General features: G+C 41.8%; 1 protein-coding gene, 1 long non-coding RNA gene and 1 pseudogene across 2 annotated transcripts; 2 read left to right on the forward strand and 1 right to left on the reverse strand.

Annotated features, from left to right (window-relative positions):
* The first annotated feature begins 3574 nt into the window (after nt 1–3574).
* LOC132024814 (uncharacterized) lies at nt 3575–22774 on the forward strand. Its single transcript, XR_009406314.1, has 4 exons — nt 3575–3652; nt 9953–10106; nt 16289–16369; nt 22686–22774. It is a non-coding gene; the product is annotated as an uncharacterized LOC132024814 (long non-coding RNA).
* GDA (guanine deaminase) lies at nt 17304–92868 on the reverse strand. Its single transcript, XM_059411863.1, has 14 exons — nt 92568–92868; nt 56332–56420; nt 49405–49576; nt 44590–44677; nt 42714–42819; nt 40821–40848; nt 39542–39649; nt 36286–36393; nt 33250–33347; nt 30887–30954; nt 26135–26281; nt 22740–22870; nt 22338–22365; nt 17304–21248 (listed from the first exon to the last, which is right to left on the reverse strand). Exons 1-14 carry the CDS (start codon nt 92688–92690, stop codon nt 21178–21180), a joined length of 1365 nt encoding a protein of 454 aa, XP_059267846.1. The 5' UTR covers nt 92691–92868; the 3' UTR covers nt 17304–21177.
* Nucleotides 92869–126521: 33653 nt separating this feature from the next.
* Nucleotides 126522–126940, forward strand: LOC132025175 (elongin-C-like; annotated as a pseudogene).
* Nucleotides 126941–144179: the final 17239 nt, after the last annotated feature.

The following is a 144179-nucleotide window of genomic DNA, read 5'->3' on the forward strand; positions in this document are numbered from 1 at the left end:
GCCTGGGTGGCTCAGTCATTTAAGCATCCGACTCTTGCTTTCAGCTCAGGCCATGATCTCAGGGTCATGGGATGGGGATGGGGCCCCGGGTCAGGCTCTACATTCTGTGTGGAGTCTGCTTGTACCTCTCCCTCTGATCCTCCCCCAGCTCATGCTCTTACTCTTTCTATAATAAATAAGTTAAAATCTTTTTTAAAAATTAGTAACTGCCATAACACTGTACATAATGCTCCAACCATTTAAGTCTAACTATTGGACTAGGAAAAAAAAAATCCCTAAGTTGAGTGCTTTAAAATAACCATTGTATGATTTCCTCTCATGGGTCCATGGATTCCTGGGGCCAGCTGGGCCATTCTCGCACTCCACATTATGATCTCTGGGGCTGTGGTCTTCTGGAGGCTCAGCTGGGCTAGAAGAGCCAAGGTAGTTTGCGTCCGTATGTTACATCACCCAGAGATGACTGGAAGGCCAGACTCAGTTGAGATGCTGGAAAAGCTGAGTCTCTGTCTCCATACAACCTCAGACCTTTTTCATCTCCACGTGCCTTCTCCATACGGTCACTCCACATGGTCTCTTTAATAGGTCTTTTTAGCCAGACTTCTTACATTGTGGTCTGAGAATGGAAAGAGCTTTGGAACATAGCCTTGAGCTCCCTATCAGTCCCCAGGCTTAAAGGAGGTTGAATATTCATTGCTGGAGATTTTAAAGAAGGGATTCATGTATCAGCCAGCTGGCCAGACTGAATGCCCTTCCAAAGCTGAGATTCAAGATTTCTAAGACTTGACATTCTTCATCGGACTATGACAACACCAACGTCCCAATTTCCCTGCTAATGATTTTACTGGACTGTCTAATCCTGGCAGAGGACATGGTGCCTGCTATTTGGTAATTGGTTTGCATAAGCTAGAGTAAGCCGTATTTGACTCATGCATGTATCTGCAGAAACTGAAAATAATTGACCAAACCACAAGCAGTGTTGTTGAATTTCGTATTTGGTGAATATGTAAGACAGTTTGCATTGCATTCTCACTTCTTAAGCCACATTTAACATACCCATGGAAATTTGTCATTGTGAAGTATTTCCACATGCATGATTCCTTTCTGATGGACACATCTTTGCCTTTTATCTTCTAAGAACTGAGGTGACTGAATTGAGCAAGCCTCATTTGAGATTTTCTAACTTTGTTTCATGTTCTCCCTTGTGAAACTGTCTTCACTAAGGATGGTGAGTAAATGACATCTATTTGCATTGAAAATACGGTTTTCTTTATGTCTGGTCTATTATCGAGTCTGGGTTTGACCTAAGAGATTATTCAGTGTTTGCAAAGGAAAAGAATATGTCCAGCTTGCTGCTAGAAAAATACTCTCCCATATTTTACTGTATTGTTTCAGTCTTTTATGAAAATTGTGCAATTGTGTCCTGCGGGGTGTCAATGTAAAATTAATTTGGTCTTTTTCTCTCTCTGCATCTTGACTTTTTGGTGGGAGACCCTGGTTGTTGCCCAGAGCAGTTTATTCAAGCTTTGGCCACTAGGTGGTGAATTCGGTAAACATTATATCCACCTCCTGGGACAGCTTGCAATCTCTCTCACCTCTTGTTCTCAAAATGCCCATTTTCCATCTTGGGCCAGAGGGCCAGTTTCATTTCACTATGAAATAATTATATTTATCTTAGCATTTAAGCCACAGAAAACCATAATTTCTTTCAACCCGATACATCCCCTTCAAATTCATCTATGTGATCATAGAATGAAATTGAGCTGCTTAAAATGAGTTCCTCATCAGTGGAGGTATGCAAGCAAAGGCAGGAGAGCCATCTGGTGAAGACAAGTTGGAAACACGATGACACTTTATCTCTGAATACTTTTAAGTGTATTTTCAGGTCATGATCCTGAGGGCCAGATCATCTCCACCACATTGTAAGGCCTATTGTGTAACGGAACCTGGACTGAATCCTGACAGAAGAACCAAGAGGCACTGGGAGACTTTGGAGGTTTATTTAATATGGGGGGGGGGGGGGGGGGGGGGGGTGGTGGTAGGGGGTTGAGAGGAGGTTGTTCTCCAAAGTTCTGAGCCCTGAGCACAAGCAGGGAGGGTACTTTATACCCTTCTACTTCCACCTACTTGGTGATTTTGGTGCATGTGGGAAACGGAATAGGAAAGAAGAACCCAGAAGGGCTCTGAGACAGGGACTGGAATTCACGTGCTGGTTTGGCCGGCCATCTTAAGAGTACAGTTTTTTCCTTATCATTCCTCTTCAATGCTCCCTTTAAACACCTAGTTTAGAGGGCCATCATTATCATCTACTATGGGCTGATAGCCCTGCAAGGCTAGTATCTGGGCAGCAGCTTGTCTGGTACCAGTGCTTTCTGTGAACTTAGCAATCCACCTTAAGGTTCCCAAGGTTGCCCAATAAGCAATACCAAGTTTCTGGGAGAAAGTCCAGTCAGAAGGGGCAGCGGCGTAAAGTCCAACTCCTGAGGTGAGGGATATCGCGCCGAAGATTGCCAGAGACCATAGCAAACAGATGTCCATCTGTCGATGGGTCTCACCGAAGGTCAGCTGGGGCGGGTCCTTGGGTTTGGTTGGGCTTTCCACTGGCGTAATTCGTCCAACTGGTGACCCTTCTTTACTCTAGAGTGGGGGACCCAATGGTTGACACCTGAGACCTTGAGGGCAGTAGGCGTGGTCAGAACAACAGTGTAGGGACCTGTCCACTGTGGTTTTGGGTTTTGGTTTCTAAACTTCTCAGGAGATGCGCCTTAGAGTTTTCCCCAGGGTTTGTAGTTGTTGGGACACTTCTAAGCTTCCAATCTGTTCGAGATCTCCTCTAAGCCTGCTTATCATGGGCGGTGGCCTGCATGGAGCCTTTTAAATCCCATTGACTAGAATAAACAGTATCAGTGACCTCCAACAGTCATGCTGTACAGAAGTATGACGTTCAGGTCCAGCCATAAGGGTAGCTGGGTTTCAAGTCTGACAGGTTTTAGGTATTACTTCAGGTGTATCTGCAAGCATAGCCTGGTATTTAATAAGCCAGCCTCCATCATCCATGATGGCCTTTGGTTTCTAAGACAAACCTGGACCTCATGTGAAGTCATTATACTCAGGGACTGTCCCACAGTGAGCTTTGAGCATCCTTTTACCAGAAGCACTGTTGTAGAGCTTAACTAAAGCCTTTGCTTGCAATTGTACCTTAATAGAAGTGGCTTCTAGGATAAATATGACTAAAAAATTTAATACCATTAAGAAGACCTCTTTGAGGTTAAAGCGATGATCTAATTACAAAGGATCACTGGCGAGTGGGAGAAAACTTATCTCAGGAGATAAGGGCATCCCCAAGTGCATCATCCAATCCAACCACAGAGAAAGTGGGGCCATCCATTATCTCTACAAGTCTGTAGTTAACCCTATGGAGTGGGGCATGCTCTGGCTTTTAGGGAATGGTTTCATCATTCCAAACACACAGAATTGCTCAAAATGCTAGTTGAGTTATACAGTTGTTGGGGAATTAATCCCATTTTCCAGTTGTTTAAATAATTATGTGCTCATGGGATTCTGTTATTATCCCCACAGAATAACAAGCAAGAAGATTGTCTAAATGAGCTATTGTGCAACTTCCCTGAAGTTTACCTCAAGTTGTCTAGCTCAGGTAAACAACAAACATTTGAAGAATCAAATCTAGGGGCACCTGGGTGGCTCAATGGATTAAGCCTCTGCCTTTGGCTCAGGTGATCCTGGGATCCTGGGTCCTGGGATCCAGGGTCCCAGGACCCTGGGATCAAGCCCCACACTGGGCTCTGTTCAGTGGGGAGCCTGCTTCTCCCCCACCCCTGCTCTCTCTGCCTGCCTCTCTGCCTACTTATAATCTCTCTGTCAAATAAATAAATAAAATCTTTAAAAAATAAAGAAAGAATCAAATCTAGAATTTAACATCCACAAAGGTGGGTTATTTAAAGGTAATTTTTCTAAGATAACCCTCATTTCCAGAGATAGCCAAATTAGGACTTATTTATTTGAAAAACAAGTCCAGGGACACCTTGGTGGCTCAGTGGATTAAGCCTCTGCCTTTGGCTCAGGTCATATCTCGGGATCCTGGGATCAAGTCCCACATCAGGCTCTCTGCTTGGCAGGGAGCCTGCTTCCTCCTCTCTCTCTCTACCTACTTGTGATCTCTGTCAAATAAATAAATAAAATCTTCTTTTAAAAAATGAAAAACAAGTCCAGTTTTAACAAAATTGACCTAATTATTTACATAAGCTCAGCAAGAATAGTGAGTGATCATATAGATCTTTTAGAATCTGCTTTGCTAGAACTTTTATAAGGATCTCTAGGTTAAACTTTTAGTAGCCTCTCCAAGGCAGAAACCAGGCCAAGTACTTGCCATCAGACATGCCTGCAATACCTGTAAGATTTGGGCAGATTCCTCTTCACAAGGTCCCCCAAAGTATCCTGAGGTTCCTGCACCCGCCAGGAAGTGACATTCTTTACTTACCTGGTGAGGCTGCTGGGAGCTCTGTAAGCAAGGTATCAGGCCAGCATTTCCAAGGGGCTTTACGGCTCCAAGCTTCAGAACACTGTTTCATAAAACTGTTCATATAGCTGTCCATTCCTTGAAGCTGTTTGGTCCTATCTGAGTCTATGATGTCTCTCTCATATATAACATTCCAGTCAAAGCCTTGGTAAAATAACCAGTGTTTCCAATGGTGTCCTGTTACATGGAGAACAGATTCTTAATGAACTTATGCAAATGACTAGGACTGCCATGGAAGAAGGACTACTTACCAAGACTTTTGAGTTTCAGAGAGTGCAGGTAGAAAAGCTGAATGCTTTAATTTGCTTGCAAATGATTATTTTATCATGTTTCTGTAAGTCATAGAAATCTTAAGTTTCCTTAACCAGGAAGAGCGAACATTAAAGAACCAGCAGTGTTTTTCGAACAAGGATCACAAAACTACAATTGCCTTTTTAGTTCATTCAGTCCCCATCACTGATTCTTGTTCAGTCTGAATGCAGCTTTTACTTAGTTCTAGAAGTTCTTTATTCATTTCAGTTCTGATCTTAAAGATACTGGGTAACTGCATTGTCCTAAAAGTCCTTTATATTAACCTCCTTGAAAGATGAAATTCATTTTGCAAGACATTAAGAACAATTATAAATGACAAAAAACTCAGAAATGAACATTGTTAATGATCTGACAGGGGATTCCACTCGGATACAATTGACAAGGAAACTCAGTTATTCTGTGATACGTAACACTCAACAGCCAGAACCAGGAGGTTATAAACTAACCAAGCAAGCCTAATTAGTCGACAAGACTTTTTTCAGGATTTAAATCTTGGGAAAGTTTGTTAAAACCTTAGAAAGTTTTAAAGCACCTAAAAAAGATTAGGGATGTGAAAGACCTAATAAACTTTAAAGACAGAGAAACTGTTTTTTCTAGGCAGGCAGAGAGAAAACAACTACTTGCATTTTCTTACCAAGAGCAGACCAACAATTGGAGAATACTTTCTTTTTGAACTGAGAGAAAGCAAACTTTCAATCTTATCCCAGTGCACTTTAAAATCCATTCATTTCAAGCTTGGTCCGTCCTGACTACATCTAAAATTCCATTCCAAAGTTTTCCCTCCATAAACCCTCTACAACTTTCCTTTGCATTCAGATTTTGTCCCAAACCATTTGTTTCCAAACAAACATCTCATTTAGGACAAAATTACCTTCTTTTACCTTCATCAAAAATACATTCCCATTCCTCATTTTTCTTACATATCTCCTACTTTTCCATGTACAGAGTTGGTTCCCTTCTTTCCTATCAGTCTTAGCAGAATTTTACACTCTAACTTAGAGACCTTTATCTCCAGTGAAGACTAAGGAGTAACCAACTATAAATTGTTACACCAGAATTCTTTAGATGGCAAATCTGTGAATTGGTTAGGCACAAAACATGTTTACCAACAGATTTAAATATCCTTAGTTTCTTTTTTCTTTTAAGATTTTATTTGACAGAGACAGCCAGTCAGAGAGGGAACAGGGGGAGTGGGAGAGAGAGAAGCAGGCCTCTCGCTGAGCAGGGAGCCTGCTACAGGGTTCGATCCCAGGACCCCAGGATCATGACCTGAGCTGAAGGCAGACGCTTAACGACTGAGCCACCAAGGTACCCCCAATATCCTTAGTTTCTTTGCAGTAGGAATTCAAATCACAAATCTATGTCCAGTAATTAATGATTTAGCACTTTATCCTATTTGGGAAAGACCTAAATGTCCAATGAATTCAATTCCCATTTATCCTCCAAGCAAGACTTTAAAGTTTCAGTTTACCAAAGACTTTGAAAGCTATTTCAATTACCCAAGAAAACTTCAAGACCACTTACCACCAGGGTAGTCATCCTTTTGCTAACAAATTCCAACAGAGATAACACGAGGTTATTTGACCTTCAGAAACATTTGACAGGATAAGTTTCACATTTACTGCTGATAACTGCAAAGACACGTCTATCTTAATTAAACCGACAAACCTGCACACTGAATTATGTTCTACCTGGATCCTCCCCACGATCAGTTTTCACCTGAGACAGGTGGGGAAATCTGGAGTGGGTGGTGTCAAGTCCAGGGGGCGCTCTTCTCACTCCTAGACAGTGAAGGGAGGAACCGTGTTGCCTGAGGCATGGAGGATGGTTCTTCCCTTCACCGTCTAGGAACTGATGAGCTCCTGAACCGGGAACCCTTCCTCTGCCCTCTGGCAGCACCTCGTCTCTTCTGCCTCCCCATGCCCCGTCTCCCAGTTCTGCACCACCCTGGATGCGGCCTGCATTACTTTGGTCCTTCCTACTAGCACAGAATTGGACCCATGGGGGCAGAGTATGGGCTACCTGAAGCCAGGATTCAATACATGGGAATTGGTCAGGGTGTCTGGGAGTCCCAACCATAATTCTGTAAAGGGGGGGGGGTCTCCGGGCACCCTCAGAGGACCAGTCAACCCCAAAGGTGGCCAGTTCACATAATAGGTGATATAATATTCCATAATATAATATTCCAGTTCACATAATATGCCCAATTCTCCAGGACACGTTTTGATCCCATAGTCTCCTGAGAAAGCCTTCTTAAAATTTTCGAGCATACAGTCTAAGACTGTAGGTTTTAAAGAGCTTCCACCCATGGTGAGCAGGGGCCCTCTCGTCAACCCTGTGCCGTTGGCGCAGACAAGACAAAGGCTGGGCGCCTCTCCAAAGGACAGGCCAGTCAGATGCCCGCCGGTCCGCCCTCCCAGAGGACACATGGGTGCCTCCTACCGTTAGCAAGTCCGTATAAACTCTAGACTGGAGCCCCAGGGGCTCGCCTTAGACCTTATGAGATCACCACTGAAACAAGTTAGGGCCCACTCGGACTCCTTAGGCTTCTGGGGACCCTAAAGGTGTCCGCCCGGGGAGCCACAGAGTCAGTCCGCCTGACAAGCCAGGTCAAACTGCACATTCGTTCCCGCATTCACTCCAGGAGTTATTACAGCTCCTCCCGCCCTGGGAGGCCCTGACCTGTGGCATTCCTTTTGGAAATTCCTTCCTGTCCCCCTTTTGGGAGGGGGGGGAGGTTCTTGACCTGAGGGACCTCCGCCCTCCCTGGGAGGCACTACCTGCGACACCTCTAAGAGGTCTCTGGGAAGCAGTCAGTTTCCCCCTCCACCCTGACGGGTGGGGGCATCGCTGACTGGTCCTGGGGTCCCAGGCCTTACCAGAATCCAATGTGGAGACCAAGTCCTCAGAAGCCAGGCCTCCTTTGAGTCCGGGTGGGAACAGCGGGGCGGGTCTGGTCGCTGGCGACCAGACGGGAGACTGCCGGAAATCAGCCCCGGCGCGCCTACTCCTTTACGACGCTCGTTGCGTCACCACACGGCCGTGGCCCCAAAGCAGTGGCAACCCTGGGCTAGTGCAGTTGGGTTACCTGCTCAGGGAGCCGAGTGTTATGCAACCTGGACTGGATCCTGGAGGAAGAACCAAATGGCCCTCAGAGACCTTGGAGGATGGGAGGTTTACTTAACACCGGTGGGTTCAGAGAAGGCTGCTCTCCGGAGGTCTGAGCCCCGAGCGCAAGCAGGGAGGGAGATTTCTGCCCTTCTACTTCTGCATACTTGGTGCTTGTGGCCCACGTGGGGGAAATGGGGTGGGAAAGAAGAACCTGGAAGGGCTTTGAGGCCTGAATTCCCGTGCTGGTTGGTCAGCCGTCTCCGAGAACCCCTTTTTCCCCTTGATCAGTTGTAGCTACCGATGCTTTTAAATAATTGAGAACAACCTAACAAGTGAAATTTACTGACGTTCTAATTTTAGTGCTGCAGAGACGGAGTTGAGTAGTTGTGACAGAGACTTCTGAGCGGCTCTCCTTGCTGGCTCACAGAGCCCCAAATGCCTACTCTCTGGCCCTTCCGAAAGACAGTTTGCAGACCCCTGACCTAATCTGCAGACATTATTCAGAGTTTGCCAGTTATCCCACCAGCATCCTTTACCAGGCCTTGAATCCAACCCTGTTATTTAATTTTGGGGGCCTCAGCCTCTGTTGTGAAAGTAAGACAATGATGGTCCCTTCCCGTTAGGTTCCTGTGAAGATTGAGTGGCTTCAGGATGAATCAGTTGGACAGTGTGTGGTATAAAATAAGGATGCCTCTCATTACATCAACCTTAGTTTACTTCTCATCTTTTAAAGAAAAGTAAGAGAAGAAGTCGGGGAATTCTGTTCCTATTCACAGAATGGGGGGTGCACCCTGTTGGGGTGTCCTCCCTCTGGGGTATTTGTGTCACCCCTCCAAGGACTGCAGAGTCCTGTATGACTCACATGTCCCCTCCTCCTAGAAGCTAAGAGACATTCTCTCCTGTCCAGTGTGTAGCTGAGAAGCCCGCAGGACATGGCAGCTATTTAAATGCAAAGGATTAATTTCACAGGTGGGAAGTGCAAACGTAAAGAATTTCATCCGGTAGCCAAACCAGCGGACGGTCTGTGTTTCACCTCACCAGAGAAGAATCCTAACTCTAACTTGTGTGACGGTCAGAATGGCAGAAGATGGACCCCCATGCCTGCCTCAAAGCGATGGAGTGTTATTAAGCGAGGATACAGGGAAAGCTCTCAGGAGTGAGAAGGGGTCCCAACTGGTTGCTGTTGGGGACTCTTCATGGGCACCCTTACTGAGAACTGGCCCAGAAACATGTGGCCCTTAAATTCCCATGGTATGGGTTGTTTTGTTTTGTTTTGTTTTGTTTTGAATAAGGATTCATGAATGGTTAACTTCTCCGTTGAGGCCTGGTCATTTTTTGTTTTCTGTGGTCACAAGTGTGATTATTAGGAAAACACTTGAACCCTAGCAGTTGGGACAGGGTTGTCTGTCTTTTCCTCCTCGTCTTTGTTTTTGTTCTGTCTTGGCATCTGCATACCTGAAATACCTTCTGAGCCTCCTGAGGGACCTCTTACCTCTTTGTCCACACCTGAACCCTTTTCCAGCTCAAGTTCAGCTGCATTTGCGGGGGCGATAACAAAGAATGACAATGTTGCATTTAATGGCATATAAGTCTTTATGTAAGAGTTGTAGGATTCCAAAAAAAAAAGAGGAAAAAGGGTGTAGAGGATTTAATACAATAAATCTTTTGGGACCTGCAACAAGGAAAGCACATACAGATCTTTTGGGAGTCTTTTTTTTTTTTTTTTTAGATTTTATTTATTTGTGAGAGAGGGAGAGCGTGCGCGTGCATGCACGCATAAGGAGGGGGACCAGAGGCAGAGGGAGAAGCAGACTCCCCACTGAGCAAGCAGCCCAACACAGGGCTCAGTCCCAGGACCCCAGGATCATGACCTGAGCTGAAGGCAGATGCTCAACCGACTGAGCCACCCAGGTGCTCCCTTGGGGGTCTTAATTGGGGCCAAAAAAAAAAAAAATTACCAGAGATCCAACACAGCTTCTCTTCTCTGCTTCTCAGCACAGGCCCGCCCTGGGGTCCTATTTTTCTCTGCTGGCTGAATCTGCTTACACATCTGGCACACCCACGGGTTGTAAGAGCCAAGCCCAGAGGGAAACACACCCTCGGCCTCTGACTACAACTGTCATTAAGGATTCTGCCGTATAACCCAGTGGTAAGTTTATTTGGGTCCTGAATTCTAATTCCAGGAAAACAGCATTGGGTTGGCCTAGGTTGGATCAAGTACAAGGACTAATAATCTGTGATGGTGGGGGATGGGGTGTCCTAGGAAGGCATCCTGTGTGTAGAAATGACCCTAACCCTTTTAGGATAGACTGTTCAGCATTGGCTGCCTGCTCTCAAGAGAGCACATGCCTTTTTTTCCCCCCACAAATGAAACCCTTTTTGACTGCATAAAATTTGAGATGTTTAAACAGCAAAGAATATCCTTAACAGGATAATTAGGGCTAAAAAAGCATCACAAAAGGAACAAGTACTTGCAAAATATCAACTCCTCCAAAGTAACATGAATTTAGGATAAAACTAATAAAAATATTCCTATGTTTAGCTGGGAGTGTGGTTATTTGAGGGTTTTTTGGCATTGTATTTAAAACATTGATATAAATATTTAGTAACTTCTTAGGTTTCTGATAAAAACTCACAGCATATACACATTATCTTTATTGTTTTAAACATCTTCATCCAGTCAGGTCAAACCTCTCTCAATTTGGGGTTAGTGTAGTGGACTTTTTATTTCAATCAAAATAAAGTACTTATACTATCTTAGAGGAGACAGAATTGAAGTGGAAATAATGTAGTCATAAGAATTATAATAAAACCATCTATATTGGGGGTGTTGTTACTTTAAGAGAGAGAGGGAGTTTTGGCGGGGAGGGACAGATGGAGAGAGAGGATCCCAAGCAGACTCCATGCCCCAGTGTGGAACCTGGTATAGGGCCGATCCCATGACCCCGAGATATGACCTGAGCCAAAATCAAGAGTTGGACACCTAACCTACTGAGCCACCCAGGCGTCCCTAAAACTATCTTTATTTGTAAAACACTGCCTTTGGCAATAAGAACAAATGTAACACTAATTAAATAACTTCAGTCAAACTTGAAAAGAGAGGAATCAGAGTTATTCCTAAAGAGATATTCAGGTGCAATCAGGTGATTGCAGATGTTCAGTGGACTTTTTATTTCACCTGTTGCAATCTGACCAAACCCACAGGTGACCCAGATCCTGGCCTCAATGCTTCCTTGGGGACCTGATGATCCAGGAGATTCTCTGACACGGGGCCCCTGCCCTTGGCTGCATGCAGAATCGCAGGGAGTCATGAGAGAAAGAGTTGGAATCTAAACTCAGCTTCAGCCAGTTTGTGTCTTTTTGGACCATGTTCTTTGCTAGGTCATTGAGCTTTTAAATCTCATGGACAGAGCTGCCCACCAACCATCTCTGCCGGCAGGACGTGGTTCTTTCCAGTCTTTTCTCCGAGACTTCTGCCATCTGCCAGTAGGGGGCGCACTTCTGAGGGCAGTGGCTGATGTTTTCACAGTTTCTCCTCTCTCCAGCGGTTATTCCCTCCTCAACTGGTTTTCTGTCAAGTTGTGTTACATTCTTGAGGCAGTTGAGGCAGTATTTCAAGGCTTAGCGGAAGCACTTGAATCTCACTTCCGAGGTGTGAATGTTTACCCTGTAAACATACTTGCCCAGACTGCTGACTTTTTCTTTGATTTCTGGACTCCTTATTCCATTGGCTTTCTTCACGTAATTCTTCAATATGTCCTTGTTTTTCTCTTTCAAGTCTTTTCAGTTAACAGCATCAATGAGTTTCTTCACATCAACTTCTGCTTCACAGACCAAGTGATTTATTCTGTCTATTGTCAAGTTGCCATCATGTAATGTTTTCTGGAAAGAACAGGCAAACTTACCATCTTCAGTGCAGTTTTGAGTATTTGACCAGTGCTCGCCCCATACCCCCTTGCTTCCTCCTCAGACATTTGTTTCTGCCCCTGCAGTTCCTGCACCGCCCCTTCTCGGAGCTTTCCTACTTGGGAAAGTTTTGGGCTTCCCTGAAAATGAGTGTTTTCAGCCAGAGCATCCATCATCTCCCTCAAAAGTTGTTCTATGTTCTTCTGAGTTGCTCCTAAAATGTTGTTGCCATCAGCCACTAGGGGGCGATGGGATTTTGATGCATTTTCAAGTGGTTTTGTCTGTCCTTGAAGTCAGGCTTTTCTGTTCTTTTTGGACAAGGTCTACCCTGTCCTCCGGAGAAGATGCTACCTGTTGGGATATTCACTGACTGCTGCTGGACTCGGCGTGGGTGATTCAGAGGACTGGCCTCCTCCCGGCTGCCTCTGTGGCTCCAGCAGGCTCTCGTGGAGTTTTTAGTATCCTTCAAACTGAGCAGAGAATCTCTTACTAGCTTTTTTCTCGCCTTAAGGTGGGTTGGTTCTTTTTGGGAACAAAAATCACGGCAGCTTAGACCAGAGTCTGAGAGAGACCCAAGGACACTCAGGCCTGACCCAAGCATTTCTCCACCGGGGCACTGAGCATCACCCCAGGGCTGGCTGGGGAGATGGCACATGGCCTTGGTCAGGCCCTCCATGACTCCAAAGGGACCACAGCTCTGTTTCTGGTTGCCAGTATCCTGTGGGCCACCACTGACCCACGTAGGTGCCTGGCGGACAGAAGAGGCCATCAGGGGGCTGGAGGTCAGGCTCTGTTAGAGCGTGCTCTCTGATGTACGCCTGCTTCCTGCACAAACAGAAAGTGATCTTCTTTGTCCACTGCCATTTGCACTCGTGGAAAACACTGATTGCTTCCAGGGGAGTCCAGCCGTGAGCTCCGAGCACTCCAGACCTGACCTAAAGTTGTGGGACGCTGGGGAGGTCAAATCAGTGCCATGTCATTACCCATTCTCCACCCAGGAGAAGGGCAGTGCATAATGACAGGGCACACAGCAGTAGAGACTCCTGGCCCCACACCCAGGGGTGAGGCTCACTCTCCTGAGTTCAAGTTTCCTTTGGCAGCAAGGATGCCTGACCCTGTCTCCCAAGGTCACAGGGGTCTCCCTCCCCGGGAAGCTTCCCACCCGGTTTTTTGGTCAGTCCAGCTGGGTAGGGGCAGAGCCCTGAAAGGCCTCAACAAAGGTATTAACTCACAGCCCTGGATTTCAGTGTCAGAACAGCTGTGTGTTAACAGCTGTTGAATCTTCAGTGGGACCAGTGTTCTCCTTTACATCCGTGGATTTCTCGATCAGGGGTGCTCCACTGGGAACTTGAGCCAGGCCACTTTCATCATGTGACTGTACCATCTTTAGCCCTGACTCCCAAGGTCGTCCCCCAATTTTCCTCCACTCTGTGAAGTCCCTTTGGGAGAGGGAACAGGTTCTTGTTTTGGCTACACTTGCTGCCATTTACTTCTTTAAGCAGCATCTGACTCTCCTGGTATCCCACCTAGGACTCTGCCAGGAGCGACTTGTCCCGAGTTCCTTTATTGGAGCAGAGCTAGAGAACCCTGAGTGGAGCTGGTCTGGGGTCCCGGAGGGTTCAGGCCCCAGGGGGCCCCTATGGATGTGGAGGTTCAGGCCCCAGGGGGCCCCTATGGATGTGGAGGAGAGAGAGCCTCTGAGCAGGCTTGGGCTGTGGACATGGCCAGATTGCTTGTGAAGTGATTGTTTCTTTGTTTATCCTTCAGTCCTTTCTTTAAGAAGAAAGTTTATAACCTGTTCCCGAAGAATTCAGCCATATGAGGGGCAAAGAGATTAGAGGGATGTTAGTCTCGGCTCTTTGATTTGCAAGTGGCAGAAACAAAGCTGGCAGAAGCATGAGCCCCCGGAGGACAATGAGGTAGCCCACAAAATGGTAGAGCATTGAGAGCCCCAGCAGCCCTGGGGCCTCTGGTTAGGTCAGGCAGCACAGGAGCTCCTCGGTCTCCAGCCCCAGAGTCAGGAGCAGGCATCTGGATGATTCTGGGCAGCGTTCATCCTCTCAGGTTTCTCCTTGTGGAAGGAACATGGCCGCTGGCCTCTCTCTCCCCACCCACTGGGGTGCAGGTCTGTCTGTACTGTGAGCTCATCACACATCTGCCTAGTGAACAGGTCAAGGACCCTTGTTGCACACAAGGCTCCTAGTTCTGGACTCACTGGCTGACATGTCTTCTCTCTTCACACCTCTGATCCCATCTGGTCCTTGTCTTCACCGGGATGGCCCTTGTCACTACAGCGGCTTTCTGTCCTCACCAAGGTACTTGTTCGTAATAGAGTTTGGAGGCTCTAGTCCAGACCCACTGAATCAGAGTTTCTAGGATGAAGGGCCTGGAAACCTTCACCCCTGGTGACCTTTATGGTCAATGGATTAGTCCACCTCAACCTTATCTTACTTTTTTTAGAGGCCAAGCTCATGGTGACGGCTGTTGCTAATGTCACATGCTCCTTTGGGAACACCGTTTGGAGAATCTTCACATAGAAAAGTTCCTGTTCTTCACAGCTCAGACACTGCTTCCTCTGTGACACCTTCACCACTAGACTTTGCCCTCTGTTTTCCCTGCCCACCAGATACCCAACACGCCCTAGCTTGCCCCTCTGAGCACTCCATACCTCTGTCACTGACTTCTCCAGATCTCTCACTTACCATCCCAGGCTGAGTTCCTCAGAGGTGGATGTTGTTTTTAACCCTCAGCACTGGGCCATGTGCCCGGTATGTGGTGTGTATTTACTAAAACATCACTTGAATGAACATGGTCTAAAAGGTACCAACTTCATGATCAGCAAATTAAACATTCCTTGATAGGCTGTTATTTATGCTTCCTACAGATATGGATTTCTGTCTTTTTTAAAAGAAGCAACTCATTAATCTTCAGTATTCAGTTTTACCAACACATGAAAGGCCTAGGAGAACAGCTACATACATTTCAGGGCAATTTGACTTATTATCTGCAATTTCTGTTAGAAGCCATCATGCCATGAGACATGGCCTATAGTACCACAAACTAATGAAGTCTTGCACATATATGTTGATTTCTCTCTCATTATATCTGTGCAGTAATTTTATAAGGAACATGAGAATTTTGTACAAGTTATACATAGTGGGTTCTTTTCCCCCTATAGGTTATAATAAAGATCCCATTTGCGAGAGAGGGCACAGTTGTCCTGGGCATTAAAAAAAAAAAAAGGAAAAAAGTGTCCCCGAGCTGAACACAACAACAAACACAAACCCCCCAAACCCCACAGCTTGTCTTTCACACCCATATGCCTGAGTCATCACTGTGTGGTTTTACTTGGATACAGACATTCAAGACATGTTCATGATGCTGGAGGGTTGGTGGTGCTTACATAGATTAATCCAGAATATGTAATTGGCCAAGCCTGATTCATCTGTCACAGCTCTGCCTGGAGAAAAATGTACATGAATTTTGAAAGAAGTGTGCGCACTGCTTTTTCTGAGCCTCTGAAATTCTCCTTTGAAATAGCAAAATTCTCTCATTTCCTTATCTATGGGTTTGGTTTCCGTGACTCAGTAGAGATTTCAAAGTGCTTTCCAAGTACAAAGCCGTCCCTCGATTTGTTCTCAAGTTCAGGTGGCAAAGCAATCAACTTTTGCAGGAAAACAAAAAACAAAAAAACAAAAACCACCACCAAAGCAGCTTAAAGCCTCTCAAACGCTTCAGGAAGCAAATTGAGCCATTACAACACAAGAGTCAAACTCTTCCTTGAATTACTCACGTACGCACTGTGGCTTTGTTGGACAGAAGTAAAACACAAGTCTGATTTGGAGACCGTCCCAAATTAGAACAGAAATTAATTTCACAGTGAAGCTGTAAGTTTCAGTCTTCAAGCAGATATGAGAACCTTTTTTTTTTTTTTCAAAGATTTTATTTACTTATTTGACAGAGTTCACAAGTAGGTAGAGAGGCAGGCATGGGGCGGGGGGGGGGGGGGGGGAGCAGGCTCCCTGCCAAGCAGAGAGCCCGATGCGGGGCTCGATCCCAGGACCCTGAGATCATGACTTGAGCCGAAGGCAGAGGCTTAAACCATCGAGTCACCCAGTGCCCCTGTGAGAACCTTTTATCATCAAACTGAATGATAAATCTTTCCAGGGACTTTATTTCTTGTATGTTGGATTTTTCTGCTATGACTTTGAGCTCTCTTTCTACAAGAGAAGAGCAAATGTTTGCTGACTTCCCTGTAAGGAAGGGCAGAGTCCAGGCAATCGAGGAGGGCTCAAGGGGCCTCCAAAACCCCATGTCAGCTGTTCATATTTTCTTGATCACTTTTTATGTTTAGGTAAAAATGGTTTTTTTCTGAGTTTCCTTGGAAAGATTGCCCACTAAAGGTTTTCCCATATTTTTTTTTAGCAACCTCTCTTCCCACCCCAAAATGCAGACTCAACCAACGTAGAAGCATGGGAAAAACCCAAGAAGTATGATGGATCTAAGGTAATTTTACAGTGATGGTGGAGGTAGGCTTGATCGTTAAGAGGGGATGAGTCTGAATTCGTGAAAAAGTTGATTTATACTCTAAAAGAATGTTCTATCACTTTTTAAAGAACAGAATACTTTCCTTAACTCCTTTAATTTTTTTCTCTTATCCCATTTTAAAGCAAGATTAATTAAAAAAAAAAAAAACACAAAACCTGCTCTTATTGGTGGCAATACTTAAGGATCCTTTTCCTCTAAATGCATGTGGTCCTGAAAACACCCTAGTACAGGTCCTATTTTGCTACTGACAAGTATTTTTGTATCTAAACCTTACTTTATTTAAATGACTAATTTAATACCATGCAATAATTTGCGCATGCCTGTTGATTAACTATTAACAGAACTCTTTGCTCAGTTACAAATTAGGTGTACTTTTTTTTTTAGATTACTCACCTGAGAATTCTGAGTATTTTTTTTTAGATTTTATTTATTTATTTGATAGTGAAAGAGAGAGCACAAGCATGGGGAGCGGTAGGCAGGCAGGCAGAGGGAGAGAGAAACAGAATCCTGCTGGGCCTGATGTGGGGCTCCATCTCAGGACCCCGGGATCATGACCTGAGCTGAAAGCGGATGCTTAACCAACTGAGCCACCCAGATGCTCCTCTGTGAACCAATTCTTGACGTTAATGTGCATTTCTTACTCTGTTGTGACTTTAGAAAATAAGAAATTTAACTATGCTGAAATCAAAAGTAACAGCAATCTAAATGGCTGACATTCTATAGCTTAATTTTTAGAAGTTATGTATGTTGTCTATCATAAAATGGAAGATACACATTGGCCCACAGCTACATATTCTATTCTATTTTTAAAAACTCATGTTAAAAGGAGAAACACATTGCAAGATTAATCTCCCTCTGTCAGAGCGATAGAACTCACAACAACAAAAAAATGTAAACACAAAATCTCATTTATTTTTGTCTGAAGCACAAAGGAGCTCACTCAGCACATGAACAGGGAAGCAAATCACACAAATACTGAGTAAAAATGTTCTCATGAATACACACATACATGTCCTTAAGAGCAGCAGTCCGGAGTTCGACATATAATGTCAGGTGGTTTGTGATAGAGAATGCTTTCTGACAGGCTCCTGAACAGGAAATAAACGGGCAACTCAGTGCCCCATGGTGTCTGTTCCTCGTGGACGCTGAAAGCTGTCTTAGAATTTACATGAGTTCCGACAACAAACAATAAATAAAACTTGTAATTGAAAAAAAAAATTTACATGCGTTCCATCACTGGTCTCCCAAGTTTTGCATTTCAGTAAATTTGGACTAGATTTACAGACTAACCCCTCAGCTCTCAATCTCTCACCTTTGGGACTGTGGGCGGGGAAGGGAGAGGCTGGTTGTGAAAATACGCATGGGATCCAATGCTAGGGCTTTCCAGTAGTGTCTGTTCGTCTGTGTACTTCTTTACACACTTTCTTTATAGAGACTGAAAAGGGTCAGGGCCCAAAATCATACTGAAAGGGGCTGGGTAGATCTGAGGTTGCAAATATCTCTTCTAAGACTCACCAAAAACCCCAGAAAAACAAAAAACTTAAAAATTTGTAACAGTCCGTTTAATTTGAGAATTATTTCAAGACATTGCCATGACACATTTCTTAGTCTACCTTTTAAAAATTCAGAATGCTCCTTTTAGACATGTGAATGTGTCCAGCAGCATCAACAACCTTAAAAAATGGACAACAATGAAAAGATGTCCACTAGGGTACAAAAGAGTGGAGGTCTAGATATCTTCCATGTACGCCCAAGGTAGACCTGATACAATAGGCCTTCCAGCTTGCCTTGAAAGCTTTCCATATGTCTGGTTCTGAGGTGAGAAGCTTAAAAATAGGAAGAGTCTGGAAGGGAATAAAGGTTCAGAATACATTGCTGGATCTCACATCCACTGTGTTACCTCTGTAGTTGCCAACAGGGACACTCCAGGGCTCAAGATCAGCTAAGCGTAACAGGAAAGTTTCCAATCACTTTCCTCCCTTTACTATGCAGAATTCTCAGGGCAGTGAAAAAGAGATTCTGTGGGGTTCAGTGCTCACAATAGTAACTTAGAAAGACTTCCTCCTGGCATGAAGGGAGCTAGGTCCAAGATATTCTCTTGCATTCTAGCACCTTCGACAATGAAATCAGAGAAAGAACCAAAGAAGGGAGCAGATTCTTAGTCTCAGGGTACGATTACCAGGACAACCTCTCAGTCGTAATCCCATGTTTCATTCCCTTTTGGAAATTCAATTCACCTTACCCGATCAGCCCCCTTTTCTGTTCTCTTGTAGAAAATATCTTTCAGACGCAGGCCTGTCAGCACTATTAACTCAGTTTTTACCTGTTAAAGTGTATTCCATTAACAAACGCCATGAAACCCGACTCCACCAGTACAGAGCGAGGGGAGGGGACTGCTAAGGAGCCTTCATTCTTTCTTTCCTGTCAGGGAGCAAAATATTCGACCATAAAGTGACAAATAGGGTTGGCTTGAAAAACTGCTTCTCCACAATTCAGTAAGTCAAGCCACATGAGGCCAAGCTAACATTTCAAGGTGTAGAGCCTGTGACCACATGTACGGCCAAAGACTGCCATATTGCACAAAGCCTACGCCACATTCAGGACCACTGCGCTGAGAGCCACGAAAACACAGAAGTTCTAAGAGATGCAGGGAGAGCGAACTACACGTAAACATTTCAACACATCCTATTTTTACCAGAAAAGATAGTCAGGTCTTAAGATACTCCTGGGGCTAAATGGAATGTTTGACAGACTGGTTGTAGATGGCCACTTTTCTTGCTGCTGAGGTCACACCTGTTTATATACAGAATCCTTCTTCGAAGTGAAAACTGATGCTGGACATCGACACGTACTTCCTTAAGGAAGGTACAAGTGTAGGATCTTGCAAAGGCTGGTAATGTAGTTGCTGCCTATGAGAGGATTTTACACATCTGATCTAAATTCTTCAGTCCACTCCTGTGGGTTAGACACCAGGGAGCCATGTTCTTTTGGCCACTGGAAGCTAAATTTACGGAGTCACTTAATATCCCACAACACAAACTGCTTGTGTGTCTTAAATAAGATCAAGTTGTGTGTCAGCTGTATTCAAATAAGAGAAATTCTTTAAAAAATGAAAATAAGACCAAAATTGTGTTCCATCATTAGATGTTGTGTGTACACAATCAAATCTAAAAGTGTTTCCACCGGGGAAAACAGACTGCTGATTTAGTACAACTAATTGAGGATCAAATTTATAGTACAAGAGGGGGAATTTTGTTCTTAGGTCTGTAAGAACCTAATATAATATAGATATATCCTATTATATTCTCTACTCTAAGGTAAATTATAAGGAGTTACACTTGAGTCCTAGGTGTGAGTGTGAAGATACAGTAAGAAAATCTATTCCTTTTCCGTGTTGGTTCATAGTATTTGAAATTAAATGAGAAAACTGTAGTATTTAAATGACGTTCACATCAATACTTCTTCAGAGTTTATTAAAAAATTTGCTTTTAATTATAGGTTATGGAAAAGTACACTGTACTGGGAAGCATAAAAATACTCTTTGTTTTGTGTAATGTTCCTAGATGTCTAGTGTAGGTGAGTCCTATTACTATAAACCTTAAGTGGGGCATGTACTTTCATTATCCTAAAATTTGAATGTCCCCAAAATTATGAGGAATTAAAAAGGCAACAGGATAAAATGGAAAAATCCAGTGCTTTCAGTAAGCAGGGTTTAAAGATTTTTAATAATGTATTTAACTGAGTTTGTCTTTCATTTTAAATTCTACCAGATTGAGATCTAAGGGTGAAATATTCAGCAACCATGGCATACCTCTTGGGGAGACCCCATCATTGCGATGAAACCATTCCTTTTAGTACTGGTAGCTCCTTACTGCCCAGCACGTGACCCAGTTTATGAAGACTCCAGTCTACACAACAGTGGAGTATGGAGTTTGTTTCTTTTCTAATAACACTGAAGCAATAATAGCATCACACATTTATACATTAAGGTGATTTTAAAGTACACAAAAATACCACTATTTGTACCCTGTAGTTATATGAATAATATTCCTAAGAGTCTTTAAATCTTTAACACCCTACCTCTGTCAAACACTCTGCAGCACAGAACTATATGAAGAAAGCATGTGGCATTCAATTTCTGGCATTTCATCCCCAAAGAAGGCAAAGCACAACAATAACACGTCTCTGAAATGCAAATTCCATTAAGTGCAAATTTCCAGAACACAAGATCAATCTAGAAACACATTTTAAAATTCAACAAGTTCTCCTCTGAAATTAATATGCTCAGTACATAATTTTTAATCATAATCTGAAGTGATTTTCCAATGCATGTTCGTAGTCTAATTTTTTCTCCCTCATAAAAATATATTTACTAGTTCATTTTCCATTTTCTGATTTTTCACATTTATTAGCTCAACATATCTGGCCTTACAGGAATACCTTTTCTCTCCCCATTTCCAAATACGAGATCGATTTGACTTAAATCTCACAATAAGAACCCCACCAGGAATAATATTCCCTTATATTTGAGCTTAAAGTAAATCCAAACAGCTCAAAAGGGAGAGATTCTGAATCCTCCCAACCGGAGGGCTGGGAATTAGCACGACCCCCTTCAAACGATTCGTCAAGTGAGTACTGTAACTAGACACAGAAAGAGAGAGTCATCCCAAGAACAAGATACTATTTTTGGACTTTCTAACTCGGCCTGGGCACCAGGGAGATGCAGAACCACGTGATCCCAGGAGAATTCGTAGAGGCCGAGGGTCTTACACTGAGCTTGAAAAGGGGACCACCTGTTTTCCGCCCACATAAACCTCCTCAATATTTCGGTCATCTCCTGAAAGAAAAATGAAGAAATCATTCATAAAGTGTTTTTATGTCAATACGTATTTTTTTTTTTAAAGATTTACTGATTTGAGACAGAGAGAGAGTGTGTGAGTGTGGGGGGAGGAGAAGGGCAGAGAATGGAGAGAAGCAGACGCCCCACTGAGTGTGGAGCCCGACCTGGGGCTCAGTGCCATGACCAACCAGAGATCATGACCTGAGCTGGAACCAAAAGTCCCACGCCCAACGGACTGAGCCACCCAGGCGCTCCTATGTCAGTAGGTGTTTTAATTGCCACAGGGAGGGATTTAAAAACAAATACCTCTTCTGAGAGGGAAAATACAAAAAGCTACATATTTTTCCTCTCGGACTGTTCATAATCTGGACAAGGGGACATGACCAAGACACGGGGTTCCATCGAACTGGAGGATTAGGGTCTGAATTCTGCACCGAAGGCAGAAATCACAGAAAGTTGGGTTCACTTTCTGCGGGCAGCCCTGTCAGCTGGAGTGGTTTGCACTTCCAGCCCTGACAGTAAAGGAAATGCTTATCTTTACAGGCCAGAATCATCCTCCGCATGGGGAGACAGAGGGCCTCCAGGAACAGAGCTCTAGAAACGGCACCTCCATCTCTCTTCTCAAGTTCACCCAGTACTCAGAGCTCCCCAGACCAAGGGGGGGCAAAGTAGAATCTTCCATACTATTTATTTCTCTCAGTGAACAGAATCAAATGTGAGAACACGTTAAAACAAAATAAAACAAAACACACACACACCAAACATGGGTGGTGGGACTCCACCACAAACTTACCACAAATAGAACATGGTAGGAAGGACTGGGCGGGTGTTCAGAGTGAATGGGGAGGAAGGGACCCAACGGCCTCTTCCCTGAACCTGCCGTTCTTTAGCTTTGGATTTATCTTTCAGAGGAACATGGGCATTTCAGATAATGCCCTGAAATGGGCTTGATGCTGAGGAATTGTTAAAATAATAAAGGAAATGGTCATGCATAGAGTTTAACCTATGGGGCCACACATGCAGGGGGCCATCCCCAAGAAAGACCAGGAAAGATTTTATTTAGCACAGAGACATATATCCACCTACCTAGGTAGAGGAACTTCTGGATTACAGCCTAAAATGAAAAATGAAGTAATAATAAGAAAAAATATTCTGTGCATTTAGAAGAGTAAATTCACAGTCAACAGGGATTGATAAAGCGCAGACATACAAATTTATTTCTCAGAGGCAAAATCTACTTGCGTTAATGAAAAAGAAATGGACTTCTTGTAGTCAAATAGATTCAAATATATAAATATATTCAAAATACAAGTTTTTGTTAGTACCATCATTCTTATTATTACATTGGCAAATTGAAAAGGATCTACTTTCCCTTTTAAGATTCCCCTGTATTCCCTTAAAATGTTTCCATTTCTAATTTTTTTTTTCCTCCAGGGAAGATATGTTGACTACTTCATGAAAAAGATGCCTTTTGACGAAATTACTTACTTCAGATGTATCACCAGCCAGATCCCCGGAAAATAAGTCAATGGGAGAGTCAGATGCTTTGGGGTTGATCAGGAGGGCATCGAATTCCTTCCCCACTTCAAAGTTTCCAATCTCTTTATCCAGCCCCAGGGCTACAGAGTGGAATAAATTAGTAAACAGTCAGTATTTGGAGCCCTCAGATGGTGAAAATGTCCCCATCTGTCCTTGCAAACTATCACTAGAAAAAAGCTATCTTAATGGGAAGCAGAGAAGCTCTCATTCTAAGAAATCCTGAAACATTGACACACAGGAAGCAGAAGAAGCATGTGGAAAGCAAAATCTGAGAATAAAAACAGGTCCCCTCATCACCACGATCTCTAATTCAGATGGTGTCTGTCTGTTTCAGCTCTATTAGTGCCCTTCACAGTCCAGCTGGCCTATGATTTCCATTCATCCCTCTAAGAAACATGACGATTGACATAATGTCTTCTTCTCCCCTCCTGTTCTCCCCCCACACACTCCAACTCTTGCCCTTTTTGTTCTGTGAAACAGCTGACGGGATCTATTTTCATGGCAGTGAAATGAACCTCAAATAAATATCCTTTTGCATCTTCGTCAACGCAGGCCTGTCCATCCTAAGTTCCTTAGTTTAAATCCACTGAATGGGGAAAATTGACTTCTGAAAGTAAGTATGTCCTCCTAACTCAAGAGTGCCAGTGCTTTAGAAAGCAGACCAATTTCTCGGTAACCTCAAGGACTTTCTGCTTGCCAGGGAAGAATGGTTTTCTAAAATAGGTCAGTACTGTTTATTGACTTGATCCATCTTGTAACGAGAATTCATGTTCCATGAATATCGGATGTCAAGGAGGAACATCTGTCATATTTATGATTTAGTTTCAGAAGATGGGAGTAGTTGGCTTTCCGAGTCAATAAAGATATTAACTCTAAAGCTCCTTAAAGCCTGTAATCTGAGTGCACGCTGAGCTACGAAGAGGAAGCAAGGCCAGCTGGAGGGCACCATTGTTTATTTGAATTTTTGCATGTGTTGGCTGAATTCTGTCCCATCAAGATAGAGTCGATGTGAAAATATTGGATCAGGTACCTCCATTAGACACAATCTGGTACATTCTCTTTCCCTGTATGGATATCCAGCAGATTTTTTGGCAGTTCCCTAAGCACTGATTAAGAAACCCTACTTGTTCTTAAAAGATTGTTTAAAGGGTAACTCTTTTATTCTCAGAAAAAGAACAAGATTTTATAGCTAAAGAACTCTTATAGGCAGACAGGGGTGCAAAAGTAATTAGAAAATGTTAAAGGCAGTTAGGTGACTCCTACTAACTGTGTAGGAAGGACCGAATGTAGTAGAAAAATCATTGGATATTCTCTCCTCCTTTGCCAATTACAATCTTTTTGCCTTTGATAAAGAAGCTTAACAAAATAGAAGTTTTTAATGACTGTATTCAACATAAAATTGTTGTGTGTTTAATAGGTCAGATGACCAGCTTCATTTGCCAGAGTTTTGATGGTACATATACGTATCAACTAACTGAGCGGATTGTTCAGGCCTGGAAGGTCAGGCATGTGCTAACCCAAAAAAGGCACACCTGCTTTTACAAATTTGTAAATTGGTCTAAATTCAGATTATTACAGAGAGGCCCAGGAGGGCTGGTAAGCAGTTCAGATGCATTTCAGGAAATGTAGTCTCGCTGCCTTTGGAGCACATGTGCCTGTGAAGGGGATTTATGCACATCTTGGTCTTGAGAGTGAAGGGAAAGGCTGTGACAAGCTGGGGACATGCTGCAATTTTAACAGTGATCCAGTCGTCTCATTTCACTCAGAGTCTCACAGAGACACGCACTTAGGAGAAGAAATTCCATCACAGTAAGCTCAGGGTCCAGAAATTAGATCTAAAAGCTACACAGCAAGATAGACATGACTTGGTAAGCACCCCGTGCCAGCTTGATCTCGTACAGGATCCCGATGAAGCACCTCGCAGAGAGCCTAGAATACAGAAGGCACTTAAGTCCAGTCCACTGGCACCATGAAAACCAGATAGTGAGCCAACAATACCAACAGGGAAGGGGAATTTTAAAAAATGGATGATTTAAAACTTGGAACTTTAGAAAACAAAGTCATAAGACTTAAGAAAATGCAAAGAGCATGACCTCTGCTTGTTTCCCCTGAAATATTCTTTATGGCATTCATCATAGCCCAGAACATCCAAAGAGCCAGAAGGTTTCTCTTCCCAGGACACTCTCAGCTTCCATCCTCCTCCATTTTCTAAGACCTTGGGTATCTTCCATAAATCTCTCTCTATATCTACACTGTCTCTGTTTCGATGTTTTCATTTCCTAATAGCTACCTGAGTTTCATGCTGTGTTCACCATCTTCCACCCAGATCACACTAAAATACGGAAGTGACTAAAAGCAATACAATTGCCAATTTCCATTTTTTCCCCTAAAAATATGGTTACAGGTGAGAACTGGGAAAAGCTGATAAGCAGTCTTTACATATCAATCAATTACACTTTTACATCTTTTTCCTTTTAAAGAGCTTTGGGTAATTAGTGTCCTTAAATAGACCAACAAAATGCAGAGTTGAAGCTGGGGTTTGCAGAGGAAAAGTAGGAACCTGCACTCTGGCACCAGATTTTCTGGATTCAAATCAGGGCACTCTGTAGCTTGACAACCGTGTACGCCTCGCTCAGGTGCCTCGCTGGTCGTGGGGAATTAGCAGCGGTTGTGAAGTTGAAGTCACAATACAGAAAGCATGACGTACAGTGCCTCTTACCTGGTAAGAGTTAAGTCTTGGCTATTATTTTTACTATTATTATGAATATCATTACTCTCGTCCCTCAGGCCAATAGAGAACATGTTACTCGACTCAGTGGGAAAAAGCTGATGATTTTCAAAAACTCACTCACATGGGGCCATTGCAAATATCCATCAAAGCATTAATATAATTGTGTGTTGAACATGTCCTCTGCCAAAGACAGGGGACTTGCTGAAGAAAGGATACCTCCACCACATGTCTGAACATTACCCACTAAATCTGGGGTATGGTACATGAGACGCAGCATTGGGGTATGAATAAGGGGTGCCTGCTGATGCCACTCTCGTGAGCATTCATACTGTTTCCGAGGACACAGACTGGCGCGGTTGTATGCTGCTCAAGAAAGAGACAAAATGGGGGCACCTGGGTGGCTTAGTGGGTTAAAGCCTCTGCCTTCGGCTCAGGTCATGATCCCAGGGTTCTGGGATCGAGCCCCACATCGGGCTCTCTGCTTGGCAGGGAGCCTGCTTCCTCCTCTCTCTCCGCCTGCCTCTCTCCCTACTTGTGATCTCTGTCTGTCAAATAAATAAATAAAATCTTTAAAAAGAAAAAAAAAAAAAGAAAGAGACAAAATGGTCATTACCTTGGCTGCCTCCAAGAGTAGCTAGTCTGAAGACCTCTTTGAGGGTAAGGCTTTTCTCGTTGATCTTATTAATTAAAAGGATATTGGAAACCATCACTGCTCTTCTGATCGCATCCAGCATGGAGGCCGAATAACCACCAGCCACATCTACAGGAGATGAAATAAAGCCACAAGAGTAACCTCATTCGATAAATGGGATATTAGGTGTATGACATTGGTTTTTGGGTTTTAGTGACTGACACTCTGTCTGGAGTATACTTCCAAGAAAAGATCTTATCTAGACACAGAACAGACACAGACTAACAGTTGAAAGAATTCAAAACCTGCAATCAGTATCAAATGCATGTCCAATGTATTCATTTCCTAGGGTCCCTACAAAAAATCACTACAGATGTGGCAGCTTAAAATAGTAGAAATCTATCCTTTCACAGTTTTGGAGGACAGAATTGTTAAATCCGAGTGCTGGCAAGGCTGTGATCCCTACAGAGCTTCTAGGGAGGAATCCTTCCTTGCTGCTTTCAGTTTCTGGAGGCTCCTGCAACGGTTCCTTGGCTTACCGCAGTATGATACTGGTACAACATCTGCTCCTGCCTTCAAATGGCCTTCTTCTCTGTCTTTACGTGTCATTCATTTTCTCTGGTAAGACATTCATCATGGCATCTAGGGCCTACCCTAATTCAGAATGACTTCATCTTGAAATCTCTACCTTAATTGTAACTGCAAAGACCTTTATTGCAAATAAGGTCACATTTTGTTCAGTAGACATCTTTGAGGATGGGGGTGGGTAAGGAGTGCACAGTTCAACCCAGTGCAATGCCCAAATGGCTAATAAAGCTAAGAGAAGAAACTCTTATCTGGATATTCCCTGCACTCTCACAGAAATATGCCTGCATAGTTACGAAGATAATTTGGATAACATGAGACTTCAAACAAGCTCACAGTTCTATACCCTTAAAAACTCAATCTAGCTCTATTCTAATACAGATGAGAACTTTGGGAATTAAAAGCTACTTCTTCATGATAATTTTTCAGGGAGAGCTTTTAGACGGAATTGTGTTTATATTTGTTGTTGTTGTTGTTTACTGACTTTATTTTTTGAGAGCAGTTTAAGGCTCACAGCCGGCTAACGTTTTTAAGGTATTACTTTAATACTGTACATATGCTCTCTTAAGATACATTTTTGATTTTTGCTTTCATTTTTTAAACTCTTTTACAACTTTTTATATCTTCTTTCTATTTTAACTGACCTCCCTGATATGCTGTTGTCCCCTCATTTCCCTTGACCTTGGCCCATTGTTTTGTCTTACAACCCACTGAATGCTGTAGATTTTCAAGTAATTTTTTCAAAGAGTTCATGGGGAGCATATTTTCCAAGACTTTGTATATTGGAGAATTGTGTTGCCTTTGCAAACAAAGGAGGATCTCGTCCAATATAATATGCTTGGGTAACAATGATTTGGCTCCAAACTCTTTCTTGATCTTGCTATTTTTCATGCCAGCAAAAACACCCGAAACCAAACTGGTTTTTAATTGTTTTATTGATAACTGACTTTTTTCCCTGCCTTACCGTTTTCAGGGTTTTTTTCCTTTTTCTTTGTAATTCTAATATCTTACCAATCAGTTACGATTTAGCATAGAACAGGCTAAGTTCTTTGAATATGATACATGGTTCTTTCTTAAGCTCAAAAAAGATTTATCCTTCACAACTTCTGTTCCATTTGCTCTGGGTCCTGGGTCAGAAAACCCCCACTGTGTGTTGTTATTCTTTCTGTGCTCCATGTGGATCATTCTCAAACACCCCCTTCGATCTTTGGTCGATGTTGTTTTCCACATCATTGATTTAATTTTCTGCAATAGTTCTACTCATAGCTTCCTACACTGTTTGTTATTTTTAAGTTGAGTTATAATTAAGACAACATAAAATGCATAGAACTCCGTTTGACTCTAGTTTGACGAATGCTAACAATTATACTAGCCATTTAACTACCTTTCAGAAAGACAAGATGTTGAACATTTGCATCCCTCCAGCGAGTTCTCTCTCAGTCCCTTCCAGTCATTTGCTCTCCCTGCCCCCATCCCCAATCCTTGGCAACCACCGTCTGATTTCTATCAACATAATGTTAGCTCCACTGGTCCCTAGGTTTCATGCATATGGAAATATACAGCATGTGCTCTTTTGTGCCTGGCTTTTTTCACTTAAAATATTTGTGGATTTACCTTTGTTTCACATAGATCAGTGGTTTCTACTTTCCTGAATGCTGAGTGGCATTCCACTCTAGGACTACACCACAGTTTGCTTATCCATTCCCCAGTCCACGGGATTTGGGATTGTTTCCTGCTTGGGGCTATTACAAATACACCTGGCATAAACATTCGTGTACAACTCTTTCTGCAAACATATGTGCTCATTTCTCTAGGGTAAATACCCCCAAATGGAATTAGTGGGTCATATGTCAAAGTATATTTAACTTTATAGGAAATAGCCAAACAGTTTTCCAAAGTGGTTGTAAAATTTACCCTCCCTCAGTCCTGTAGGATTGTCTACATGCTCCTCACTCTTTTTTCCCCCCAGTTTTCGTCTTTCATTTTAAAATGTCTTTTTCCATCACGACTTGTGGTCTTTTCATATACCATGTCTTCTTGTACTCCAAGGATGATGGCAATTTCCTGAGATTTTTCTTCTAAACCCTGAGGTAGGTCAGTTTCAGAGATAAGATCATCTTCTCATTGGTTTTTTTGTTTTTATTTTTGAGAGAGAGAGCATGTGCACGTGAGTGGGGAGGAGGGCAGCGGAAGAGGGAGACAGAGAATCTTAAGCAGCTTCCATACCCATTGTGGAGCTTGATGTGGGCCTCGATGCCAGGACCCTGAGATCATGACCTAAACTGAAATCAAGAGTTGGATCCACCCAGGCACACCTCATTCTTTTTGATATGACTTTCTCTGATTTTGCAATACTTTTGTTAAGCTTCATGTGAGTTTCTCCTATCTAATAATTGAGAAAGTCCAGATCTGCCTCCACTTGCTGTAGACAGAGTGAACAAACTACTTGTGGACCTACTCCCGGCTCATAGTATAGGGTTAAATGATCTTCTGAAGCCTACAGGAGAGAGGCAGGTTGATATTTAAAGGTCATGTTTCAAAAAGAGTGGAATGCAGTGGGGCTATTGCAACAGAAACCATGTAAAATGCAGCAGCATTCTCCCAGTTCGTAAGTGAATATGTCATATTTAATCAAACCTTTGGTCAATATACCAGCATTGCTCCTTCCCTTTAAACCAGTCTAGTGCAATGTGTCAAGTATGTGCTAATAACCATTCTGTATGCACTTTTTTCTCATTAAGCCTCAAAATAAGCTTATAAGATAGACGTAGTTGTAACTATTGTTATTGTTACAGAAATTAGAGAAATGAAGTCTTAGAAAATTAAGGAAATTTGCTCAAAGTCTTACAGCTAATAAGTGAAGAGCTTTACCTAAACATTGTATCCACCACTGTACAACCCAAAGTCAAGAACTGGAAGTCATGTGACGAACTTAAGTCAGGGGGACAAAATCCTAGAAAAATGGAAAGAAATACCTACCTGATTTTTGGCTATCTACAAAATTTTTCATTAATAGACTAGTGTGTAACAAAAATTCTTGGCCGTGTTTTTTCTTATTCATTAAAGCTTTTCTCTGATGATAAAATAACTAGCTTAACACCTGTGACTATATCCAAGTATTACCATGGTCTCAATGATTGGTGTCTTACATGAGAATTTTTCAAAAATCATAATTCTTTTGACTCACATAAAATGGGAGTGAACATCTAATCTAGCACACCTCCTTAAAAATATTAATAAGTCATTTCATTTTATTGTATATCTTCCCGACATTGCTGGTATAAAACTGACGTGTGAATTATTGCAAGAAAAGATGACAACCATCTTCGCCATTATGCAAACATCCCAATGCTCTTAAGTATCAGGAAGGTAAATGCATCAAGAATGAAAATAAATCCTTGTGCCCCATACCCATTTAAAAAAATTTTTTTAGTTATTCATACACAGAAATAAAAGGTTCACAGGAGATATGCCTATGCATTTGGGCCTGTCTCATACTTTCAAAGTGAGCCACACTGCACACAGTCAGGAAAAACAATTAAAATGTATTGTGGGGGGAAAAAAAAGGCACCACTAATTCATCAGCCACCTAGGATGTCCTTCATCCCAGCAAACAACAGACTGCCTGTGGGAGTTGGAATCTCATTTTGTTAAACACTGATCAAAAGCAAAGCAAGTTCTTAATATATCTCCAAATTCTCAATGCTGGCATAGACCGAATCTCTGCTCCCCATGGCAAGGTCAAATAATTTTCTTTTGAGATGGTTTCTGTAATGACAGAGTTACAGAAAACTAAGACCATATGAATCCAAACCATCAAAACCTAGCCAGAGGGACCAAACAAAAGGGGGGAAAGAAATAAAGGACTTAAACAACAACAACAACAAAACCAAAAACAATAAAACTCTACAACACCTTAGAAGGATTTACCCTTTGTCAAGCAATCCCCGATGGCCCTCAGGAGGTTAGCATCATTAAAACTTCTCCCTTTCCATATAGTTTCTTACTGCTGCCTTCCCACCATTTTATTAGCTGGAGATAGGACTACCAGATAAGAAAACGAATTCTTTAAACTGTTACCTGGAAATTAGTCACATCATAAAGTTATGCTCAACCACTTTGCCCATGTCCAAATGGCAAACTACTGACCTGTACCCAGCCCTATTTTCACTTCATGTTTCAAGACTTCGAGCACATTGAGAAAGCCGCTGCTGAGCCTGTAGAAAGAGGAAATAGTCAGGACAAGGAGACGCATGTGTTTCCAACAAAAAAAGGACACCAACAATAATGGCAGTGATTTCACTAAAATTGTGTTTCCCGTCATAAAAGCTCTCATGTTGACACAAACACATTAGTCAAATCAGATCATCTAAGTCCCGAAGTGAAAAAAAAAAACTATCATAAAGGAGCTCTGCTTATTGGGTTGAGCTTAATCTCAGCAGGGTATAAAGCAGCAAGAAACAGAAGGAAAATAGGATCATTTGTAAGGAAAAATAAATGAAGGAATTCAATCTTGTCATTCATGCAAAAATCTACTGTTCTTCAGTGTTTTTTGTTTTTGTTTTCATTTTTAATAAACTCATCCTTCTATGTTCAAAAGTAGAAATTGCAAAACATTGTCTTTCCTGTGTCTGGGATACTTTGTTACCCTGAATGAGTAGTGACTTGGGAAATCAAAGGAGGGTACTACTGGGAAAGGGGGTGCAGGCTGATGAGTCAGGACCTGACTGTTCGCAGGCTGTGGCTGAGGACCGCAGAAGCTAGGAGAGAAGGTTCCAGACTGAATTCCGGACATTATGACCCTGAGCTTACTAGACGCGCTGCCTTTCTCTAGAATCAAAGGAAAACCAAAGCGTTTCTTAGAAATCTGAGAAGAGGCAAAGGTCACAGTGGTCTCCTTGAAGACGCACGTAAGTACCACTGTCAAATCCCCGGCGCACGCGCAATAGATCAAAGTTGTTGGAGAAAGAATAACAGTGACCATCTAAACAAAAACGTACCCATAAGGAAATTGAACCTCTAACTTCAATTTGCAAAACTGTATCATATTTTAATTTAGATATTGTGTAACTAACCCCGGAAATGTTAAATTCTTTCCCTATGGTCACAGCCATACATAGGCCAGATTCCCTGTCATGTGTGACCACGTAATGTTTGAAAACCTGAAGGCTCTGAAACCTCTCAAAAACGCACCAGAAATATAGCTCTGTGGCTCTCATGTCTTTCCTCTGCTTCTATCTGACATACATCTCTTTTTGCTGGCCAACTCCCTACACTTCCAACTGCCAACACCTCCTACTCTACCTAGGGGCTCTTTCCCCATCACAGAGCCTGCTCTGTCCTTGTTCTCAGAAGGTCAGGAGTTCTAGGGAATTTGTACCTCTTCACCTCACCCAGAAGCCCTCCACAAATCACTGATAGGTGTGTGGGAATAACTACCCCCGCTTCCTCACCCTGAAGGCAGAATGACTTTGAGGTATGTTTTGGTTCCCCGAGGTTTCTGGAAGAATTAAACTGCAGGAGCCCACAGTGGTAAGCTGGCAGTGCTCTTACTGACCCCCTTGCCTTCTCTGTCTTACCCACAGACGTCCTGAAATCACCTGCACATGAACTACTTGTACATGAGTGGTCTCATGGTCCGCAAGAACTCAAAAGAACAGAGGATACAAAGTAACCCTCAAAAAACCTAAAACCTAGCAGAAGCGAAATAAATTTGCTGAATGAACACATGAATGATCCATCTCAACCTGCTTCCAAGTGGGAGGAACTCTATTCTCTATCAACTAGCACCGGAAGTGAGATCCTTTCTGTATCGAATCCTGGAGCATGGGTTCTTAACTTGGCACCCATGGATCCGTATCATGGGATCTATGAATTCCCTGAAAGGAGATGTAATGTTTCTTTATCTGTGAGCTTTTTTTCTGAAAATACAGGCCATCATTTCCATCTGACTCACAGATCTATGACCTTTCAAAGGGTTGAAAACTAGTTATAAATAAAGCTTCCAGGGAATTACAACAGGACATGGTCCCTCCTCTGTGAACTGGTGTCCTGTTGGATCCGGCAGCACGGTATACACTGTCGGACACTGGCTTGTGGCACCTTCTCCTGACCGCAGAGCATGCGAAGTAATGGGAAGTCAGTACCCTCTCTCTGGAACGGCCGGCTGGCATATGCTTTCTAGCGGTCCTTAGTTGCAAACCCTGAAATGCTGGAGGTTTTGAACTCTTTCTGTTGTACTTCCTATTGTCCCATTTTGGGCAAACACAGAAATTTTAAGAGATGCTGCGTTCTTCAAATGCATACTCTGCAATAAATGTCCTCTACTGAGTGCTCTTTCTCCCCACTGAAGCAGAGGTTGGCCTTGGTGCATCTACCTGGTTCCTGTCCCAATTAAACAGAACTTTCAAAGGGGGGACCCTGGAGGCAGGGCTGAGAAAACTGAAGGTATCTGGGCTGCTAATTCGCAACCCAAACACTCACCATTGACCGACCGATGATTGTCTACTTACGATAAGTTAGAACTGGGGCAATGGGCGATGGCTGCTCCCCGCTCCTTGAACACCTGCAGCTCTTCTGCTGAAAGGTAGCAGCCGTGTGCCATCACTGTCTGGAGAGAAGAGTGTCCTGTGTGGAGTCTGCCACTTAAAAATGTTTCCCTTAGTCTCGACTCCCAGCAAGATGTCACAGGTGCAGACTGAAGCTGTGACTTATCTATAAGCCTCTTCCCAAGAGCATTTATGATTACTTGTATGTTGAAAATCCCTGTGTACAAGTTACCCCTCCAAAAAGGTCTATAAAATCACAAGGGTCCAGGGGGTCTACAGGCTGGGATATCCATCCAGCTCAAAGATACATTGTTGCCTTGAGGCACGCTACTTTATTTCCTAATTCTACATGGCGAGCAGCTGGTGGGGCTGTGTTTGCTTCTATCTTAATCAGAACTTTCTAGAAGTAAGCTTTTCTTTGTCAGCACATGGAAGCTGTAGGCGTAATCCTGGAAAGAGTTGTTCTCATTTCTGCTCCTAGTGAAATACAGGCACTGATGCTCTTGATAAACAAAAGCAAATAATCTTTTTTTAAAAAAGATTTTATTTATTTATTTGACAGACAGAGATCACAATTAGACAGAGAGGCAGGCAGAGAGAGAGGAGGAAGCAGGCTCCCTGCTGAACAGAAAGCCCGATGTGGGGCTCGATCCCAGGACCCCGGGATCATGACCTAAGCTGAAGGCAGAGGCTTTAACCCACTGAGCCACCCAGGAGCCCCAAAAAGCAAATAATCTTTATTTACCTATTTTTTAGGTCTTTTTAAAATTGGAATATAGTTGGCACAACCAAATAAGCTGTTTTACCACCCATATTTATATTTTCACAAAAATTAGGAAATATAATATTTTATATGCATTAATTTGGAAGATGAAGTCGATCCAAGAAGGCAGGCACTGCCCACATATGACACTTCTCTGTTTAGTCCTGATGATATTTGTGGGTTTTCCTGAATAGGAGTTAAGTCTTCCTTGTGGTATAAATACAGTGTGTAATATTACTTAGCAATAACAAAACATGAGATCATGCCATTTGCAACAACATGGACGGACCTTGTGGGCATTATGCTAAGTTATTAGGCTCAGTGACATAAGTCAGAGAAAGACAAATACCACATGATTTCACTTACATGTGGAATCTAAAACAAAGAAAAATTAACAAGCAAACGGAACCAGATCTGTAAACACGGAAAACAAACGGATGCAGAAGGGAAGGTGTGGGGGGATGTGCAAAATAGGTGAAGGGGAGCGGGAGACGTGGGCTTCCGGTGATGGAATGAATACATTATGGGACTAAAAGGCACAGCCTAGGAAATAGAGTCGATGGTGGTAGGTTGTACGGTGACAGATGGTAGTGAACTTGTCATGGGCATAGCATAACACAGAAAAGTTGAGTCACTACGTTGTACACTGGAAACTCATGTACCACTGTGTGTCAACTCTACTCAAATGAAAATAATTAAAATTTTTTAAAAAAAAGCTTCACTCTTTCAAAATTCTTCTTCCTTCAGCACAAAACCTGTTTCTAATAGCTTTTCTCCTTTGGGAGGCACAGTTCAGTGACCAAAGAATTATTAATAAAATAAAATTTTCCTGGAGCACCTGGGTGGCTCAGTGGGTTAAAGCCTCTGCCTTCGTCTCAGGTCATGATCCCAGGGTCCTGGGATGGAGCCCTGCAAAGGGCTCTCTGCTCAGCGGGGAGCTGCTTTTCACCCTCACCACCCCCAATCTCTCTACCTACTTGTGATTTCTGTCAAATAAATAAATAAAATCTTAAAAAGTAAATAAGTAAATAAAATTTTCCCAAGCTCTGTGCAAATAGAATTAACATGCAAATGGCAGGTTGACTTATTAATCACATGGAAATATACGTAGAGAAGGCTGAAAATTACGGTGTAGCATTTACAAGATCTATGTAGAGTATTAACCTTTCAAATTAGTCATAGTCAGCCCTCCCTTCACAGTCCCGAAGAATTTATTTGCTGCAGTAGATTCAACTCTCCATGCAGTTTGTACGAGTCATTGAAGGCCAAGGCCCAAGGCCAAGGGGTATATTGTTTTAACGAAGGGTCTCCCCACTATATTAGTTTTAATTAATGTGAAATTATTTAATTATGAAAGTATTATACACTCATTTTTTTTTTTTAAGCATTACCACAGTGTCTAAAAATAAAGACTAACTAGTCCCGTTTTCTCCCTCAGGTGGATCACATTTAATAGTCAATGTTTGTATTCCAGATAATTATTTTTTTTAAGAGACAGAGAGAGGGAAAGAATGCGTAAGTGGGGAGGAGCAGAGGGAAAAGAAGAGGGAGAATCCCAAGCAGGCTTCATACTCAGCACCGAGCCAGAGGCCGGGCTTGATCCCTAGACCCGGAGACCAGGACCTGAGCCCAAATCAATAGTCAGATGCTTGACCAACAGAACCACCCAGCACCCCAGATACTGCTTTCTAAGTAGGCATGTACCCACATATCTATACACACACAGCAAACAATACCCTGTAGACATTCTTCCTTGTAAGCCTGTATACATCACTCTTGTGAATGCCGGATAAAATTTCAATTACAGATGCTCTGTAAACTGAACAATCCCCCACTGATAGACACTTCCTAACTTCCACATGAGTAAACATTCCTATTCATATTCCTTACAGAACGGATCCTTAGAAATGCATCTGCTAACTCAAGGGAATGTGCATTTACATTCTAATGGATACTGACAAAACGTCCTTGGACCAAGAGACAAACTCACCCTCAAAGAAGCCTTGAGAGTTATTTACTGGGATTAAACTGCAGGCCGATTTTTAACTGTGCACTGGAATTTACTCTAGTTTGGGAAATGCGCACATATTGGAAAAATCTGAGGATTACCATTGAGATTTTATTTATTATTTCATTTTATTTCCCGCTGCCCCCCAAATACTGAGATTTACTGAGATTTTAAAACATAGATAAGTACCCCCTCCATGATACAGATTATGTCATGATACGCAACGTACCTTGTTTGTCAGAAGATTGTTCCTATCGTACACATCTGTGTAGTTTTTATAATCTTGAAATAAGTTCTTCACAGCGTCAACTTCATCTACAGTTTCACTTATATGGCTCTACAAGAAAAGAAGTAATATTTTCAATTTTCTAATGTGAAATACCATTAGAAATTATACTTCCTACCCCAAAAATGGTATGAATGGTGTCTACTTGCCAGGTAACACAACAAAGATGCTACATGGGTTTTACTGAAAACAATTATATATGTATATTATATACATACCACATCTATATGAAAAAGAAACTATGAATGTGAACATGATAATTACATGAATATGGAATGTTCTAGCCTTAACCTTAACCCATGTTACATTCTTTCTATAGCTAGTGGGAATAAAAAAAAAAGTACTTGAAGAGAGTACTTGAACCTAGCTATTTGTGGGAACTTGCTTCTTCCCATCTGGCCATTTAAGAAAAGAGTTTCGTGGCTCTAAAAGGACAGATAGCATGGTTCACTCATAAGAAACCTGGAATTTGAACAAGGAGAGCTGAATGTTAGCCCAAGTTCTGAGCCTGGTTATGGGTCTTGGGGTGAGTCAGTTCTTTCCTTTGGGTCTTTATATTCTCACATCTCAAATATAAGGGTTGGTTTAAAGGAGTAATTTTCTAAACTCTTTCAGCTCTGAGTATGTTCTCCATATAAAAATATATAGAAATACAATATGTAAAAGGCATAAACAGGTTTCCTCTCAGGAAGAAGCAAAGATTGGGACTCTAGAGCCCTGTCCTCATTCTGTCCCCTTCATCTGCCTCCAGAATGAGTTCTTCTACAGAAAATGGTTTAGAAAATAACAGCTAGACAATCCTGCCATCACCAGAAAAAGAGCCCATAAAATTCCACGCCCAGTCAAAACAAATGAGTCCTGGCTCCCACACCAACCTTTCCTTGAGGGCACCATAAAGCCTCAGAGATACAACACTTAAGTGTAACCACCCCACACCCTTGCCTAAAACAAAAATCCTTCCAGACCAACTGGTAATGAGTACATATAATGCGAAAAAACTCATGATCAAGTTGCCACTTCCAAGAACAGCAGCGCCATTTCCTCTTCTCCATGACGTAAAGTGTGCGCCAAAGAAATCAGAGAAAAAACAGTAATGTTCTAAACATAGAGTGTTCCACCTAGAGGGTGAGTTCTATGCTCGCCTGGAGGAAATCTAGACCACTGAAGAAATGCATGGGCATCTGAAGAGAAAAAAGGATATCCCGATGATTCTTTTCACTTTGATAAATTTGAGCCAATGTAGGCACACATGCTTTTACCCCCAGCACTCAATTTTGTTTTGTGTTCACGGAGTTCGAAACACAGCCTCCAAATATGGCACCAGGGCACAATGCGTATTTTCAGCTGAAGGGAAATAGCTGAAGGTCATTCTGACCTCCCCCCACTCTCCTCCCTGAAACAGATCATAAAGCTCGTATGTGAGGGGGGACCACCCTATCCTTGAAGGAAAGGAGCATCCTTATCTCCTAAGCCAAAGGGATGCCTCCAAAGAATCCAAACATTATATGCCCCCATGACTGGGCACTTGTCACCAAACCTAACCTACAAATGCTCCTATGTCTTTCTTTGGGTCTTCATTTCCTTATGAAGGCTCCTTATCATGTAAAACTTCTATTAAATAGATTTGTATGCTTTTCTCCTATGGTCTTTGTCAAGTTAGTGTTCGGACCCGGCCAGGGACTCTAAGTAAGTCAGGGAAACTTTTTCCTCCCCTATGACTGTGTGGGATTGAATAAAAAATACAAATGTTGGGACGTCTGGGTGGCTCAGCTGGTTAGGCGTCTGCCTTCTGCTCAGGTCATGGTCCTACGGTGCTGGGATGGAGCCCTGCATCAGGTTTGCTGCTTGGCAGGGAGCCTGCTTCTCCCTCTCCCTCTGCCTGCTGTTCCCCCTGCTTGTGCTCTCTCTCTGAGAAATAAACAAATAAAGTCTTACCAAAAAAACACACCAAATGTCACAGTACCCCTCAAAGGGGGGAGGAGATGACAAGAATAGTTAATGAGCCCCAACAAAATAAATCTTATCAAGAAAACAAAACAAGACACCCTCCATCATGATAAAGAATCAACGTGTTGCCTTTCCCCTACCTTGCCCTTTGTTGTAAGATAGTCAACTCTTTTTTTTTTTTTTTTTAAGATTTTATTTATTTGACAGACAGAGATCACAAGTAGGCAGACAGGCAGGCAGAGAGAGAGGAGGAAACAGGCTCCCACCAAGCAGAGAGCCCAATATGGGGCTCGATCCCAGGACCCTGAGATCATGACCTGAGCCGAAGGCAGAGGCTTTAACCCACGGAGCCACCCAGGCGCCCCAAGATAGTCAACTCTTAAGAGGGAAAATTTTAGTGCAATCCGTCATGAAGCTTGGGTGGGGAAAGGGGAGACCGCAACTTCCAATTTTAACCCAGCTGGAAGCTTTAAAAAGTGTTTCAGTCCTAAATCGCAACCATTTAATGACAAAGTAAGATATACTTTCTTGTTCCTGATTTTTAAATTAAGAAACTCAGAACAGGGCGCCTGGGTGGCTCAGTGGGTTAAGCCGCTGCCTTCGGCTCAGGTCATGATCTCAGGGTCCTGGGATCGAGTCCCGCATCGGGCTCTCTGCTCAGCAGGGAGCCTGCTTCCTCCTCTCTCTCTGCCTGCCTCTCTGCCTACTTGTGATCTCTCTCTGTCAAATAAATAAATAAAATCTTTAAAAAGAAAAAAAAAAAAAAAAAAAAAAGAAACTCAGAACAAAAGGGTTTTTAAATGCATTTCTGTAAGGTAGAAATTAGGTTCTTTTTGCTTTTCAAATAATAGGTGGTTCCTCCAAAAATGAAAGACTAGAACACTGAGGAAAGGATCAAATAAAAGAGAAAAGTAGGAAAGAAACAAATTAAATTTATCCCAGGGAGAACAGGTAACCAGTGTGTTATCGATCTGGCTTTGTTACAGATGACGTCCTTGTCTTGTCTTTCTAAGTCTGATCAGAGAGGTGTGGGGGCGGGGGGAGGCAGCAGCGGTGTTAAAGGAATTTTAAGTTTCTTATCTGAGAAATTAAAGAAATGGATTTAGGTGACATCTATAAGAGGCCTTCCTATCTTATGATGTTATTTCTCTAGGAAATCTCAGAAGAAGAACTAGAGAGGACTGCCAGAATTTAGGGTACTAAAAAGTCTTGCAGGTCTGGACAGGGGCACAAACAGGAGAAAAACACCCACCTGAATATGCAAATTATGAGTCTTCGCCATGTTTCCCAGTTTACTCAACAAAGTGTCAGAGCAGGAAAGGGAAAAACGTGGTGTCACTATGGGCTTCACTCTAGAATACTGGAAATAATTTAAAGAAAAAACTGATAAGGAAACTATAGCTATCGTGAATGTGTGACATACCCCAACATGCAGATCATACAACATGATAATTTCATATCTTCATTTAGGGGGATAGTCCCCCATTCTAAGAGTAGGTGGAAGCAGCGGGTTTCATGAAAACAGCTCCTGGTTGAGGACAAGAAAGAGAATATTCTACAGCACCAAGTTCAGTGGAAGAAGATCCTGTCTCAAATGACAGATAGTCCCAGTCCTATATCCATGTAAGGTTCAGACGAGGCCTCGACTGGGTGGCCTTCCTGGAGAGAAATGGGAAGCAGAAGAACTTCTAAAGGGGGCTGATATGGGGAGACTCAGAGAGAAGTGGTGGCCTATTCCCCATCTACATCTTAGGGAGGAGTACTGGCCATGGCCTCCTTCAGGATGTTTGGGGGTAGCACTGGCTCTAGTGTCACCCAAGGTGAAGGCTGAGCAGGACAGAAGGGCTCAAAAGAGGGCGAGCGTGAGGACCCACAAAGCTTCACCTAGTTCTCCTGAGATTAGACTGACAGTAATAGGGTTCTCACAGTTTCCAATGAGACTTCAAAAAAGGTGGGAAGGGAAGGGTCTGGCTTGCCAATCTAAGAGATTGCACAACGGAGCTACGAACTGGCCTGCTGGGAGTGGGGGGGAGGAACCGATAATGCCTCTGTAGGCTCACCAACACCAGGGCAATGCAGAGAGGAGTGGCTGGCTGAGAGTCTGCAGGCCATGTGACATACCACACATTAGGGACCAAGGCGGCCAACGCCTGGGGCATCACGGTGGACATCACCCGTGCTCTAGACCAGATCAGGCTGTACAAGAGGCCAGAGCCAATGCTGATGTAGCCAACTTCCCCTTGCTCCCAATCTGTCCACATCCGTGAAGGCCTCTCTCACCTCCCCAGGGACCAGTCCTGTGTGATTAGAAGGTTCCAGAGAAAAGGAAGGGAAAAACCACTGAAGCCTGATCGCACAGAGCTGAGTTGATGGATCCAATGTAAAAATAGTCGAAGGCTCTGGGGAAATATTTCTGCATGCATGGAGTAAGCCAAACACACACAGACTAATCTTTACCAAACAACTTAATAGCCAATCTTACAAATGACACAAAAGCAATCCAAAACCAAGCTGGGAACAAGCTTACTTACATTCTTTTGGAGCATCCGTGACACAAATCTGAAATAAAGCAACAAATGGCTAAGATAGAAAATTTTGGCATTTTTAAATAGATTTTTTAAAAGGGTGAAAACATGATCCTTACATGTCTTAATTTCCATGCAAACATTTCTAACGCCATACATGTTTCCCCAGCACTAATTAAAGATTAACGAGTAGTAATTACTCGGCTTTCTCATTTGCAGCCAGAGAGATAGAGTGCAAAATCACAGGGAAATGCAATTTTACCCCCCTAACATCAGCTGGGCTGCTCATGAGTATTCCCATATCACTCAAGCCATTCCACTGGCTTAAGTTCTATTTGGGGAAATATTGCAGGATGCTATGCTCTGTGGATACTGGATCACTGGCATCCTATGCACCTGGAGGCATTTCGAAGCGTAGGGCTCTATGAGCACAGATGATGGAGTAAGGCTGTTGGAAGAGGCCAGAGATGGCTGTGAAATGGAGAGGGCAGGTCGGGGGGCTGGGGTGGGTGTTGAGGAACGAGACCAGGTGGGATGAGGGCGGCAATCAGAAATGGTGGTATCCGCAGAGCATATGAAACAGTGGTTTGTGCCCCAACCGAAAACATTTACTAGCTAGCTTTCTGTGTTGTGGTGGTCCTTTGTTTCAGAATAAAATGTGGATTAAGGCTTGCTATGACCACAAACACACATCCGTAGACAAGTTCAGCATGTGGCCAACGGTAAGAGGAAGGTGATGCTTGGGTCCTTCTGTGAGCACATGGTGGTTCCTAAGCCATCCTTTCCAGAGGACACAGTTAAGGTGAAGGAGGTTTGGAATTGTAGAAAGTTGGGCTTCCAAAAGTTGCATCAGGACAGGTTAGGTCTTGGGGAAGATTTACAAGTAAAGAATGTTCTTCTATTACTCTTGGATGTCAACTGTCAGACAATGCAATTCCTTGTCAAATCAAACGCTCAGGGACTATGGAAAAGCCATTAAAGAAAGGAAATTAAAGCCATTAAAGAAAAACCATTAAAGAAAAATAAATGTAGATAAGGTACTTTTGGGATCCACAGACTATCCCAATGTAACCTAAAAAAATATAACAGAAGCTCATGATCTCAGGCAAGAGGATGATCCCGCCACCAAAAGGAATCCGAAGCACAGACCATACACTTAGAGCAAGTTTAATTCGGGAGCCTGGGTGGCTCAGTGGGTTAAAGCCTCTGCCTTTGGCTCAGGTCATGATCCCAGGGTCCTGGGATTGAGCCCTGTATCAAGCTCTCTGCTTAGCAGGGAGCCTGCTTCCTCCCCTCTCTCTTCTCTCTGCCTGCCTCTCTGCCTACTTGTGATCTCTGTCTGCCAAATAAATAAATAAAACCTTTTTTAAAAAAAAAAAAAAGCAAGTTCGATTTGCAGGAGAAACCTCCATCTGTAATAAAGGTAAATCATTAACTTTTAAAAAGAATCCTTCAGGGGCGCCTGGGTGGCTCAGTGGGTTAAGCCGCTGCCTTCCGCTCAGGTCATGATCTCAGGGTCCTGGGATCGAGTCCCATGTTGGGCTCTCTGCTCAGCAGGGGGCCTGCTTCCCTTCCTCTCTCTCTGCCTGCTTCTCTGCCTACATGTGATCTCTGTCTGTCAAATAAATAAATAAAATCTTAAAAAAAAATTTTTTTTTAATTAAAAAAAAAATAAAAAGAATCCTTCATTTCACAAAGGGATTCACCACAGGATTCCTATAGCAAGTTCCCAGAGGCTTCAAAATGGTATTGACATGCACCATTTTCTTTAGACCACCTACATAAAGAAGGGCAAACCCACACAGTGCGTATGTGCCTATGGGCCCGGTTCACAGAGTTGCCTCTCTCCGTCTCTCGCTCCATCAGTGCCTCAGAGGGACCGCCCCAAGACCCATGTACCTCTCTGTCTCCTTGATGGACTCCTCGGTGGTTTCCTTGTACTCTGGAACAGTAGCGTTCATATCCATGCAGACCTTGCCCACAAGCGCCCGCTGCCCAAATTTATCTGTGAGAGGCCACACAAAAAGAATGTGAAGTTATGCTTTTACCCCAACAGTATATTCCTCCCGAGCCTTTAGAAAACACACTTAAATTAAAATCATCACGAAAACACAAGGGAGAATGTCAAAGGTCCTCACGGCATGAGGACTACAGACTATCATGATCTCAGGCAAGAGGATGATCCCACCACCAAAAGGAATCTGAAGAAAGAACAGGAGCAACGACAACAAACCACACGAAATTCTGTAAGTAGGTCAAGGTTTTCCACTGACTATTCCTTGGATTACTACCAGGATGGTGATAATATTGGATTAAGGTCTCAACCCATATGTGCCCAGTGTCCTCTGTTATGTGTAAGGTTATGAGGAATACACCCTATAACGTCTATAAAGTGTCTGGCACATACGGATTAGAAAAGATAGCGCTACTTTTCTTAACCGTAGCGAGGCCAATATGATCATCGGTGGGGAACTTGACTTAGTCCCCTAGCAGCTCTCAGCACTAAGGAACTGGTCCTCACTAGAGGCCCTAGAAAAATTTTATTTCTGCTAGAACATGGAAGATACTGTTTGTCCGATGTCTCTGCCTCTGTCATAAGACTCTAGCAAAGGTCTTTTTCCCTCTCTCTTTCCCCTATAATCCGCTGTGATACCTGGCCATTAGATGACTCTTCCCTGAACCATCACCTTCACCATTTACCTCATCTTGCTCAAAATCTTTGAGTATCTGATGCATATTCAAACCTCTCCATAGGCTGAACCTGTCCTCCAGTTCAGCTTTTCTGTTCCTTGCTTCCTCTATGCACTATGGACGTCCCTGTCCCCATAGCTTTGTCTATGTCATTTCCCCTGCTGGGAAGACATTTTCCTCCCCGAATTTGATGTTCCCCCAATTTGGCCTGATGTGCTCATTCAAAGGCTCCTCTCTGAATTCTTTCCAGATGATCTGATTCTGAGTCTTCTTTGTCTCCTCCAAAAATAGCAATACATATTTTCAGTGCTACCCTTTAAGCCTCTGGCAGAAACTACCTTGGCCAGCGAGCAGAAGTATCAGCGCATCAGCCAGTGGTATTTACTGAGCATCTGCTACGTTCTGGGGGCTGTGCAAGGTACGAGTTTTGGAATTACTAATCTAAAGCCAGTCTCCAATCTGCTTACTAGCCGTGTGACTTGGGCATTATGGCCTCTGAGCATCAGTTTATCCATCCATAACACAAGGGCATGAATGCCTACTTCCAATGGCTATTTGCAACTGAGCTGAGATAATCCACGGCAAGTGCTCTGTGCGAAGCCAGGCATCTAGCAAGAGTACAGCCGCTGTTAATACAGTTACTAATCAAGGTGTGTGATTATTAATCGTTAATCCCATCTGGCTCCTCAAGGGCAGAGACTATTTTCTATTTCATTGTGTTCCCAGCATTTAGCACAGTGCCCTGAGCCTAGTCAACAGCCAAAACGTGTCTACGGATTATAATGTAATAAACTGTTGCCACAGTGAGAATTAGTAAACCTGTTCCCAAGCGCCCTAAACTAATACACAAAATTCACACCCATACGCATCATTCTGGAACCAAAACCATAAATAAATAATCAAATTATGTACACAATAAAAAGCACCCAAGGGCCATACACATACAGCTAATTACTCACAAGAAACGCAGCGCTCAAATTCTAGCAATTAAAAGGCAGGACAGCCCACACGTATAAGTCACCGTTGGGCATGGTCTGACTGTCTTGGCTTGATGTGCCCATAAATCACGCTTTCATGTCCTCACCTGTAATTTCTGCAAGGAGCAGAGATGAGTCAGTGTGAATTGTTCCAAAGTAGCAAGCTGTGGTTGTTCCATTCTTCAGTGTTCTCCTCTAAAAATAAATCACAAAAAACCATGAATCGCGTGTGCCCAGAAAAGTCACGTGGCAAATAAAGAGGAAATAGAATTCTAGTTTTTCATTTTAAAATGTTTTTATTTAAAGGTATGCCATCTTGATATGAAATGCGGTTAAGGTAAATGGCAAAAGTATTTATATTCCGGAAGTGTGAGCTGGAGAAGAAGCTGGTACTTCTGATTTCCTAGATTTCACACCGTTCCGTGCTGCAGAGTTCACAAAATGCAATACCGATTAATTCCTTGGTTTTTAGGATTACTTAAGGATATCCAAACTTTATTGCATCCAGGGATGAGTAAATGAGATTTTTTTTTTCCATTTTCTACAAGACGGCAAAATTATTCAGCCAGATTTCTAGTTTAACCTAGCAGGTTAGTAGCACATTTCCACTAACCTAACAGTAAAGGAGTATAAAATGTATTAACCCAGAAGAAAGAGACACGAGCAAAGGAAGCAATTCTTCATCCTCTTAGAAGACAAAAAAAAAAAAAAAAAAAAAGAATGAAAACCTGGAAGTGACTATGGAAGGAGAGAAAGAAGTGTCGAGCTGTTAATAGGGAATTGGCTAGCCGTCTGTATACAGATGATTAAACCTGGCAAGACCCTTCTCCTCCTTGCTGAAATCAGCCAACCACCCCAACCAGATACTTGGAGGAGAGAATTGCTCTTGCAGAAACTTGCAGTCGTATTTGAAGACTGGACACCCACTATGGCAAGGTACGGCAGGGAATGGAAGGAGTTTTAAGTGGATAATCTGGTTGACCCTCTGGATCCTTGGTCACTTTTCCCCCAAAATGTCCCATATGCAAGTCCCACCATTCCTGGCAGGACTAAGGAACTCTTTCCTAGAGAAGATGAATCGTTCTAGAAGGAAGATATCCTCACAGAGGCATTTGGGGCCCAGAGTTGAGAGGGCTGTTCACTGCCATCACTGTTTATCCTATAATAAAGTTCCCTCATCAACAAGTGCCACCCCAACCAGACTTCCAATCAGTATTTTAGAGCATCGCACTTAAATATGAAATGTACGCTCAAGGTTCAACAAACACTGGAGGAAAGTTAGTATAAAAAAAGAGGAGGCAAAAAGAATCTGGAGGAAAAAAAGTCCCAGAGGAAAGAGGCAATCTGTAAGGCTAGAAGGAAGCTTGATTAAAAAAAAAAAATCTATGCGGGCACCTGGGTGGCTCAGTTAAGAGTTCAACTCTTGATCTCAGCTCAGGTCACGATCTCAGGGTCATGAGACGGAGTCCCAAGTCAGGCTGCATGCCCTAGCCAGACTAAAGTGAACTCCAAATTAACACAGAAGTGCAATCTAATGTTTTCTATACTCTCAAAATTTTACACACATCGAGGCTTGAAGGTGAACTCAAAATAGAAAGTGTCGGCTCTTTAGGAGGACAGTGGAAGCACCACACAGACAAGGACATTAAGTCTTTCTAAGGCAGGGGAGGAGGGCTTTTTTTACTGGATGAGAAATTGTACTTTCACGTTGGATGGGGACAAAATAAAACGTTCGAGAACCTGCCCAAATTATAGTTAAAGAACAGGACAGAGAGAAACCACAGAGGAAAAAGGGGAGACAAAGGAGGGAGAAGAGAAAGGAAAGAAACCCCAAGCTATCCTAACTGGCCCCCACTGAGTTCAGCCCATTTAACAAAGCAGCTACATGTGTGCGACTTACGTAATTGCAAGAAAGGAGTTTGGCTTTAAATCCTAACCGAGGAGGCCACCTAACATACAGCTGCTTCCCGTCTTCATTTGTTCTATATTTGGGCATCCTGGACCCAATGCCACCCTAGTTTCTCATAAGCTTTCAAGAGGGCTCTTCTGTTAGTGACGAGTTTGTATCTTTCCCATTTATAAGAATCTACCAAGAACATCAGGCTGTGGGTAGTGTTTCTCAATCTTTCCCCAGCCTTCAGTTCTTGACAAGAAAGGTTTTGAGACCAAGTTTTTTGAGCTCAAAATAGATGCCAAACATAGGATGACTACAAACTTCAAGATGAGTAGCGCTGGCTTCTTAACAGAGTAGATGATCTGCATTTCCACTGGGCTGAAAGAGGGAGCAAAGAGTGGCCTATTTTCTTTCGATTCATCTTATACCTCCATGGTTTGACAGCTCTCTGGAATTAGCTGGATTCATCAGTTGAATCTTTGACAACCCGACAGAGTAAGCACATTCATTCTGTCACCCAGAATATTTGCAACCAGTTTATCTTGGCACCTTTACCAGGGATCTCACTCTCCAATCCCTTGACTGCAAACGATATGATGTATCGATTCCTGCGCCTTTAGTGTTTTTAGTTTATTCCAGTGTAATTGGAAACTGTAATTTCCCATCCATTTGCAATTTTTTTTTTTAAGATTTTATTTATTTGACACAGAGAGAAAGAGCACAATTAGGCAGAGAGGCAGGCAGAGAGAGAGGAGGAAGGAGGCTGAGCAGAGAGCCTAATGCGGGGCCCGATCCCAGGACCCTGAGATCATGTCCTGTGCTGAAGGCAGAGGCTTAACCCACTGAGCCACCCAGGTGCCCAGCAGGTTGCAAAACTTAAAGGAAGATAATCCAGGCTGGCTTTACTGGGATTTTTTTCCCCAAGTAATCTTGGGAGATGTTTGCTAATATATATTTTAAATCACTTGCATAGTAAATGATCAACATCATCTATGGCGCAAAACTCTAGGGTCTTGATTTACCCATTTGCTGAGGTATAGATCTAGAACTGTTTTATGAGGGAGAAAATAAAACGAACAAACAAAAATGGCTTGGATCTCTTCCTATGTATGGTTTTAGCATCCCTGAGTAGTCTTCAGTCTAAGGATGGGTTCTAGTTAACAAATCTCAACTTCTACAGATTTCAGCAATATCATCAGCTCTTCTGACATTAAAGTATGCAGGCCTGCCTGCTCACCACCAGAAACACAGGAGTAGGCAATGCAAGTATCTGTCAAGAATAAAATCTATTTTGTACTCACTGACATTAAATACTTAACTCTCTGCTACAAGAAGTAGTATTTATGGAGTACTGCCTGAAGGATATATGGTACTAGATACTCTAAATGTCTAAACATAAAACAGTGATATATTGTTTTTTTAAAAATACTATAGCACCTTAATAATATATGTTTTGACAACATAGCATGCATCTATATGAAATATTATTGAAACTAATTTCTAAGAAAATCAGTATAAGGAATAGAAATGCTTTACCTTAACAAATATCTTCTTTTTTATCATATACATAGTGCAAATTACATCACTGATTTTCCTCCCTGGGTCAGCGGCTAGAAACTTAAAGCTGAACTTGTGGCAAATTCTAACAGCTGCACGGACCCCCATGGTATACGTTTCCCTCTCAGTTTTATTTTCTTTTCCCCCTTTTTCCCTCTGCCATGCTTTCATGACTCATTTGCTTCCACTGTGTACTATGTTATTTTAAGGTATCTCCAACCCTTTTAAGAACAATGAGAGGGATAAACACATTTTGAGAAAAGATCTGGTGTGGTTAACACAATTCATTAACACAGTGGCCCAGCAATTTCATGCACTGTGTTAGTCCCTCTCAGTTTTTCTGGTGGATGCAGGCTAATTAGGTAAGAACCACCATTACACTGAATTTATGATTAAGGAAACAGGCTAGTCCTCGCTTATACTCCTCAAGGCTTGAATAATACGAGACCAGGGGAAATGGCAGAATGGTTAGGTAACCTTATAAGGCTTATAATACTGTCACCATCACACAGCCAGCACTTTAGAAGAAAAACCCTCTATGGGTCCAACAACAAGGCAGAAATGTTCAGACTAAGCGCACTGCATGACAAAGGGTAGGGGTCAGATAAGAAGGTATTTGCAAAAGGTATTCTCCATTGCAGAAGCTATTTCTGGTTGCTGAGTGGATTTGGCACAGGGTTTGGGGTAGAAAGAAGGGGACTGATTTCTCTGAGAGAGTGGAAGTAAAGACATCTTCTGAGCCCTCACTACACAGTTGGGGAACTCAGCAGTCACTGGTCAATGACTTGAACCAGCTCCATTGCTCCCTCTAGTGGTGTTAATGCTCATCACATTCCCACTACCCGCTATAGGAAACCATCCTCTTTTCCCTCCTTTGGGAAGCCACTAAAATAACATGAAACCCTTTAACTATAATTTTAACTTTTAATTTTAAATTTCCTTACATTTTTTTAAGGCAAACATATACAATGCTTACCATGTGTCAGGCACTATTCTGAGAACTTCACAAATATTAACTTATAACAATCCTATGAAGTTACTATCATGATCTCTACTTTATATTACAGATGGGGAAAATGAGTCACGGAACTTTCCAAAGGTTACACAGCTATTCCATATGGTCCCCAGAACAGCACTGTGGATTGGCAGGAGTAAGGGAACACACACTTGCATGGAACTCAAATTTAGTAACTTGAAACACAAGAAGTAACAGATCGAGAGTCAAGAGAGCCCACCAGATAGGGGATTTGAGGACTTGGATTCAAGTTTCTCTCTGCTAGGGGCTAGCTTGTGTAGAAGATGTAGGTGGTCTACACACTCCTGGGGCTGTGAAAAAAAACTGAAAATGTCTCCACAGTCCACTCTAGCCTCATCTGCCTATGCTTTGTAACTAAAATATGCCCCCAAGAAATAGACGTGTCTACAGGTGATTTGGTCGTAACACGCTGCTACTCACGAGGAATATACTTACAACAACTCTGGTATATACTTCTTCCGCGAAGTCGATGTTCTGGAATTTGAGTTCTGTAGGAAATGTGTACATGGTCAGCCAGTCCAAAAGCGGCAGGTCCACATTACTCCCAGCAAAAGAATACTGAGGGGCATGGATGTGTGTATCAACCAGCCCGGGCATGAAGAACTCACTGGAAATAAATACAAGGGGAAAAGAATTTAATAACATCTTCAATCATTTTCCATATCTTTAAATCCCATTTTCTCTCCACAGTGATTTAATTGTTCACCCCACGTAGGTTGGAGCTAATGCAATCAGATGACTGTAAATTCTCCTCTTATCTCCGGATCAAGAAACAGAAGTGAAGCTTGCTGGGAGACCTACGCCTCGTGCACTGGAATGGCAGAATGGCTCGTGTGGGGTTAACCAAAGATGATCGAGGCAGGCAGAAGCACCGCATGGAGAAGAAGCAAAGCAGTCGTGGAACAAGACATCGATGACTTTGTTCTCATAACTGGAGGTTGTAGGATGGAGAGCAAAAATGAGAAACAAGGTCTTTAAAGGTTTTAGAGCCATGCTAAGGAATCACTCCCAAGTCATTAAGGATGACTGGCAATGACAAACAGTGGCCGCAGTGCTAGACTCACAGGTCCTCTAGACTTTGGCTGACTCCAAGAGACCTGGTCCTCTCCCCTGTGAGGTAGAGGCTGGATTCTGAAATGAAGCAGCAGGAGCAAACTGAGGCTGGTTGGCAACAGGCCATCTTGGGAGATGAGACTGCCCTGGGTGGGGGTGTGGGATGGGTAAGTGAAGACACAGTCCCCGGGCTCGGACAGCCTTCTCCAGGTGCTGCTGACCCCTCCTGCTCGTCCCTTGGACCACCAACTAATTTTCATATTTCCACTGATTCTTGTAACAGAAAGTCCTGGAAAGATGTTTGGAAGGGTTTTCAGGGGCACTACCCACAGATTCGAGGCAGCCCCCAAACTAACAGACACTTAAAACAAATCCAGTTCACTGGTGTCTGTTAAGTGTCTACACACATCCAAACAGATATCTGTCAGAAGACTGTATGTACCACCACCAGCACCTCCTAAGAAAATATTGATTATATTTTAACATGAAGAACTTGAGCTCAAAAGTTGACATAACAAAGAATCCCTTATGCTACCAATTCAAATGTATACCGCCTCAGTGAAAGGCAGACAAAGCCCAGGGTATCTATAAAATGCATTATGTTTAAAGAAATGGGAACCAGAAATGGTGGCCATAATGTGGTTGGTGGCCACAGTGGATAATGTTTACTGAAGAGGTATGTGTACTGGGTACACCATCTGTGTGTGTTGTCGTACTTGTGGGAGTCAGTTTGTTACAGGAGTTAAGTATATGCATTCTTGGGGCACCTGGGTGGCTCAGATGGGTAGGCACCTGCTTTCAGCTCAGGTATGATCCCAGGGTCCTGGGATGGAGCCTCATATCCGGCTCCCTGCTCGGCAGGGAGTCTGCTTCTCCCTCTCTCCACTGTCCACCCTGCTTGTGCTCTGTCACTCTCTCTGTGAAATAAATAAACAAAATCTTAAAAAGAGAGAGAGAGAGAGAGAGGCACGCCTGGGTGGCTCAGTAGGTTAAAGCCTCTGCCTTCAGCTCAGGTCAGGGTCTCAGGATCCTGGGATGGGGACCCGCATCGGGCTCTCTGCTCAGGGGGGAGCCTGCTTCCCCTTCTCTCTCTGCCTGCCTCTCTGCCTACTTGTGATCTCTCTCTGTCAACATAAATAAATAAAATTTTAAAAAGAGAGACTTAAAAAAAAATATATATATATATATACATTCTTGACTCAGACTGCTTGATTTTGAATTCAGACCCCACCATCAACAAGCAGTGGGATCACCGACATGCTATTTAACTTCCTTGTGACTCAGTGTCCCCTGACGTACAACAGAGATAGGAGTTACACCACAGGGTTGTTGTGAGGATTGTTAGCAAGTGTAAAAAACAGTGCCTGGATAATATAAAGCACTCAAAAAAATAGTAGTTATGATGATGTAATGCTCACAATAAACTTAGGAAGTAAGTTATCCTCATTGACAGAAGAGAAAACTGAAGCTCGGGAAATGTAAGTAACTTTAAAAAAAAAATCAATCAACTAGTCAGCTTTGGAGCCTAGATTCCAATCCAGGCTGTTTGTCCGGAGGCTCAGTACTCTTGGTCACTACCCTTCGGAGGACAGAGTTCGTCCTCACTTTGGCTGGGAAGAGCCGTGACAAGCTTGTATGGCAAGAGGGTGGCATTAAGTGAGCCTACGAGGTGGGGGGCACGGAGCACGAGGGGGTGAACCATGGATTCCTCTCAGGTGGGAGTTGCGGACCTCTCAGGACATCTCAGTCCTGGGGCTTTTCCTGTCTCCAACACCGCGAAATGAAAGGGCCGAGTGATTTGTTCATGTTGTTGTATTGTTCAAACAAATAACATTTCTCAAATAGCTGGTAAATTTTTAAAACTTTCCTAAACCTTGTGGGAGGTCCCACGAGAAATAAGATGTCTTCAAAGAGATTATAATCTTGTTGAGCAGATTAGGGGTGGGTGAGGCTATGTCTAGGCCGGGTGGGGAGACACGAGAGAGGGAGAGAGAGACAAAAGCAGAGCTGGTCAAAATATAAAGGATCTTAGTGGGCAATTTCACTCCTAGTGGTCTACCCAACTGAAATAAAACAGACCCTTATGAAAAAGCGCCGGACAAAAATATTTAGAGCGGGTTTATGTATTCTAGCCTCGAAATGGAAACAGTTCAAATATCACAGGGAAACAGATAAACAAACTGTGATATTTCAACACAATGGGATACTATTTGGCAATAAAAAAGAGAGAACTACTGATATAAACAACAAAATGGATGACTCTAGGAAACATTATGAAGAATGAAGAATCCAGACACAGGAATTACTGATTTATTCCAGCCATATGACACTTCAGAGCAGGCAGAAGTAATCTATGCGATAGAAAAAACTTTAACAGGGGACAAGGGGCTGAGAGGGACAGAAAGGAACTTTCTAGGCTGATAGGAATGTGTCATATTTTGATCAGTATATGTTGGTCACATAGTTACATGTGTCTGTCAAAATTTATCAATGTATACACCTAAGATCTGTGCTACACTAAAAAAAAGTTTCAAAACAACAGCCCCCCCCCCCCCCCCAAAAAAACCCATCTTAGAAAGGGTCTTGAATAATCAGCTCAGTGAGTTAACTGGTATTGGCTATTCTCTAGCCAGGAGGGAGGGTATGCTGAGGATACTTGTTACTTTGTTTTTTCTTCTCTTTTGCAGAGCTGTGACACACTGAACCTCGGCTGTAGGATATGAATTTGGCCGTGGCAGGAATGTGCTAGGAGACTCCTTCCATGCATGTCCCAAGCATGACATTTCTGAATAAAGATTATGGTGATAAGAACAGAAAGGAAAAGATGAATACAAAAGAAAAAGCTTGATATTTTATTAGCTCTGGGCAGCAGAGGAGAGGAATGAGTCCAGAAGAGAGCTTTTGAGCATGTGAAGCTGATTATAAGATATGATGTGCAGGGAATGTAGGAGGAATTCCCACATTGGGGGCAGGGTAATGTTATTAAGTCTAGAGTCCGTGTGATCTCCAATGGTCCAAAGAGCATCAGAAACATGGGATAAGAGGTGACAGATTCAGGTCTGAGAGTCTGCACGGCGGAAGTAAGCCTTGTGTTTGGTGGTGCCAACGATTTCTATATAAAGAACAAAACTGAATCTTGAGCAGCACCGTCCACTTACAAGAGTAAGAATGAGGAACACAAGGCCATACTCCTTCTGGGCAGAGCTGTCAGGAGGACTGAGGGAGACCCAGGAAAGAGGGGTAACAAGAACAGCAGTGAAGGGAAAAGAGTACAGAGATTGTCAAGGGCAAGGGTCAAGGGCAAGTGGTCTCAGGCAAGGAGAGCCCTCATTTCTATGCGGTGACTGGGGAGACACCTGATTTCATGTGGATTCAGTCCTATACCGTAGAATACTTACCAGAACTCTAGAATGGTTTAGTTACTGTGTCCTACATGTGGAAAAGAAACCCATGAACATGAAAGATCAGTGTTTATAGAAAGTACCGGGCAGAGGGAGAAATCCCTTTAAAAATATTTGGTAGTGGGGAGCGCCTGGGTGGCTCAGTGGGTTAAAGCCCTGCCTTCAGCTCAGGTCATGATCCCAGGGTCCTGGGATCAAGTCCCGCATCGGGCTCTCTGCTAGGCAGGGAGCCTGCTTCCTCCTCTCTCTCTCTGCCTGCCTCTCTACCTACTTGTGATCTCTCTCTGTCAAATAAATAAAATCTTTAAAAAAAAAAAAAAAGTGAAAACAAAACAACTTAAAAAAAATATTCGGTAGTGGAAGAATGGGAAAGTAGTGGGAAAGGGAAAGTCATGGTTTGTTGAGCATTCTCTTAAGGAAGCAGAGATGAAAAAACTCTTTTCAATTTTCCTTACTCACTAGCTTCAATGCCTTAGAAAAGCTCAACTTCCCCATCAATATCATTAATTTCATATTCTAGACCTGCAGTGCTGGCCAGTCTGTATCAGAATCTGAGGACAAAGAAGACGGTTTGCCCCAAATACACTTATCAAAGCACCCACTCATATTTTAACCAAGTTGACAATGTTCATGAAAGCTCTACCATCAAAACATAAGACAATCTAGAAGGTTCTGAGGTGCCCAAGCTGTTTGCTCAACATCGTCAACCCTCATTCACCTGCCAGCTGGGAGGTGTGATGGCCCTGTGGGCTTGGGAACCCCAGGCTCTTTGAAAATGACCATTTCCTTGTCCAACAGTGCAGAGGTGTAAAACAACCAATAACATCCTGTCTTTACTTAAAATTTTAGTATTTTGTCCATTACGGATTTTTTGCATTAATTTTGATTTTTAAAAATGGTGCATCCAACTATTACTTATCTTCATTCCTGAGATTTTCTCCTTCCCAACTACCCTCAAATTCCTTGCCCAATGTGAATGCCTCACTTGTTTCAGCCTAATCCTGGCCCTGCCACCCTCTCTATGGTCCACGGTCACAATCTGATCCACTTCCATTAAAGCTCTGCTCAGAGTGCTCCGGTCGTAATTTTCATTTAAGAAAATCCACATCCCGGGCCGCCCGGGTGGCTCAGTCAGTTGAGTCTGCCTTCAGTTCAGGTCGTGATCCCAGGGTCCTGGGATCAAGCCCTACATCAGGCTCCTGGTTCAGCAGGGAGTCTGCTTCTCCCTCTGGCCCTCCCCTTGCTTGTGCTTACACATGCACTCTCTCCAATAAATAAAATCTTAAAAAAAGAAAAGAAAAAGAAAATCCGCATCATGCTGAAATAGACCTGCAGGTACAGTTAAACACACGATCAGAGACACCGTCTTCTGTGGTATCTTCATTGTGACTTACGGAAATTCAAGCGCACATATCTGTGTGCTTGGTGTAAGGTTTTCTACAAAGACCTCAGTCTTCCACCAAGGTTTATGTTTTTTCTTACCTTACCACTTCTCTGTGTGTGGTGCCTACAGAGGCCCCAGAATCTGTATTTGTCCGATGGGCTTTCCTCCAAAAGCAGCCTCATGAAGAGGAGCTAAAGGATGTGAAGACCCACAGCAGTGTTTGCCCCTCCCCCCACCCTCAACCACTCCACCCCCTCCCCTCAGCTCATCTACTCCCACAGCTTCTGCCCCCTTGTCCTGAAGGCCTGCCAGCAGGAGACTAAATGTCAGTCATTCCTCAACATACATCCTCATACCAATCTAGCAAGAGGAAGCAGACAATCACACAGAAGTGGCTAGAATTATCTCCCTGCCCACTGGATTCACTTCCGGGCCCGCTGCCCAAGACCTCCCAACCCAGAGAGGCAGCAGGTAGGAACCTGAACACAGACACAGGTGCACCAAACTTCATTATGAACAGTCGCCCCATCCGTCAGGACTGGGACCAGCCCCTCTGTCTCCAAGCCTTACGGGTAACCCAGTTCACAGAGCTGCTGCAGGGTCCTTAGGAGGCATCCACCATCACTGAGAACAATTATTCTGCTAACAGCCTGGGAGACAGGCTCGGAGAAGGGAAGTGACTTGCTTTCAAGCTGTAGCGAGAGGATTCAAGCCAGATGTTCTGGTTCCTAGTTCCCTGTCCTCACCACACCGCTCAGAAGTCACTTCCCAAGTTATAACAATGCCTGTAGGGGCCCCTGGGTGGCTCAATGGGTTAAGCCTCTGCCTTCGGCTTCGGTCATGATCTCCAGGTCCTGGAATGGAGCCCTGAGTACTCGAGCTCCCTGCTCAGCGGGGAGTCTGCTGCTTTCTCTCTCTCCCTCTGCCCCTTCCCCCTACCCATTCCCTCTCCCTCCTCTGTCTCTCTCTCTTACTCAAATAAATGAATAAAATATTTTTTAAAACCCACAATATAAAACCACAGCTCAAATGCACTTTGGGGGATGGCTGTTCCCTAACTGCGCTGTCACTTGCTGCTCCCCAAGCCTCCATCTCCCCTCACCCCTGGCAGTTTCTCTTCCTCCCTCTTTATTTCCTTCCTTCCTTCCTATATACCTTCACAGAAGGTAGCACAACCTATCACTGGCGTGCTTCCCTATCTGCGTACCTGCTTGCTCTCTGAGATCCCCGTGGGTTATAAACCCTGCGAGGGCGAAGACTTTACACATCATTTTCTCCAGATCCTGGTTGTTGCACACAGTGAACTCCACAAAGATCTGCTGGACAATTAAACGGATGATGGCAGCCTCCTGTTCTCAAAGCATCCATTCTTCAGCTTCCTGTTCTCGAATTCCCTTCTCATTCTCACCTTGCCCCACAAGGAAAAAAATAAAACCTCTCCGACTCCAAGGCAGGTCTGTAATCACCTGAGACTAGTGAAGGGCATTATTTAACAGCAAAAGGGAAGATGTTGGCTGTACTTACTGGTTGCTTAGTTCTCTTACTTCACACGGCTTGAAGCACCATTCTTTGGCCAGCTTTTCTTGTTGGGATGCCTCTTCTAGAAACACTATCTTTAAAAGAAAGAAAGAAGAATCACAGATCAATAAGCCATAGGCATTTGTTGTAGTTAAATATCTAAATCTTTTTAAAAAGGTGTTTGATAACCAAATGGGATAGAGTTCAGACACAAAAGGACAGGGGTTTGCCTCTCCTTGACCAAGGAAGCAAAGTGCATGAAATTTCTTTTTCTGCCTACAGATACACATAAGACTTCAAAAAATTCTAATTTGAAGACACAGGGTATTAAAAAAGGCTAATTGATATCTATTTCTCCCCACATCCCAAAATGATTAAAGGAAACAATTATTTATAGAAAGTGTACCTCACTGCAGATGAATATAAGACTTTTGTTAAGCTGTTAAAGGAAACTCATGTCCAGAGTATGGTAGTAGTATATCATGGGTAAAGCTATTAACACTGAATATAACTGCACATAATAATTGCCCGACAATCAAATCTTAGCATGAATTATGTTGATGCTCTGGTTCTGGCCATCTGCCATAAAGAAGTTTGCTATGTTTTTCTAGTATTGTGGATGAGAGGCTAACAGAGCAATCTCTTACGATAGCAAAGCCCTAACAACATGCGCAACAGCTGGGGAACTTTGGAGGGACACTTAATTCTCTCTTGGTCTGGGTTCCCCATCTGCACCCTGGGGATAACATCAGTACATACTTCACAGGGTTACTGTAAAGACTAAATATGGTAACTGTGGTAAAGATGTTAGCACATCCCTAAAATATATTAAATGCTAGACACATTGTATCTATTGCTGATTCTTTTTTAAATACAGTATTACTGTTTTCTCTATAAAAGTGGACTGCAAAGCCAGAAAAAACAAGGGATAATGGAATATATATGCAGGAAATATCCTGTATTTCATCTATCAATGTAATATTAGAAGAACAAATGTTTTATGGTACATAAAATATTGAAAAAAGACTGCTAAATAGAATGTATCTAATTAATTAGATACAAGGCACTATATTAGCAAGGCACTATACTGTGCAAAAAACAGTGGAACTGAAAATAAAGTAAAATATGTTGATTTCTTTATTCATTGACGATACACTTTTTTTTTAATGGGATTTTTTAAAAAGATTTTATTTATTTATCTGACAGACCGAGATCACAAGTAGGCAGAGAGGCAGGCAGAGAGAGAGGGGGAAGCAGGCTCCCTGCTGAGCAGAGAGCCAAATGTGGGGCTTGATCCCAGGCCCCCGGGATCATGGTCTGAGCTGAAGGCAGAGGCTTTAACCCACTAAGCCACCCAGGTGCCCCTAAATGGGATTTTTTTATTCTCAGAAAAGAAAATGAAAATGTAATTTCTACAAATGAGAAAATATAATTTGATGACCCTGAAAACAGACTGGAATCAATAAGTATAAAAGCATATCCATAATTAATTTAAAAAACACAAAAACAATTTATCTCTATAACTCAGAGATGATTTACCATTAAACACATAAATACATATATGCATACCTACATAAAAACAGTTTGTAAAGCACCTGTATTCACACATTTGAACATATATTTGAAATAAGTGGTTTTGAGGAAAATATAAATGATCAAAAAACTTATTCTGGAGAGACAGGGAAACTGAAGGAACTAGTAACTCTGGAAGAAACTGAGTAAGTTTATTTGTTGTTTCTTTGGGATTTTTGTTGTTGTTGTTGTTGCTGTTCTTTAAGAGAGAGAGTACGAGCAGGTGTGGAGGGGCAGAGGCAGAAGGAGAGAATCTCAAGTACACTCCTGCCGAGCGCAGAGCCTGATGCAGGACTCGATCTCATGACCATGAGATCATGACCTGAGCCAAAATCAAGAGTCATTTGCTTAACCGACCAAGCCACTCAGGCACTCCATGAAGAAATTTTACTAACACATTAAGTAAGCTTGTGGTTCAGAAACACGCTAATAGAACTAAAATCCCTGTCACAAATACAAATTCCTCCCTTCTAATAATCGAGCCTCTCCCCTGAGGACATGGTTTTCCCTGTGCTTCTCAAATGGTAGGTGTTCACGCATCCGAGTCAGGGAATGAATTGGTTCCTTCCATACCCACCACAATCCTTTCCAAACCATTTCTCCTGAAGCTCCTTATAAACTAAATTCTTTTAAGACCTGCTCCTTCCAGCTTCCAAGAGCCCCTTTCTCTCATTTTCTAGATTTGTTGATGCCTGGCTCGGATTCTTCCTCTCCACTCCAAGCCCTGCCCTCATTCCTTTGAAAATCACTGCAGACTTTTGACATCATGACCACCCACTTCCATGAATTCATTTTCAGCGACTTTTGCATAAACAAATGAAAAAATGAAGTTCAAGAACTTCATATCACAGTCATAACTCGGACAAGTTCATGACCCACAACTGCTCCACCTCCAAAACTCCTGCATCACACATCAGACAACAATGACCTCTCCTTCCAGTTTGCTATTTCAACTACTCCAACCAGTCTCCCACCTGGACAACCTCCTTTTACCTGCTCCTCTCCACTCTTCCCCAGTCCATCAGTGGTCTTCTTCCACAGTGTCCCTGACGGGCTCAGATTCTGCCACCTATTATTTTATATTTCTTATGTCTTAGTCAACAGACATCTGGTAGAAGTTCAGCCTTAACTGAATCCAACTCTCCTCCTCTCTGGGCTACACCTGTGGACCCAGACAGCGCTGGAGCAAAGCACATGACATGACAGAGGGAATATCCATAATCATCAAGGTCAAGTATACTCCTACCAAGGCCTGTGCCTGGCACCCTAAGACCTCTCTCTAGCACTGCGGTCTTTACTCTCAGTAAAACTTACAGAAAACCTAATTGTATAGACACCAAGATATCATTAAAAATGTTTTTTCAGTAATAGATTAATGTTATCAAATAACTCAGAAGGAATTCAAAGAATTGAGAGACATTGCTATAAAAAAAGATCCTCTCAGTCACATCTACTTGATTTATGTGAAAATGTTTCTCAGCACTTACATCTACAAAAATGGAAAATAAGAAAAAAATTGATGGTGCTCCTATTTTATTCTACCAACAAGCAACACTTGTCCATACATATATTATCTAGTTGGAGGAAAAAACAGCTTTTTGTATTTTACATTTCACAAATTACCATATGGTCCCAGGAAATTTTAAATACATTTATCCACATAAATTTGACGGCAATGCTTGATTAATAAAAGACTTTCCAATATAAAACTATATCACATTAGCATAGACTCTGTAAGGAAAGTAGAACAGAGTTAGTAGTTCAAGAAGAAAAAGGGACCATATAGTATTTTAGATCATTAAAGAGAAGCTAGTTCATGATTTTTTAAAAAATAGATTAAGGTAGATATCAAGTCACTATATTTTTATTCTATCAGATAGATTTTTAAAAGTAATGTCACAGTTCAATTTTAACAGATACATATTTATAATCTGCCAAAAATTATGAGTTTAATAAAAACTATGCATATCAACTTTTTAAAGTGTAAAAGCAAATAGATTTTTAAAATTCCTTTAACACATTAGTTTAAAAAGAAAAATGTAAACAGCCTTTCTCTAGTCAACTCATTCCAGCCCTCCATCATGAAGATTTGAAATCTATCCCCTCTTCAAGTTTCTCACCGCACTTACCCAGAAAAGGATACATTACACAGGCACAAGAGTGAAAAACTGAAAACAATTTCAAAGTCAGTCAATAGGAGGTTGATTAAATACAATGCAACAAAAACTAAGAGTGAAGGGGTGCCTGGGAGGCTTAGTTGGTTGAGTGTGCCTCTTGGTTTGGCTCAGCTCATGATCTCATGGGTCGTGGAAATAAGCCCTGCGTTGGGCTCCGAGCTCAGCGGGGAGTCTGCTTGAAAGATTCTCTCCTTCTCTCTCTCTCTCATCAATAAATAGATCTTTAAAAAAAAGTTACAATGAAGGCTTAGTATCTACCTAATGGAATATTATCCATGATACCATCTTACAGTGTTTTTAAAAATGCAGGTTACTAGATAACATGTATGGTATAATCACATTTTAAAAAATATTTTGCTGGGGCGCCTGGGTGGCTCAGTGGGTTAAGCCGCTGCCTTTGGCTCAGGTCGTGATCCCAGGGTCCTGGGACCGAGTCCCGCATGAGGCTCTCTGCTCAGCAGAGAGCCTGCTTTCCTCTCTCTCTCTCTCTCTCTCTCTCTCTGCCTGCCTCTCTGCCTACTTGTGATTTCTGTCAAATAAATAGATAAAATATTAAAAATATATATATTTTGCTTTTCCTTACTAGTCTCTCCCTCCCCATTCCCCTCCTCTTTAATCACATTTTTTGGTAAGAATATGGTGTGTGTGTTGGCATGTCTGAATGTTGACTGTAGTGATCATTTCCTTAAAGTACATTCTTTGGGATTCAAAATTGTTAATAAGTGGTTTCTTGTAACAAAATCATCAAAGTTAATTCCATTTTAATTGTACATGAAAATGTAAAGTTAAAAAAAAAATAGAATACATAAATGTAATCTCCATTCATGGAGCCTATAGTTGGGGAATTCGGATTCACAAAGACAGATGATACGTGAGACAAGGAAGGGATAAAGAGAGAGCGCAGTGCCCTGGGGCTCAGATGGACAGCAGTGGGTGTGTTCAGTGAAGGTTTCGAAGGCAGAACTCCGGCCAGAGTATCCGGGGTTGGAGAGAAAAGGATGGAAAAGGTAAATAATGACAGGAACAGAGGCAAAAAACTGCAAGACGTAGCGTAGACAGGAGTCTTCTTTAAATACCATTGTAACACTGGGTTGGAGAGAACTTGAATCCACAAATCAAGGACTTATTAGATGGTTTTCTTGCTCCAGCTCATGTATTCACTCAACAATTACTACCTGCATGTCAAACACTACTCCAGGGAGTAGGAACAATTAAATCGATAGGTGAATACGAGGTATATTGCTTGTATTAGTGAGCGCTGTGATGAAAGATAAAGCAAGCTAAATGGTTGAGATAAAATGTGGTGTGTGTTGGATCTCTCTGAGCAATGACGCTTGAGCACAGACTTGCATAAAGGAAGGTAGTAAAACGCTCACATATTCTGGGAGGAACAGTCCAGGCAGAGGGAACAAATCAGGACAAAGGCTCTGACACGTCTACTTAGATTTAAATTAATGCTTGGCAAGTTTTGAGACACCAGTTAGGGATATGGCCCAAGGACTAGAAGAATAGAGATGGTAGCCAGGGGCTTTGTAGATCATGGTACAGCCTTGAGATTTATTTTTAAGGAATCTCTAAAATTATTTTAGAAAATGAATACGGCAAAGTTTTAATATATCGCTGATATTCTCTTTATAGGGCAATAATGGCTGTTTGATCCTGAGTTTCTCTGGGCTTATGGGGCCATTCTTTCCATCTTTCACCATTTCATGGTACCTGTTATGACTCACGACCTTCCTCCACAAGTCACAGTTTAGGTAGGCTCTCTGGCACATACAGAAATCATTAAAAACCAGGTTTCATACAATCAAAAAATCAGACATGGTGCCAGCTGACCAGAACCTTCTCATCTGAGCTCCTTTTTTTCCAGATGAGAAAATTGAATCCCTTCTGTTAAGGAAACCACTCCAAGTGCTCTATCACTTGAAACTGTGCTGTTTAGGATGAGCAGTACTGAGAATGTCAGCAATACTAAAGCCAGTATCGGATGAGTAATGACTGTCAGCTAATGAAAAAACTCTCTCAAGATAGAGGCTTCAAACACCAGATGGCAAATTTGGGCAAGATGTTTGTTGTTATGAAGAGTAAACTGCTCTTTGGGTCACTGCAAAACAGCTGGGTCAGCCAACAAAATAAGTTTGCCAAACTCTGCTACAGACTCCTAAAAAGACTCATGTAAGTTAAAACTGTATAATTTGAGGGCGCCTGGGTGGCTCAGTGGGTTAAGATGCTGCCTTCGGCTCAGGTCATGATCTCAGGGTCCTGGGATCAAGTCCCGCATCGGGCTCTCTGCTCAGCGGGAAGCCTGCTTCCTCCTCTCTCTCTGCCTGCCTCTCTGCCTGCTTGTGATCTCTCTCTGTCAAATAAATAAATAAAATCTTTAAAAAAAAAACCTGTATAATTTGAAAACCACCCCAGTGGCTTACACAAACATGTCCAAAAAACTTTATCCTATTTATGACTGGTTTTTTGATTGGCAATAGCTTTTTTTTTTTTTTTTGGCAATAGCTTTTAATAATTATTCCTTTTAACTTTAGAGTTTAATAAAATACTCTTGGAGGGGCGCCTGGGTGGCTCAGTGGGTTAAAGCCTCTGCCTTCGACTTAGGTCATGATCCCAGGATCCTGGGATCAAGCCCACATAAGGCTCTCTGCTCAGCAGGGAGCCTGCTTCCTCCTCTCTGCCTGCCTCTCTGCCTACTTGAGATCTCTGTCTGTCAAATAAATAAATAAAATCTTTAAAAAAAATACTCTTGGAAAAGTGTAGTATTTTTGGCTGTCTTATTTTTTTTTTCCTGGCTGTCTTATAAAACCTTATTTTGCTGTAGAATAAACGTGATTTTTGATAGATAAAAAAGTAATTTTAGTAATTCTTCTGATCTAATGACATCACTGGTGATTCATTGGCATTTAGTAACTTTTTATTAGAAAAATAAAACATGTTCTAAAATGATGGGACATCTGATAATAATAATAATAATAAATATTATTAAATGTACTTATTGTATGCAGACACTTACAGTAGAATACCAACTAACACATGTGGAAGGAATGATAGAAAGTTAGCATTGGGCAACCATCATTGTAATAAATGAGTCATGCAAAAATTATCAATGAATGTGGTACATAATGAACTATGGAACACTGAAAAGAAATAAAATAAAATGGAAAAAAAACTAGTGAGAGAAAATTTTGTAGGAGAACAGGATATTTATATAAATTCAAAATATCTCTCCACATAATTTATTCTACATTGAAAATAATAACTTCTCAGTGGAAAAATCTACTACCTGAAATCACTACATACAAATACTTTAGGAAATCACTACCTGAACCAAGTGAACAAAGTTAACATTAAGAATAATGGGATTAAAAAAAAAAAGAATAATGGGATAAACCAGTATCATGCGTCTGGGCTATGATGCACCAAGAGCACAGCACCAGTTTCTGTGGAATTCCTGCCAAAAAATAAAAAATCTGAGTCTAATCATGAGGAAACATCAGTGAACCCAAACTGGAAGACATCCTAAAACAAAACAAACAAACTGTCCTGTCTTCTTGGAACTTAGGACAGTTAAAACTTGAAGATCTAAAACAAAACAAAACAAAACAAAAAAACCCCAAACAAACAAAAAAAAACCAAACAGGGGTGCCTGGGTGGTTCAGTGATTTAAAGCCTCTGCCTTTGGCTCAGGCCATGATCCCAGGGTCCTGGGATCGAGTCCTACATCGGGTTCTCTGCTCAGCAGGGAGCCTGCTTCCTCCTCTCTCTCTGCCTGCCTCTCTGGCTACTTGTGATCTCTGTCTGTCAAATAAACAAATAAAATCTTTAAAACAAACAAACAAACAAACAAACTTGAAGACCTGTCCCAGGTGAAAGGCAACTAAAAATTCATGGTAGGTATAAACAACCTGTGAAGTCAGTGGGCATCCTGACCCAGAAGGAGGAAAAAGCTATTAGGGACATTACTGGGTCAGTAGGCAGAGTTTGAAGGGATCTGTGGACAATACGGCAGATTTAGATCTACATTAATTTCCTGATCTAGACGATTGTACGTGATTATGTAAGACAGCATCCTCATTTTTGTTTTGTTTTGTTTTGTTTTGTTTTGTTTGGAAATACATACCGAAGTATTTAGACTAGAACAGGATGTTTGTAACTTACCCTCAGTTAGTTCAGAATAAAAATATGTCTATATACATACAAAATACATATACACATATAAAACATGTATATATGCGTACCGGGGCAGGGGAAGAACCATGAAACAAATGTGGTAAAATGTTCATGGTAGGGAACCTGGGGGAAGGCTATATGAGAGTTAGTCAGAGTATTCTTGTAGCTTTTTAAAAGAATTTTGCAATGATTTAAAAATAAAGAAATCTTTAAAAAAAATTTTTTTTTTGGTCTACTGATTTGTCAGAGAGAGAGTACAAGCAGTGAGAGAGGCAGGCAGAGGGAGAAGCGAGGAGCCAGATGTGGAGCTCAGTTCCAGGACCCTGGGATCATGACCTGAGCCAAAGGGAGAGGCTTAGCCAACTGAGCCACCCAGGCGCCCCTAAAATCTTAACTACGAAGCAAACAGTGTACTGTTTAGAAATACAAATATTCAAATGAAAGTATCATCACAAGTAAGGACATGATAAGCAGAAAATTTAGGATCATGGCTCCCTGAGAGGGGAATGGGACGGGAAGGGCATCTGGGAGCCTTCAAAGAAAGCTGATGGTTCACCGTGTCTTCATTCATACCCCACACACAGGCATTACAACTTTTCTTTTTTATGTGAGCAAATATCTGAGCAAAAACAAGTTCTCTGCTCGTAATAAATGTTATTTTTTAACATCGAAATCATACCACACAAAATGTTCATGCTTAGCATCTGTGGAACACTCAAATCACCAACAGGAAACACGGTGAGTAGGGTAGAGGCAGTGGGAAAACAGAATGACACAGATCTGATATTGACAGCACCTAAACTAGCAATCTAAAGTGAAGTCATACTGGGGCACTTGTTTTGGGACTCTAGTGTTGGCTGAGGTCATGACCTCAGGGTCCAGGGATCAAGCCCCATGTCAAGCTCTACACTCAGTAGGAAATGTGCTTGAGGACTCAATCTCTCTCTCTCTGTCTCTATCCCTCTCCCACTCCCACTCTCTCTCTCTTTCTAAAATAAAAAAATAAATAAATAAATCTTTTTTAAAGATTAAAAAAAGAATTAAGTGAGATCATATATGTCTCTTTAAGCAGTCAGTAACATGGGAGACGACCTCTACATGTCCCTGATAGTTTGTGAATGGCTTTTGGATACAAATTGTTACACCCAAATTTATTCATTTCCTAAATTCAAAATCCCTTGAGGCCTTAATCAGTTTCTGGAATAGGGGTAGTATTGTCATCAAACATTGAGTCGAATTCACCCCAAATCTCAAAACCAAGGTATTTACCCCAAAGATACAGATGTAGTGAAAAGAAGGGCCATCTGTACCCCAATGTTTATAGCAGCAATGGCCACGGTAGCCAAACTGTGGAAAGAACCAAGATGCCCTTCAATGGACGAATGGATAAGGAAGATGTGGTCCATATACACTATGGAGTATGATGCCTCCATCAGAAAGGATGAAAACCCAACTTTTGTAGCAACATGGATGGGACTGGAAGAGATTATGCTGAGTGAAATAAGTCAAGCAGAGAGAGTCAATTATCATATGGTTTCATTTATTTGTGGAGCATAACAAAAAGCATGGAGGACAAGGGGAGTTAGAGAGGAGAAGGGAGTTGGGGGAAATTGGAAGGGGAGGTGATCATGAGAGACTATGGACTCTGAAAAACAATCTGAGGGGTTTGAAGTGGCGGGGGGGTGGGAGGTCGGGGTACCAGGTGGTGGGTATTATAGAGGGCACGGATTGCATGGAGCACTGGGTGTGGTGAAAAAATAATGATACTGTTATGCTGAAAATAAATAAATGAAAAAAAAAACACAACACATTTGAATCATTAACCCATTAAACAACCCAATAATTTCAGTTGCTATCTCACAAAAGACATCTTCAGAAACAAATTCAGCAAGCGGACACCTGAGCATGAATTTAGGAAAGGCATTCATTTTCTCTTTTGGAAACTGAAAGGTGAAAACAATAGTCTACAAAGTTTATTTCAACAGACTGTAGCAGGCACATAAATACTGATAAGAAAATGCTGGCATGCACGAAAGTACTGGCCACACAAATTTACTCCTTTGTTTTTTTTAAACGTGAAATCTGCTTAGGGACCTGTTATAGGTTGGAGTCAGTCTCCCTAAAATTCATAAGTTGAAGTCCTAAACCTCCAATACCTCAGAATGTGACTGTATTTGGAAATAATGTCTTTACAGAGGTAATCAAGTTAAAATTAAGGTCATGAGGATGGGCCTGAATTCAATAGGAATTGTGTCCTTATACAAAGGGAAAAAACATGGATGGGGGGGCGCCTGTGTGGCTCCGTTGTTAAGGATCTGCCTTTGGCTCAGGTCATGATCCCAGGGCACTGAGACTAGGCACTATATAGGGCTCTCTGGTCAGCGGGAAGCCGACTTCTCCCTCTTCCACTCTCCCTGCTTGTGTTCCCTCTCTCCCTGTGTCTCTCTCTGTCAAATAAATAATCTTAAAAACAAAAACAGGGAGAAGATGCCATCAACAAGCCGGGGGAGAGGCTTAGAACAGATGCTTCCCTCACATCTCTCAGAAAGAACAAACTCTGCTGATACTTTGATCTCAGACTTTTTAAAAAAATTTTTTTTTAAAATTTTTATAAACATATAATGTATTATTATCCCCAGGGGTACAGGTCTGTGAATCTCCAGGTTTACACACTTCACAACACTCACCATAGCACATACCTTCCCCAATGTCCATAACCTAACCACCTCTCTCTGGCCCCCCTCAGTTTGTTTTGTGACATTGAGAGTCTCTTATGGTTTGTCTCCCTCCCGATCCCATCTTGTTTCATTTATTCCTTTCCTACCCCCCAACCTCCAACGTTGCAATCTCCACTTCCTCATATCAGGGTGATTTCAGACTTTCAGTCTCCAGTTTAAACAACCAACTGGTTTGTAGTACTTTATTCCAGCACTCCTAGTAAACTGGTACCAGACTCTATAGGAGGAAGGACTGGAAGACTAGTCTAATCAGTAAAGGAAAAACACTGCAGAGACTCTCTTTGTTTTCCTTAGGCACCTCATATGAGAAGTTTGAGGTAGTTAAAAAAATACTAGGGTGCCTGGGTGGCTCAGTGGATCAAGCATTGGGCTTCTGATTTCAGCTCAGTTCATGATCTCAGGAGACTGAGCCTCAACTTGGGCTCCATGCCCACCAGGGAGTCTGCTTGAGATTCTCTCTCTCCTTCTCCCTCTTCTGCTCTCCAACTTAAATAAATAAATAAATAAATATTTTTTTTAGAAAAACAACACTATACTGAAGAATCAAGATTCTGCTATTTAGGAGTTCTGTGAAAACAGGCAAATCCCATACCCTTTCTGACTTACTGCTCTCAAAAATGTGGTAATAATATATGTGCCACATTTTTCGATCCTAAAAGACAAAATAGTTTTTTTTTTAAAGATTTTATTTATTTATTTGACAGACAGAGATCACAAGTAGGCAGAAAAGCAGGCAGAGAGAGAGAGGGGGAAGCAGGCTCCCCGCTGAGCAGAGAGCCCGATGCGGGGCTCGATCCCAGGACCCCGAGATCGTGACCCAAGCGGAAGGCAGAGGCTTAACCCACTGAGCCACCCAGGCACCCGACAAAATACTTTTAAATGGATATATATAAAACACTCTATGAAGTGTTAAAGCTCTCTGTAAACATCAGGTATTGTCAGTAGTGTTAATTTTTGACACAGTAACCAGAGTAGTATTTCAGGAGACAACTGCTGACACAGTGTGCCTTGATTTCAGAAAGGCATCTGATAGCACCAGTTAGCTTTGTTGGACAAGACTGAGAAGGGCAACTGGGTGACGACAGAGTTGGAGATTTCATATCTGGTTATATATTTCTACTCAAAGAGTTGATTAATACAATGACCGACGCATGTCTGGAGATCTCAAGAAACATCACTGAGCTTCGCCCCAGCTGTGTTCTTTTTCACAGCTTAGATGTGAAAAGGATAACAACTTGGAAAAGATAATTTATTCCCCAGATAGCAAAATCAACTTTTAAAAAGACATCCATAAGCTAACACTAAAAGGAGAAAGCTTAGCCAGAATGTAAGTAGAATCTGACATTTATATGTAAGAAAAATCAAATGCACAAGGTAAAGATGTTTGAGACTTGATAACCACAAGGACCATGAGTTCAAAATAAGCAATGTGGAATAACTACCCATACAAACAGATTCTAACTAAGGTCAGATATATAGAAATATAGGCAACCCTTGCTTTGCATGGATCTGATACACATCAATTTCAGATAACACAGTTTAGTTAAACAACACCAGCTCCCCAACGATGTGGTTCAAATAGCAGTTACTATGGTCTATCATCTGTTACTCAGTTCACACACAGACAGCAAAGTGTGTAGTTGTGTTCCCTCCTTGACTTCTAGCAATAAACTCATGTGGCATTTTACAAAAATAAGAATCAAAAGAGTGAATTGACTAACACAGATGAAAGTTCAGTAGAGAAGTGAAAAGCAATAGCACAAAAGTGAAATTTGGATCTAACACAAAAGGAGTTAGAGAAGAAATAGCTGAGTATGGGAATTTTGACGGTAACACCATTTGAAAAATTCTAGATCTACAGCCAGAGGAAATTAGCAGAGTGGACGTATCAATGTAAAGGAGAATAGTGATTGTCTTAGAAGAAGTGATACCAGCAAAAACTTCCTATTAAAGGAACTCTTAGAGAAGTATCTCAGAGAAATTTCATAACACTGAGAGTTCAAGAGATAAAATCTTGGAAGCTGATCTAGAAGCTGGATGACAGTTTGCCAAGGCAAACGAAAGACATCCACTCTGTGTAGTAAATTATAAAATTAGATGAAAAACATAAGCACTGTCCAAACTACTCTTGCTAACTGCTTTTTAATGAAGAAATAAAACACTGTAATTCCCTATTTCTAATGTTTTAAATTAGAGTATAGTAAATGAATACTTGTTTTACTGGTGTTTTTTTTTTTTATTTTATTTCCCCATGTATTCAGATTGGAAAGAAAATCGTTCAGGTTTTAACAAAAGCTTTTAAAGATCTCAATAATCATCATTTTCTCATTGATTCTTCTTCTTCTTCTTCTTCTTCTTCTTCTTCTTCTTCACCTTCTTTCTTCTTCTTCTCCTCCTCCTCCCCCTCCCCCTCCTCCTCCTCCTTCTTCTTCTTCTTGTCCTTCTCCTCCTTCTCCTTCTCCTTCTCCTTCTCCTTCTTCTTCTTCTTCTTCTTCAAGTAGGCTCCATGCTGGGCCCAACATGGAACTTCAAACTTGTAACCCTGAGATCAGGAACTGAACCAAGAACAAGAATCAGTTGTTTCACTGACTGAGTGACCCAAGTGTCCCTTCTCATTGATTCTTAAGATTACTTTGCATGATTTCAGTTTTCATAGTCATTTTTTCCCAGTCTTGCTCTATTGTGCCAGGTGAGGACAGCTTTTTTTGGCCAAGTCCTTTTAAGCACTGTGTACAGAACTAGTTGCTTGTTTGCAGTTGTGGAGGGATGAACTGAATTGAGATGTTTTCAGGAAGGTGACCAGATTGTGGAAAACCCTGACATCAAAACATGAGAGGAAATTCTAAGTGGAAATGACAGTATTTCTCCGAAGAAGAAAGAAGCCAAGAAGATTACCATATTTACAAAGAATGGATACACCATCACATAAATGTGTCACTCCAGAGCAGCTGAAGCAGCTTCAATAATAGAATATTCATCAACAGAGTTTTTCAATTTCATGAATAGAAGAAACTTCTAACAATTAAAAGTGGGTATAAATGGAAGTCACTGACTCACAACACAGTGAACCTCTCCTAGTTGGAAGTGCCACACAGAGGATGACTGACCATCTGTTCGGTTTGTTGTAGCAGAAATTAATTTCTACACAGGGTGAGAGGGGAGGCTCCTTCCACAACTCAGATATCAAACACCCATGTGGTGGCTCAAAAACATGTCCACAGATTCTTCAGCACTCTTCTCTTCAAAAGGTGGAGTCTGGTCTCCTTTCCCAACCTTACAGTGGGCCAAACTTAGTGATACACTGGGCATGAAGCATGTATGATGGTATGTGCCTTCTAGCTTTCACCTGGCTCTTTCACTCTTGGGTTGTTATTCTGGGGGAAGCCTCCAGCCATGCCATGAATTTACTGAAGTAGCTCTAGGAGAAGCTCTTGTGTGGAAATACCATGGATTGCTGCCAACCACTGTAAGCACTAGCATATAGTAATGTAAATCAACTTGAACATTGGAAATGGATTCTTCAGCCTGAGTCAAGCCTTTCGTCTTGGCCAACATCTTGACAGAGGCCTCATGAGAGATCCTGAGGCTGAGTCTTTCAGTTGAACTGCTCCTGAATCCTTAACCCAAAGATACTGTAAGGATAATACAGTTGTTTCAAGCCCCTCCATTTTGAGGCAATCTGTGATGCAGCAATAGTTAACCTAGATGATCCATTTTTGATCCAAGCACTATGGGTATGTTGCAGTCTCGAGAAGCCTGCTCACACAACCTTTCCTTTCCTTTCCTTTCCTTTCTTTCTTTCTTTCTTTCTTTTTTTTCCCCCCACTTCTCTTTTAATAGCTCCAAACCACAACTGCCAAAAATTAGTTCCTATCACTGAAGGATACATGATTATACAATGGTAATCTGTTGTAAAAGTAGAAAGTAGACAAGGAATCTAAAATTAATTCCTCCCACTCTGCCTGATTATTACCCCACATTCAAATCTGCTGAGAAAGATAAATGCAGACCTCACAATTAGATCTTTAAGTTCTCTTTAGTAGGAATGAAGCCTTTCAATAGTTCATCTCTCAGGTGCAAATGGTCAGTTAAACAAGTGCTGAGCCTTTCTACTCTTCATACATAAAGGAACCAAACTTAAAGGTCTAACCTAGACTTCTAAGAACTCCAGATTGATGTATCTGGCATTTTACTTGATAGCTCATTAGTATTTCTCACAAGGGACTTCAAAGTCAACATGTCCAAAATGGAATCCATGATCTTAGTCCCAAACCTAGTTCCTTTCCAGGGTTCCTGTTCTAGAGAATGGGACCTCATCAATTCAGCATACAATTCAGAAACTTTTCTCACATCTCTTTCTTACCCTCTGCTTAAACCCTCAATGGCTTCCCAATTCATTTAAGATGAAGAAAAGTTTATAACATGATCTACAGGGTGATGATGGATGGTTGCCTAATCCAATTTCAGCCTAATCCAGTGCCTTGTCTACACCTCCCTTACTCTCTCTGCTCCACCACACTGACCCCATTCAGACCCTGTAAGCACCCTACTCTCCCCACCATTGGGCCTTTACATAAACCTACCCTCTGCATAAACACCTTTACTTTCCTTTTGCCCGATTAACTCTATACCTCTTTCTTATTTCAGTTTAGTTGTCTTTCCTTAGGACACCTTTCCTGACTACCTCAAATTCCCCATCCCTATCCCCAATTAATGATTCTCAAAGCACCAGACACCTTTTCTTTATGGAAATACAACATTGTGACTAAATGGACAAAATCTAGAACCAGTCTGCCTGGCTTAAGTCCTTTCCCGTTGCGTGAATTTTCAGCAAGTTACTGAAACTCTCTGCTGTTCTCTCATCTATAAAGTAGGGATAATAGTTATGAACACTTTGTGACAATTTAATAAGATAACGCACGTAAAGTGTTTAGCATGGTGGCCAACACATCATAGACATCATGAAAGCCTGAACTATGGTTTAATTACATTTGCAATTCATAATCTCACGTGTATTCATAATTAATGTTATACTTATATCTGTCTTTATCATTAAATGGCAAATTCCACAAGGGTGGAGATGTCTGTTTTTACTCGTTATCATACTTCCATTTCCTGCCACAGTCTTAGCATATGAGCGGTGATTGCTAAATCCCGGATGGATAAACACATGAATGTGATGTAGTGCCTAGACTCTGGAGAACCTTGAGATGTCACATTAAGTTTAGGCTTCATGCTCTAGAAGTTTTCTTTAACAAGAATCACATGTGAAAATTAATGGAACAATGATGGTAAGTAAGTTGGGAGAAGAGTTTAGTGACAGAAGAAGTCTTACTCTACCCTCTGAATGGTTCATTTGGGTGAAGGCAATGGCCAGTGTAGAGTAGCAGGATGTGGGTAGAATGTTAAGAGAGGACCCACATAATATGATAGTACACGGATGTGGGGGAACGGTTAAGGAAATGGGGTGTGTGTGTGTGTGTGTGTGTGTGTCCATATACATGTATATATATATATACTAAAGACTCTGGATGAGAGACCGAGGACAGAAGGACAGAACTATGGAAGTATGGAAGCCAGGAGGAGATGTTGGTTTGTGGGTAGGGAGAACAGATGGGGTGGAGGAACAAGACTTGCCGACAGAGCTGCCCCTAAAACAGGGGCGGCCACAGGACTGAAGCACTGATGGTATCCAGGTCTGGAGACAGAGACTGGAGACATCTGTACAGAGGTGAATGAGAACCCTGGGCAAGAGGCTGACATCGAAGAAAGACAAGATCGTGGAAAAGGATCAACAGGAGAAGCCTAGGGTTTACAGCTGATTCAATGAGCCCAGAAGGGTGAAGGGAGCCAGGAAACAACCTGGGAAAGGGGAAGCCAGAGAGACAGAGCTGGGGAGTAATGACATAGAAGTTCATTTCCACCCACTCTTTTAGAATTCAGGTGAAGGGTCAACCGCGTACTCCCTGCAACCTTTTTGACCTATGCCCCTCAAGCAAAACAAGGCGCTCCTTTGGCACTGTTTACATGCATCTGCCAACAGCAATGTGGAGGGCTAAAAAATGGCCAGTCACAGCCGGTTCCTAATCCTTGTAACCTGTAAATGTTATCTTATAGAGCAAAAGAGATTCTGCATATGTGGCTAAATTAAGAATCATAACATGGGGAAATTATTCTGGATGATCAGAGTGGGTCCTAAATGTAATCATGGGTCCTTAGTAAAGGGGAGATAGAGATTTGACACAGAAGCAGAAGCCAAGGTGACCACTGAAGCCAGATGCTGGTTTGGAAGATGAAGCGAGGGTCCAGGAACCAAAAACAGCAGGAAGGCAGCTCTAGAAACTGGGAAGGGCAAGAAACAGATTCCTCCTTAGAACTTTCAGAGGGGACAGGGTCCTTCATTTTGGCCCAGTAAAACTACCTGCAGACTTCTGACCTCCAGAAATGTCAGAGAATCAAAGTGTATTGTTTTAGGCTACCAGGTCTAGCTAATTCGTTAGAGTAGCCAGAGGAAATTCACACAAGCTCTTCATTCACTGCATTGTCATTTTAAGTGAGGGTGTATGTCTCTCCATTAATATATAACCTCCTCAAAAGACACTGATGCTCTCAGACCTTAGTATTCCTGGCACCAAACAGAGCACCAGACACACGAAGACACTCAAATAAATATTTGGAAAATGGCTAGAGGGAAGGAAAAAGAGAATCAGAAAAAGAAGAAGAGAGAGGGAGGGGGCTTCAAAATAGAGGGATGGTTGACAAAGGCCGACTCTTAAGCTTGAAACCGATAATTCAAGTGCACAGAACTTGGGCAGGGTTGAGCTTCATACCCTCCATTCCACTCCCCAGAAGCCAGGAATCCCAAAGCAAACTGGGAGCAGGCCATCTCTAGGACATCAGGGCAGAGATCAGGTAGATGACACCAGTATATCCTAAGGTGAATCCTAACCCCAGCCTTATTTCTAACCCTTGCCCTAGGCCAAACAGACCCAAAGGTAGCATCATCTGAGTGTGTAGGCTCAGGATCCACAAAGGCCTGGGTGTGCATACGAGCTCTGCTTCTTACTATTTGAAAAGCCTTAGATGAGTTACTGAACTTGTGTAAGGCTCAGTTTCTCACCTGTAAAACGAAAACGAATAATTCTTCCCAAGATTAAGCGAGATGATGAATGAGACGCGTCAGGCATGGGGTAAGAACTCAAGAAATGTGACTTTCTGGCTTTCTTATTTCTATGTTTCTATCAAAGCCAGACCGCACAGCATCAGGTAAGGCCCTGTCCCATGAAAACTGGGGCTGGAAACAAGGCGAGGAACAACAGGTCCTGGTCAGAGCTCGAAGATTCCAGGGCAGGCCATGGTCCGTGGCTGCACTGGAAAGAGAACAGAGGTCCCTAGAGGTGGAAGAAGTAGGAGGTCACATTGTCTACATGGTAATCGGGGAAGTGGGAATCTGTGTTCATTATTGAAAAAAGAACCTCCCAGGCGCCTGGGTGGCTCAGTGGGTTAAGCCACTGCCTTCGGCTCAGGTCATGATCTCAGGGTCCTGGGATCGAACCCCGCTCGGGCTCTCTGCTCAGCAGGGAGCCTGCTTCCTCCTCTCTCTCTCTCTGCCTGCCTCTCTGCCTACTTGTGATCTCTCTCTGTCAAATAAATAAATAAAATAAAAAATCTTAAAAAAAAAAAAGAACCTCCCTGCTTCCAAACTCATCTCCATCTACACTCTCCTCCCTAAGGCCACAGGGACTATCCTTCGAAAAGAGAGCTCTGGTCACGTGTCACTCATCTACCGAAAAACGTTTCTACCAACCACATGACTGGAGGATTAGAGCTTTCAGTCTTACACCCTGACTTCCAGGAAGCGAAAGGGGCTGGAAGTTAAATAAAACACCCATGGTCAGTGATTTAACCCATCCTGCCTACATAACGGAGCCTTCACAGAAGCCCACAGGGGTGCAGTTTGGAGAGCTTCAAGACTGGAGCACTCCATGCCCTTTCCCCACACCTCGCTAAGTATTTCTCCCATCTGGCTGCTCTTGAGTTGTTTCCTTTTACAATAAGCCAGTAATCTAGTGAAAAATATAAATAAATAAGTAAATCAATAAATATGTTTCTATTTCCTCATCATTTCCAGAATACAGAACAAATGTCCAAGACAAAGCATTAATAGTACATTTAGGGTACCACTATTTGCTGGGGAAAGAAAAGAACACATAACAATATTTTAATATATAACATATATATTAGCTTGTATATTTTGTACATGATCTTTAGAGAAATACATAAGAAATTGGGAACGGAGGGGCACCTGGGTCGCTCAGTGGGTTAAGGCCTCTGCCTTCGGCTCAGATCATGATCCCAGGGTCCTGGGATGGAGCCCCAAGTCAGACTCTCTGCTCAGCAGGGGACCTGCTTCCCCCACCCCCTCTCTGCCTGCCTCTCTGCCTACTTCTTGTGATCTCTGTCTGTCAAATAAATAAATAAAATCTTTAAAAAACAAAACAAGAAATTGGAAACAGAAACCGGTTGCCTGTTGGAAGAGGGCAATACCATGTCCAGGCTACTGGAACAAGGAAGGACACTCTCGAGTCACTCCATCTCCTTTTGTGCACTGGAGATTTCCTATCATGTCTGTGGACTTTCTCTCCAGGTATATTTTTTTTAAATCCCAGTTCCAACAGTTATCAGCTGTTTGACATTGACAACTGGTTACTTAATCTCACTAGACCTTTGTTTCCTCCATAAAATGACAATAAGACTACCTCCCTCATAAAGTGGGCATGAGCATTAGATGAGATAACACAAGTAAAATGCTCCAAAGTCTGCCTGGTATAAAGTAACACCAGTGCTACCGGTTTCCATAAATCCGCTGGGCAAGACACTCTCCCATCCAAGTACTAACCAGGCCCAGCCCTGCTTAGCTTCCAAGATCAGACAGGATAGGGTGTGTTCAGGGCGGTATGGCCATGGACTGGGCAAGATACTCCAAAGGGCCCTCTAGTTACAAAATAATTATATGTTGCCTAAGACCTTTTAAGTAGTGTTTTTAGGTAGCACTTGTAGAACAGAGGGGAAGCATCAAGGTCTTTTTTTCTAGTCTGAAAGAGAAGCAGTGAGCAGTAAGCTCTGATGAAATGCACAGCAGCCCCAGAGGTCCCCAGCTCCCAAAAGAAGAAAATAAAAATCCTTTCGAGAGGACCACATCCCTGTACCCATTTCACAGAGAAGACACACAAAGAATACTGACTAGCCCATGAACACACAATCGTCTGAATAACAGAATCCCTTCTCCAGTTCAGGTATCCTAACTTCTAGACTAATATATTTTCCCATAATGCTGATTATTTTATAAAGTCCCCTTTACACACAGCTCCACAAAAGTCCAGTTTTTAAGGTCTTAAAAAGATCTGTACTGGACGAAGACAAAAATAAGCTTTGTTTGTTCTCAGACTTTATGAATACTCCTTGCCTCTTGCTGTATCCTTTATATAGTTCCAAGAGAGTCATTTTTGCAAAATTCTTATGTGCAAATTCCCTCCCCCTCCCAAACTACTGCAACCGGTTCATTTCAAGAGCTCTGGGATAATTATGTGTTTTCATGAACACAGCATCATTAGTCAAACCTGCGGGTCCAATCCAACTTTCCTGTTGTATTTTTGTGGCAACTATAGAATGGTATTTGACGTCATATTCTCTAAGTTTAAGGAGAAAAAAAAGCTTTATCTTTCTTTCTGTTTGTTTGATTTACAAACTCCCCTCTCTTCATCCCATTTGCTCCCTGGATGGGACACAGTTGTAAGAAATAATAAAAATTGCCTCCTCCTGGAGGTTCAGATGTAGGGCACCATTCCTGGGTCTCAAACCCACGTTTTTTTAAATTTCTATTTTTTTCTATCATATATAGTGAAATTGAAAACTTCTTTGTCTCAGTGGTCACATTAATCACAAAGCTTTCCCCAGTTTCCCCTGGAAAACCAAATGTTTTTCAATTTCTTTTTTTGTTAGTTTGGATTTTTGGAGTTTTTTGTGTGTGTGTTTGTATGCTTTGTTTTGTTTGTTTATCAATTTCTAACGTCTGGTTTCACATGCCCGACGTATTGTAAGCTTCTCCGAACTCCACAAACTCAACTCCCAAAGCTCATGAAAGAGACTCAGAAGTCCAGCTCCTGGCCTTACAAATTTCTTTCCTGGGTGAAGATGGATGGCGGCTATGAACCGATCCTAGTTTACTTCCCACAACTCCCAAGGCCAAACTACTCACTGTTTCTAAAGCTCTCACATGTAACAACGCAACAGTGTTGTTGAAAACCTGGTTAAGAATTAGCAAATTGCGGATCTCGGAAAGGACACAGAATCGCTTTGGAAGGAGCACTGACAAACTGAAAGAACACCTTAGGAGTTTTCTTTTGTGCAATAAAAAGCCAAAAGCAAGCAAAAATTTTACCACAGAAAGTGCTGACTATGCCCTAAGTGCTGACTATGCCCCCCACCCCGCAACGCCCCGGGCACAGCTGGGCAACAGCATAGTTTTTCATTGGTGCCAGAGTGGCTCAAAGTACAGACTTAAGAACTAGACCATATGGGTTTAAATCCTAACTCTGCTAGTTACCAGCTATGTGACCTTGAACAAATGTCCCTTAAATTGTTATGACTCAGTTTCCTCACCTGAAAAATGGAGACATAATGGTACTCAAGTCCCAGGGTTGTTGCAAAGATTTAGTTAGTATATATCAAAGACTTAGACCAGTGGCTGATACATCAGAAATGCTATACAAATCTTTTGCCTTTATTAAAAATAATCATTTTCTTGGTTATTCACCCCCCAAATATTTGCTGAGCACATTCTATTTACTAGATGAGCTTGGAGCTCACGGCAGCGGCACCACTAGTGAAAAGAAACTACTTTCATGGCAGTCCGTCTTCCTTTGCTTATCAGTTTTCTCAAGAACATTCCAACATTTTCTAAAAATGCCAAGTTTGGGTTGTTTTCCAACTGTTTCATGAGAGTTACTGCATATATATATATATACATACATATGTATATATATATATACACACAAACACACACAAATGCATATATATATATATATATATATATATATATATATATATATGCCCAGGATGGGGAATTACATTGAGGTGCAGGTGCTGACAAACCAGGGCAGCTCGTGTGCTCGCCAAGTGATACCAACTAGTAGGCCAACACGCAGCTTCTGGAATTCAGTCATAAACCTCAATAAAATCGGAGACACCTTCAGGTTCATCTGTCAAAGTCACATCTGTGCATGCCAAGAGCCTGTGACTGGGCGCCTGGCAATCAAATCACTGCGTACAGAGTTGGGGAGGAGAAATTCCCAGATTTGGCAGGAAGTTGCTTAAAATATGCTTCTCGACCTCCCTTTTGTCACATTGTGCCATGCATTTCAACGGGTAACAATCCAAGGCAGCACACACTGTTGAAAGGCACATATATGCCCATCAGACTGCTAAGGATTCCGGGATCTGTAAGAAATGATCCTCACCTTTCAAGAGTTTATCTTCTAGCTGAGGAAATAAAATATGGGCGCATATAGGAAACTGAAAACAACGCATGGCAGCATGTTTGCACGGGCCAAATTGGCATTACAGACCGAGCTGAGAAAACTCACAGAAGGGAAAAATCAGGGAGAACTAGAAAAATCCGGCTGTTTTTAGGGGGAGGTGATGGGTAAGGTATGCATAGGGGAGAATGAGAGACAAGAGTATTCAAGCTCTGGACTAAAAGATGGAGAAGCCCAAACACAGGACTCAATGTAACTGATGTGAGTTTTATTGCCATTGGTCACTTTACTGTATCTCTACATCCTCTCCTCGTACTTCTTACTCTATCTGTCCAGTGATTGGGCATTTTGGAAGCATCCAGTCCTCTCCAGGTTTCTGGGTATAATTCTCCTCATTCTAATTTCAACTTGCATAAATCGAGCACAAGTTTTCCTATTTTTCTCCTTCTTCTACTTGAGTGTCTGGACAGAGAGGGAAAATGAGAATGATTACACAAGGCTGTGTTCATACACGTAAGGACTGCCTTCTCCTTCTTAGCATGAGTCATTTATAGTTGTTTTTCTCAGCTGGATTAAATCTTCTTTTGTAAGCAATCCACCAGGAAGGAAGGAAGGAGTGAGGTTTTCTCAGTGGCGTTAGAGAAACTGGAAGCCCCAAAATGCTTTCCTGTAATCAAACTGCATCTTGAAATAAGGAAAACATCTGGTTTTTGTCTTTCCTCGTTCCGTTTGTTTATTTTTGTTTAATCATTTAAAAAAGATCTCGAAACTAAGGAAAAATTATGCCTCTCCCATTTGATCTTACTAACATGAGAACGATTTCACTCCTAGAAACCTGCACTAGAAAACGAAAATACTGTCTGAACCCCCAAGATTTCCAGTAACAATGAGATGCTAAATTTTATTTCTGAGATAAGACAGTAAAATGATTATTAAGTAGGCTGCAGCTACTTCTAAGCTGTGGCATATACATGTTTGCCAAAGCCTTGGCATCTACTCAAACATTTGCAAGTGGGCAATACCAGCATGCTTACATAACTTACGGAAGTGAGACATTTGTATAAAGAGTCCTCACATAACCTGAGAATTGGAGAATAAAACATACTTGATTTATTTGTATTTTATTACTATTAAAGGTACCCTATTATTTTTCTGGTGGGATAAACAAAAATATTACACATTTATTCTCTCAAAAGAGTTGTCTATGATCACCATCTGCATTTTCTTATCTTCTGCCCATTCCAAAACCCAAATCAAGCAGATTGTCATCCTCTTTCTTCAGCAAAATAAGTTTTCTTAAGGTCAACAATAACCTCAGGTTGTTAAATCCATTGCACATTTTCCCAGTATTATTCCTTCTGTAACATCTACCATCTGCTCTGTTCCCTCCTTCTTGAAGCGGTCCCCCATCCTTTGCCTTCTATAACACCACCCTCCCACGATTACCCTCTGACCCTTGGGTTGCTCTTCTCATCCTACTCATTCTCTTTTAATCCAAACTCAACCACTGCAGTTAATATATCCCTGTTCTCTTCTCAACCCTTATTCCACATTTTACATCTCCCACTCAGATATCTGCTCAGAGCTTCAGACCTATAAGCCAACACCTACTATCTCCACGTGGATGTCACAGGGGCATCCCAACTCAGCATGACCGTAACAGACCTCTGAGTCTGCCCTTCCTGGGTGGACCTCTTCTTCTGGTCTCTCAACCAGTGATGGTGAACACATCCATCCAGTTGTATAAGCTTGCAACCCAGGGGAAGCTAGTCCCTAGTCCTTTCTATCCAACTGGTCACCAAATCTCACTGATTTTTGCCTCCCTCTTATGTCACAGATCTGCCATTTCTCTCCAACTCTACCACCGCCTATGTATCTCTTTCCTGGTCCACTGCAATGACTTCCAACTCATCTCCTCTAGCAATGACTCTTGCCCTTCTCCACAGTCTAGTCTGTTTACCTGCAGTTTTACTCTGTTACTCTGCAATCCTTGTTTACATATACATTTTTCAATGCAAATCCGATCTATCTTCCTCTACCTAATATCCTTCCCTGGCTGCCCACTGCATTGCCCTGGGATAAATGAAAAAGCCTACAATACCCTGATGCTTCTCGCTCTGGCCTCATCTATTTCCACCAACCTTCCTTCTCCAGCCTCTGCCAATGCATTCCCAGTTCTTTCTCCCCATTGAGTCTCTGCACAGTTTCTTCCTCTATCTTTCTTTGCCTAATGATCTCCCTTTGAACCTTCAAAACTCAATTCCAAGGTCACTTCCTTAGGGTTCCCTTCTTGAAGCCTCTCTTTAAAATAACCAAGTCCTCTGGCTTCACACTTCATGATACTCGGCAGCTTTCTCTTCTAGAAATTTTATACTTTTCCATGCTCATTTGATTTTTGACTCTGAGCGCAAATAAGGCAAAACCTGCCTCTCTTTGGCTCCCCCCTTTATCCCAACTCCTTGAAGTCTTTGCTCTTTCCTCACCAGCTATCAGTTTGTACGCGCCCCAAGTGTACTAGCCCCACAGGACTGGGGAGGCCACAACAGGCTGCATCATGGGGAGGTTCCCATGGTCCTACTGCCTGGGGACCTAGAGTGGCTTCTTTCTGTGCTTTATACTTCCAAAAGGGTTAAGGTTTCCATGAGACGACTCCACACACGGCAGGAGGAAAACAACTTCTAGATGAATAGTATGGAGGGAAACCTCTGCCCCATCTGTGCTCCCAAAGGAATAGGATACATAGCACAGCAGTCTGTTCTGTCCTTTCTTTTATTCACAAGCGTTTACCGAATGCCAATCTGTGCTAAAACACTAGGTACTAGGAGGGACAGGAGATGGATAATAAGAGCTACTATTCATTGAGGGCCTACCATGTTCCAGGACCGTAAATTGTAAGTGGCAATTTACAAGCAATTTTTTAAGGAAATTACCATTTTATGAAGAAGTGAACACTTCACAAACCACAATATAAAACCAAAGGGAATAAGCAGGTCTCTATAATCTACAATATTCCAGATCCTTAACATAGTCCAAGTTAAAGACATTTGAGAATTTTATGAGGTCTCAGAGTTCCAATTAAAACCTACTTTTCCAGGTTCTTAATTATTCACTAGGACACGAAACTAATTACAACTCCCAGTGGCCAAATACGTTGTATCAAGCGTCGAGATTAGAAAAACCCCGAGTTCTTATTCAAACAATTGGTTATTTGGAAGATATTTTTAACTAGCTGCGCATTTCGCTGCCTTCCAGGTGAGGTTACAGGGGATATTCAAGAGATAAAATGAAAGCTGTAAAAAAAGTGACAAGCAGGGGCACCTGGGTGATTCAGTGGGTTAAGCCTCTGCCTTCGGCTTGGGTCATGATCTTAGGGTCCTGGGATCGAGTCCTGCAGCAGGCTCTCTGCTCGGCAGGAAGCCTGCTTCCCCCCCACCCCTGCCTGCCTCTCTGCCTACTTGTGATCTCTCTCTCTCTCTCTGTCAAATAAATAAATAAAATATTTTTTTTTTTAAAGGAGGGGGTTGGATGCTGGGGATATGATACTGTTTTGGTAATATAGCATTTCCTACAGAATCTAAGTTTATACTTTGAAAAAAAAAAGAAGAAGAAGAAGAAGAAGAAGTGCCAAGCAAAAAGTGGGGCACAAAGAGATTATCTAGGCCTGGGAACAGGAGGGCTGGAGTGATAACAATGACACCACTGAGGAAGCGACACTTAAACTAGTCTTGAAGGGTGTATCCATCCAGCAGGTGGAAGGCGAAGGAGAAATGTAAACAAAAACACAAAGGCATAAACGATATGGAAAGTTACGTAAATACTCAAAGAAGCCAGGGGTAGTTTCCCTCCACAGTTAAGCAATGGGGAGCCATAAAAAGATTTTAAATAATAAACTCTTTTTTTTAAGATTATTTATTTATTTGCCAGAGAGAGAGAGAGGAGAGAGAGAGAGAGAGAGTGAGCATCCCCAAGCAGGGGGAGCAGCAGGCAGAGGGAGAGGCAGGCTCCCCGCAGAGCAAGAAGCCCGATGCGGGACTCCATTCTAGGACCCTGAGATCATGACCGGAGATGAAGACAGTCACTTAACCAACTGAGCCACCCAGGCGCCCCTAAACTGGTTTTTAAAACTTGCACAAGGATAGTGGTTATGATAGCAGAATGTTGATGGTAGGCAAAAGGTAGAAACAATTCAAACATCCATCAACAAATGAACAAACAAAATATACCCACAGAGTTAAGTATTCAGCCATTAAAAGGAATGGCACTCTGCCTCATGCTACAACCTGAGTGAACCTTGAAAACACTAAACTCAGTGAAAAAAGTCAGGCACAAGAGGTCACATGCTGTATGTGTCCATGTATACGCAGCATCAGGACTACGCAAACCTAGAGAAAGCAAGCGAATTTGTGGTTGCTGAGGGGGGAAGAGAAGAATAGGGAGTGACTGCTCCATGGTTAATGGGTTTCCCTTAGGGGTGACAAACACCTTCTGGACCTAGGGAAAAGATGTGGCTGCAGAACATGGGGATGGTCATAAATGACACTGAAGTGTGCACTCTAAGATCATAAACTTTACGTTAAATCATAAAAGTGAAACAGAAACAAAAAACTAACAATACAAAAAGTTATGGGGTACAACATAAAAGTTCTCCTCCACATTCCCAACTCTCCATTCCTGCCCTACAAAAGTATTATCTAGGTTTGTAATATTAAAATTGCCTTCTGGAAATGTGTTTTGTATATAAGGCTGTGGGTGCATAGGGGGGGACTGTGATCACAGGATACCCTTTTTCTGTCCATTTCAGTTACTGGGGAACACTGGGCCTTTAACATTTCTAGAGCATTATACATAAGTCTAGAAGAAGCCTTACTTTTAATCAGTTACTGTATCATTGCTTTAGCCTTCCAAGATTTTTTTTTTAAGATTTTATTTATTTATTTGACAGAGAGAGATCACAAGTAGACGGAGAGAGAGGCAGGCAGAGAGAGAGAGGGAAGCAGGCTCCCTGCCGAGCAGAGAGCCCGATGCGGGATTCGATCCCAGGACCCTGAGATCATGACTTGAGCCGAAGGCAGCGGCTTAACCCACTGAGCCACCCAGGCACCCTCCAAGATGTTTCTTTTTAACTACTCATCAATCAGTAGCTTGTTGATAAATTAAGATAGATACAGTTGAGTTTTCAGGTGTGGTTTTTTACTGAAAAAGGTTCATTCTGTCAAAATAATTTTTAAAAACGCAGTAACATTGGGGCGCCTGGGTAGCTCAGTGGATTAAGACTCCGCCTTCGGCTCAGGTCATGATCTCAGGGTCCTGGGATCGAGCCCCGCATAGGGCTCTCCGCTCCACAGGGAGACTGCTTCCCCACCTCTCTCTGCCTGCCTCTCTGCCTACTTGTGATCTCTCTCTGTCAAATAAATAAATAAAATCTTAAAAAACAAAACAAAACAGTAACAGGCTGAGAAGAGATAGAGCACTGTGACTATAGAAACAGGAGTCATGAGGGCATCAAACTGAGCCAGGCCAAGAGGGGAAGAAAAGACTTGAGGGTAATTTGCAGTGAAATGGTTTCAGGTAATAGTGCCTGAATAAATAATGCCGGGGTGGGGGGGGCGGGGGGGAATCAGCATTTCACAAGCAGAAGCACCTAATACAATAGTTGAAAGACTTTGAAAACCAGATCTTAGTTAGAAGTTAAATTTAAAGTTAATGTGATTTATCATTTAGAATTAATAGATCAATTTAATAAGGTTAACCAAAAAATGTCTTCACAAAGGAAAAGGATATGGCTTTTTAAAAAGTAGGAAACAATGTCAAAATCATGTGTGAGGTAAGATCTCCTGAGAGATCATCACCTTTTATTGCTCACTCTTAAAAAATGATTGCTGAGGGGCACCTGGGTGGCTCAGTGGGTTAAGCCGCTGCCTTCGGCTCAGGTCATGATCTCAGGGTCCTGGGATCGAGTCCCGCATCGGGCTCTCTGCTCGGCAGGGAGCCTGCTTCCTCCTCTCTCTCTGCCTGCCTCTCTGCTTACTTGTGATTTCTCTCTGTCAAATAAATAAATAAAAAATCTTAAAAAAAAAAAAAATGATTGCTGAGAAATTCCAGGAACAGGAAATGTTAGAGACGCAGAAGGGAAGTAAACTGTTTACACCCAGCAATGTTGCTCTAAAGCCTCAAATAAGTCCAACTGTGCTTTTTAAAAATCTCTCTGGGAAGTACCTTGGTGGCTCAGGTGGTCAAGCAACTGCCATTGGCTCAGGTCACGATCCTGGTGTCCCAGGATGGAGTCCTGCATCAGGCTCCCTGCTCAGCGAGGAGTCTGCTTCTCCCTCTGACCCTCCCCACTCGAATGCTCTCTCTCTTGCCCTCTCTCATTCTCTCTCTCAAATAAATAAGATCTTTTAAAATTTTCAAAAAAAAAAAAATCTCTCCGGGAAATCATCTTACACCTGTCAGGATGACAAGAGTCAAAAAGATAAGAAATAACAGGTGTTGGCAAGGACATGGAGAAAAAGGAACCCCTGTGCATTGTTGGTGGGAATATAAACTGGTGTAGTTGCTCTGGAAAACGGTATGGAGATTCTGCAAAAAGTTAAAAATAGAACCACCATACGATCCAGTAATTCTACTACTGGGTATTTACCCATAGAAAATGAAAACACTCATTTGAAAAAGATACATGCACCCCAATGTTTACTGCAGCATTATTTACCACAGCCACGATAGGAAAGCAGCCCAAGAGTCAACAGCAGTCATCAACGGATGAATGTGGTGTGAATATATAACGGACTCTTACTCAACCTTAAAAAACGAATGCGATCTTGCCATTTGCGACAACATGGGTGTATCTAGAGGGTATTTATTATGTTAAGTGAAATGAGTCAGACAGAGAAAGACAAATACCATAGGATTTCACCTGTACGGGGAACTTAAAAAACAAAACAAATGAATAAACAAACAAAAAGTAGAAACAGACCCATAAATATAGAGAACAAACTAATGGTTGCCAGAGGACAGGAGGAAGGGGGATGGGCAAAACAGGTGAAGGGGAGTGAGAAATCCAGGCTTCCAGTGATGGAAAGAATAATTCACGGGGATGAAAGGTACCGTGTAGGAAATAGAGTCAGTGCTATTGTAGTCACGTTGGATGGTGGCAGATGGTAGGTACGCTTGTGGTGAGCACAGCATATAGACTTGTAGAATCACTGTTGTACATCTGAAATTAATGTAACATTGTGCATCGACGACAATTCAATTTGACAAAAAAATCTCTGGAATTAGAAATGTCTTTTTTTTTTTTTTACACATGACACATGAAAGTCTTTGTATGACACATCACATTCAACACACTTACTGACCATCTAATTTGTACTGAAACAATAGGACAATGCTGAGGGGCCCTGGGGATGATAGAGGTTCAGTCCTCCTCATGATCGGAGGCAGTAGGAACTCCTGGACAGAGCAAAGACCTTGGAAATCAGACCGGCAGGGGTGTGGACCTTGGCTTTGGCATTTCCTTGCTGTGACGGCTGTGACAGCAGCCAAGACAAAAAACCCTCTGAGTCTCCATTCTTCATTTGTAAAGGAGGGATGACGAAGAAGAAAAAGACGATGATGATGCTGTCTCATCTCAGGATTGTTGATATTCAAAGAATCTGTCAGAGTCCAATGCACAGTATGTTACCTTCTCTCTAGCTCATCTCCCATTTGCCAAAGAACTTCACATCCACTCAGTGAGTGAGAACGTTCTATAAAGTTCAGCATGATGAAAGGTAAAAATGCAATAATTACTTTAGTGAAAGAAAAATAAGAACAGGGACCAATATTTATTGTGCAATTACTAGGTACCAGATGCTTTACACACACTATCTCGTCTGTGCTACCATTCCCTCAAGGTGCTGCCGTTGTCCACATTTTGTAAATGAGGCTGTCACAGCTCAGCTACGATAGAAAATTCATCCAAGTAAGAGGCAGAGCTGAGATTCGGATCCACGTAATCTGACTCCAGAAGCCATGCTCCTGACTACTGGAAAGACATTGGCTTCACCATCCATGCCAACATCTATGGCAGAACGAAAGGTAACCTATTCCACCTGAAGGATGATGGCCAGGGAAACTGGAGAAGACAACATCAGAATGGTATCTTGAAGGAAAAGCAAGATTTTATTTCAAAAGAGGTGGAGTGGAGGATATAAAAAGAAGGACTATTCCAGGCTCTGAGATTGGCACCCGCAAAGGAGGCAAAAAAGAACACGATGTGCTGGAAAACAGTGAGAAATTGGCAGGGATAGATACCCCTCAGCTCATGGATACCTTGTGGTGTAAACCAGTCATGGGAATCCTCCTCCTATTTGCCAGAGAGAAGGAGGACGTATTAGAAAAGCAGGCTAGGGCCAAATCACATCATGCCTAGAAAGTCCATCAGGGGCATTTGGATCTTAGAGAGAACAGAGAGCCAGAGGGAGGTTATAACAGAGGAGATATGTGATTCTACCCATGCTCCAATAACAGAACCGTCAGGCGTGAGGAGGCAATATCGGAATGGGGGACAGCAAACAACTAGGGGGCTCCTCTGTTCATTTAACCAGAGACAACGAAAGGCTAAACAAGGTCAATGACAATGGAGAGGATTATATATACAAAGATACCCAGAGGTAAACCGACCAGGCTTGACTACTGACAGGAGTTCCTGAAAAGGCACTGACCTTTTGGGTCAATAAGAAGACAGAAATGGGAAAAGCAGAAGGCAGTGAACAGTCCTTTGAAAAATAATACAATTCTTTGAAAAAAGCAGTACAGGGGCGCCTGGGTGGCTCAGTGGGTTACACCGCTGTCTTCGGCTCAGGTCATGATCTCAGGGTCCTGGGATCGAGTCCCGCATCGGGCTCTCTGCTCAGCAGGGAGCCTGCTTCCTCCTCTCTCTCTCTGCCTGCCTCTCTGCCTACTTGTGGTCTCTCTCTGTCAAATAAATAAATAAAATCTTTAAAAAAAAAAAAAAGCAGTACAGTCATTGGAGGTGCCCTGGGCTGCAATTAACAGAGGTGTAGACAAAAAAGACATTTCATAGCGAAATAAGTCAGGCGGAGAAAGACAACTATCATATGATCTCCCTGATATGAGGAAGTGGTGTTGCAACATGGGGGTTTAAGTGGGTACGAGAAGAATAAATGAAAGAAGATGGGATTGGGAGGGAGACAAACCATAAGTGACTCTTAATCTCACAAAACAAACTGAGGGTTGCTGGGGGGAGGGGGTTTGGGAGAAGGGGGTGGTATTATGGACATTGGGGAGGGTATGTGCTTTGGTGAGTGCTGTGAAGTGTGTAAACCTGGTGATTCACAGACCTGTACCCCTGGGGATAAAAATATAGGTTTATAAAAAATAAAAAATTATATTAAAAAAAAAAAGTCATACCATGTTTTCCAAATATTTCGGTTAACAGAAGTATTACCAAGGAATAGACCTCATCTTTAGTTATGATCTATATTTTTTGATATTATTATTATTTTTAACAATGTTAATGTCTAATATAATGTATAATGAAAGATTATACTCTACCCCAAATCTCAATATTGCAATTTCTAAATGTTATAAATTTAAACACTGCAAATATTTGCTTTCAGTGATAAAAAATGTTACCAACAAATAAAGATTAAAATAAAGGCTTAGCTTAATAAAAAAAAAAAAAAAGACATTTCATTATCACGCAGAAGTCTGAGGGCAATGAGCAGCAGGAAGTTCTAGGGACAGTTAACTGACCAGTGATGTTATTCATGGACATATCTGATGATGTTCAAAGACAGACTAGGTACGTGCCTCTGAGATTCTCTTAATGTTTTCCTCAGAGTCTCAAATGATGGCGGCAGCAGCAGCCCCACTCCTCGCATGAAAGTGTCCAAGAAAGGAAGACCTTCTCTTCCCACATTTCTTAAGGAGAAAAATATTTCCAAGAAGCCTCTTAGCCAACCTCCCGCATGTCAGAATGTCATCCCCGGCCACTCTTCACCACCAGGAAGCTGGGAAAATGAGTGTCCCACCATATGATTCAATACAGTCACATATATCTCTCCACTCTGTCATCAAATCCCGATGACTTGACCTAAGTCACTGTCAATCCTGTCCACCTCTCTCCCTCTCCATTGCTGATAACCACGGACGTCTACTGGGCATACATACATACGTGACGTCTACTGGCTACATACTAGGCATAATCAATGTACTTCACAACTATTACTTCACATAAGCTTTCCACCCAACCCTATGAGGTGGATTACACTAAGTATTTTATACATGAGGATACTGGGAAATAGAAATGTTAAGTAACTTCATCAAATTCACATAAGTAGTAAGTGACAGAAGCATTCTTAAAGAGTTCATATCTTACCTAAAACTAAGGTAACATTGTGTGTCAACCATACTCAAGGGGAAAAAAGGACAAAAAGAAATTTGTTTCTTGACACACTACACTGCCTCTTTTTTTTTTTTTTAAGATTTTATTTATTTGAGAGTGAGAGATGGCAGGTGAGAGAGAGCACGAGTGGGGGAAGGGGACTCCCTTCCCAGTGGGGGCTCAACCCCAGGACCCTGGAATCATGACCTGAACTGAAGACACGACTCAACTTCCCCACCCATCAGTGGGAATAACGACCCAGTGGGACACTAAATATGATGTACTAGGGAATCTGTCAATAAATGCTTGTTAGCTCTTTCTTCCCAGATGCATCTCTGTGTCCCAGCCAGCCAGTGAGATGAGCTGTGAGGCTTCAGAGCTGGATCTTGTGGCCCCCTCTTCCCACATAGTGCTTCGCAGACCATGGCTTTCTTCTCCACTTGTTGGTCTGCAATGGTGCCACCATGTGGAAATACGCAAAAAAAAAAAGCAACAGTGAGCAAGAGGTTAAGGGTTGGCTAGTGATGTGGGAAATTAAAGGCAGAAGGAAAGGTAGATAAAATTAAATGTCCTTATAACCTACAGCTCATTGACAAATACTTGAGATAAGCAGGTTGCAATATTCCTCCAGGATCCTGAGTCTTCTTTAGCAGATGAAAGTCCTTTTAGAAGCTCCCTTATCTTTACTTCTCCCAACTCCGGGGTTGCTCTCACAACCCCAGAGCAGTAGGGAACAGCAGGCAAAAGCTCTTCCTGCCGAAGGGTCCTGTCCCTGTGCTTTAATAAAACCACCATTTTGCACCAAAGACATCTCAAGAATTCCTTCTTGGCTGTTAGTGCTGGACCTCACCCCACCAACACCAACACACCAACATTCAAAAACCACATCACTAGGAGCAGAGGAAAGAAGAGGACAGAATGAACAGGGTTGTGCTAAGTATCCACTAAGTGCCAGGCATTTTCATAAATTATCTCATTTAATATTTAGCAATAGAAAATCTGATTCTACAGATGAGGAAATGGAGGTTCAGGCAAGTTAAAAGTCTCGTTCACAGTCTCGGAAAAAGTAAGTGGTGAAGACCGAGCTTGAACCCAAGCTCCATAGGACTTGCTCCTGCCACGCCAGGACACTACCCCCAAAATGAGTCTCTTCCTCGTGCTTGCTTCCAGGTTAAGTGTGCATTAAAAGACCCAAGGCATCTTTTAGGCAAGTTTAAAGTCAACCTAATCCTGTTCTATGTGGGAATAATCAAGTATTTGGTAATATCAGAGCACAGAGCATCTCCAGACTTAATTAAGTATCTGCAAATAAATTAGTCGTGCTGAAGTCTTTCTTTTTAAAAGGTACATGCCTCTCAAGTAGGAAAAACTAACTCTGAATTCAAAAAGACCAACACTAAAAGGTTGACCACAGCATTTTAAAAACTAACTTAATTTTGAGTGAGCTTTAATTAATGAATTCAAAGTAGTTGGTCATTATCATGTTCTGGGTCTAAATGAAGTTACAGGACATGAGAGATGAGGTCTAAAAGGAGAGAGAGGATAGAGGAGGTCATGCCGCCTCTCTCTCTCACGCAACCCCAATCGGGAGCTCCAAATGAAGAACTAGGTCCCCAGACCCCACACAACTGGTCCCAACACACAACATATACACTGTGGTCACCCAAAATGGAACCCACCGCTACCTGCCTCCAAATCTCCTGGGACCTTTGCTGAAATGCCATTTCTTGGGGCTCGCTCCAGGCCTATAGATTCACATTCTCCAAGGACGACCCCCCAGGAACCAGCATTTTAAAAAACACCCCCTCAATGTTTCTGATCATCTCGAGCAAACAGCTTTAGGAGCTCAGTAAAAATGTAAACGTCATGATGACTCCACACTTATTTATCTTATGGGGAGATCATTTGATAAAAGAATCTTGACATTTTTTGAAGAAATATTACCTCAATGACTAGAAAGGCAAAGCATTCCCACTTTCAAAATGGGAAAAATCAAATCTTGCAATACATGGGGCCCATATATGAAGTCCACAATCAACTGCCTTGCAGCTAGAAGAGAAATCAACAGTTACCAATTCACTGATTAGAATGGTTTACAAGGCACTTGGTTAACTCACCTTTGTATCCAATTCCTAGCTAATTTTATCTTGTGAGGGAATGGCATTTTTCTAAATTTAAAACTTCAGTATGCTCCTCAGTGGGAAATAGACTCCCTGATAATGCCTTCCTTCTGTACAACCCCCAGAAGAGGTAATTTTTTTTTTAGATAAATTATTTCCTTTTCTGACTCCTCTCTACTGGTTGAAGACAGTCTTCAAACCCACCCTCTTGCCTGCTTTCTTACCAATTAAAGTTCTGGATATGGGAAATTAATTTTTTAAAAAAGATACCCAAGACTTGAACAGCTCCTTGTGATAGGCAATCTTCTCTAATTTCTCCCCAGTGTAGAGGTCTCTGTTCCTTTGCTTCTTGGGACTTGCCCCAAGCCTAAGGTTCCCCCAAACTTGACGGTCAAGTACACAAGGCAATAATTAAACAGTCTGGGGGTTTACTGAAGTCTCCCCATTTGGGGGAGCTCTGAGAATTCCATCACCTTGGAAACACAGCAGCAGGCTCCCTGAATATGCACACAGAGAATATTTTTTAAGCACCATAAGAAAACAGGGTTCACTTATCCCCAAATGTAAGAGTCACGATTCAAAACTGTCACTGACTGGGAAGCATCTTTAGTCAGGAATAGTAACTTCAAGTCACAAATAGGTGTACTTTTGCTAACCAGACTGGTAGTTGGGAAAAAGCTAAAAAATATCCCAACCTCATCTTTATTTTTTTTCTGCTAAAAATGGAATGGCCTCCACTTATCAAACCAGCCAAGCCACTGCTGATGCTGTTACCACCGTGTGTATGAACAGTAAATATCAGACATCAAGTCACCTAGGTCGTTTGTGGAAATCCCGATTTTGGAAAAAAGAAGTATAGAAGATACACTCATAGAAGACATGTTGAGCCTTGAAATGGAACTGCTTGCTTTGATGCAAATGGGAAAATGGCTATGGGGAGGCAGGGGGCACGTGGATAATTTCTCGCAGACTACCCTTGCTAGTATTATAAGTTATCTAGCTGGAATCGTTGGTACATTGTGGAGGGAGCAAGTGAATGAAATCAGTTCTTTGCTTATTCTGCGCGCCGAAAGGGCTAACCAACATTAACCAAGTGTCCCTCTCCTCTCTTATTTCTTCCACAATAAATTCAATCAAATTTACGGAGCGCCTAGCCTGTGCCAGGCACTGTGCCAGGCGCCGCAGACACAAAGATGAATGAAGCCAAGTTTCGGTTTCTTAATGATTTCTTAAGATTTGCGAGGGCATAGCCTTGCTCTCCCTTCCACTGCAGCCTGGACGGCTGTCTAACCACCCGTGGGAGTGCGTACTCCCCAGCTCCCAGCTTCTGGGAACGTGTTACTCCCAGGCCAGCCCACGAACCTAGCGCCAGGGTTCTCCCGGCGTTCTCCGAGAGTCAAACCCTCAAGTTCAACTCCGGAGCCGCGACTCCCGCTCAGCGCCGAGCAAATCCCGGCTCGGCCGCGCACCGCGCGCGATTCCTTCCACCTGTCCGCGCGCCCGTCGGGGTGCGCCCGGACCCCGCGCCCGCTTACTTTGCCGCTGTCGCTCACTCCGAGGAGGTGATCCCGCAGCACCTCCATGGGGCTAGTCCAGGTGGAGTGGATGAATGTCCCTCGGAAGATGTGCGCCAGGGACGGCATCGGGGCGGCACACATGACAGCGGTGGAGCGCGGCGCGGGGTTCGCGAGCCGGCGAGAGCGCACCGGGCGGAGGTGAGACGCGGGGGTCCCTGCACCTTGCGGGCTGCTGCCGGGCGCACCTGCTCGGGCCTCGTACTGCCCCCGCGTTCCCGAGCGACAGCCTGCCCCCTGCAGGCCGCGCCCAGGGGCGGGCTTCCTGCCTCCTCGATGCCAATAGGATTTTTCTCCAGTGACTTGGCTCCGCGCTCCCTCGGGGTGTGGTCTCTCTCTCCTCCCCGGCGTTAGTTTTTGATAGGTTAACTCTTTGTTTCCGAAATCACCGCTCGCAACGCAGTACTTTTAACCTCGGGGGGCCGAGTGACGGACCCAGGGGAGACAAGAGAGGGAGATAAAGGAAGGGGCAGGAGGAGCGGATGGTCCCAGCCCTGTCTGGGACCTTAGCCGGTCACTAAATTTGCTATTGCTCCCTGTCCCCCAGCCTCCTCCGCCAGCCTTGATTGGCTTACCTAGAGTTGCGTCTGCCTGCTTTCTCTTGCCCTGCAAACTTCGGGCTATTTTGTGACCAAACCTTGTACTTTCTTAACCTAAGGCACCCTCAAGGTCTGAACACGCAACAAGTTTGGGAAAAGGTGGAAAGGCCCATTGGAGCTGCCTGCTTCACTGACTAGTTTCATTTTCAGTTCCTGCAGGTTGCAGAATCGGTCCTAATCTGGAGTTCTGAAAGCATCTCTTAACGGAATTACGAGGGGGCCCCACCGGCAGAGGCTGGACTGTACCTCAAAGTCCCTCTCTTCCAGCCTGAGGCAGTGTTTTGGCCGTTGTGTCCCTCCACAACATCCACAAATAATTCCATCTCCCATCGTTCTCAAACTTAGAATAAATGAATCTCGTTGCTTCAATTCCACTTGCGCCAGGGGAGAAGATTAAGTTCTCCAGCCGAGTGGCTAGGAATGGCAGCGTGGCATGGCGTGCTGGAAGAAGCCCCGGGTTAGGAATCAAGACTGTGGGCAAGGCAGTGGCCTTGGAGTCTGTATCTTCATGTGCGAAAGTGGCACTTAGATCGGGTGGTGGTGAAGACTGCTTCCAGTTGGGCATTCCTTCCTGCACTGCATTCCAAGTCCTTTACGAAGATCCCCCAGGGAGATCACCTGGTTTCCACTCATGCCTCACACATTCCCCTCCTTTTGCCCCTAATGGTCCCTGTGGACCTTCACAGGACTGGCTCTTCTCATCACCCACGTGCCTCCAATGTACTGGCCCTTCAGGGTAAACTTCCTCCACCACCAAACTTGTAGCAGCCCCCCCAGCCCCCCAATTTTTATTCTATCCATCCATCTTATGTCTGCCATCGTAGTTATCATATTTTTCCTCATTTATTTCATGTGTTTTCATTTATTTCTGCCTCTCTCCTCTCAAAACACACACACACACACACACACACACACACACACACACAGTAAGGGAAGCACCACAGACCAGGCTCTTGTGCCTAGAAACGTGCTTGATGTTTCATACATATTTACTGAATAAATGTATGAATCATTTTTGGGGGGGAACAGAGCAATAACCTGAGCTAGCTATGTTTCTGGCTCCTCCCTACAGAATAAGGGTTTCTCATTTCAGAGCATGAGCAGGCTTTCTCTGAATTGTCACCACTACAACACAGGGCGAGTTTACATACATGATTCATTACATTCTCAGCTCCTTCCCCTCAAGGAAATGCTGCAGTCCTAGGCACACTGAGGTGGCTGGTCACCCTACCAAGGACTCAGAATTAGGAGCCCTTGAAGCTGAGAGCATTGCACTTGCCTCTTGGGGTTGCCTCTTCAGCCCCTTCCCCTGTCATCTCCTCCTGATTCTGCAGACTTTGCTCCCTCCTTGTAGTCCCCATGGCCAGAACAGTGAAAACATCCTCTTGACCCAGGCTTGTCTACCCACAGACCTCAGAGTGAAAAGTGAAGAAAATACGTGTCTTAGTTTTTAAAAGGAGTCAATTAAATGTTTCCAGAAGAGGTACTGGGTTCCCTAAAACGATGCAGCCAAAGCTCTTTTAACGAAAGCAACCTGAGTGACCAAACAGTGGAGACTAGTTTAGTCCATTAGAATCTAGTTACTCAGTAGGGTATCATGCAGTTGTTAAAAATGGGGGAACTCTGTAGCCACGTGGGAATTGCATATGATGAAATGGTAAGTTTTTTAAAATGTCATTTATGCTATGGTTAAAAGCATGAAGAACCTGTAGGCATAGAGCCTAGAATTTCAAAGTGGATCCAAACAGGGGATCATTTCCAAACAGGAAATGGAATTGCTAGGGAATTTAATTTGGATGTTTGTTAACGTTGTTATGTGTGGCTTATGCAACAAGTAATTATTGTATCGGTTTGAATAAAGTTCATCTTGGGTGCCTGGGTGGCTCAGTGGGTTAAGCCTCTGCCTTCGGCTCAGGTCATGATCTCAGGGTCCTGGGATCGAGCCCCAAATCGGGCTCTCTGCTCAGTGGGGAGCCTGCTTCTCTCTTTATCTGCCTGCCTCTCTGCCTACTTGTGATCTCTGTCTGTCAAATAAATAAATAAAATCTTAAAAATAAATAAATAAAGTTCATCTTGAACAGAAGGAATGGTCCTGGGCTTCCGGGGAGCATAGCATTAGCACTCCTCAGGGTTTAGCTCTTCCAAGCAGTGCTCTCTCCCACTTCAATTCCCAGCTGAGTTGTAGGCACCCCGCTTAGGATCCGGTAGCCGCAGCTCAGCCAGGTGTCAGGAAATCATGGCTTCCCAACTATTCTCATGTGTTCTCCATCCTGGTCCTTTACTTCGCTGGTAGCCCTACAGTTTCGACTTCCATCTTGGTATCCCCAGGGAAATGTTCTCAAGGCCACCGAAGTTTGGAGGAAGGTAGGAGTGTGGCACTTTTATATTTACCTTTGAAGCATGGCCCGAGGACATCACCAGACAGCTTCTGGTTAACAGGGTTATTCTGACCCAGCAAAGCATGTACCAATGGTATGTACTGTGCTTCCAAAGTCTCGAGGAAGTAACAGTTTCTATTCATCAGCTCTTTCTTTGGCCAACTTTTATAGCTGTGCAATATTAGAACTGAAAGGACCTAAGAAGATAATATTCAATGTGCGTTTCCCTGCTATTTCCTAGTACCCCTATTCCGTCACCAATGGCTCCTTTCAACCCTCACCAACTCAGTTTCTCAGAAGGAAATCCAACAATGGTATGCACTTTCAGTGCTCTACCCACGTATCACTTCCTTCCAAAGAAAAGACACGCTCCTTGGTACGGAGGCTTCCTGAAACCCTCGCTGCTTCTTCAGGCTCTTCTCCCTCCAGTATCCCACATACTGTGCACCTGCTTTGCTCACGATCTCTGCCGGCAGTGCCCTTCTGCCACCTGACTCCGCGCCTGCCTTAATTCACTACCCACTCTCCCCTGGCTAAATCCTTCAGCTTAATTGCCCATTCCCAACCCCTTCCAGAACATCTTTACACCTCCTCACTCTCTCTCAGGTACTAAATGCTCCTTCTCTGAGCTTGTGGGGTGCTATAATTGTTCCTTTATTATCTGTCTCCACCAGAAGATTGTGTTCTACCTAAGGACCACGTCTCCTTCCTTTCTTTCTCTGTATCCCCTTAACACAGTGCCTGGCAAACAGGAGATACTCACAGACTTATATACATGTTGGACTTCAAGTGATGGCTCTCTTGAATTTTTCTCTTGTATTGAAAAATACAGATTTTAGTGAGAAAAGAAATCTCTAGAGGTGTGTTCTAATGGTGATCAATTCATTAGAACTAAAAGTTAAGAAAGAGTTTCATTTCACTTAGTTTTCCAACATTTTCTTATGAAAATTTTCAAATACACAGAAAAGTTGAACAGCTTCGTTTCTCAAAATTTCTCCTTACTTTCTCCCTACTTTAGATGAAGCCAGTGGTCTCAAAACTCTACCACTACTGGTTTCTTCTTCCACTATCTTATTCTGAGCCTCACAACAATCTTATAAAGTACAGGATATATTTTAACCATTTCAGAGATGGAGAAACTGAGGCTCAGGGGGGTTGGTTTGTCTATCTAGTTGGTATAGGATGGACCCGGGTCTTGACTCCAGTTGCTCTCACACACTGTCTCATCACAGTAGACTGAGAAGAATTTTCCACTCGATTTTGCCATGTCTATGTCGGTGTATCGTGGGCTGTCATTTACAACTTTCACATTGTACATCGTTTTCCAACAGTTGCCAGTGACACACAGATCTGCCCCAAAGTGAAACCAAAGTAGGACCAATGGACCTCAAGGAGAACAATCCAATCAGTGCAGGTCAATGAAATGATGCGGGGCACAGGTCATAACATTATGCAATGAGTAACTCGTGTTTTCATGAGGCACAAAGAACGCGGGACAGGCAGGTTAAATGAGAAGCCACTTTGCTCTTCGAGGCAGGAGAGAAGTTGTCATTGCACAGTGAAATAAATGCCTGCCTATTTTATTTATTCTTCTTGTGTAGCTAAATCTATCAGTTTCCATGGTGCCCCATGTTCACCATGGAAACTCTGACAAGCTTGTTATGCTTTAGAGAAGAAAAAAAAAAAAAAGCACACCAAAAATTTGAGATGGGATAAATGCATTCCTTTTAAAACTGTGTTCTTCTGAGTAGGAAGCCTTGATGGATAGAAAATCATAATGATCTTGATTTTCAAGTTCTTAAGTGGAAACGCAGCTTTGCATTCCCATCAAAGGAGCACTCTTGCCCCCCCACAACACTACTTTATCTATGCAACAATAGTTATCCTGTATCTCACTTCTGCATTTCCTGGCAACAGAGAGATGGCTCAGTCCTCATTTAGCTGATTTTTATGAGAATATTGCACTAGTCCCCTTATTTTTTTCTGTTTGTCCATTCCACCTTTATTGGAAATCTAAGTTAGAACAGGCATTATGCTAAGCACCACTGATCTGACACTGTATGAAACAGACACTGTCCTGCCCATATGTAACTTACACAATTCTTTCATGAATTGGTGCAGGAAGATTTTTTATGCACACTCCCACCACGAAAGCAAGCTCAAAGCAAATACAACTGACTGGTGTTACTTTGTCTACATTTCTGCCCTAACAGGGACTCTATTATCCAATATTTAATATGAAGGTATAAGTACTAGATAGAATTATTATCTCGGGGTCCCAATCCAGCACAGCCACTAGGCAATGAGGCCTTGGGAAAGTCATTCTACCTCTTCTGGTCTTGGTTTCTTTTTCTATAAGGTAGGAGGTCACATACTATCTCTGGTTCCATAATATTTTAGTCTCAAGGACTCATTTTTTAAAATTTCTCCTACTTACACCTTAAGTTTTAAAACATTTCATCCATCAAGGTGAGATACATAATATAAGTAAATGTTGAGTGAATTATTTCTCCATTTTTTCATGAATTAAAGACTACCAATCAGAACTTCTAATCCATATGAACTGTACAATATCACCATGTTGAGTTAATATAATTGAAACCCAAAACAAAGGTAACATTTTATTTTATCTTTTAAAGACTTTATTTATTTATTTGAGAGAGAGAGAGAGAGAGAGCGCAAGTATCAGCCGGGGAGGCACAGAGGGAGAGGGACAAGCAGACTCCCCTCTGCCTTTTTTAAAGGCAGTCACCAGAGCTCGATGCCTGGGCCCTAGGATTATGACCTGCCTTGAAAAACAGATGCTTAACTGACTAAACCACCCAGGTACCCCAAGATGTAACATTTTATTTAGCCCATGCAATCTATCTCAAGTTGGACAAATTCTATTAAGTTTTGTGAATTGCTATAAATAGCTTAAGAGGCGCCTGGGTGGCTCAGTCAGTTAAGCATCCAACTCTCGGTTTCAGGTCGGGTCATCATCTCAGGGTCTTGAGTTGGAGGCCTGTGATGGCTCTGTGCTCAGCACAGAGTCTAGTTGTCCCTCTCCCTGTTCTCTACCCCATGCTCTCTCTTTCTCTCAAATAATTAAAACCTTTTTTAAAGGGTTTTAAAAGGTTTTTGGGTTTTGTGTTGAAGGAACACAGTTTTAAATTTGTTGAATTATCTTCTTGAGTATCCTAGGATTGTTGGTTGATAAAAAACCAGGGTAGAGACTCATGGACATGACTTCACATGTAATTTGGAAACTAGTTGTCAATGTTTCTGCCTTAAACTACAAGAGTTTACACGTATCTAACATGCCACATCAACATGTAAGACCCAGAGGATCATAGGGTCTCTTCTGGAGACCATGAAGAACTTTCGTCAAGGATATCAAGGCACAGCTCAAGTGGCTCGAGCGCGCAGTGGTTATGGAGCTGGGAAGACACTGGCTGTGGCTATGACACCGGATATGCTAGGAACCACTGAATGCAGGTAGGGTCCATGCTCCTGGAGGCCATGCCCAATCTGAGGCCTACCATAGCAGAAAGCCAAATGCTACTATCCTTGGGGAGCACAATTAAGCACAATTAAGTGCCCCCAGTCTCATGGAAATTAAAAACTAACTGAAACTCAACTTAAATGACAAAAAATGATGTTTTTTATGAAAAAAAAAAAGAAGTTTTGAGGAATTTTTATAGTATTCTTTGGATATATAAAATTAAACATATTTCAGAAACTATAAATGTTAAAAATTCCTTCCTCTAAAGGGATAATTTTTAATATTATGTATAAATGAAAGAATTTATCCTTTATGGAATACTCTTCCAAATGACATACAAAAGCCACTAATAATTATATTTATGATAAAAAAAAAAAGCTAGCCCTAGTGGGAGGGGGAAAAAACATTTTTGCTGCTGTTTTTATAAGTTTGGTTTGTGTTTTCAGAATTCTTTGGGTAATGGCACATAATAAGGGCTCAGTAAATATTAGATGAATTAATGATAATTATATACATAAAAGCCCAGTTCAGATTCATTTATTTCCTTCCTCCCAGAGCATTAAAACTGATGCAGTGTACATAATACTATAATAGTCCATGAAATGAAGAAAATGTAATTTGAGTTTGGAGCATGTATAATACTATGAGTTGAAAGTGGCAGAAGACTGGCTTAAACAGTTTAAGCCAAAATAGAGTGTCTCACACAACCACAAACAAGCAAACAAACAAAAACCATGGTCACGCTACCTTGTGGCACAGCTTAGCTGCAAATTAATCCATGTCTACTGCACCCAGTTACGCTGCCCTCCTCTCTCTGTCTCAGTCTCTCTCTCATTCTCTGTCTCCCTCTCTCTCTCTCTTCCCTCCTCCATCCCTCCGTTTTCTGGATCTCTCTCCTCATGGCTATAAGATGGTGGCAACAACTCTAGACTTCATATTCTCTCAAATTCGGGCGAGGGAAAAACCAAGCAATGTGCTTCCCAAATTCCAGGAAAACAAAAACAAAAATTCATCGCCTTATTTTCCCCGCTCTGAACCAATGTCTTTTCCTCAAACGAGCCAGGTAGCAGGCCGATAGAAAATGTGGTATCGTGACCTGAGCCCCATGCTCACCACGCACAAGAACTGAGAGTAGGGAAGGAGGGTGGTTATCCAGATGGAGGTGAAGTATCCAGACGGAGGTGAATGGATGCTGCGTAGCAAAAACAGCAGATACTTTTCAGGGTGTGATGAGTACCAGTTCCTCTAGGCAAAGTTATTGACCTAACTCAGTAGAATGATAACTGCAGACAGAATTAGAAATATATAATGCATAAATCTTGACGTATAACAGAATGCATGATGCACATGAAATAATTATAACATGTTTTTTCTTTTCCCTCAACAAAATTTGTTTGTGCCTACTTCCGGGAAGATAACATGGTATGTGCTGTGCAGGATATAAAAATAAGTGTGGTGTGGTCCCTGCTCTCACACTAAGAATCCCAAGTGTAAGGGACCTTTTAAAAATAATGTGCATAGGGGCGTCTGGCTGACTCAGTTGGAAAAGTACACAACTCTTGATCTCAGGGTTGTAAGTTCAAGCCCCATGTTGGGTGTAGAGATTACTTAAAAATAAAATCTTTTGTTTTTAATTTAAGATTTTATTTATTTATTTGACACAGAGAGAAAGATCACAAGTAGGCAGGGAGGCAGGCAGAGAGAGAGGAGAGAGAGAGCCCAATGCAGGACTCGATCCCAGGTCCCTGGGATCATGACCTGAGCTGAAGATAGAGGCTTAACCCACTGAGCCACCCAGGCGCCCGTAAAAAAATTAAAAAAATAAAAAAACAAAAAATAAAATTAAAATAAGGTATGTAGTGGAACTACTCTTTTAATTTTTATTTACAGACTGCTCTTACCTTAGAAGGACATGAACACATAGATCTGGGTCAGAGTTCAGCCAGTATGACTCAGAGAAAAGACATTAAACATTTGTGATGTTCAATGAGAGACTGAGACAGAGAGAGGAGGGCAGTGTAACTGGGTACAGTAGACATGGATTAATTTAACATTAACATTGTAACATTTAACATTGCATCACAAATGCTATAACACATAGCATTATAATGTCAATCTCATTATTAATCTTCACAGTTTTGTTTTGTTTTGTTTTGTTTTAAAGGTTTTATTTATCTACCTGACAGAGAGAGAGAGTGATCAGAAGTAGGCAGAGAGGCAGGCAGAGAGAGAGGGGGAAGCAGGCTCCCCACTTAGCAGAGATCCCAATGTAGGGCTCGATCCCAGGACCCTAAGATCATGGCCTGAGCCACAGGCAGAGGCTTAACCCACTGAGCCACCCAGACGCCCCAATCTTCACAGTTTTTATCAATCCCTCATGCAATCCTAAAATTGGTAACAAAATCTAGTAAAGTTGCAGTTTGACCAAATGCACCAGAATTCCTGGTTCAAATGGGCCACAACAAAAAGCCCTGCTTTGATCATTTCTGAGGCTCAAAACTTTACCTCCTGTTAATCTTAAGGTAGAGTAATAGAAAGAGGAATGGCAGGCCATTCCTGGCTCATATTTTTTCCTATACCGAGGGGTGTTAGGATAGGCGGCTACACTCATTAAAAACAACCTATGATGAAACTCATGAAAAGATGCCATGATACTAATGTATCAGAAACTCAACAAAAACTTACCTATATAAACTGTCCTCCACCAATCAATAAATATGGTTGATTTTGTTGTTGTTGTTCAATGTGCTGGGTAAGTTACCACTTCCTACCCTTACCCCATCCCCTACCCTCTCATTCATTAAGTCAGCAAACATTTGTAGAGCACCTACTATATCCCAGGCATTTAGCTAGGCTCTGGGAATCAAAAGATTAGAAAGATATGGTTCTCACCTTTAAGAATTTCACAAGATAGGGGCGCCTGGGTGGCTCAGTGGGTTAAGCCGCTGCCTTCGGCTCAGGTCATGATCTCAGGGTCCTGGGATCAAGTCCTGCATCGGGCTCTCTGCTCAGCAGGGAGCCTGCTTCCTCCTCTCTCTATGCCTGCCTCTCTGCCTACTTGTGATCTCTCTCTGTCAAATAAATAAATAAAATCTTTTTTAAAAAAAAGAATTTCACAAGATAATGATGGAAACAGATAAGCACATGGGTTAACTATGATAAACCCCATACAAGGCTGCTTCTTCTCCCCTCAACCCCTGGAATCCTACCCACCCATCACCGAGCTCTGTGAGGACCGGGTCTGTCTCCCTTACCACTGTAGCCACAAAGCTTAATGTGGCATCTGGCATATTGTAGATACTCAACAGATGTCTGTTAGATGCATCAAGCACAATGGTAAAAGTATGCATGAGCTATAAATATTCTGAAAACTTCTTACTGATTCCTGTCTCAGAAGAGTAAATATACAAAGAGAGAAGTGGCCTCAAGCAGTGATCCTTAACCAAGAGTGGTCTGCTCCCTACAAGGCATTTGGCAGTGTCTCAAGACACTTTTGGTTGACATAGTGGACAGTAGACACAGTGGGAGGTTCTTCTAACTTCTAGTGTGGGTAGAGCCCAGGAATGCTGCCAACCATCCTACAATGTACAGGACAGCGCCCCCTCCCAACAACAAAGAATTATCCAGTCCAAAATAGTTCTGAAGTTGAAAATCTTTGCCTAGAATAAAATCCTCAGCCATAGAATCTTCTTCTTTTTTTTTTTTAATGATTTTATTTACTTATTTGTCAGAGAGAGAGAGAGAGCACAAGCAGGGGGAGCTGAAGGCAGAAGGAGAAGCAGGTTCCCCACCGAGCAAGATGCCCAATACGGGACTCGATCCCAGGACCCTGGGATCATGACCCAAGCCAAAGGCAGATGCTTAACCAACTGAGCCACCCAGGCAACAACCAGCCATAGGATCTGAAGAGGTCTACTGATCTTTAAGCAGCAAAAAGCATCATGGAGTCTTAGAGAATGATGGAATTGAAAATGATCTTGAAGTTCTAAAGGATCTTAGAGTTGACTCCAATCCCCCAAATAAAATAATCTCTTTAATATCAAACTTGGAAGATGGTCAGCTATCAAGTCTCATGGGCAGAAGCTCAATGTTTTGAGCAGTGGTGGTTTCTATAGCTAGTTTTAATATTCAAAGTGTATATCGTATGGAGCTGACAGTTGCATTTCAAAATGTCACACAATCTGTCCTACTGTGACTTCCTTGGGCAAAAGAGAAGAAATCAGTTCTGTTTTCTACATCTTAGCCCTCCAGGATTTGAAAATGCTGGTGATTGTCCCAAGCCTTTTCTCTCTACCACATTCATCATCCACTACTCCTCAAGGCAATTACAAAGAATCGTAAAGAGTAGATGAAAAAAGTACTGGATATGAGCAACTGGTGGAACGTAAGATGTCTTTACATGATGGTTCATGAGATTATTTTAGCTATCTCACAGATAGTGCATTAAACAGCTTTGAATTATGTTTAATTATAGTGAGATAATTACTTCTACTTGAATTTTTCAATCCTTAAGTCAAGGAGACCTTCTCAGTATGAAAAGGTTTAGTAACCTCAAAATTTTCCTTTTTTTAAGAGAGAGAGACTGCAGAGCCAGAAATTTCCACAGGCAACAGTAGTTAGCTGGAATCCAACACTATTAATGTCTTTATGTTTGTGGCTTCTTCTTGCTTATGGTAAGGGGTGCTGGTTTCTCTTTTATAGATTTGGCTGGTTTCTCATTTATAGTTTTGTATACAGTTCTGTAGTTAAAGTTTTAAAAAGGAGACTTTAAAAAAAATAAGTGAATTACAGTACAGATTTACAAATGGGGCAAAATCAATATGGGTGCCATGTGGAGTATCCGAAGTTGGGGAAATAATGGCCAACTACGGTCACTGAATCAAACAGATGCGTAGCCTGATCCCGATTCTACCACTTATGTATCAGATGATCTTGGGTGAGTTATTTAGCCCTGTGAACCTCAGTTTCCTCCTATGAAAATGGGGATGTGATAACACCTATTTCATTGAGTTATTGTATTATTAATCAAGGGAATGCATGTTAAATATTTAGCTAATAGTAAATGCCTAATAAATGTTAATTTACTTCTCTACTCTTACCCATATCAGTGCATTCCCACCCATACATTGTTTCCTTCAGTGGCTAATATCCTCAAAGAGCCTGATATGAACTTTGGAGTTATATCAATCTGAGATCAAATCTCAGCTTTACTGCACACAACATTTTTTTTAAGATTTTATTTATTTACTTACAGACAGAGATTACAAGTAGGCAGAGAGGTAGGCAGAGAGAGAGGAGGAAGCAGGCTCCCTGCTGAGCAGAGAGCCCAATGCGGGACTTGATCCCAAGACCCTGAGATCATGACCTGAGCCCAAGGCAGAGGCTTAACCCACTGAGCCACCCAGGCACCCAATCCAAGGCTTCACATTATCTTTAATGATGATTGCCTTGTTGGTTTTAATCTAATGTGTCAGTAATTTCCTAGCATCTTATGCCATTCACAGATTTTTATATGCCAACTAAATCAATGATCGAAGGGAGAGATGCTAAGAGAGATGAATAGGTCAGGACTATGACAGAGCCCAGTGGCTCACCTCTCGAACTTCATGCCAGCTTGACCTTGACCATTCGTTAATAAATTTTAACATGTGGGCTCAAAAAATAACAGCAATGATACAGAGGATCAATCAGTTCTGAATTCTCCATATTATACTGTCATTTACATGACATTTCTACAACTCTCCTTCAAAGATTTGATGAAACATTTCCTGATACATTACTTACGCATATTCATATCCTGGGACTGAGCCCCACATTGGGCTCCTTGCTCAGCAGGAAGTCTGCTTCTTCCTCTGCCCCTCCCCTCAGCTTGTGTGTGCGCTCTCTCTCTCTCTCTCTCTCTCTCTCTCAAATAAATACATAAAATCTTTAAAAAGATTCTCAGAGTTTGGCAATTAGTCCAAGGCTCTTTCTAGCACCCCATTTGGTCTTTCATTTTTGCAAACTATTGCAGTCAAAAAGTGGTGTGTATCCCTATTTGCTGAGGCCTTTTCCCCTTTACTCTTCACATATTTTCTTTTTCACAGTCTGTCTGCTCCTTGTTACACCAATGGCATCCACTCTTGACTTGGAGTAAAGAGAGAATCTGGTAAGTTCTTACGCAATAAATGAGAAACACAGGGAGAGTCCGATGTGTGGCGCTAAGGACCAGAATGCTAAATGGTAAGCAAAACCTGGTAACGCATTCCTGAATGGAACTGGGGATTGGTCTCATCCTCACAGCGGGATCGCCAGGCTTCCGTCTTGAACTTTGCGCCAACATGGCACTATTTTGAGTCCCATTCATAAACTATGTCAGTGATTGATTGATAGATTGATTATAGTGAAATTTATAGCACTGTTTGGAAGACTATTTCTAGGAAGCCAGCTAGTATAAGAAGAAATGAGGGAGCTTTCCTAAGTATCTCCTTAAATTGTAACCAGAGTCAATGTCTACCATATCCACTGGAAATCATAATGATAGAAGGTCACAGAATTTAAAAATACAGGATCAGAGGGGCACCTGGGTGGTTCAGTGGGTTAAAGCCTCTGCCTTCAGCTCATGTCATGATCCCAGGGTCCTAGGATGGAGCCCCACATCGGGCTCTCTGCTCAGTAGGGAGCCTGCTTCTCCCTCTCCCTCTGCCTGCCTCTCTGCCTACTTGTTATCTCTGTCTGTCAAATAAATAAATAAAATCTTAAAAAAAAATAATACAGGACCAGGGACTAATTTCCATGCGGGCTAAGGTCACTTGGTTAATCTAAAAGGAAGCATTCTCAGCTCCACATTCCCAAATACAACGCTCATATAAATAAGGGATGTCCAACTAATATCCAAACTATACACCACTGCAGATTTTTAAAATAGAACAGAATTTGTGTAAAATAGCTGATGTTCTGGAACCTGAAAATCAATAGGTAATATAGATTGAGGCCAGAAAAATGAAAGCCCAGAGATTGCTTCCTAAGCAAAAACTACTTCTTGTTATCAGAGAATAGTTCTCCTGAAATTGATTATCAGACTTTCTTTCCTCTTGTTACACTTTGTCCTTGGAAATGATAGGCCCTATCTCACCAGTGCAAATATCCAGGGCTGCCCTGCCTGATAGGGTCTCATAAGTCGGAGGCACAAATCTGGACCATGAGGTCAGGTACAGGGATACTGTTCTGGTTGGGGACGGGGTGATGGGAGGTGAGGGAACTCCAGGAGCTATAAATTACTTGGGTCCAGCAGAACCATTAATGGCCCAGCAGTCTCTTGGTGTGTCTGGACTGCTGGGTCCCCATGAGACACTCTTGGGGTACTATTCCTGACATCACTTTGCATCCTCTTGATTGATTTGGACATCTCTGGAATGACACAGCAATAACAAAAAATAGACTGAGATTGCTGCCCAAGTCATTTACCATCAAACCAGGCAAGGAAGGCGGGTGCCAAATACCTTCTTCCCTTTCTTCATTGTGTAACGCTGTCATGACAATTCCATCACTTCTGCCTCACTTAACACGGGTCAGTGCTTTTTCCACAAATCTAGGAGTCACCCTCTCTCAGGCCCTTGCAAGGGTATCATCACAACCTGTATTGCAGGAGAATGCTCCCATATTGGTACATTCTCTTGTATCCAAATTCATCTCCCACGCACCTTTGTCAGGCCCCCTCAGAGTCCAGTCCCAGGCATAATGTCCCAGTTGACTGGTGTTGAAACTGGACTCAAGGAGTAATAGTTCTTTTCCTCCCTTAGCCATCGAAGCAGGTCGTTGGCAGAGTTATTTCATAACTTAACCCCAGTAATTAACCTGGTGATCAGGAGCGGCTATGGGGAGATTCTGAATAAAATACATAATGGCTTGCAAAGGAGAGGCCTCTGGACTAAATTCAAGCAAGCATGTGGGTGTCTAGTGCTTAATAGAGAGGACGAGTGGCCTATTTGTCCATTTGTGCAGGCTCAGAGAACTCAGGGTAACCTGGAGATTTAAAATTCTTGGAGGGACAGTGGCTCCTGGGTGCCTCAGTGGCTGACTCTTGATTTTGGCTCAGGTCATGATCTCACGGTCACAGGGTCACCCCACGTGGGGTCTGCTCATCCCTCTTCCTCTCCTTCTGCCCCTCCCCCGGCTCATGTGCACCCTCTCTCTCCTTCTTTTTCTCAAAGGAAATCATAAATAAATAAATAAATAAATAACGTGAGTGAATAAAATTACTGAAGGGACATCAACACAGATGTACCCATACCTTCTGTCAGGAGCCCATTCACCCAACCCTGGCATTACAGACCGGCCTCAACTGTTCTTACAATAAACGCCTATCCTTGGTCTTCTTTTTGAACCCTTCTCCTCCCAATTTAAGAGATGAGAGCCTCTTTGTGTGTTTCCAGGGAGGCCCTCTGGCTTTCTCACTCAGCATTTAACTGTTGATTTATTTCAGCTTTCTGCTACCTTTTTCCAGGGCATCAGCAGAGCCAGATAATTCACTGTCATTACGATTACTGTCTCCCCTGTATTTCCACCTACCATGGACAGCATCCTCACCGGCAGCCAGGAGATGGTGCTCAGCTCCAAAATCCCATCTCAGTGTTGTGCTTGTGACCCATCGCGGTGCCTACCATCTTGGGCTGGAGTCACTAGATGCGAATCCTGAGAAGGAGCTTCGTGAGTGCTCTTGGGATCCACACCTGTGGAAGAAAACAGGCTTAGGTACAGGAAAAGGCTGAATTTCCATTACCCATGGGAAGCTTTGGTGCGGAGATGGCCCCTCAGGTCCGAACTGGAGATTAAGGGTCCAGTTCTTCATTCCTCCCAGAATAATAACTCATGAGATGAAGGCTGTCCCAGAAGAGTCATGACCTGAGGTGATTCTTCTTCCAAGATGGCAGAAGGCCGCCAGCCAAGTGCTATCTTCTGAGGCATCACTTCCAAGATAGCCCTGAGAGAAGAAATCCTCCTTCTGAAGAGGAATCACAGCATCCACCATATACAGAGCACTTGATTATTAAATCACCGTAAAAACATGCTGCAGCTTTTGTGTTTATTGTTCTGTTACTCCAAGGAAACTGAAGCACAGAAGGGTTAAATAGCTATTATCTCTACTGAAGACTAAGTTTTGGAGAGTGTTCTAAATTTGAAACAATTACGTGATTCTGCTGTTTTAACACAAAAGCAGCCACAGACGATACTTGAACAAATGAGCATGGCTGTGTGCCAATAAAACTTTATTTACAAAAGCAGGTGGTGGACTGGATTGGGCTCACAGACCGTAGTGTTCTGACTCCTGGTTTAGATGGTGCAACTAGAGCCATGGTTACGAGTGGGAATGAGAGGTGAGGATGGTGAATGACAAAATGGGAAATCTCTGGGTGTTTACCCATATTAAAGAACAAAAATTCAACTGAGCAAATTTAAAGATCTAATTGACTTTATTAAACAATTCATGGATTGGGTAGCACCCCACCTAACAAACAAAAGGGTGCTCCAAGGAGCTGTGCGAAATGGAAGGCTTTTAAAGACAGAAACTGGATGGGACAAGGAAGTTACTAGCAAAGGAAAAGACTGTTTCAGGCAAGGTTACTTCCTAAAGGATCTCGTCATGCAGGTTACCTCTGTAGTACGGATCTGGAAAATTCCAGGCTCATTGGCTTAAAATTCCACTGATGGAAGAGGCTGAGACTGTACTTACGTATTAATTCTTGGTAGAGCTTAACATAAGTGATTGCATTTGGGGCCTATGGTTTCTTTTCAACACCCAGGCACTTTTGTCTCCCTGCAACATTTAGTCCTTTGCCTAAGTAAACTCTACATTACATTATATTAGTCCTTCACCACTCAATTTAAGCAAGAACGATTTTCACAGGAAAGCCTTCAAGGACCCTCTCCTCAACCTGAGCCTGGATTCAATGCCTGTTTTGTTATTCCTATAACCCTTTAGGACCTTTTGTCATATAAAATCATACCTAATCATCTGCTCACATATACATCTGTCTCACTATCCCCGTGGTTTTCAAGTTCAGCTGTGTATTTGGAAGTAGAGTGTGGGTACTCATATTTTAAAAGCTCTCCCATGATTCTAAACTGCAGTCAGGTTTGAGAATAAGTGCATCACACTGTGAGTTCCTCCAGGGCAAATAACCCCTCTAATTTGTCTTTTATCTGTAGCAACTAGCCCATAGTAGGTGCTCAATAATGATGATGAATTAGGGAATAAGTGGAAGCTCAAGAATGCCACAATAAGTTTAGACTCCATGCGTGGAGACAATTTTAAGCCCTCCTTGACCATTCCCAATAGAATTATATTCTATTTCTACATTATCACAGTGCCTTATACACCCTTGGATCAATGGGTATTAGATGCGGTACTAGAATTGCTTCAGAGAAGGTCTCCTCAGTTGGACTGTGGCTTCTTGAGGGCAGGGACCTTGTGCTATTCCTCTGTGTGCTCTGGGTTAGGCCCACTCAATAAATGTAGAACAAAACAAAATGAGATTACCCCAGTCTCAAAAGTTATCCATTAACCAGAATCTCCAGGTCTTAGCGTCATTAACTTCCCATGGCTCTGCTTTCCCTTCCAGGACTAGATGATGAGGGTTTTGTGCTGTACAAAGCTGATGTAGTTGAAGTAGTAGAACAAACTACCAAAAGCATGGTGCTGCCAACCAATTCTCGAAAACTTGCGGAAGTGGAGATGTTTGTCATCATCATGTTCCCTGCACCTTATGGCCTACCACCAGGATTCCTTTTAGGTCCACTGGTCCCTATCAATGTCTCGTTCTCAAATAAAGCTCCCCTTTCCACCTCCCTCTCTCCCAAACCAGAATTCCCTTTCCTTATTTGGTTTATAATCAACTGGGTAATAGGAGAAAAATAAGCTGTACTTAATTATGTAAAAAACTTTGGCCAAGGGTTAAGAAAGCAAGTGTGGATTTTGTCTTGGCCTCTAACCAACTGTGTGGCTTCAGCTCTGTAGGTCACAGCTTCTTCTTATGTAAAGTTCTTAATCATCATTTTCTATAAATCAAGCATTAGACCTCACCAAAAAATTACTCATTTAAGTGCACTAAGCTATGAATATTCGGTACATTTAAACCTCCTGGGAGTATCTTCTTTTTTAAAACAGCTCTTACCTGTATAGGTAAGCCATTAAATGGCACTGAAAGATATCTATATGGGATCTGCACCCCCCACTCACACCCCACCCCCTCTGGGCTTTTGTTTTTGTTTACTTTGATCTACCACCTCTATTCTCTTCCTAGATGAAGAACAGAAAATTACTTGGCATCTTATTTCAGAAAAATGATCAGTTCCTAATATGAATGTAAGATTAAAATTAGGGCAACTCCGCGTCTATGTGCTCTAGGGGCTAGTGTATAACTATCTTTCTTTTAGTGCCTGCTCAGTGAAGTGGACTGAGCGATCTGTAGGGAGGGGAAATATTTCTGGGGTCAGAGAAGAGGGAAACATTTCTAGTGTCACCCCATGTCATCTCCAAGGCAAGAAGTTGCTCAGGAATTTGGCTTTTCTCATCTTGGTAGCAGATGTCCTGGTCCAGGTCCATATAATTAGAAGAGTCAACTTGTTCTGCTAGTTCTCCTGCCCTGCTCTCATGCTTACCAAGTAACGCTCGGATGAACATTTAGCTTCGCATATAGACTTCAGTAGCAGAGATTCTTTCTGGCAGTTACATTTCTTATTGTCACGATTTAACTCCAGCATTTTCGGTTTTCCATGGAGTCTGTTAAGCTAAGTGAGCATGAATCTGTCTCCCTATATCTGGAAAGTTCTGGGACTCTAGCAATATTTGGAGCCGTAAGACTGAAGGCCAGAATATGGGATGTGAAAAATAGATCACAGCAGATGCCATGAGCCCTGAGTGGGTCCCAAGCAGGAATGTTTCTTCTGTGACTCCCCAACTTCCTCCTATGTGCCAGTGAGTCCTAACTTGGTCTAGAAGAAAGGAGGTGGCAATTAATGTTGCCTGAGAACTGCAGACACAGTTTGAGGATACCCAAGGGTCTGAAGGAAAAGTAAGGAAGACAAGCTCATTATGCCAGGACCAAAATGCCAAAATGCAAAAAATGCCAAAACGCCAGGAATGAAACAATCAGTGGCGACTCCAGACATGCTTATTCATGGGAAGAGGCTGCCGGCCCATTCTTTTAAAAGCTTGAAGAGTTTTTTAATGAAAAGAAAGCTAAAATTGGTGTAATTTTATTTCATCTCTTGTTGCCAGTCAAGGTCGTACTTCAGACACCCTTTAGGTGTCTAAAGGTGTTTCTTTTAAGAAACACCAATGAGACCTCACCCAGTCTGAGGAGTGAATTTATATTGCTCTGATTGTATTATTGCTCACTGCTTTGTTTTTATTACCACGTATTGCATTCCAAAAATAAGTTAGGTGCTAGGCAAAAAACTGAATCAGGCTCAAACCCTGCTTAAATTAAGATGCTGGCTGCCAGCCTGTCTCACAGGAATCCTAGGAGGGTTTAAAGCTGGCTTGAAAACTGGTAAAGAACTCCTACATAGAGTTGTCAAAATCCTAACGCAAATAACCAATCCACTCTAATCATATCAACATTGTGTGTGTGTGTGTGTGTGTGTGTAATATATATATATATATTTCTATCTTCCATTGTGAAGATAATGGATATAAAATACCTCGCTCATGCCAAGCAGTCAAAAGTGACAGTAATTATTTTTTAATTATTATCATTATTACTACTACCATTAGAAAAGAGATCGCCAGCGTAAAGCAGATTTTTCAGAAGAATGGAAGGAAAGCCACCTAACACACATCCACTCCACCACATTCCACCACCTCAGTATCTGAAGCCCTTATTTAAGAGAACACAGAATGATGAATGGGCACATTGGCCATTTGCCGTTCACTTAGTTCTAGAGATAGCCTTGTAAATACATCAAAAATAATATGGTGCTAATAGGCAGGGACAGAAGTAGCCATAAACCCTCATTTATTGTACCTATTCATTTCTATGCCAATCACGTTCATCTCCTAATAATGAAATTATTTTCCATTTATCAGAAGTCCCTTTTCTCTGGGGATATGGATAACTAATGACAAAAATCCAGTAAACCACTAAATGGGAAAATCTGGAAGTCAGCTGAAATCACCAAGTAAAATAGTTGACGGAATTGAGCTAGGATTCAAAGTCCTCTCTAATATATAGTTTATAGTCCCACAGAGATAAGAAAAAGAACAGACAAGCCAGAAGCAGAAGATAAACAGATACATAAAAACTGAATGGCGGGGGGGGGGGGGGGTGGGGGGGGGGGGGGGGGGGCGGGTCGCACCTTGGTGGCTCAGTCATTAAGCCATTAAACATCTGCCTTTGGCTCAGGTCATGATCCCAGGGCCCTGGGAATGAAGCCTGCATTGGGTTCCCTGCTCATCGGGAAGCCGGCTTCTCCCTCTCCCACTCCACTCCCCCTGCTTGTGTTCCCTCTCTTGTTTTGTCTCTCTCCATCGAATAAATAAAAAAAAATCTAAACAAAACAAAACAAAACAAAAACTGAATGGGGAAAACCATCCAACCTCTTTTGGAGGAAATGACTTCAGAGGTCATGGAGAGTTGAGAGCGCTAACAATTTATTTTGGCATGGAACAGTAGAACATACACAGCTTAGTCTCATACATCATTTCATTTGATCCCCACCATGACGATGTAGGCAGATTATATGAGAGAATGTCCACATTTCCAAGCCCTCGCTGGAAAAGAAAGAATGACTGGATCTACAGACTATTGTAGATTCTCCCAGGAAAGATTTACTTTCCTATCTTTTCTCAGATTTTCTTTTTCGAAGAGATTTCTTTTCCCATCAGTTAACTTGAATTTAACAACTGGCTTTGATTCAGCCTGGTTCAAATGCTTTTTTTTTTTTTTTTCATTTTACTTTATTTGATCTCTTTTCAGTGTTCCAGAATTCATCGTTTATGCACCACACCCAGTGCTCCATGCAATACGTGCCCTCCTTATACCCACCACCAGGCTCACCCAACCCGGACCCTCCTCCCCTCCAAAACCTTCAGGTTGTTTCTCAAATGCTTATTTTTTCAAAGGATATAATTTTATTCCACTCCAAGTTAAGCAGCCTATTGAATGTAGCAAGTATCATGCTGTTCCCAAAAGATCAGGCTAAGTCAAACATAAAGAAATGGAAATTTAGAATGTGACAGATTTCCTAATGATTTTGAACCATGCAGATGGCCAGTCTGAATTGTTAAGGTCACAGAGAATTTTTTTCCTGCGAAATTTCCTAGGATTGACTTTGTATGCTCTCCTTGAATTGATCGGACTGTTTGCTCAAAGTGAGAAAAATATTCTCAGAAAAGATCAGAGGAAGAGACAAACCATGAGAGACTATGGACTCTGAGGGTTTCAGAGGGGAGGGGTGGGGGGATGGGTTAGCCCAGTGATGGGTATTAAGGAGGGCACGGATTGCATGGAGCACTGGGTGTTACATGCAGACAACGAATCATAGAACACTATATCAAAAACTAATGATGTACTGTGTGGGGACTAACATAACGTAATTTAAAAAATTACACACACACACACACACACACACACACACACACATTCCTAGCTTCCATCCCCAGAGATTCTGATACAGTAAGTCTAGGGAGAAGCCCACATACATATATTTTAAATTTTCTGCAGTGATTCTGATGATCACTTGATTTGAGAAACACTACTCGAGTATTGTTTTCCTGAGTACAGATCTGTCTGAATGCAACCAGTCCCTGTTAGCGAATAATTTATGATTATTTTGAGTGATACCATTAATGAATAGCAATATGCATAAAATTTTGTGAACATTCACAACTTCTTTGCTTTTTTTTTTTTAATTTCAATCATTCTTCCTCCTCATTTCCTCTTTTATTTCTCTCTCTCTCTCCTTTCTTGTTTTTGCTCCATAACAAATAGGACCCTGGAATATTAAAGACTATAACCTTATTTTCTCATTTGATGAAGTGGCAGGTGGCCTGCATAATAATTATGAAAACCTACAATAGTATAATAGTGTCTTTATTTCTATGCATTTTTTTACATTTGTATAATTTCTCTTAAAAAGAGAAAAATTATGTTTGTGTGTGTGGTCAGTTCAGTACAAGTAAGGAAATGGAGGCCCAGAGAGAAGAAAGCCCAGAAGTACATGGTTCTAGGTAGTGGGCCAGGATTCAAGCCCAGGGGTCTGAATCTAGATAGGAAACTCCCAACATGTCACCACCCCACTTCTGGGCCTGTGGGACATGTCAAGTCAGTTGCAAACAGACTGGAGATATTTGGTCTGAAGGTCAGGATAGAGACCTGAGCTCCAGAAAGAAATGCAGGACTTGGAAGCCCTTAGAGGTAAAGCCATAGACTGGATGAAATCCCCAGGATGGTATTTGTAATGAAAATATTTGTATTTGTAAGAGGAAGAAGACATATATGAGGAATTTCAACACATAAGGGATAGAGGAAAAAAAAGAAGAACTCACAACCCCAAAGACTGATTAAATGGCAGAAAAACGAGCAAAGTGGGTGTTTTATGAGAGTCCGTGGAAGAAGAATGTTACAAGGAGAGAGCTGTCAACAGAGTCAGAAGCTACTACAGTGGTGTTCAGAAGGGGGCTCAGAATATTCTTTGGCTTTAGAAACAAGAAGGTACTTGCTAATGTTGCTTGGAGTGGCATCAGTGATGTCAGACACGTACCAAGCTGCATGTGGGTTGACGAGTGGGAGGTGGAGATAGCGAATACAAGTCTTCCAGGAAGTTTGTCTACGATGAGATAGAAATTACGAACATACACAGAATAACAAAACGGTTAAGACCCAGTCTTGCAGGGGTGCCTGGGTGGCTCAGTGGGTTAAAGCCTCTGCCTTGGGCTCAGGTCATGATCTCAGGGTCCTGGGATCGAGCCCCACATCGGGCTCTCTGCTCAGCGGGGAGCCTACTTCCCCCCCTCTCTCTGTCTGCCTCTCTGCCTACTTGTGATCTCTCTCTCTGTCAAATAAATAAATAAAATCTTTAAAAAAAAAAAAAAAGACCCAGTCTTGCAATCAGACAGAATTAGGTTTGAACCCCTACTCTCCGCCGTACACTTGTTGCATAATCTTAGCCAGGGCCTCAACTTCCAGTTCAGTTCCCTCCTTTGCACAATATGGAAAACAACACTGACCTTAAAGAGGGGCTGAAAAAAGTAAGTTAAGAGATTTAGAAGCGTCTAGTCCCGTGCCTGGTACAGACGAAATGCTCAGTAGATGGGAAGTGCAGTTTTATTAATGCTCTTCATACAGCATTCAAGAGGATACTGAAATGCCCATGGTTGAAGTCAGAAGCTGAAGACATAGGAAAGGAGTCTAACTGATAGGGTGCAATTTATGGGACGGCCAGGGAAGAATCCAAAGCACAGACAGAGGAATTAACCACGAAAGGAGAGTGGATTGGCAAGTCCTAGGGTAGGCAAGTTTGTAGCTTAAGTGGTGCCAAGTAGAGTCATTCTCTGTCTTGTGTGTTCCCTTTTTCTGAACAATGCAAGTGTTGAAGTCATGTGTGAAGGGGCAGATGGTAGAAGCCTAGGCTTGATAAAAGGGGAAAAAATTTAAATATCCACCATGGAGAACCTGGAGGTTTCTGATAAACATGGTGGACCATATAAAACCTGTTAGGGAATTTGAATCATGTCTTAGGGACGACGTGTTTACACCCAATACTATGCGCCTCAAATGTGTCATGTTAAAAATGCCATGTTTTATGTTCTCTGAATCACCGGATTTCTCACCAACAATGATATGGGCTGATGGAAACCAAGAAAAGACCCCACTGCTTCAACAGCTGGTAATATCATTCATTTGCATAAAGATACCACTTTGCTTAGCGTTTTTAAAGTAAATACACTGCTTTGAGAAAAGCATTGCTGTTGTTCATAATTATTGACATGAATCATCCATCCTATTGGTAAGTGTGCTCGTCCTGCTCTCTAAACGGTACTGGCACAGAGAGAGAAGCAGGCGAGCAGCTTTGTAAAGCATTAAGCTGCTGTTCTTGCGTATGAAATATACGAGGTTGAAGCTTAACTTCAAATACAAGACATTGAATTCTGAGGGTCAGAACTAAAGGATGTGAGCCCACACTTTACACAGAAATTTGTGACTCTTTTTGGTAATCTTTAAAATATCATTTAAAAACATGTATCTTTGCTGGAGGAATCACAGTGGGAAAAACATCCCACAGTCTGTGCCCATTTTCTCCCACGAAAATACCAGTAAGTGGTTCTTTATGCTTAGTTTGGTTGATAAAGTGTATACACTTATCACACCACCATTACCTAAATAAAATAATGACACTTGATTGGGAATAATCAAATAGAGATTATTTTATTCAAGCTACTCACTTGAACAAAAGAACCTTTTATTCTTCTCTTCCTTATTACAAAAGCAATACATGATAGCTCTAAAAAAACACTGAAAAGAATCAGGTGTATTCCCATCATAATGAAATAACCTGTTTGCATTTTCTGGTATGTATTTCAAGCATTTTTTTCTAACCATATGCATGTTATCTGCATTTTTAACAAGAGATCATGTTATTTTGAAATTTTGTTTGGTTTGATAATATCCATTTATGTATGCACTCAATATTCTTAAATAATCTTCAGCAATTTTTTTTAAAGATTTTATTTATTTATTTGACAGAGAGACACAGTGAGAGGAAACACAAGCAGGGGGAGTGGGAGAGGGAAAAGCAGGCTTCCTGCCTAACAGGGAGCCCGACATGGGGCTCCATCCCAGGACCCTGGTATCATGACCGAGCCAAAGGCAGATGCTTAATGACTGAGCCACCCAGGCTCCCCCGAACAATTTTCATAAATATTTAATTTATCTATTTATTTATGTAAGAGAGAGGAAGCAAGAGAGAGTAGCAGCAGGGGGAAGGGCAGCGCAAGAGAGAGAAGCAGACTCCCCACTGAGCAGGGAGCTTGCCACAGAGCTGACCCCAGGACCCTAGGATCATGACCCAAGCAGAAGGCAGATGCTTAACCGACTAAGCCACCCAGGTGCACCCAGCAATTTTTTTTATTAGCTGTTGTCATCTGAATGTGCTAACATTTAGAATCTAATCCCTTAGTGTTAAACATCATTTCTCCACTGACATTTTTTTTTTTTTGTTAGTGCTATCAGCTACAATAAAATAAACATGCTTATAGGTAATTCTTGGTATGTAACAGTTACTTCTTTCATATATATTCCTAGAGACTTCAATGCCAGGTTAAAAGTCATGCTTACTTTTTAAAACATCTGTTTATTAGTGCAATAGATGGTTACTATCAATAAATATTAGATACACATTTATTGAATTATTAGGTAGTAGTCTGAACAAAAAGAATACTGAGGAGAGCAAATATATTTTCGGCCCTCAATGGTCCTAAAATCTGGTGGAGACAGAAAGTAAACAATCCTTTGTCACATATTGTTAAAACGGCAATCAGGAAAAAATACACCAAGTTACAAACCCACCATCAGTATACAAGAACACCTATCTCCTTACATACACACCAACTTTTAATACTAAGCCTAAAAAAAAGAAATGTCACTTTGACGAGTGATGATGTTTGCCATGCTAATTTGCATTTCTTTGATTACTAGTGAAGTTGATTGGTTTTAAACGTATTTATACTGCTCTGACATATTTGGGGGAAAGTCCTGCTTTAAAAAATCTGTGGAATTGTTTGGCTTTTCTATGCAGCTCCTAAAATCTCATTTTTCATTTTATAAAATTTCTACATCTCTGTAGAAATAGAGTTGAAATAATCAATATTGTGATAAAAACTTATATTTCTGGGGTTTGATTTGATAAAGCTCGTTTATAACACCAGAAGGAAGAATGAAGGAGGAATTTTTATATTGCACATACAAGTGCTCATTATCATAAATTATAAAACTATTTGATGGTTCTAAAGAAAGGAATGAGGAATTCATTTTCCTTTCGATGCCTGAATTCATATCCTCTTTCTCCCACATGTATATTTTTACTTCTACTTATTCAGCCAGTATCTTGTTCAGGAAGAAGACCCCTAAAAGCAGTCTGTGATGTGGACCGTAGTGATTGTTTATTGACAACCACTCTCCCCTCCCCCTTCTTCCATGTTTACCGAACGCAATTTTGTTCTGTTTTCTACTCCTGGGGGAAGGTAACCCTTAACCCAGCTCAGTGGTACATCCTAACCAATCATGACTCCTCCCTTCCATTGCTGCAGTGATTGGCTTGGGTCTCAGCCTGTGACACATTTTCAGCCAATGAGATGAAGGAGAAATCTGCTGATAGCCTCCGAGAAAGCCTACCTTACCTTTACATAAGAACCTCAGAGAGACCATCTCCTCCCCTTTGTCAAACACTCCATGTCTGCTTATGACCACTACTGCTACCTTGTAACCAAAGCTACCCAAATGAGAATGGCTAAGCAGGAAATACAGAAAGAATCTGGTTCCTCGATGACATCATTGGGCCAATAAATAAATCCAGCCCTACGTAGGAGCCTTTCTTCAAGACAACTTCATATGTGTCTTCATTGTTTAAGATGTTTCATTTGAGTTTCCAGTTACTTGTTGTCCACAATATCCTGACTAATATATTTTATTTTGAATTTACAAGGTAAACTTAGGGTTGTTAATTCACCTCTTTGAGTTCAAGTTCTTCATTGAGAGAGAGAGAGAAGCAGGGAGAAAGGGACAAAGAGTTGTTCTATATATCTCAAACCATTATTTTATAAAAACAAGTCATTTTTTAATATTAAAAAATAGAAAAGATATGATCTCAGGGGAAAGAAGTCTTGGAAGATAAATTAATTAAACCTTTAAAAAAAAACAGTGTTCTATCTTTATTTTCCTCATTTCTTTGTGGAGTGAAAAATTCCTCTAGATTCTGGCTGGGAAATCATTTGATAAGACAAGTCATATATCCATAAACTAGATAATGGTATGAATAAATTTTTGGTTCTTTTTAAAGATAAGAGATCTAAAAAATCAAAGATCATGGAAAACGAGAAGGCTGGAGAACTTTATTTATTTATTTATTTATTTATTTTTAAAGATTTTATTTATTTATTTTACAGATAGGAATCTCAAGTAGGCAGAGAGGCAGGCAGAGAGGAGGAAGCAGGCTCCCTGCCAAGCAGAGAGCCCAATGTGGGGCTCGATCCCAGGACTCTGGGATCATGACCTGAGCCGAAGGCAGGGGCTTTAATCCACTGAGCCACCCAGGTGCCCTGGCTGGAGAACTTTATTAACAGAAGTGTGAGGCCATTAGTCATGTAAAAGTTAGATCAATTTCTGAAAAGAAAGAAATAGAGCTACTAGGATGGTTCAACATTCGCAAATCAATCAATGTGATACAACAAATTAATATGAGAAGAGAGAAGAGCCACATGGTCCTCTCAATTGATGCAGAAAAAGCATTGGACAAAATCTAGCATCCATTCCTGATTAAAGCGCTTTGAAGTTTAGGGATAGAGGGAACAATCCTGAACCTCATCAAATCTATCTATGAAAGACACACAGCAAATATCATCCTCAATGGGAAAAAGCTTGCAGCCTTCCCGTTGAGATCAGGAACAAGACAAGGATGCCCACTTTCACCACTCTTGTTCAACATAATATTAGAAGTCCTAGCAACAGCAATCAGACAACAAAGAGAAATAAAAGGTATCCAAATTGGCAATGAAGAAGTCAAACTCTCTCTATTCGCGGGTGACATGATTCTTTATATGGAAAACCCAAAAGACTCCACCCCCAAACTACTAGAACTCATACAGCAATTCAGCAACGTGGCAGGATACAAAGTCAATTTGCAGAAATCAGTGGCTTTCTTATACACTAACAATGAAAATACAGAAAGGCAAATTAGAGAATCGATTCCATTTACTATAGCACCAAGAACCATAAGATACCTGGGAATAAACCTAACCAAAGAGGTAAAGGATCTGTACTTGAGGAACTACAGAACACTCATGAAAGAAATTGAAGAAGACACAAAAAGATGGAAGACCATCCCATGCTCTTGGATCGGAAGAATAAACATTGTTAAAATGTCTATACCGCCTAGAGCAATCTATACTTTTAATGCCATTCCAATCAAAATTCCACCGGTATTCTTCAAAGAGCTGGAGCATATAATCCAAAAATTTGTATGGAATCAGAAGAGACCCCAAATTGCTAAGGAAATGTTGAAAAACAAAAATAAAACTGGGGGCATCACGTTACCTGATTTCAAGCTTTACTACAAAGCTGTGATCACCAAGACCGCATGGTATTGGCATAAAAACAGACACATAGACCAGTGGAACAGAGTAGAGAGCCCAGATATGGACCCTCAACTCTATGGTCAATTAATCTTCGACAAAACAGGAAAAAATATGCAGTGGAAAAAAGACAGTCTCTTCAATAAATGGTGCTGGGAAAACTGGGCAGCTATATGTAGAAGAATGAAACTCGACCATTCTCTTACACCGTACACAAAGATAAACTCAAAATGGATAAAAGACCTCAACGTGAGAAAGGAATCCATCAGAATCCTAGAGGAGAACATAGGCAGTAATCTCTTCGATATCAGCCACAGCAACTTCTTTCAAGATATGTCTCCAAAGGCAAAGGAAACAAAAACGAAAATAAACTTTTGGGACTTCATCAAAATCAAAAGTTTCTGCACAGCAAAGGAAACAGTCAAAAAAAAAAAAAAAAAAGAAAACAAAGAGGCAACCCACGGAATGGGAGAAGATATTTGCAAATGACAGTACAGACAAAAGGTTGATATCCAGGATCTAAAATGAACTCCTCAAACTCAACACACACAAAACAGGCAATCATATCAAAAAATGAGCAGAAGATATGAACAGACACTTCTCCAATCAAGACATACAAATGGCTATCAGACACATGAAAAAATGTTCATCATCACTAGCCCTCAGGGAGATTCAAATTAAAACCACACTGAGATATCACCTTACACCAGTTAGAATGGCCAAAATTAACAAGACAGGAAACAACATGTGTTGGAGAGGATGTGGAGAAAGGGGAACCCTCTTACACTGTTGGTGGGAATGCAAGTTGGTGCAGCTGCTTTGGAGAACAGTGTGGAGATTCCTCAAGAAATTAAAAATAGAACTTCCCTAAGACCCTGCAATTGCACTCCTGGGTATTTACCCCAAAGATACAGATGTCGTGAAAAGAAGAGCCATCTGTACCCCAATGTTTATAGAAGCAATGGCCACGGTCGCCAAACTATGGAAAGAACCAAGATGTCCTTCAACGGACGAATGGATAAGGAATATGTGGTTCATATACACTATGGAGTACTATGCCTCCATCAGAAAGGATGAATACCCAACTTTTGTCGCAACATGGACGGGACTGGAAGAGATTATGCTGAGTGAAGTAAGTCAAGCAGAGAGAGTCAATTATCATGTGGTTTCACTTATTTGTGGAGCATAACAAATAGCATGGAGGACAAGGGGTGTTAGAGAGAAGGGAGTTGGGGTAAATTGGAAGGGGAGGTGAATCATGAGAGACTATGGACTCTGAAAAACAATCTGAGGGGTTTGAAGTGGTGGGGGGGGTGGGAGGTTGGGGTACTAGGTGGTGGGTATTATAGAGGGCACAGATTGCATGGGGCACTGGGTGTGGTGAAAAAATAATGAATACTATTATGCTGAAAATAAATTAATTAATTAAAAAAAAGAAAGAAAGAGATAGAGCATTTTAGGCACTAAGCTGCATAAACAGAAGCCCAAGGCCAGGAATAATTATGGTGAATGAACAGGCCTGGGGGAGCACTCCAGCCTGACTAGGACGGAGATTTCGTTTATGGAGATGGATCCTAAAATTAGGACTTACGGACCTTCAGGATTGTGTATGTCTTCTCAGAGGCCTTTGAGTTTTCAAAGACAATTTTTATATTAATGTTTTCATTTCAGGGATCATCTAAAACAGGTAGATCCCGCACGGATGGCCCCTGAAACCTAGTCACTGCTACATCATTACAGGACCTATTCTGGTATTCATATTTATGATCTGGTTCATGGAAGAACTTCTGGTTCACTAAAAAAAAAAAAAAAAAAAAAAAAAGAGAGAGAGAGAGACTTTTTTTCATAATGAGAACTATTCTGCTATATGTTTTCTGTTTCCTTTTCCTTTTTCAACACACAGCTAGACTATACTTACTAGCCTCTCTTGATTTGTATGGGGCCAGGTAACTATACTGACCACTAGAATGTGGGCAGAAGTTGTGTGCAATTTCCAGGTCAGGCCCATGAAAGAACTTACCCCACCTTTCCACCAGTGCATACAATCTTTGCTCTCTTTCCCCATCTGTCAGCTCAACATAAAGGCCACTAAGGATAAAAGGCAGGTGGGGTCACAAAATGGAAGGAATCGCGAAATGTGGAAGGCTGGATGATCAGATATTGACATGAGCAAGAAGTGAACTGTACTGGAGTTGGCCACTGAAAACTCAAGGCTTACATATTATAAGAGCTAACACTATCTTTCACTTGTACCCAAAACTTTGAAACAGAAAAGTAGATGGAGAATTGAACCATCATCATAAATCATCGTGATACTTTAGACTTGCTGAACCCTAGTCAAATCCGCTTTCTGGAGTATAGGTTTGTGTAGCAATTAACATAATGAGAAAATATTAGTTTCACATTCCAGTGATAATTCAATTAGATATTCTTTAATGTAGATTTCCAAAAAGGCAGAATGCTAATGTTATCTTCAAGTAAATAAGATCATTTACAGAGTTTTAAATGACTCCATTAAAATTGGCATCTGAACATTTCTCACTGCCTTGAAATTATTAATAACATTCTGAACATTATATTTATATGAACACCCCATTACTAGTAGATATTTTTTGGTATTTTTAAAACTAATCTGGGCAATTTAGTTTCAGCAAAACAAGCATCTTCTATCATGTTGATGCTACTAATTAAAATTTTATTGGCTTTTTAATTTGCTTAGTATTTAATTTGTTATCTAGTTTGACTTTAAGCTTATATCAAATAAGGGCATAAAAGGAACATTTTGTACCTACTTAAGATTTTTATAATACAAATAATTTTGTTTTTTTGTAAAAGAGAGCCTCATCACTCAAGTTTGAGAATTGGAATAGATCAACCCTTAAATTCTCTCTTAGCAGTATTAACTGGGCACTAGGAACAAAAGGGTCTGCAACTAAGCCTTTCTCAGGTTGAGCTCTGGTTCTGTTACTTACTAGCTATTGGGTATTGGGGCAATTGTTTAACCTCCTCAGACAACATAACTTAACTGAAAAGTTAGGATAATAATTACTGCCTCTTAGGATTATGCTGCTGGTGAAGCATGGGCATGTAATACACAGCAGCCGTTACTGTCATCTATTGAATATTTTCAAGCAGTTCAGCCTGGTGGAGTTGTGATTTGCATTTGTATGAATTTCTGATTTTGTCACATTTATATCACATTCAAGATCAACATCTTAGAAGAACTGCCTCTGTTTTTAAAATATGTAGTATTATCTTTTGAAGTATAAATCAGTGATCTTACTTTAGACCCACAGCTTCTACATATAAAAGCAGATTTAGGTGAATCTTGACTTGGAAATACTTTAGACTGAATTAATTCTATTTCTTAGATGCAGTTTTTAAAAAATGTTCTTTCTAGTGCATTAAACTGTAATTCCGAGTTTTTATTAATTCTGGTTGATTTCCTTCATAAGCAGCCTAAGTTTGTTAATGCAGATTAAGAAGTCTGCATTCAAAAAGTCCTGTGTTTTGTGGGATGCTTGAGTAAGTTATGTTGAATTGATAGTCTTTTTTTTAACACATAAAAATTTTTAAATTAATTAACATATAATGTATTATTGGTTTCAGAGGTATAGGTCTATGATTCATCAGTCTTATGTAATACCCAGTGCTCATCACATCACATGCCCTCCTTAATGTCCATCACCCACTTACCCCATCCTTCTACCCACCTCCAGCAACTCTCAGTTTGTTTCCTGTGATTAAGATTCTCTTATGGGAGATGCCTGGGTGGTTCAGTCAGTTAGGCATTTGCCTTAGGCTCTGTCATCACCTGGCATCAGATCACCCTGGGATCGTGTCTGGCACTGGGCTCGTTTAGTGGGAAGCCTGCTTCTCCCTCTGCTTGCCGCTCCCCTGCTTGTGCGCTCTCTCTCTCACTCTCTCTTTATCTCTCTCTCTCTCTCTGACAAATAAACTAATAAAATCTTTAAAACAAAATGGGGAACTCTTATGGTTTGTCTCCTTCTCTGGTTTTGTCTCATTTTATTTTTCCTCTCTTCCCCTTAGGATCCTCTGTTTTGTTTCTTAAATTCCACATATCAGTGAGATCATATGATAATTGTCTTTCCCTGATTGACTTATTTCACTTAGCATAATACTTTCCAGTTCCATCCACATCACTGCAAATGGCAAGATTTCAATTTTTGATGGCTGAGTAATATCCCATTATGTGTATATATGCCACATCTTTATCCATTCATCTGTTGATGGACATCTGGGCTCTTTCCATAGTTTGGCTATTGTGGACACTGCTGCTATCAACATTGGGGTAGAAGTGCCCCTTCAGATCACATTTGTATCTTTGGGGTAAATACACAGTAGTGCAATTGCTGGGTCATGGGGTAGCTCTATTTTCAACTTTTTGAAGAACCTCCATACTGTTTTCCAAAGTGGCTGCACCAGTTTGCATTCCCACCAACAGTGTAGGAGGGTTCCCCTTTCTCCGCATCCTTGCCAACATCTGTTGTTTCCTGACTTGTTAATTTTAGCCATTCTGACTGGTGTGAGGTGGTATCTCACTGTGATTTTGGTTTGTATTTCCCTGATGCCAAGCGATATTGAGCATTTTTTCATGGGTCCGTTGGCCATTTAGATGTCTTTTTTTGAGAAATGTCTGTTCATGTCTTCTGCTCATTTCTTGATCAGATTATTTGTTCTTTGATGTTGAGTTTGATAAGTTCTTTATAGACTTTGGATACTAGCCATTTATCTGATATGTCATTTGCAAATACCTTCTCCCATTCTGTCAGTTGTCTTTTAGTTTTGTTGACTATTTCCTTTGCTGTACAAAAGCTTTTGATCTTGATGAAGTCCCAATAGTTCATTTTTGCCTTTGTTTCCCTTGCCTTTGGGGACATCTCTAGCAAGAACTTTCTGCAGCCGAGGTCACAGAAGTTGCTGCCTGTGTTTTCTCCTAGGATTTTGATGGATTCCTGTCTCATATTTAGGCCTTTCATCCATTTTTGAGTCTATTCCTGTGTATGGTGTAAGGAAATGGTCCAGTTTCATTCTTCTGTATATACCTGTCCAAATTTCCCAATACTGTTTGTTGAAGAGACTGTCTTTTTTCCAACTGGCTCTTCTTTCCTGCTTTGTCAAAGATTAGCTGACCATAGAGTTGAGGGTCTATTTCTGGGCTCTCTGTTCTGTTTCATAGATCTATGTATCTGTTTTTGTGCCAGTACCATACTGTCTTTGTAATAGAGCTTGATGATTACAGCTTTGTAATAGAGCTTGAAGTCCAGAATTGTGATGCCACCAGTTTTGGTTTTCTTTTTCAACACTGAACTAATATTCTATTAATACACCAGTAATGTGTCAAATCAATCTCCTTAATCTGGGTTCTATGGAAAATAAATCCTACCATTATTGGACTGAAATTAATCAGAGACTTTTAGACACAGAGAATTGCCTTAGCTGGAGTAGGCAATCCTTTAAAGGAGTTTCTGTAGATGCAGAGACATCAGGAGGACTGAAAATAAAGAAAGTGCAAAGGAAAGGAACAAACTGTCCCCTGAGTGGTGTGGAACCCCACAAGCTCTTGTCCATCTGGAACATTCAGCTTTATATTCTAGGGACACAAGGCACTCTTTCTCAGCTAGAGGAATAATCACATGTAATTTTTCATGGACAGCATGAGTGTCCTGATGCTTAGTCCTCTTAGGAGCTTACAATGAAAAAACAACTGGCATTAGTAAAAGGCCTTGTATCAGAAAAAGATTATTATAGAGTAGCAGGGGAGCACTCCCCTTTAGAAAAGGGTGTTCAGAGCCATTAGAATGCACAGAACTAGGAGACAAATCATAAGAGACTCTTAACTATAGCAAACAAACTGAGGGTTGCTGGAAGGGGGTTGGGGGTAGGGGGTAACTGGGGGATGGGCATCCCCCAGACACTTGGTGTAATGAGCACTGTATGTTATAAGCAGCTGATGAGTCACTAAACTCTGCCTATGAAACTAATAATATACTATATGTTAATTAAATTGATTTTAAATTAAAAAAAAAGAAGAAGAAGAAAACAGGACAGTGTCCCTGCCTCACCAGGAAACTACCAAAGTTCCTATAGAAGTAAAACAGAATTTCATAAGAATATAATGGATGGAGAAGAGAAAACCTGTGGTGGGTGTGAAGGCCCTGATGCCATGTATGTCAAATTGATATCTTCGGATGGTCATGAATTTGTTGTAAAAAGAGAACATGGACTAACATCCGGAACAATAAAAGCCATGTTGAGTGGCCCAGGTCAGTTTGCTGAGAACGAAACTAAGGAAGTCAATTTTAGAGAGATCCCTTCACATGTGCTATCAAAAAAGTATGCATGTATCTTACCAACAAGGTTCGCTACACTAACAGCTCCACAGAGATTCCTGAATTCCCAATTGCACCTGAAATTGCACTGGAACTGCTGATGGCTGCGAACTTCCTAGATTGTTAAATAAAATAAATTATAACAAACTGTTAACGCTTTTCAGTATTTAATACCTGTAGTTCGGTTAGTAATTTTTTTCATATATAGCATGTTGCCTGTGTGCAGTTGAACTTTAAAGTTCATTGCAAAGCAGATTATCTTCTGTTCTTTTGCATAGCAATCAGAGTTGAAATTTGTTTGCTACATTAACAAATTAAGGACATTTTCACATTGAGAAATAAACAAATATGCCAAAAAAAAAGAAGAAAGAAAAAAACAAATAAACAAAAGAATGCACAGAACTTGATAACTGAGGGCACGGAACTTCTCCCAGAGACAATAAAGTGGAAGTTGCGATGTGCCGCATCACATTTGGCCACTGTGGAAACCAGCCCTCAGGGTTGGCTTCCACCTCCCTGTATTTCACTCTGTGGGGACCCCAGGCCAGACAACAGGAGGATATTTTATATTACTTTGAATTCATCAAATGCAGGCAGTTTTCACCAGAGTCCCAAGGATCACCAGATTAGTTGGGAATATTTGGTACAGGTATGCACTTGGCAGGACACTGGAGTGAGAGATGTATTGGTCTAATCCCAACTCGGCAACTACGAAGCTCCATGATGTTGGGTAACTTACTTAACCTCTCAGCTTCAGCTTCCTGTCTGTCACACAAAATGCAGATGAAAATGCCTGTGTACTCATTTGGGGAGGGCGGGATTACTTGCAGTAACAAGAAATGCAAGACAATAACAAGAAATAATAGTCAGAACTCAGTAATTATTCATTTCTCTCCCTCCTGCTTTTCCTCCTCCTCTAAAATCTTTCTCTACTCTGTTTCTCTCTCCTTCCCTTTCTTTCTCAGTATAAAACTGGTATATTTAGGCTAATTCGCTGATCAATTTTGGGGTGTCTACTATGTGCCAGACACCCTGCTAAGTGTGTGAGCTATACAATGTAAGTCGGGGAGGGTGTTGCGTAAATACCGGTAGCGTCATGATTTACTGATATCCTTGTGCTGTATGAGAATGGAAGAGGCAACTTCAAACTGTGTAATGTCTTCTTGACTGAAGGCTCAAAACTTGGATGTGAGTTTCTACCCTTGAAGACTCACTTTCCTCTTCCTTCTTTGCTTTTCAAAATCCTGGCCCTGTGATACAAAACTTTAGATTGTCTGAGAAGGAAAGTGCTCTGAAGTTTGAAGGAGAGGGCAGTGGCCCAACCTGGCGGAGAGCTGGACTCCCCAAGACTATGAGGAGAGAGTGTAGGGTTCTACCAGTGTGAGGCCCTTCTTTCCACTCTCACACAAAATGGAATGTCTCCTTTCTGGGTATCACATCCTTGAAAGCCACAGCCATGTCCCAGGTACTGAATAGGACAGAGAGAAAGAATATGCTTAGAGCAAAAGAGCTGTCTGCTTCTGAATGGACCAGAGCATCACAGGACTTGTCCCACACTATAGATTAGGTAAATTTGGAGTGTTTTCCTCCACAGGAAAGCGAAGGGGATGAAAGATGGAAAAGTAAATGACACTGTATGTCATACATACCAATGCTGGTTGGGGAAGACTCTGGGAAGGAAAAGCCAAAATTAATTTTATTTCAAAAATTTAAGAAGTCTGATATCCTGCACCCAAGGTTTATGAAACAACTCAAGCCATTCTCGAATAATCATTCTCCAATGTTTTACATGCTGTACTGTTGGGAAGATCAAAGTATCAAATTGAAGCCTATGAAACTGCCACTCAGCAATTTCCTGTGGTTCAATCTAATACTATGGTTGCCCCAAGAAGGGCACGACCAAGGCAGAGATGGAAAACTCTATCACTTGTTTTTGGTTAAGGCCAACAATATTCTGAAATACCGAAACTCTAAATACATAAAATTGGGAGATTTCCCATAAAATGCTGATTCCTGGGTTCTCTGGAATAGTCAGAATATTTGGCAATGAGGGGCCCATGTTCCATGATGGCAACAATTTGCTGAAGGTGAAAGTGAATGCCCTTCTTTAGTACATGTTCTCCAGTCTGCCTGTCTCCACAACCTCCTACTCTCTCCAAAATACTGAGGTCAATCATCAATATCACTTTTTCCCCTTATGTCTGCCCTACCTCATTCATTGACCTGACAACCACAGATACTTGCCCCTGTGACTCCTGGAGCCATCAAGGAAAGCTCATAAAATGGAGACAACCAGGCAGACAAAGTGGGGAAGATTCTCCAGAAAGAGGGAAAGCACAAATGTGTGAGAATGCCTGTCATGGCAAAGTGGGGTGTCTAAGAACCAACACCTAAGGATAATGCTGGAAAGATAGGGTGAGTCAAGACTGAGAAGAGCGTTGTTTGTGATACTAAGGAGTTTATCTATGAGGCGTGGTGGCAACTAGCAGAAATTCTTAGGCAGAAAAATTAAGCTATCATTTCTGGAATCTGAATTATTATGCAGTTGGCTGTGAAGCAGGTGGATTAGTGCAAGAGGCTGGAGGCATGGAGGCCAACCTAGAGACGCTTGCTAAATTCTAATTCTAAGGATAATAAGGCTCTGGACTGCTGGGCTTTTTCTTCATTTATTTTTTTTTTAATTTTTTTTTAAAGATTTTATTTATTTGACAGAGAGAAATCACAAGTGGGCAGAGAGAGAGAGAGGAGGAAGCAGGCTCCCAGAGAGAGCCCGATGCGGGACTCGATCTCAGGACCCCGAGACCACGACCTGAGCCGAAGGCAGCGGCTTAACCCACTGAGCCACCCAGGCGCCCCTCTTCATTTAAATCATACAGAGATCAGATATTCTTCCCATTCCTATCAAGTGGAAGATTTTAAAATGAGGACGTGATCAAATGACTTTATTCCAGGGACAAACGTGTGCTACAAGTGAGGAAATGGAACAAATATAAAAACTGGGTTTAGAAAAGTCAGGAAGAGTGTGCAGACACCGTTGGTTAACAACCCAACAGAGGTTGACTCCTTTCTGGCTACCAATTTTGCTTCGGTTATAAAGTGCTCAGCCTCCTCAGATGAAATCAAGACTGGCTTAAGTCAAGTATGACAATCCCATACCTCTCTTACAGTGATTAGTCCAGGGGTGTGCTGGTAATCTGTTTCTAGGCATTGAAACATATGAAGTTTACTCAGGTCTTCTTGGAGATTTTCCTCCTGCTAGGAAAAGTACATGTGGATAGAGTCTTTGCTCCCAAAACCCTTTATTCTTAGCTTTTTGTCATTGCTATGTGACAACATAATGCTTATAGCAGCTACAGTCATCTTGTGCTTGTGAGGGAAAAAGAAAGGAGAATTGCACAGACATTCATTTGTTCACTCACTGAATATTTATTGAGCTCTTACTATTGCTGGATGTTCCAAGCTTTGGGGATACACTAGTAAATAAAAGCGTCTTACACTGGATTTTCAACCAGAGCATATTAGGAAGCAGAAGATACTAGTGTCACTATTGCTTAAGACACTGTAAATAAAATACTGTTATTTGCAGCCTGAAGTATTCTAAGTGAATAAAAGTGAAGAATAAAAGTGAAGTATTCTAAATGAATAAAAGTTTTATTATTACTAATAGTAAAAAGTGAAGGGTGGGGCACCTGGGTGGCTCAGTCGGTTGGGCGTCTGACACTTAAATTCCTGCTTGGGTCATGATCTTGGGGTTGTGGGATCAAGCCCCACATCAGGCTCCACACTCAGCAGAGAATTTGCTTCTCTCCCTCTCCTTCTTCCTCCCCCGCCCCGACCTCATGCACTCGAGTTCTCTTTCTCTCTCGCATGCACGTGCACTCTCTCTCTCTAAAATAAATCTTAAAAAAAAAAAAAGAAAGAAAAGTGGGGGCACCTAGCTGGCTCAAGTGGTAGAGCACATGACTCTTGTCCTCAGGGTCCTAAGTTCAAGCCCCATGTTGGGTGCAGAGCCCACTTAAAAATCAATCAATCAATCAATTTGTAAAAATGATTGAAATATCTAAGCTGAGCATAACTTCCTCAAATCCCCAACCCCACAGATTTATTTGCATGTGTCACTCAGTACGCAGGACTTATCCCCTACCTCACCCTCAAACACATACACAAAAACAAGGCACGGAGCATTTTCATGCTCATCGGGAATAGAGAAGAGAGTGATATGGAACAGAAGGATAAAAAGTATCTGCTATCCATCCCAGCTCTCGGGGGCTACCTATAGAGAAGCAGGGATTATGAGCGAAAGCTAAAGCATAATGATGAAAGACTCTAAGACATGCTGTATATTAGGTACTAAATTGCTACTTAGAGAGAAGAGCAGGTCCCCAGTGCCTGCACAGCACAGGGTGACCCTGGCAGGAATCTCAAGGCAGTCGCGAGCAGATATGCTAGGAAGCAACATTCCCACTGAAAAGCCCAGCCCCAGTAGCTACGCTAAAGAACAACAATATGGGGGCTAGTGGCAATGGACTTGAGTAATGATACAAAATTAGGACATGTGTGGACTTAGTGCTGAGTACAGTTGAGAATCTCATGACTTTGCCAAAAAACTGAAAATGAGCTGAGGTCCTCACACATGGTAGAGAGGGCTGTAAGGAAGCTCAGTTCAGGCCTTATTAATGTTTTTCATCCATGCCCACCGGTTGGTGAGCTGGTAATATTCAGGTTACATTGTGATACTTAAAAAAAAAAAAAAAAAAAAAAAGACTGCGGCTTCTCATTCCGTCAATATTTTTTAATTTACCGATAGCTTTTTTTCTGTTCCTTAATTTAAAACTCCTTTCCTCACCCCCCAAAAACATATATTAGCTTATCAAATTTTAGATCTTGAGAATTTCAAAAGAATTTAATCTTGTCTTAGGGAAGGGAAATAAAAGTTTTTCATCCAAAAAGAGGGGACAAAACAAATTTAATTAAGGAGGATGCTGTGAAACACACTGTTTCTTCATGGTCCAAGACCTTTATAGTTTATAGAATCAGAGATCCCTTTGAGAATTTGAGGACACTCTAGGCTTCTCTGCAGATAAGGTCCATTGGCATGGATACATCTGAAGCCTGTCCATTCCCTCCAATCTTGGATGCCAAGGGATACTAAGTTAAAAGCTTGCGTCAGGTCTCAGATTCTAGAACTTCTGTAGTTTCATCTGGGGCTAGAGTATAATGCCGCTGAAACAAAGTCCATGAATTTGGTCTACCTGCTGGCCAGTTAGCAGGGTATCCCTGAACCTTTTCAAAATCCATCACATGTAGATGATTCAATACTGATGAATTATTTTTCCAATAATTTTTCCTGACACAGGTAATAATTTCACACTCCATTGTGTCTAACTGAGAGCCTCCTCTTCCAACACAACCGATCACCACTGTACTGAAGGGTTATAAAAACTGACACTTTGTACTTGTAAAAGAGTCCTAATGATAACTACCTAAATTAATAGGCACTTCAGCAAACACTTTAAAAACATAATCCCTTTCCATCCTTACAGGAGAATGAGATTATAAATGAATACTCCCATTTTACAGATAAGAAAACTGTAAGGTTAAGCATCATGACCAAGGTCACCCAGGTAGTAAGTGGCAAAACACATAACTATCCCAGTTTTATGATCTACACGTTTATGTACACAAATTCATATATTGAAGTCCTAACTCCCAATGCGATGGTATTAGGAGGTGGGCCTTTGGGGGGTAGTTGGGTTTGAATTAATTCATGAGGGGATAGTGCCCCCCCCATGGGGTTAGTGCTATTATAAGAGGAAGAAGACATAGCAGAGCTTTTTCCCTCCACTGAACAAGCAGTTAGCAAGAAGGTGGCTGCTTGCAAGCCAGAAAGAGGGCCCTCATCAAAACTCAACCCTGCTGGCACTCTGATTTTGGACTTCCCTGCCTCCAGAACTATGAGAAACAAATGTTTGTTGTTTAAAGCCACCCAGTGTGTGGTATTTTGTCACAGCAGCCTGAACTGACTAAGACACCCAGGATGGCTGAACCCATGCCTTTGCTCCTATGCTTTTTGCATTCCAACTAGTAAACTTTGTAATCTAAGCCCCAGGTGTCAACCCCAAATTAAATGAGTTCATAAAAGCTCAGCATAAATACTCCTAAATCTCCTGAGATAATTTCAATTGAGTAAGACTGGCTTTTGAAAGACAATAAAATGTACTGGCATTGAAAAAAGAAAAAAAAATGTCTTTTCACTTAATTGTTAGAATCCCCCAATCTATATCCTGCCCACATAATTCTCAACTAATAATAGCCTATTTCACTCAGTGTCAGCAGAGAATACAAAATGCTGTAATCCACATGCATGTTATTTTGCTGTGCATGCCTGCAAACTATAATTAGCAGATATCTTCTTCAAACATCAAGCCAAACATTTTTGAGTTTTTTCTTGCTTCCAGAAAAATCAGGAGCAAACAGCTTAGAAAAAACATTTTTGTTAAAAAAATAATAAAAATAAAAGGGCAAGAAAAACAAACCCTGTTCATTCTTCTCTCACGATTTGACTTTGAATCTATCATCATTGCTAATTCTTTTGAAATCACATCTGAAATCGGTGTGACTTGAAGGACAGAATATAGCCATTATAATATGAACATCAAAGAAAACACATCAAAGAAAATGACAGCAAGGGAAGAGAACTAAAAACAGATTTTGAAATTGGACTTAAAGGCATCTTATTAAAGATCCTGGTGGTCTTGGCAAAAGTTGTTTACTGATGAATGTGGGAATAGCATACCTGCACCCATGTCCTTGTCTTAGGCTACGCTTTTGGGGGAACACAAAAACGAAGAATGGTTACACCTGGGAATTAGGAATGGAGAAGGGGAGACATTCACTTTTTAAGCTTCTGTGCCCGTGTTACTTTTGTCTTTTGAGTGTTTCATATCATAAATAAGAACTCAGAGTACAGAATTGTTCTATATATAAATGACTCCTCCTAAACAAAGAAAACCAGGCTGATCATTCTTATGGCTTTGTGCCTGTAGAGAAAGTGACAGAGCTTTAAAGATTAATTTTTTTAAAGCTCTTAAAAACTTTTTTCTGCTTCTGTTGTAGGATTTCTCTGCCTTTAGTGCCTGTGGTTCTTGGTCATGCCACTTCGAAGAATAAAGAGGTAGACCAGATGAAGAATGGTCATCACAACTGAGCAAAGCAAAGTTTATTGAGCAAAAGAATAAAGTTCCCACAGAGGACAGGGGGCCCAAGAGGTCTTCCCTCAGAGTTTCTAAGTTGAGGGGTTTTTATGAGCTCTTTTGCAGAACTTTCTTAAGCAATCAGGATGTGATGAGTCCTGCCAATCAGGGCTTTGGTCACATATCTGTCTACTTATTAGGTCAATGTCAACATGCTGATGGCCTTTTTTTGCTGACATCTGGGGACTTATGTCTCAACCGCCCCTTGCCCATGATATTGACAAATGTTTTGTGATTAACTGCCTTATTTTAAGACGTTTTGTAGAAGTCACTTCTGCAAAGGCTGCAAAGCAGAATGTTAGTGCGATCCTATCCAAGCTGCAAAACAGTATAATAATGGTGTTTTATTCTAGCTGTCCTGGTACCCTATTTTCTTGTTGGGGACCCTGGCCCTGACTACCTAATTTTGTCCAACTCATTCTTAACACTTCTACACATAAGTTTTCTCTTTTTTGCATATTTTCATTTAAATTCCAGTTAGTTAATATACAGTGTAATATTAGTTTCATGCGTAGAATTAATGATTCATCACTGACATACAACACCCAGTGCTCATCACAAGTGGAAAGCTCTTAAATTCTTGATCTGAGGTGAAGCTTTTGTGCTCAGGGCTGGATTCCTGAACCCTGACTCATCTCAAGATTTTACGTATCAGTGTTCTCCCCTCCATACTTCGTCAAGCCTACAGTTTTTCCTCTTGTCCATCTTGAGCCCTGTATTGTGCCCTCCTGGATTTAATTCCTTTCCCATTTAGTAAGAGTCCATGGGACATTATATTTTGCCATCCTTTCTTATTCCCTTGTTTCTACATCCCATTCATCCTCCAATTTCTAAACTGGATTAGTCCGAACATTTGCCTCCAGGATGCTGAGGACTGCTGGAGAAAATGATTTAATTTTCTTAATGATGTAGGAATGGAGCTGCTGCTGGTTATTGTACCCAGTCTCAGCAGACCTTCGCCGCTATTTAACAATGCTATACTGCACTGCCCTGTGCTGATTTCCCACTCCCCATCGCTCTCCCTAACACTCATACCCACGCTTCCACTGCATGTCTTTGATCCAAGTTCCACAAAGAAGATGGAAATTGTTACATGTTAAATCCGCTTTTTTAAAAATTTAAAATGATCTATATCTGAACATGTCTTCAGAGAGCTAAAATGTATAATGTGTTTGCCAAGTGCTGGGTACTGCTCTAAATAATACGGTAGCTAACACTTACTGAGCATTTATTATGATGATGTATCACAGTAACTAGCATCTACGAAGCACTAAGTAAATGCTGGCTGTGCAATAATGGGCCCCGAAAGTCGACGTTATAGATACGGTGTCAGAAAGTAAAGTGATCAGTCCAACTCCAGAGCTTACACACTTAATCTCTGCTTCTTCCCTTATGTTCTTTTAATAAACACTTTGGTCTATAATCCTTACAACATCACTAACTCTATAAACTTTTTCTTTGCACTATACAAGCAGATTCCAGGTTTGGGGGAGTGAGGAAGCTAAAATAGCTAGGAAAATTCTGAAAAAGATAAATGATAAAGGCAAATTAATGTTTATATAGTATATGAAATGACAGTATAAATCTCCAAGTACCTGAAACAGTTTGTAACAATGCCTGAACAGAAAGACCAACGGAACAAAATGAAGGTCCCAGAAATAGGCTGAGATACATATGGGAACTTAGAATAAGATAAAGGTGGCATTTAAATTCAGTGAGAGAAGATAGGTTATTCAGTAAATAACAATAGTACAATACAACTGGTTAACCATCTGGCAAAAGTAAAATTGGATTCCTTCCTTATTACTTATAAGGAAACAAATCGCAGACAGAAAAGAATTAAACCTTAACAAATGAAATTATAAATGTACTAGAAGAAAATAAAGGAGAATGTTTTGATAAGAGTAGAGTAGGTGTGACCTCACTAAGCAGGAAACAAAAGCTAGAAGATATTAAAAAGTCTACTGATATACTTAAAACATACAAATTAAAACATGAAAAAAATACCATAAAGGAAATTGGAAGTAACCAACCAGGAGAAATTCCTCAATACCTGAAGAGATCAAACCAATGAAAAATTCACATTCTGATGAAAAAATGATTGGATAACATAAAGACAGTTCACAGAACAAAAAATACAAATGGTTTTTAAAAACTAATGAAAAGATGAAAATAGTACCTAAAACGACACGGCAGTATGTTTCACCTATGGGTGTGGAGGGGGCATATTTATAGTATACTATACAGGAAAATGCTAGGAAGTAGCATTATTGCTAGGAGTGAGTTGGACAGTTAGATGGTCAGGGCCAGGATCCCCAACAAGAAAATATGGTACCAGGACAGCTAGAATAAAACAGCACTCTTATACTATTTTGCAGCTCAGATAGGATTGCACTAATATTCTGCTTTGCAGCCTTTGCAGAAGTGACTTCTACAAAATGTCCTAAAATAAGGCAGTTAATCACAAAACATTTGTCAATATCATGGGCAAGGGGCAGTTGAGACATAAGTCCCCAGATGTCAGCAAAAAAAGGCCATCAGCATGTTGAGATTAACCTAGTAAGTAGACAGATATGTGACCAAAGCCTTGATTGCTTAAGAAAGCTCTGCAAAAGAGTTCATAAAAACTCCTTAACTTAGAAACTCCACGGACAACCCACTCAGGGGCCCCCTCCCTCTCCAGGAGCTTTGATACTACTGCTCAATAAACTTTGTGGTGCTGCCCACCACTTCCGTCTGGTCTATGTCTTCATTCTTTAAAGTAGCGTGACCAAGAATCGAGGGCACTAAAGGCAGAGAAATCCTGCAACATTATCACACATTTTTGGGGGAAGTGTAAGGCAATTTGATAACCATCCAAATTTAGATCCATCAGTTTTAGGAATATATCCTACTGGCTTGTTTACATAAACTTAAAATGATAGCCGTTGAAGCATATTTATAGTAGAAACAGACCAAGACATAATTGAATGCCACTAGTAGGATTTTAGTTAGTGCATCATTTCCATGGGAAACTCTCCAGTCATTTAAAAGGGACAAAATAGGGGTGCCTGGGTGGTTCAGATTGAGCCCCAAATCAGGCTGCCTGCTCAGTGGGAAGCCTGCTTCTCCCTCTCTCACTCCCCCTGCTTGTGTTCCCTCTCTCACTGTATCTCTCTCTGTTAAATACATAAATAAAATCTTTAAAAAATTAAGAAATTACAAAATAAAAGGGATAAAACAAAATCATAATGACAGATATGGGAAGATCTCCTAAAACTATTTTATACAGAAACAAAAAAATCATAAAACAAACAACCAGAAACAATGAAATGTAATTTGTAGGCTTCAAGTTTAAAAACAAAAAAAAAGCAGGAGTGTGTATATATGCATGCATTTATGCTTGTATATTTATATACAGTATCTCTTAAAGGGTACACAAGAAACTAGTAACAATGGTTGCCTATAAAGAGATGGGCTCAAAGAGATGGGTTCCATTCCTTAGTAACAGACTCCAGACTTTAGCTAATTCCATGGCCAACTAGAATAAAGATGAGGTGTCCTAGCTTTCTTTGCAAACAAGTGTGGCTCAATTATGGCCAACATTGTGGCCATAAAAGGGGTTGTACTCTTCTCTCACTTCTTGCCAGACAGACCACCGACCTTCCCGGACCTGAAGCCACGTACTTGGAGCATGAGCGAAAAGCCCCATTTTTGACAATAGCACAGCAACAGAAAGAAATCAGGGTCCATGAAAATGGTGGCATCATCACACCAGCCTTGAACTCCCTGCCTCTGGGCTTCTGTTTTTGTGGGAGATAAATAAGTTTCCATCATGTTTAAACCACTGGTCTGTGAGAAGCTGTATCGTTCATAACTGAAGGTAACTTACCTAACTGATTCAGGAGTTGGGGGGCCAGGTGACTCAGGAGCAGGAATGGAGGGTTGACTCCCATTACTGAGTCCCTTTTACAGGTTAGAAAGATATCAGAGTATGGACAGTACAGTGAAAAGTCTTTATAAAGGACTCGACTTTGTCTTCTCTCGATCGCCTCTACACTTTGAATCATTGTGGGGGCATCTTCATTCCTTTAAGATTATCACAGTTCCAGGGCATTTTATTTATTCAAGAAGCCTAAAAGCCCAAACAATTTCTTACTGAGTATTCTGGCTGTGAGAATCTATGAAAACAAGAGGTGGGTGTGCATGTGTGTGCCGCATGCAAAGAAAGGAGGAGAATATTCCTTTCAGCACACTTCAATCTCAGTTGGATTCTTCCTCTTTACAGATATTCTGAGGCTGAGGCTTTTTATACCATCATAAATTAAGTTGTTTGTTACTAGATCAATTCTTAACTGGAGTCATTCCAATGCCGTGCTAGAAGAAGTAGCTACTTTATTTAATTTAGGATGTGCTGGCAGGACTACTAAAGATCAACAAGAACCCAGAAACATTCTCAAGCAGATGGGAGGATACACAGCCACGAGGTCAGTCATATTTTTGGTTTCAGTTTTGGTTTATGGATCTCGAGTTAGGAGAATCAAAGGAAAGAAGGTAAATTTGGGACCGCCAACCAGGATGCCGGGTGATGTGGGAAACAAAGGCAGAAGAAAATGTAGATAAAGCTAATAAGTCCTTATAACCTGCAGCCCATTGACAAATACTTGAGGCGGGCAGAGAACTACCTTCTTCCAAGCAGCTCGCAACTGTCTTAGTGTTAATGCCTTGCTAGAGGGAAAAACAACCTTGGTTTGACAATAGCAAGGCCTCTGGTATCCCACGAGTCTTCTGTAGCAGATGAAAATCCCTTTGGAACTTCTCTTATCTCTACTTCCCCCAACCCCAAGGTCTCTAATCAGTTGCTCCTCACACTCTGGGGCAGCAACTCTTTCCGCCCACAGGTGCCATCCCCGTGCTTTAACAAAACCACCATTTTGGACCACAGATGTCTCAAGAGTTCTTTCGTGGCCGTCGGCTCCGGACCCCACCGACATTCCAAAACTACATCATTGAGGAACAGGATGCCCATCACTTCTCCTGTGGGTGAGAATGATTCCCTTTATATTTCTCATTACACACTACTGGTGTCCAATCCTGGCTGAGCGTTAGAGTCATCCTGAGGCACTTTTTAAAAATACAGATTCTTGGGGCGCCTGGGTGGCTCAGTGGGTTAATGCCTCTGCCTTCAGCTCGGGTCATGATCCCAAAAGGTCCTGGGATCGAGCCCCAGGTCAGGCTCTCCACTCCGTGGGGAGCCTACTTCCCTCTCTCTCTGCCTGCCTCTCTGCCTACTTGTGATCTGTCAAATAAATAAATAAAAATCTTAAAAAATAAATAAATAAAAATAAAAATACAGATTCTCTGGGCCCTGGGTGGTTCAGTTGGTGAAGCATGTGCCTTTGGCTCAGGTCATGATCTCGGGGTGGGGCGAGGGTTGGAATTGGGACCTTTGTCGTGGAGTCTGCTTTTCCTCTTCCTCTGCCCCTCCCCTCAGAGTGTGTTCTCTCTCTCTCTCTCTCTGTCTCAAATAAAATAAATAAAATATTTTTTAAAAAAATACAGACTCACAGACTCCATATGTCCAAAATTCTGGTTCGGTAGATCTGTTCAAGCCTAAATTTCAGTATTTTTTAAAAGTTGCTCTGGTGATTACAGCAGCTGAGTCCTGGTTCTACATTTACAAAGACCTGCCATGGAGCCATTCAATATCTTTAAATACTTCTCATGTGTGAATTACCTCATCAGACACAGGGAAGTGCATTATTGGTGTCCTGGCTCCTGGCTAATGTACTCTATATATCATTACTATCGCCTTTTCCACCAACTCAGCAACACTGTGCTCACATCACTTTCTTGCTTTGCCTTTTTTTTTCTAATTAATTACTACATTTGTCGTCTGTCCAGTATGCCCCTTGGGACTTTCTCTATCTATATTGTCTAAGAAGGCCTATTCAAACTAAATGGAGGTGGTGGTAGGCAGACAATAAACAAAAAAAAAAAAAAAAAAAAAGGACTTCTCATCAGTTCAATAGTGTCATGGCTTCTGGCACAGGGTCATTGTTTTATATCAGTCCAACAAAGTTCAAGAGATAACACTTGTCTACCGCCCCAGAAATACTCTTGCTGACCTAGATGAAGGCTGAAGCTGCTCCAGAGGGCCCCCCATCTTCTATCCTCCATTGACACCTAGAATTACGGTTCATTTTATGCCATACCATGGGCAGAGCTTTGCAAGGAGTCCAACTTTGCCAGTGAGGGGTTGTGGTCTCTAAAACATTTAAAACGATAATACAAATGATTAGAAGGCAGTTTATCTTTCATTATCACAACCAGCTGGTGATTCTAAACAAAGTTGGTGATAAAATATCCCTCCCTGAAAAAGTCTTTTTTGGAATCTAAATTCTATAAAAGTAATGATTCTCAAAATGTGGTCCTAGGTCACTTGCACAAGAATCATCTGGGAACTTGATAGGCAAATTCCTGGGACCCACACAAGACCAATGAAACAACTTGCAAGCAATATTTGTTCACACACATTTTTAACGAAGCACCTGTATTTGCGTAATTGAAAGATTACCTTGTGATTCCTCAGATGGCTTGGGGATTCTGCCCTAGACACAAGAGAGGCAAATGTTTTAAGTACTTCCACTCACCGGGTATCCTGTTAATTTCAAACTTCCAGGTTCTATATTATACAGATAATAAATGCACGATGTGGGTCAAATTGAATTTATGTGCCCCAAAAAAATATGCTCAAGTTCTGACCCCCAGTATCTGTGAATGTGACCTTATTTGGAAATAGGGTCCTTACACATGTTACCAAGTCAAGACAAAATCATACTGGATTAGAGTGGGCCCTAACCAATTACTTAGGTGTCCTTAGGAGAAAAAAAAAAATTGAACACAGACACAAGGGAGAAGGTGAAGAAGAGAAAAATATGTCGCCCAACATTAGCCTCATTAGCATAGGGATTACCTAGTGCAGGTTACTTTTAAGAAACAGAGACACAGGAAAAGTTCTGAAACTCAAGTGGGAGTTAATCTTTCCTAAGGGAAATTCACACTTTTGAGGGAAATCTCCATTTGTACATGTGTACAGGTGTCTTCCTCTCCGTGCCAGGAAGAGGAGGATGACCAAATCCCAAGAAACTCCTCAGTGGAGAAGGCAAGAACTGAAATCTGCACAAACACTGAGACAGGGAAACTGAAGGACTCCGTAAAGATCTGCTTTTTGCTCCTCTTCCTGCTTCTACTCTTGCTAGGACCTGCATCCCCACACTGCTTTACACATGCCTTGTAATGGAAATGGCATATATCCTCCTTGTAAGGGACAAGGAGTTAATGACTTCTCTAGAATAGAATATATCTAAGGAAGGGCCAGGTGAGAATGACCTGGTGAAGGTATCAAATGTGTATTCCAGACTAACAGCACTAGACATCTCAATACCAAGGCCCCCTGACTCCAAGGAATAACACCAGGGCTCTCCTCTTTGTTCTAACCAGTTCCTGAATGCCTGAGGGGACATGTACAACAGACCATCTTCTCCAGTTAAAAAACCCCAGGTCCTTAACAAAGACAAGACTCCTGCTCCTCTCCTTTCTGAGTCTCCCAGATGCTCCGTCTGTATCTGTTCACCCTCTATCTTCAATAAGCTCTGCTTTCGCCTCCTGTTGGCTCACATTTGCTTTCCATTCTGTGAAGCCAAGAACACTCTCAGCTGATCCTCCAGGACCCCCCTTCTGGGTCCTGAGACCCCACTGCCCGCATCAAAACAATACCCTTGCTCCCTGTGTTTTCCTGGTTACCTCCCATAACTAGCCTCACTCCTACCCCCCCTCCCCCAATTTTTTGTCTTTAGTTAGGTATAGTATTTAAGGAGGTGGCTTGGACTGTTTCTGGGATTTACTCAGTTTTCCTGAGTCTCTCTTATGTATATGTGTTATTACACTTGTTTGTTCTTTTTCTGCTAACTCTTTTATTAAGAGGTGTTTCAGCCAAGAACCTACAAGAGTAAAGGGAAAATTGTTTTCTTCCCTGACAAAGGCCACGTGCAGATAGAAGCAGAGTTTGAGGTGATACAGTTGCAAGCCAAAAATGCCATGGATTGCTGACCAGAAACAAAGAGAAAGGCAAGGAAGAATCCTCCTCTAGAGCCTTCAGAGAGAGGATGGCCCTGCCAACACCTTCATTTCAGACTTCAAACCTCCGGAATGGGAAAGCAATAAATTTGTGTGATTTTAAACCACACAGTTTGTAGTAATTTGTTATAGCAGGCCTAGAAAATGAGTACACATGTTAAATAAGAACTTCCAAAAGCCAGAAATAAATAATCTGTTCTAAATGAATGATAAGAACACTCCTGTATTATGATACCTTGGGGGATGTCTAATCATGTTCCTGGGGTCATACATACCAATTTGCCTGTAAACCAAAGACTCTAGCAGCATTTCTATTAGGCCATAAAACAAATTCAGTAAAAAGTAGCAGAATGTGCCACCCCCGAATATGCCTCTTTGGCATAGGGATTATTTTGAGATGATTATTTTGAGAAAGTGCAGGCACAGAAGCTCTGAAAAGAGAATAGAAGTCACCCTTTTTAATGAAATTTACATTTATAAAGAAAATCTCTGTTTGTGTCTCCATGGGTGTCTCCTTTCCTGTAGCAGGAAGAGAATGACTAAATCATAAGAAACTCAACAATGTAGAAGGTACTTAAATCTGTGTAAAAAACCTGACCCTTGTTTACTCTGCTTTTCCTATTAACCTCCTATTGTAGACCTCCCCACTCCACACACCCATCTTCCTTTTGTCATTAGCCGAAGAATGTATTTAAGGGGGTAGTTTGGGCCATCTTGGGAGTTTCCAGATATCCAGTTTTCCTGGATATCTGCAATGTACACATGAGATATACAAGCTAATATATCTGTGTGTTAGTTTTCTCTTGTTAATCTGTCTTTTCTTACAGGGGTCTCAGCCAAGGACTCAGAAGCATACAGGGAATATTTTTTCCTCCCCTATAGCAGGAAATGGTATATTTTCATGTTACTTCTCCATAAAGAGTATTTTTTTTTTTTTTTAAGGGAAAGTGAGGGAGAGAGAGATAGAGAATCTTAAGTAGGCTCCACCACCAGTGTGGAGCCTGATGCAGGGCTTGATCTCACAACCCTGAGATCATGATCTGGGCCAAAATTAAAAGTTGGAGGCTTCAGCAACTGAGCTTAAGCAACTGAGGTACCCCTCTATGGAGAGTATCTCTGTGATGAAGTTGATTATGGGACTAATACCTCCTGCCTAATCAGCCTAATGATGATGATTTTTTAGCCTAGCAGTTACTCCCAAAGGAAAATTTTTAAAAATCTGTTAACTAGGGTGCAATAGGAAGTTACTTAAGTCAGAGGTCTGAAAGCTAATCAGGAGAAGGAAAGAGTGAGACAGGAAAAAAAGAAGGGAAGCAATGTTGTTTTTTACAGTTCCACTGAAGGAGATCCCCAGTTAGGTGTTTCACCAAATAGCCCCTTACATGAGCCAGATTGAAGCTGAGAACCTGTGCAAAAGCCCCCTGAGTTATCCTGAAGTTATCTTTAGCTCATTATGATACTAAGATTTCCTCCTACAGGTGGGGTTTTCCGCTATTTTTTTGAACATACAATGTATGTATGCATTAGCATGTTGATATGCTAGGCATGCACAATTAAACCAAGATGCCTAAGTAATAAAATATTCATAAGTCCCTTAATGTATATGCAAGTTCCCTGCCTCCACTGCATAATACACTGAAGAAAAGCTTCCCGTACTAACCCCATGGGGAGAAAGTGTTTGAGAGCTAGATCCCCATCTCCTTACTTGCTGCAAGCAATAAAAACCATTTGCTCAAACTAAAAGGAATAGGGCTGATTTATTGGCTGATTCACCTAAGAAGTGAACCCTTTGCATCTAGTGAAAACCCACTTTCTGATATACATTAAAAAAATAAATATTCATATCTCTATAAATTATTATAGTATTGACCCCAGGATATATGTTGTATAATCTTCAACAACAACAAAACACTCCAAAACATAGTTACTTAAGACAATTATTTATCATTTCTCATGATTCTGTGGGATAGGGATTTAGGCAGGGCTCTGCTGGATAGTTCTTCTGTTTAAAGATAAACCGAGGCATGTTAAAATTTTAAAGACTTTGAGCAAAGACTGAT

This window comes from Mustela nigripes, chromosome 9, assembly GCF_022355385.1.
Source record: "Mustela nigripes isolate SB6536 chromosome 9, MUSNIG.SB6536, whole genome shotgun sequence".
In the NCBI taxonomy this organism is placed as follows: domain Eukaryota; kingdom Metazoa; phylum Chordata; class Mammalia; order Carnivora; family Mustelidae; genus Mustela; species Mustela nigripes.

Bases quoted from the DNA above. Each gene is read 5' to 3' on its own strand.
- GDA (XM_059411863.1), bottom strand. From the start codon at position 92,690: ATGTGTGCCGCCCCGATGCCGTCCCTGGCGCACATCTTCCGAGGGACA. The intron at 56,421-92,567 runs GTAAGCGGGCGC...TTTCTTTTAAAG, and splicing joins GAGTGAGCGACAGCGGCAAA to ATAGTGTTTCTAGAAGAGGC. The intron at 21,249-22,337 runs GTAGGTGGATAT...TTTTTCTTTCAG, and splicing joins CCAGAAGTTCCTCTACCTAG to GAGATGACCGAAATATTGAG.